At 44.3% G+C, this 144,179-nt stretch overlaps 1 protein-coding gene and 1 long non-coding RNA gene across 2 annotated transcripts; both read right to left on the bottom strand.

Annotated features, from left to right (window-relative positions):
* Positions 1-31,850: 31,850 nt before the first annotated feature.
* LOC146823016 (uncharacterized) lies at positions 31,851-120,372 on the bottom strand. Its single transcript, XR_014962122.1, has 2 exons — positions 119,890-120,372; positions 31,851-32,825 (listed from the first exon to the last, which is right to left on the bottom strand). It is a non-coding gene; the product is annotated as an uncharacterized LOC146823016 (long non-coding RNA).
* Positions 120,373-121,321: 949 nt separating this feature from the next.
* PPP1R3G (protein phosphatase 1 regulatory subunit 3G) lies at positions 121,322-124,156 on the bottom strand. The gene has a single exon (XM_085607200.1). The coding sequence runs from the start codon at positions 123,777-123,779 to the stop codon at positions 122,922-122,924; it is 858 nt and encodes a 285-aa protein (XP_085463326.1). The 5' UTR covers positions 123,780-124,156; the 3' UTR covers positions 121,322-122,921.
* Positions 124,157-144,179: the final 20,023 nt, after the last annotated feature.

Genomic DNA, 144,179 nt, shown 5'->3' with positions numbered 1-144,179 from the left:
TCCTAAGGGAAAGGCCCCACATCGTCCGTTTCCTTAGACCCTGTTTGGCCACATATTCTCCCCTTCTTCTTTTTTCTAAGGAACTGCATACCTTCGTTGATAGAATTGATATTCGTTAGGAGCATGTATGCTGGACCAACAAGCGCTCCTGGTCCCTCTGTTTTTGTGATATATTTAAAATTACTTGCTAAGCCTTAACTCCCCTTTTATTACACATAAGTCTCCACTAAGGTAGGCCATAGGTAGCCCTAAGGGCAGGGTGCTGGGTAAGTAAAAAGGTAGGACATGTACTGTTAAGTTTTACATGTCCTGGTAGTGACAAACAGCTATGTTTGTTTTTCACTACTGTGAGGCCTACTCCTCTCATAAGGTAGCATTGGGAATTCATCATTGACTTTATTTCGGTTATAAAAAAACATAGAACTATACACATAGGAGCATAGAAACAAAAACATGACAGAGTATGAACATTTCAATTCGGTAAACAGCAGTAAAAAACATCTATTTCCAAAGAACAAGAAACTTAATAGGGCCTTTGGGCAAAACCCTATTATCTAGCAGCCATTCTAGAATGAAAGTTAAAAATTACTTAAAAGAGCTTAAAACCCCAATTAGACTTAAGTGCATAGTGCATTAGGGTATTGTTACCTCTTTTCCTGAGATGCAATATATAGTTTAAGTAGTGGGTAACCGAGTAAACAACACAGCTCCTAGTGTCTGCCCCCCATTATTCTCAAGCATTATGCCTATCGTCAAGCCCAAGGAGGCAGCACAGAGGGATAATCCAGCAAGCATGCTGTTTGGTTTATGCACCACAGAAGAAAAATAGGTGCTCGTCGTTCTCCACTGACTGACAATCTATGGGGCAAAAATTTGAGGAGTTATCATTACTCCTCCTAGAGGAGGTAAAAGAAGCAGTTGCTAAAATCATGAGTCTAAATTTAATATAGAGAGACCTTGACATTGGTGTATTCACATAGTCCATAAAATCTTCAAAGTAATAACCACATTTAAAAGACAAAAACGGATTTGTTAGACTGCCCCAGGGAGCAGCAGAAATTCTGGAGCCAAGGACAACATTCCAGTAGTGATCTTTAATGAGACCTCGGGAGCTGCTGGTTATTGATGTTGGTTGAAGTAAAAATTCGGGCAATCCTAGCTTAACCAGCCATAATTTAACATGAGCTATCCACGGGATCCTAAGGGCCAGTTGGTGAGCTAAACTTTTGGTAAGACAATCTATGTATGATGCAAGTTGCTCGGATGTCCATATCCTTGCCCAGAATTAAATAGGCTTAATATGGGCTGTGTCTCAAATTTGCCTAACATTTAGATCAATACTTAAAGTAAGTAGTGGTGTACCTTTTAGTAACTTCAGTAGGGATCTTAGGAAGGAATTTTCACCTCTGGCTAACACATCAAGATTGCAATATCCCCACAAATCTGACAGATAAACAGCGGCACTGCACGCATGGGCCCTATATATTTTCAGTGCCTGTGAGATAGGATAGGAAGAGGCTTTATTTGCAAATCTAACAATAGAGCCAGCTTTATGCTTAAGAGACGGAGAGCTTTTTCCTATCTTCGCTGACCAACTGGTGGAATCTGACAATCTCTTCCCTAGACCGTCAAATTCTAACACCCTATCCAATTTGGCTCCATCTAAGGCCACATTCCCTTTAACTTTCTTGCTGTGTGTGAATATCACGTATTTTGGTTTAGACTTGTTTATTTCAAGGTCTAGGGGCCCGATTCACAGAACTAACTTAAGACAAAATCCTAAACTTACTACCATTTTTGTATTCACAGAAGGCACTTACTCATTTTGGTATTCACAGAAGACACTTACTCACTTCGGTATTCACAGAAGTTAGGAGTCCTAACTTTAGGACTCCTAAATGCCTTCTGTGAATACCGAAAGTCTTAAAATTAGGATTTTTCTCAGTTTAGGAGTCCTAAAGTTAGGAGTCCTAAGTTTACTACTACTAAATTGAGAAAAATCCTAATTTTAAGACTTTCGGTTTTCACAGAAGGCATTTAGGAGTCCTAAATTTAGGAGTCCTAACTATACTACTACTAAACTGAGAAAAATCCTAATTTTAAGGCTTTCGGTATTCACAGAAGGCATTTAGGAGTCCTAAAGTTAGGACTCCTAACTTCTGTGAATACCGAAATGAGTAAGTGCCTTCTGTGAATACCAAAATGGTAGTAAGTTTAGGATTTTGTCTTAAGTTAGTTCTGTGAATCGGGCCCGTGGTCTTTACAAAATTGGTTGAACTTTCCCAACAGGGCGTTAAGACCCGCAGCAGTTTTAGATAAAAGAAGTGGGTCATCTGCAAATAGCAGACTTGGTATTTTGGAGCCAGTAAGTTTGGGTGGATCAGTCACACAATTCATTAAATAGGGTATGGTTTCATTGATAAATGAATAAAAATAATGTAGGAGCAAGGACGCACCCTTGCCCAACACCACGCAATATTGGAAAGTTCTCTGTTGTTTCCCACCGAAGGCCCCTTCTGACTCTGGCAAAATTATCAGTGTACAAATTCCAAATCAGCATCAATTGCCCTAAGGGAACCCACATTTTCATGAGGATCTCCTCTTTTCCAAGTCGACAACTTTCCATTTTTAGGTCAAAAACAAAAAATCTGATCCACAGTACTCGTTTTGGGAATGATGCCAGCTTGAAAGTGTGATAGGGCCTTGTTGGGTCTAATACAATCCCAAAGTCTTGCCAAAAGGTGTTTACTATATATTTTTTTAATGTTGTCGATCAGGAAAATGGGTCAATAATTACCTGGTTCTTGCCTTGAGCAATTGCTTCAAATACTTTTAAGCTGCAATTCCTTATTAGAAAGGAGTAGCTATATCATGTTTCTTATCTTTGGAATGGTAATGATAAATCCTCTTTGCTGGTAAAGTTGGATTTAACATTCCTGTTTTAGAAATGACTATTTTAGAAAGTGGACATTTCTCTGCTCTTACTGCTCTGTGTGCCTTGCAACCTGTCTCCAATACATGGCTGGGAGGGGCGACAGCTACACCTAGTGCATTCCCTGTAGATAGCCACTAACACGGTAAGGGTGAGTGTGACAGAGAACTAATCTACATTTAACTGCATTCTGATAGCTGTTCCTGAGCAGGCAGAGGGAGCTGACACTTACACCTAAATAGGCAGTGTCCTGTTCCCCGCAAAAATGGCTGAATACCTCCCAAAGATAGCCTGGCAGGCATGGCTAGAGTGAAATGGGACCTGTGCCCTCAAAGGGCCTGCTTTGAAGTCATTCCCACTTCAAAGGCACAACTGGGTATAAGTACTGGGGCTCTGACCCTACCAAGACAGTACACTTCTGGACCTGTGAAGAACTCTGCCAGGAGTAAAGACTGCTGTGTTCTGAAGGAACTGCTTTGCTGAGCTGCTCTGTTGCCTTCTGATCTCTGCCCTGCTGAAGACAAGGACTGGACCCATCTCACTTGAATCCAGAGTGACACCGGGGCTTTTTGGCTTGCCCCCTGTTCTGAAGTCTCAGGGCCATCAAAAACATCCTTCAATAATGCAACAGCACCTGGTCTCTGCCATCTGTGAGTCCTACCCTGAACAAGTGGTGCCAATCCAGTCCTGGGTCCTTGAACTGTGATTTCTGCTGTCCCGAACCATAAAAATTGACGCAGTGATTACTTAGTGCCAATTGGAACTAACGCATTGCACTTTGACGCCGACGTAGGAGCTGATCAATGACATCGCCTCGACGGACCGCCCGGCCCGATGCTGACGAAAAGCGTGGCTTGGTGACGACACAGCACCTACATCACAAAGGGATTAACCAATGAAGCCTTCATTGACTGCACGGATTGGTGCCGACGCTCTGCCCCCATCCTCGGGATCGATGTGGACGCAGAACCTCCTCGACTCGTCTCATCAAGTTTTTCAACGCATGCTTCATACAAGGTACTCTTTCAGGACCTGCATGAGTCCTGTAGCCGGCCTGCCCTCCAGCACGGTTGGTCTGAACTTTGGATTTCCCCTGGTCCAGCGCGACCTCAAGTAACTCCTGGGAGCTATAGACTTCTAAGCACTACTTTTTAATATATTCTTTAAAAATTCATAACTCTGGTTCCACTAATTGGCTTTTTGTCGTTTTGGTCTTGATTTACTCCAAACATTATTCTCTATTTTTTTAAACCTGTGTGTAATTTTGTGGTGTTTTTATTGTGTTACTGTGTGTGTGGCATAAATAATTTACGCATTGCCCCTTTAGGTAAGCCTGACTGCTCTGTGCCAAGCTACCAGAGGGAGAGCACAGCTTATCTTTTAGTGTGTATCTAGCTTTCTCTGACTAGGATTGCGGCCCTTACTTGGACAGGGTGATTACCTCTGCCAACTAGAGACCCAAATACTAACCCACGCCCTAACCCCTCCCTTGACTAATATAATAAACAGCTCCCTGATGACCGGAGTTATGCTAGACTGACTCAAACTCAGTCAAGTCACGCCACTTCTAAAAACAATGGGGGCAGACCCGACTAACCTCAATAGCTTCAGACATGTCTCCAACCTTCCCTTCTTTGCCATCATTTTCGAGAGATGTGTTCTCTTACAGCTAAACTAACACATCAACAGCAACAATCTCCTGGACTCTCATCAATCAGGCTTCAGAAAAGGATGCCACATGGAAACAGCCATTCTGATTATAGTAGATGACTTACACAAATCCCTGGATGCAGACCGATGCTGCCTGCTCACACTTCTAGACCTGTCAGCGGCCTTCAACACGGTTGACCACAAGCTTCTCTTGGACTCCCTTCAAAAAAGGTTTTGAGCAGATGGGTGGTTCTATGTTGGTTCACATATTTTCTAAAAAATTAAAAGAAACAATTCGACTTCAGACAAGGTGGCAATAACCCGGGGGGTCCCTCAAGGCTCAGACTTCTCACCTACACTGTTCAATATCTACATGGAGTCCCTCACCGTCATACTCAAACAAGCAAACATCCCCTTCCACCTCTATGCGGACAACAACCAGGTTTACATGGAAATATCCTCACTAGATGACCTACAACGGCTAAATGCCACCCTCAGAGAAGACCAATACTGGTTATCCCATAACTGCTTAAAACGTGTCATGAATCCTCTTGCACCCTTGTATAGTGCATCTGGTGCACAGGGGTCATGTGATTTTACCCCTGTGGGGTGTAATGGGCTGCTATGATATCATGACAGATATTCCCCATGGCCCATGGTCTCACTGCACTTAACTCTCTGGTACATTTCCCCAGAACACATGAACCTATGGAGTACCTTGCAACTGCTGGTAATTAGGCCTTGGTTCGGATTTCTGTTGTGCACATTGAGCGAATGAGAAATACATGTTTCCTGGTTGAATGGTTTCAATTGCCATGGTTTATTGGTTCCAACCATCAAGTTGCGCCTGCCATTCCTTAAAGGTCAAAACCATTGTATTAACATGTGTTTCCTCCAGGGGTTGTTAGGAACCTTTCTGTTTGCCATGTGCTCCCTCTACCTCATGTGAGCCTGCTGCATCTACTGGACCTCAGACGGTATTTAAACAGTGCCCAATACTGAGTCAATATTTGGCCTCACTCCCTCCTTGAACAAGCTTCACCCTTCCCACTCACCTGCAGAATCAGCCAGAATCAAGCAGCACTCTAGTCTCTTTCAGTTCAAGTTGTACATGCGATTCCATGGCCCTAGTTTCATCTACATCTTCATAATCTCCTCTTCCTGCAAGGCGATTCCTATTCTGCTACGGCTCCCTGTATTTTACAGCCACAAGATCTTCTTCGAACTTCTGAAAAGAGGAAGACAAGGCTAGGTACTTAATAACAGGTTAGTATGCACTAATCAATCCAATAGTAAGAGGCAAGACTGTTTGAACAGCGCCTTCAAGTTTATAGACATTACCTTCAGGCATTCTCCATGATTCCCTCCAGCGCTTCAGTTGTTTAACGCTCTGGCCACTTTTGAGGACTGTAATCACGCAAGAACTAAAAGCATTACACTAGTGTTTCTCTGATGAACAGTGTTGACAAGAGAAGGCATATAAGAGTGCATGATATTTGCATAAGTATTAAACAGAGATCTATATTTTGAATTGATTCTTGGGAGTGCCAAAATTTCCAAATTGTGTTTCAAAGTTGATCCTTGGAAGTACCAAAAACTCCAATCTGTGATTCTGATTATTCTTGCTCTAATGCAGTAATTTTGATGAAGCCTGTAAGTGTATGTTATTGAAACCAATATACGGTCGTTGTATTTTGAGGTTTGTTAGTTCATTGATAGTAACTTCTTTCTCTTGTTATTTCCAGTGTATTGCATCTTCACAGAACCGGAAGGTCCTGGTCCAGTGCATAGCCTCCTCACAATCACAGAGGGTTCTGGGAGTGCCAGATCCAGTTACGTAGCGTTCCAAGGCAGCAGAGCAGATCCTGCACCGCAAGTCTCTCTTTTATTATTTTATCCCAGCCGTGTTTCCCCTCTGGGGCAGTGCGTGATTCCAGGTTCTCGGTCCCTTGATCCAGCACTGCCCCCAGGAGGAATAGGAGGGCCAGCATCAGCTCCAGTATTGTTCCCTCGGTTGGAACCAGGTGACTGTATGATAAAAGGCCAAACGTTGCATGCTTTCCACTTCTCTGATGATATTAATGACCAATTTCACGTTCAGGACCAGGCCCAGACGCTGTCCAAGGATAGCCTATGTGTTATATATCTAGCAAGGGCATTAGAGGATGTACAACACAAAGTTCAGTCCTTACGACAGAGAAATCAGTTGCTCAAGGTTGAACTAGTGAAATATTGCCCTCACCACTCACCATGGTTAGCTGATGTAGGGTCCTTGGGCAGTTCCCAAGGGTACATGTCCCGTTCTTCAACCTTCACACTTTGTCGATTTAGGAAATCAAACAAGCACCTCAGCTACTGGAAATGGTAATCTGATTCATGTCACAGTTACCACTGCAGCACTAGTGCCTTTGGCCCTGACCAAACTTTTTGGGGATATAGTTTCCAATTTGATGCCTTCTGGAGTCAGTGCCAGTTGCTATTTGTTTGTAAACCGGGGACTTTTCCTTCAGATACAGCGAGAGTTGCTTTTATCATATCATATCTCGGAGGTACAGCTGCTAATTGGTCTATTTTACTCATTGAAAATAATGACCCGGTCCTACATAATTTTGGAAGGTTTAAAGAGATGATGTGTCGTCTCTTTGCTAAACACACTTATATCCAGGCCATTGATAATAAGTTGTTAAACTTACACCAGGGCAATAAGGATCTCCTTACTTACGTTACAGCCTTTCGTAAGTTGGTTACGGAAACCCAGTGGCCAGAGGAAAAAACGATTTCCCTCTTTTATAGAGGATTATGAGGTGACTTAGAAGATTCCCTGGAGCACATTGTAGATTTACCATCAGATTGTTCTGAGCTCATTGACTTAGTTGTCAGGCTTTACCATAATCAGGACAATACAGAACCCATGCAAATTGGGGGCTTATGCGGTCTTCTGACCATCGAAGAAAGGAATGTAGAAAGAAGTTAAACCTGTGTTTGTATTGCGGTAAAGCACTACATTTTGCATGCAAATGTTCTGCTAAACCGAAGGGAATTAGAAAGGCTAGCGCCTTGACATCTGACCCGGAGCAGGATATCTAGAGAACCCGGCTAACATAGGTGTCAATCAGTTGGGTGTGGTTCTTGAACAGACTTCTCATTACCTGACTAATATCTTACATAAGGTTCCACGACATTTAACTATACCAGTCACCATTATAATTTCACCCCAACAGAGGCAGATTTTGCCTATGATCATTGATTCGGGATCAACTGGAAACTTCTTAGATCCAGACTTGACCAGTTCTTTACATAACTCCACAGGTTAAGAAACGTGAACCAGAGCATGTTAGAGCCGTGGATGGCTCTGAGCTCTCTTTAGTGATGATTGTATACCAAACTATTCCACTATCTTTAATATGTGAGAATGGGCATACTGAGACCTTGACCTTTGATTTATTGACACACCTACCTTTGTCGTTATATTAGGAATCCCCTGACTTCAACTTCAAAATCCTGAAATTGACTGGTCCCTCCTTCTTGTCACCTCGGGTTCCCATTACTGTAGAACTCATTGCTATAATACTGCACAGGAAGCTCCATCTCCTTTGATTTGTGCAGACTTAAAACAAGGCTCTTTGACCCAGCTTCCATAAGAATACCAGGATTTCGAAGATGTCTTTGACAAACAAAAGGGTACACAGTTACCTCCCCATAGGGAAATGGATTGTTGTAGATACGTAATTCCAGGCACAGAATTCCCCTGCATTCGTGTTTACACTGTCTCAGAGTCTGAGACAAAACATTAAATGAAATACCTAGATGACATGCTAGCCTTAGGGTTTATCCAACATTTCACCACTCCTGCATTGGCTGCACTCTTCTTCATTCTGAAGAGGAATGGTGAGTTGCGGTGTGTATTGAATTTAAGGAATTAAACAAGGTGACAGTAAAGAACAGATATCCGTATCCAAATTGGACCTGCATGGTGCATACCACCTCATTAACATAAAAGAGAGTGTTGAGTGGAAGACGGTCTTCCGAACTTAGCTCGGACTCTTTGAATACACAGTCATTCAATTTTGGTTGTGTAACGCACCAGCAGTGTTCCAGTATTTCATAAATGAAGATCTGCAAGATCTACTGGACATTTGTGTTGTTGTATACATCGACGACATCTGTATATATTCCCAAAACATCACTGAACACATAGGCCATGTTAGGACAGTCATGCAACGGCTTCGAGAACATGCTCTCTTTGCTAAATTAGATAAATGCACAGTTCAAACCAAATCTGTTGAGTTCCTGGTATATATCTTGTCCCCAGAAGGTGTGACCATGGATATGAAAAAGGTCCAGGTGATCTTAAACTGGCCAGCACCAACCATAGTTAAGGTTCCTGAGTTTCTCAAACTTTTACCAATGATTTATCAACCATTTTTCTGACATTGTAAGCTCAATTACTAGACTCTTCTGAAAAAAGGTACCTTTTGAGTGGTCCCAGGAGGTCAATGATGCCTTCAATTTACTTCAAGAGAGATTCACCACAGCCCAAAACACCCAGACCCCATGGAGGCCTACTTTGTGAAGGCAAATGCCCCCAAGGTGACTGTAGGAGGTATTCTATCACAACGCAACTGTACAACAGGACACATGCACCCAGTTGCCTTTTTTTCCCAAAAACAATTGTCAGCACGGCAGAATTACAAACTTGCAGAACGAGAGTTATTGGCAATTAAATTATGCTTCCAGGAAACTGACAATACCTGTTAAGAACCCAACACATTATTACTATCTGCACATATGATAAGAACCTCCAATTCTTCAGGTCTTTAAAAGCCTTTACTTCTAGACAATTAAGGTGGTTATTGTTTTCAGCAAATTTAATTTCATTATCACCTATCGGCCTGGCACACAACAGATCAAGGCCTATATTCTATCTAGATGGGGTTACACAAGCCAGGACTCTCAGGAACAGGCACCATAGAACATCATAGATCCAGAACATATTGTATGTCTCTGCAACCAGAAATCCTTCTTGAATAGAGATAGGCGGAGTATGAGTCAAGAAGAAATAAACTCATGAGTGACCAGAAAAGATAGTACACAATCTGCTCCCCTACCATGGTACCTCCTTATATGTCCCCACGAAAGAATCAAGACAGGAAGCCTTAACCTGGTATCATAACACTTCAATAGCAGGACATCCTGGAATCCAAAAGACCTTAGCAAACTGCCAGCAATGGTTTTGGTGGCCAACACTGTCCAAAGATGTGCATGACTACGTTCAGACCTGTTCAATATGCTCTCAAAACAAGCTGTCCTATTCCAACCCGACAGGCTATTTAGGAACTTTGCCTGTACCCCCGCATCCTTGGAATACCATCAGCATGGACTTTATTACTGATCTTCCCAACTACAAACAGCTGTACCACAATTTGGGCAGTGATAGATCTCTTGTCCAAGATGGTACATTATATTGCCCTAAACAGATACCCACTGTCAAGACCGTCGCCATGTTGTTTATTTAACAAATCATGCGGTTACATAGGCTTCCTTCCATCATCATTTCCGACAGGGACCCATTGGACATTGACACTCGACTCTCATCTGCCTATCACCCACAAACTGATGGGCAGGCAGAACGGTTAAATCGGTTTTGGAACAGACACTGTGATGTCTATTAACATCTATTCAAAAAGGATGGGAATCCTTGTTACCTTTGGCTGGATTTGCCTACATTAACACACAGCATTCAGCCACTGGGGTTTCCCCCTTCTATTGGTTAACTGGCACATATCCACGTATGCTAACCGACAATGTTATAATTCACACTGAAAATGTACCTGCCATACAAGACTTGGTACAACATCTGTCGGATTCACAACAACAGGTGTCATCACACTTACATCAGACTAAATTGAATATGGAAAAATATGTTAACAGACATCGGCTACAACAGCCAGACTACAAGTTTTGAGATCAACTTTGAATAGCCACAAAACACGTGCGATAATAGGACCCATGTAAATTACAACCAAGATGTGTGGATCCCTTTTCTATTGAATGGATCATCAATCCAGGAGGTGTAAAATTATTGTTGCTAGACGATTTACCCATTCACCAAGTATTTCATGTGTCCCTATTGAAGCCCTACAATGCCCAGACCCATCCTGCTCCACCTCCATCACCCATAACACTGGATGATCATTTGGAATTTGAGGTACAGAGTATCCTTGATTTAAAACGTGAGAATGGACATTTGTTTTATTTACTTGATTCAAAGGGATATGGTCCTGAAGAACAATCTTGGGAAACAGCTGGAAGGGATATAGTCCTGAAGAACAGTCTTGGGAAACAGCCAGCAATGTTCATCCTGTGCTTGTTCCTTCCATGCTCATCACCCAGAGAAACCACACCCGTGGGTCATTCCTTGCGGGAAGAACTATCACGACATCCCTCTTACGCCCTCTGTATAGTGGGTCTGACAAACAGGGCTCATGTGATATTTACCCCTGGGGCATGTAATGGCCTGCTATGATACCATGACATAGCGATACCAAAGGGGATGATGGACGGAGCGTTTGAGCAAATCAGTTCAGTTCAGTTCAGTTCAGAGTATGCTTTATTCGAATATCATTCATAAAAGCAGAATACAATTACAGTAATCAATTTCATACAATAAGTTAAAAAAAGGATTAAATTTCAATCAAGGGATCGATACAAAACATACATCAACAAATTCTGACTTAATAACGACCCTAAGTAAAACATTATGGTCTATTAACAATGGATGTTGTTTGTTTGCTTCAACAAATTTCTGACTTATTAAAAAACCCTAGGTAAGACATTCCGTTCTATTGACAGTGGATGTTGTTTATTTAAAAACAAGAAAAAAGTAAAATAGGAATAAATTTAAAAACAAAGTACGAGGAATAAAATACAGAAAAGTAGCATAGGAGAGAATAGTCAAAGGACTAGCAGTCTCTCCTTAATCAAGAGAATAGTCAAGCGACTAGCAGTCTCTGTCTAATCGTCCACGCCCATCCTAAATATTTTGCAGTGGTCCAGGTCAATGTACTGGTGCATATGATGCGCAGAGCTACAGTACTGCTAGTTGTTCCTAGATTTTTACACATCGGAGACAGCCAGGTACGCCTTGGTGCCGCATAGTGTTTGCAAGCAAATAAAAAATGTCCGATAGTTTCTTTATTAGTACCACAAACAGGACAGCCATCACAGGATCCCACTTCCCACTTGGATGTCAGAGATTTGAGGGGAAGTGCACCTGCTCTCAGTTGAAAAAGGAGCTTCCTATCTCTGGGCCTTGTTATAATGTCCCAATATGGTTCTAGATAGGGATACATCTTGGCCTCTAGGAACTCTCCGGTCATGGTGCCAGCACTGGTGCTGCTCCAATGCCGGCGGGCGACCATCTCCCAGTAAATAATCTTTAGAGTACTTTTAGATGGAAAAGTAGAACTCACCGGATCATCCCAGAGTGAGCTCAAACCGAGCTCAGACAGGGACATCCTAAGCGATTTTAACCATCCAATTTTGTGATGAACATCGGTTCTTATGATGTCTAAAAAACCTTCGGCATAGTGAAAAAGCGCAGGAGTTGTCCATAACCTGCGCCAATACAGAATCGGACGAAGTTGTGCCAAATCTAAGATGGCTCTTCTGCCCAAATCATACTTAAGGGGCAACAATGGAGTGCTTTTGGGGACGCCTGTTATGGCCCTAAAAAATTTGTTCTCTGAGGGTTGAAGAGCAGCCATCTTCCCGAAACCCCACAGCTCGGCGCCATAAAGTACAGATCCTAGAGCTTTTGCTTCGTAAACCTGTAGAACTGGTTTTACAGGTTTAGTCAGGGATTTTCTATGCTCTGTGCAGATGGCACCGGCCAGTTGCCTGTGTTTAATTGTGGCGATTTCAATATGATGCCGCCAGCTCTTCGCACTAGATATATGCATGCCCAAATAAGTAAAGGTGTTCACTACCTCTAGCGGTCGATCATTTAAGATGATTTTTGATTTTTGAGCAAATCAAACACTCAACCCCAGTCAACTGATCTGGGTTTAATCCATCATCATTCTTTAGCTCACTCCACCACCCCAGTTCAGACATGGCCATATGCAAATCAGTCTGACCCCGTGCCTCATGGGAACAGTCCAGCCCGAACTGCCAAGCCAAGTCTTCCCTGGACCGGAAGCAAGCATCCTGGGACCGGTTTCGGGTTCATAACCCTCATCAGCCAGGCTATCTTAAATCCAGTGGCAAAGTGAGCAAGGGACTCACGTCTGGGCATATTCTGCCAACTTAGGGCGAACAAAGCGATACCAAAGGGGATGATGGACGGAGCGTTTGAGCTAATCAAACACTCATCCCCAGTCAACTGATCTGGACAATAAAAAATGCCCAGATAACGCTGGTGATTAATGATCCTGCTGGAGAGCAATCATTTCTCTGTTAGCAGTTAAGTGCAGATGAACTGTATTTTATGTGGAAGCTCAGTGGGTTACTGTCATTGTGACAGAGATCCTTGTGTTACTTGCAGTTCAGAAGTTACAATCCTAACATAGGACAGTGACCAATGAACTGTCATCAAAGAGCTGCATGCAAACCTAAATGGTATAGTTAGAACTTCGCTTTTTTTGTTTTGTGATATAGTTAGAACTTCCCCAGTCTTTCATTATTCTAATGTTGCTAAAATGAGTATCATTGGGCAGATATACATTTTTATCAGTAAAGCCAACCCCTAACCACTGGAGTACTCTTCACATCCTGAGTTTGTGTTTCTCCAGACCAAACCCTCTTAAAATATACTGCCCACCAGTATGGCTGACATGTGATTCATAAACCTTGTAATCCTCATTGGCTTATGTGACATTCCCTGTAGACTGATTTACATACTTGTATGATTCGTTGTCTCTGTATAATGTGTGCGTGGTGTAAAGTACTGACACACACATACACTGATATGAGTAGCGCTACACAACAAATGAAATGGGAGACGACCTTTACTACGCGGGCGTTTCACAGCGGTAGGTTTACAATGCGGGCTTTACAACGCAAGTCGTTTCAACGACTTGCGCTGGAGGGCGCTGTAAGCTAAGGAATAGTACGATTTGCTATCCAACACCTTCCCTACTGTACGTAGACTGGTGTTGGAAAAGTAAATCGTACAATCCCTAAATCCAGTGCCCTCCAGTGCAAGTCGTTGAAACGACTTGCGTTGTAAAACCCGCATTGTAAGATACCGCGATCAACATGATCGCGTAGTATCGTCATACATTCAATGAAATGCATATGAGAGAGGGGCTAAGTAAAGATGAGGTGCACTGTTGGAGGGTGGCAGTGAGGGAATCCGAGGAGGAGGTAGTGGGAGGGGCTATGAAGCGATGAGGAGCACTGTTGGAGAGTGGCAGTGAGGGAATCCGAGGAAGAGGTCATGGGGTGGAAGGGGGAGGGGGGAGCTAGGGAGAGATGAGGGGCACTGCTGGAGGGTGGTAGTGAGGGATTCTGAGGAGAAGGTCATGAGGGGGAGGGGCTACAGAGAAATGAGGGGCACTGGTGGAGGGTGGCAGTGAGGGAATACGAAGAGAAGGTCAATAGAGGGGCCATGGAGGGATGAGGGGCACTGTTGGAAGGTGGTAGTAAAGGTATTTACGGAGAAAGAGGTTATTGGTGCAGCGCCAAAAAACACTTTCGCATCAACGCTAAAGCCGGCCCTGTCATGACCTTTCTGTTTTTGTTTACTTAATTAGCAGTCGGGTCATAAGGGCTACTGTGGAACATACTTTAAAGTGTGTGCTAATTATATTTACTGCTATGTTCAATGTTTTAAGTTTGAAGGTGATTTTACTAATGTTTTTACCGAGAAAAATGAAAGTGGAGCCTGATGATGCCTGATATGGGGCAGGGGCCCAAGGTCAGCTGTGAGATAAGGTGCACTGGAGAGGAGTAGTGGATAATCAAGCCTGCAAGGGAGTGTGTTGCAGAGTCTGGGGTCAGGTGGAGGTAGTAATGAAGAGTGATCCTCCATGAAGGCTCGAACAGATGGAGCCCAAGTAGTGTCACTTGCCTGATACACCCACCTCAGAAACCTCCTCTTCCCATCAAAGGAACATTACATGGAAAAAACACTTTTTGAGAGTGATAATATTTAGAAAGAGATTTGGAAAAGAGTGTGTTTTACTGGACCTTGTAAGACTAAGAAGAGATAAAGGAGGGCCCTGAAGAAGGCCTGCCTAAACATATATGCAACAAATCGAGCCCGCAGTGGCCCACCCAAATGCACCCTTGGCCCACCCAAATAAAAATTCCTGGAGCCGGGCCTGTTTGTAGGCACAGAAAGATTAAGCAATTTGCTTACAGGATGCTGAGCCGATGCCGAGACTCAAACCTGGCTCCCCAGCTCTAAAGTAGGCAGCTCCGGCCGCAACGGCACATCCTCCCCCTTCTCATCAAGCCTTGCTATCTTCAGCTGTCTGAATGGAGGGTGCTTTAAGCAAACCAAGTAGAGATGTAGCAAGGATGTCATAAGCCCAAATACACTCATTTCGACTGCATCATAGGACGCCCATTCATTGCCTAACAAGTAAACATTATTTTATTTTCAATTACTCTAACACATTTATAACATCTATCCCCAAGGCAAGACTTCTACAATGGCTACAGCTGGCGACTTTTAGAACTTGAAAACAACCTGGAGTTTTGGCGTCATGTGGATTTGGGAAAATTAGTTTGCAGCTTTGTCCCCTTTCGAAAGGCACGTTGTGCATGCAGCATCCATCAGCAAGGGATTTTTCTTCTTGCTTCCCCCACCGTCTTTGCTTCCTCATCCTTGGTGTTTGTACTTCTCTCACCCTGACCTCTCCATGGCCCCCGCTCCTCCTCCTTCCAAGACAGAACTTAACCCTTTTGACAGAGTTGCTTTCAGCAGCGGCAGGATCTTGCTGCTACTGCCAAGGAAGGCTGCTTTACATTTTTATTATGCAGCGCTCCTTCGAACCAAATCACACCTCTTTCAAACTGTTTACTGTTTACCAAGTCCACCCGAGCTGTTACACAGAGCTAAAAACCAAGAGATACCACTGCAAAACTCCACAAACAGCTTGTCGTTGTTTTAAAGAAACACAATTTACATCCTTCAGCAAGTAGTTTGATTTCACCACATATTCTGTGGTTTGTTGTGTAAGGCAGAGGTAATTGTTATACGTTTATAATTAATTACATTTTCATGCTTGCAGTTTAGTAAAATGTACTTTGTGCTTTACAAAGTGATGTTTTCTAAAATCCCCAAATGGTTGTATTGTTGATTTAAACGCCCAGACAAGCTGAAGGTGTAACACATTACATAGGGAACACTTGGAAGCATGGAATGAAGTACGTTTCACAGTGGACCAAAGTCATAGCACCCTTTTCATCCTCTATCCTATGTAAGCTGTCACCTCTTAGTTTTTTCCCGATTGTGTGCTCAGCGAACCTCTGCATCAGTCATTCTCTGTTTCTGGCTGTATCATTAGGTTTCGCCTGCACAGCGCATGAGTTGTGCTTGTGAAATATATTGTATTTAATATAAATCTTAAAAGGGGCTTACATCCTACCCTTCCTTTTCATTAGTTTGTGTGCTTGCCACTTACTTTTCCTCCGTTTCGATTGGTTGCTGCATACCATTTCCTGTTGTTCTCCGTGTCTTTTTTTCCCCAGAGATTTATATAGCGAGAACTTGACCCGAAGCTATCAGAGGGCTTTACATGAGCACTAGTTGGGTTCACCTTCCAATCCGCTTGAACTTCTTTATTATTTTGATTATGAGCGAGCAGACTGTTTATTTCGACCTTCTTCTTTGTGACTGTGCTTCTTACGGAATTAAAATTTAACATGTCTTGTATTTGGTGCGAGTTCTTCACATATTTTTATATTTGTAGGCATGGGAAGACTAAGCAATTTGCTTACAGGTTGTTTAGCTGATACAGACTCGTACCTGGCTCCCCAGCTCTAAATTCAGCAGCTCTGGCCACAATGCCACATCCTCTCCCCTCTCTCCGAGCCTTGCTTACTTAAGCTGTCTGAATGGAGAGTTACATCACACATTCTTTTTTTGAAGTCACGGGGAGATTAGATGATTTGCCCAGAATCACAGGATGTTGAGCCGACATCAAGACTTAAACCGCGGTACCCTGGTTTGAAGTAGGCAGCTCTGACTACTACACCAGATCCTCCTCTCGTCTCTTTAGTGTGTTTTCTGGGACAGAGCCAAAAGCACAGAATTCCCTCCAGAAGCTCACCTAGCACTTAGCTTGTGTTGCTTGTTTGCATTCCCTAACAAGAACTCCTTACGAGTGCATCTTCAGGCCTTCTCTCTCCTCCCCATGTCTTGCAGCCTGCTCCCGGGTCACACCTTGTTGCTTCCCCTCTCGTTTTATTTATTTATGTTTCCACAGATACAGCTCCCATCATTTTGAGATCATTCACCCCATCCAATAAACTGATGACTGGATTTTTTAAATTGTTTCTCTTCAGACTACAGGGATGAATATTAAGTCCTTTGCACAGAGGCACCCGAGGGACCTCTGTGGCATGACTCAGCATTTATTGCTACGAGATGTCTTTCCAGTCAGAGCAAGGTGTGGCCAATGACATGTTGCAGTCTTACCTAATCTCGGTCCCTGGCCTCATCTGCATTCACACTGTACTTATCGGGTACCAGTTTTATTTTCTTTGTCCTCCCCCATTGACCTAATCTCCCTGCTTTATAATACCACTAGTAGCAGCACAATATATTGCCTTTCTCAATATACAAGTCATAACACTTTAACGCAGTTTCAGTAAATTATATTGCACAACTACTCACCAAGTTACACCTTACAACAAAAGAAAAGCATATTATTAATCACATAGGTGAAACCAATTGCATTTGCCAATGCTTGTTTTATCTGGCTATACTCCAGGCCTCACTTTAAGTCTATCTGAGGGTCTCCATGTCTGGCAGTGTCCGTCTATGAAGAGTCTATCACCTTGGATGTCTGCAGTCCGACCGTCTTCACTTAGTGCTCAAAGGCAACTGTCATTCATGGAAGAAAGCCTGGATTACATGAGTAACTTCCTAAGGGAGCAAGGGGGTAGTGCCCTTGTACATCAAAGATAGCCCTCCCCCATGAGTGCAAAATTAAACAGTGAAGGCAGGGCAAGCGTTTAAAAAAAGATTTTAAACTCATCACAAATGGCTATGCTGGTGCAGGGCAGACTAGGCCCCGTTGCCCCATGGACCCCGGTGCAATGCACTGGCTGCACCACTGGTAGCTGTGCCCTGCCCCATTCTTTTGTTTCTATGAGCATTGAGAATCTGACTATTCTTTCACTGGACTTTGCCTATCATAAATCCTAATAGTTGTATAGTAGACCCAGATTCTGATTACTCGTCTTTTGCAGCGGTGACATGAATTGGCGTTGTTTGGTGTTTGCTAATCCTAAAACTAGAACTACTATGGGTACTTGTTTTACACCAAATACTCTTGACTCAATCAAGGATCAGCTCGCTCTTTAAATACCTGGTTCAAGTATGAGGGTAAAAACTGCAGGTGAGAGAGTTGACCATATCCTCATTGGGAGTTGTAACGGTGCAGATATGTCCCCTTTATTGCTGTTTTAGCCTTGGGTTGTTGAATCATCTGGTTTCCTCCATTTTGTGTTACACTTCATCCCCATAGAGAATTTCTTCTTGACAGATTCCACCTTGGATGGGTGGAAGAATCTTTGTTCCGAAACCTCGAGGGAGTCTCAAGAATTTCCAGGTACGACTCCTTCTCAGAAACTTAAAAACAGTCAGATTCCCAAAGGAGCACTTGCAATATTTCTATTTCGTGACAAAAAGTACCGGCCAAAAGATCATGGCAGAGGTGAGCTAAAATGTGATATCATCAATTGAGCAATTCACAAAAAAGACTGTGATGTTATCAATATGATTTGAGATGAAATCTACAATATTTATTATCAGCAAAGCCTTGTGGAAATTAAGTTGTGTTACTCCGTATCTGAGTTGCATTTCTCTTCATTCGAGAGATTCTCATACTTTGCATGAACTATATATAGGCTTTCAGTGAGATTTCTCGTCAGATGCTGAGCTTTGTGGCGTACCTTTTCTTTCGTCCACTGTTTGCACAATACAGTGTGCCAGTGAATGTGGCTGTGTTTGGTAAATAGCGTCGGTAATTACACAAGAGTGTTAAGACACTTCAATATGATTCTGAATTTGTTTTAGAATGATTAATAGTTCATTTATGCAGCCTAGAACATATTTGAAAATTTCCTAGAAGTAAACAGTGTTTTTTTACATGGCATTATGATAGTGGGTTGGGCAGCTAACAAAGGCCCGTTTTGAAAACTAGGTCTGTCTGAGATTCAAATGAAAGGTTTTATGATGCAATGTGTCATTTGAACTGAATTTAGACCGAAAGAACACCGTACATTGTGTAGTGCAAGAGATGGGGAAGTACACAGTTTGAAAGAGAGGAAGCAGGAGTGAGTCATACACAGATACGGTTTATAATTGCAGTAAAAATAATCACGTGACCTTGGGTTTCATTTATTTTCTGCAATCCCAACTCCTCTACCGCAACATAGCGTAGTGCACATACACTTTTTGTCTTCCTCATTTCAGCAAAATGAATGGGCTGCAAAGACCTAAATCGGAGCATTTAAGCTTTATGAGGGAAGCAAGTCTTTCCAGGAACAGGCGGGGCCTCCCCCATCAAAAGAAACGTTTAAGAAGATCGGGAAACAAATCATTTACCATTAAAGTCATGGGTTTTAGAGACAGCTCTGAATATTTTTTTAAATTATACAATAATTTAAGGTCTGCTCGGTACAGAGGAGCATAATTCCTCCGCAACAGGAAGTACTTTACATACAAAACAGAAAACTGTGCGCCCGGCGAAAACACTCAATGCTCTGCAGTAAATTGTTGTTGTCCCAGAGGACATAGCTCCGGTCGCATACTGACACATCTACTCCTTGTTATCCACTCATGAGATAGGGAGCTGTCTCTAACTTTGCTCCTCCTCCTGGGACTGGAGACTGAGGACATAGCTCGCTGCTCATTTAACAGATGGGAGGCTCGAAGTTATGAAGATTTGGAGGGGGGGGGGGGTATGGTTGAAACAGTGACTTCGCATTGACACCTCTGGTGCTATCTTTTTAAAACCCGTCACATTTCGTGCCACTTGGCCTGAGAGGTAGAGAGGGCGTATTATACAGAAAGAACTAACTGCCCCCACAGTTCTGCAAAACACGTGACAGACATACTGACTACCCAGGTAGAGCCAGATGTACGACCTGCCAAATAGCAACTCGAAAATTGCATCACTTTTGCGACTCGCAGTTTGCGAGTCGCTATTTGGCATCTACAACAGTGTCTTGGACACTTTGCGATTCCCATTGGGGTCGCAAAATGCGAGGCTCATGAATATTAATGAGCCACTCGCATTTTGCGACCCCATGTGGAATGGCTGGCCCTCCGAGGGATGGTGTCTTGCTGGGCTCAGCAGACCAATATGTCTGGGACTGCTTTTAAATAAAGCAGCTTTTTTTTTATAATGCAGCCTGTTTTCCCTAAAGGAAAATGGGATGCATTTAAAAAAACCTAAATGAAAGGTTTTCGTTTCATTTTTTAAGGGCAGGCAGTGGTCCCTGGGACCTCTGCCTGCCCTTAAAAAATAATTTTGCGTGCATTTGCAAAGGCTTCCCATTTGCAAATACATTACCACCTACTTCAAGTAGGTGGTAATTTGCGAGTGTTTTGCGAACGCAATTGCTAACTTCAGAATGCCCCACTTGGCCAGGAGAGCCCCCCTTAACCAGAAGCCAGTGATAGGTTCCAAAAATAGTAGTAGAAACCAAAGTACTTGTCGTAAATATGTGAAAATGAGGATCTTTTTTTTATCTGAAGCTCAAAACCAGCCACATTCCATGTATAAACAGAGGAAGAGATATATCAGTCTGGATATAAGGTCCTGGTATAAGCTCAGACTATTGCTGACCTAACTCAGCCACTAAATGTAACAACAGAACGTTTGAAACCTTTATGTCTTGAACCAAAGGAGAGTCAGGCTTTCTAAAAGAGGCCATCCAATGCGGGTAAGTCATGACAGTTTCATGAACATCTAATCCATCCATATCGACATCATCTTCTGATACTCCAGGTACAATAACTTCCTCATTTAAACAAAATGAAGATAATACTTTTGGTAAAAAGGAGCCAGGAAGAAAAACAAATGGTGCAGCGTAACTCTAAGATAAGACGTAGAACACGCTAAAGACCACAAGTCCCCCATCTTCCTCAGAGAGGTTATGGCAGCTACAAAAATCACTAATCGAAGGAACTTTCTAATATTGTTCAAAAGGAGGTACCGTTAAGGCATTTAAACCATACGGAGGTCCCAAGGTAGAACTAATACCTTCCTAGAGGGGTGAAGGAAAACTCTTTAAAATTATGAAAAACTAGAGAGTCCATACTCTCCAATTCACCACCAGAAGAGCAAATTGACTTAATATCCCATTGCACCTTTAAGGTACCCAAAGCCAACTGCAGCTTAAAACCATTAAAAAAATATAATATTGTTGCAGAACGAAAGTTTAAATTTGGAAAACCCTTAGAGCAACACCATGATTGAAAGGAGACCCAATTATGTTCATAAGCCTTCCTAGTGGAACGTCTCCTATAGTGCTGTCGTACATTAGCATTCGACTTGGAAAGACCAAGGCTTGTCCTTTCAGCTATTTAGCCCCAAATCTGAGCCGAATTAACTGATTTGGTGAGAAAGAGAGGTAAACTGAAAAGAATAAAGAACCCGAGAAATAAATGAAGGAGGACCCACCAGCAGGTCAAAGGACACAAAACCTTACAAAAGGAATTGAGATTCAGTAATATTACTTTCATACAATCTTGCAGAATTTTTAATAGACCCTTTATCAGAAGAGGAAATGGTGGAAAATAATACAAAAGACCCTGAGAACAGGGGTTTAGTAACCATCTACCCACAAGCTAATGCATCTTGCAACCAAGAGAAGGACATGGGGACCTTCCTGGTTCTGGAGTCAAATAGATCCAGCCAAAGAGTGCCAAATCTCAGACATATTTCCAGAAAAAAATGGGATATGCAGTAATCATGTGAGGGGTAAAATTCAGCTTCACTGATCTGTTCTAAGATTCATTTCACTCTAGAGATTGACCTCAAAGCTTGGCCCATCTGAATATCCTTGACACCACCAAGGACAAGGGTCTTGTCCCTCCTTGCTAATTTATAAACACCTTTGACAATGTATTGTCTGTCCTTATCAAACTTCCTCTGTGTGAGATTAGGGCAGAGAAAGCCTGGAGATCTGTCCCAATGTTCTCCAGTTCACAAGATCGATTTGTCTCCTTTGTAAACCAATTACTCGAAGTCTCCAAAGAGCCCAAGTTGACTGCCCACAGTTTGTTGCTGGCATCAGTCGTTAGCATCAGAGATGGAAGAAGAACCAGAGCAACTGATTCAAATTTTAATTATGCAACCACCACCTTATGGCCAAATTCAAATGAGCAGGAGCTTTTGGAGGAACCTGATATCCTGCTAACTTTGAGTCATATGGTTTCAGACAATGTGATAACCGAGCTCTCAGGTGAAAGCGAGCCAATTTGATAAGAAAAATAGTGGATCTCTCTCTTATAGACATAACTAGATTGGGAAAATTTTTATTAGAAAAAAAAGCTCTTAGTTGTTCACAAGACTGAGGGAATTTCAGAGAGTGCTGCTTTGTTTCATCTTTGTTGTTTTTCTATCTGCTTCCGTAATTATGAGCAATTTGAAAAAAGAGCAAAAAGTAACTACCTGCATCTTCGTTCTCTAAATGCTCTTTCTCCTCCTTAAATGACAAACTGGAAAGCAACTGTTTTCCACATTAGTTCATGCCTGGCCTACCTGTCTGCTTGCGCCTGACTTGGAAGTGGCGGGAGTAGAAGAAGAAGAATTTTCTATTCAGTTCTACACGAAACCATCAACGTGCATTATAAAACCAATTAAAACTATTGAATAGGCATATCACGCAAAATTGTTTATACAAAAAAATTAAAAGCATTTTAGCTCTGCATCATTCATTGGTTAAAAGGTGTTCCTATACACTAATACAATATATACAGTACATACGATACGTGAAAATTACTTGATCAAACTTCATGGCTTTTAAGAGAGCCCTGTATACACAATCTAGCGGGGAACTCGAGGATGATGACTGGAGGAAGCCATGGCCTCCCCTACAGAGGTGACCATATGCTCAGGTGTCCGCCTAATACAATTAAAAACCTTTCCCCACTCCTATTCATCCTCAATCATGTTGTTCAAGATGGGTAGGGCGCCCAGCTTCAACTGCAGAGGGGAGTGGCCAAGTGGACACTTTTTATCACACAATTTGGCAATATCCAAAACTGCAGTGTTTATGGGTGGTGGTAGTTGATTGTTTGAACGAAGTGTGTGGATCCTCCCTCACTCTGACCATGAAGTGGCATCTCGTACATTTTTATGAAGAAACAGACGTGCTCCATATGGAACGTATGTGGTTAACCTTGGGGTTGGCTAGAACAAAAAGAAATATCGCAAAAATATGGGGAGCGGAGAAAGTGCCTAAGTTAGAACATTGGAAGCGCAATATGGACTAGTGCATGCTGGCCAAAAGGGTTGTCTATGAAGGTGGGGGCTGCTCCCGGAACTTGGTTATTTGAGGCAGTGGAATGACTATAGAGGTAATACATGCAGAGCTCCAGACACCATCACTTTCTGCGAACAGATGGCCCCAGCAGAACCATCAAGCAATGTTGAGAAAAGCTTTGATGAGGTGAGGGGGGGACAGCAGGTTTTGAAGTGTCCATGTGTGTGATACCTAGGTATTTAACAGTGAACTACTTTGTAGTGATCCTTTTTGCTGAAAATGTCAATAAAAGATTTGGAAAAAAACTTCATGGCTTAATCAAGAAGGCATTGTGATAAAGAATTAACACTTATAAAATGCAATGACTAAAATATCAGAACGGGTCTGCTAAGTTCACTGATTATAGTTATTACTCATACTTGATTGCTCTCTAACTATATTCTCAGTGCTCTGTTAGAATTAAAATTAAGCCCTCATCTAAAAATATTAATTTAAGCATATGCTGATAAGATTTTATCATCTTTCCTTTATAAATCCTGCACTATTATGGGATTTACTATCCACATTATTAAAAACCAGCCATAACTTTGGATTAGTTATTTATGTCATGATTTCTTGTTTCTTTTAAAGGGTCAAACCCCTGCAGTTGCACTCTAACCTAACTGTAAAGAGATACCTACTTAACCTAAAGACAACTGGCACAGAGGTGTCACTTTTTAATATTATTAAGAAGGTTAGATGTTGTTTGGTGCCTAAATGGATTATAAATAAACAAAATAGTTCTGAGGGACTCTTTTTCCTAATCAATCAATATAACTCTCTCTCTTGACACAGAAAACATGTTACTCAATTTATTTCTCCAAAATATGTATAGTTCATCACCTATAAATAAACTTTAGTGCAAACGGTACAGTGCTTAAAAGCGCAGTGGTGTGCAACATTAAAAATGATAGTATGAACAAGAGGGACGTCTCAAAATTCATAGACACACAACAGTCCGAAATGTATACTCTGATTTCTGTCAGCAAATTGAGTAACAGAGAATCCCATTAGGATCTTGGACACTATATGTAATTTACAAGGGTCTCTTCAGAAAAAACGAAAAAGGTACCCCCCCCCTATAAATTCATTATAGAGCTGGGAAAGAGGGGGAAATACCAAGAAAAATATATAGGAAAATCCCACTTGACCTGTATTCCTTCTCAAGTGGCTCCTAGTGCCTAACGTCTCAATCAGCAACTGATGCCATGTACAGTAAGGTTTTTATGGAAATAATATATTTTATTATAATTTATAATAATTTTTTTCCTATTTTCCAAACTCATTTGTTTTGTCCATACAAGAATCAATACAAAAATATATACATTTTTATCAGGAAATAATTTACATATATACATATGACAAAAGCACAAAATATCTTACAGAGAAAAAAAAATCCCACTAATTTTCACCAAATTTAATTCATATATTGCCCCATATGTACATTCACTCTTTACTTCATACCACACATAAACACATTCTCACTACAATCGCACATTCGTCCCGCAGCCTAGTCTCATAAAAGGGCTTGGCTCAGGACACGTCGTTCCTAGACCGAGCCCGCCCCTCTGCCGCTGCCCCTTCTTGCCCCGGCCCCTCCACTACCAGAATCCCGCCCATGATGATCACCTTGTCTTGCTTCTTGTGCCCTCTGAGACCCTCCAGGCCCAAGCACGCATATGTGTAAATGCTGTACACCTCCACAGATCCTCCATCGGTCACATCACTCGAAGGTGATGGTTACTGGTCATGTTCCCAGAGCTAGAATAGGACAATTGGGGAATGTGGCCGGAGCAAAAGGCGGCGTGAGACAAGCATTGGCACAGATGGGAACAACTGGCCCAATCTCTTGCTCAGCCACAAATAACTTGGCCACAATAAAGCAGCCTAAATAATACTGAAAGTCAAACCACACCTCTTAAGGCTCTGAGCCTAACAATCCACCAAATGTTTAGTTACAGAAAAATAAAAGTAAAAACTGTCTCAATTCAACACAGAAATGATAATGTATGGGTCTGAGCTGAAGGTCGCCCATGACTCGCCCAGGAGTATACAAAAGAGTACAGAATGACACATTAATTCTTCAAGCACAGGCATGGGACTAGCCTATTCACTGTATGACACTTTGCAAAATGAATGCAGCACTGTGAGATGGCCAGTTTCGCAGGGACGCCTTTGCAAGCAACGTAAATTAGAGTTCAAAGCCTAAGTCTGTCTTTTGCATTCATTTTTACGATTAAGAAAAGCTAGTTAGGGTGCACACACTTTGAAAAATAGTGTGTCTGATTATCAGGAAAGGATGCATTCAGCGTCGCTGTTTGTTGGTATACAAGAATGACAGCCAAGCCAGGCATTTGAGAAATAAAACTACTTTTGTGAACTGGATAGGCGAATTTGTCCAAACCTGGCCTGTTAATGGCATGAATTCAAAAACATACAAATACATTATGTCAAAGCAGCCACGTCAATTGAATTTATTTTAGTTGGCTTCACTTCTGCGTTGCTGGGAAACAGCATGGTCAGACTGTTCTTTTGAATCTAAAGTATACTGTGCTTTCAGTGATTGATCACAGCCAAGGTTCATAGCAAAAGGTGAATATCCAGCCCAACCACGCTCTGTAAACAAATGCAGACTTCTTAAGCCCTTGATGCAGGTGCGATATTTCCATACTTTTATTATACTCTGAAATAAAATAAAAGTAATGAGTACGACTCTCTTCTATCTATTATGGGTGATACACCTGTTCTCTTTGTTGAGGGTGTACACAAGTCTTATTTGGAAGTCATGCACTTTAAAGAATAATTTGGCACCCATTTCTATTAGTTTAGGGTTTTCCCTCATATCACCAGCCAAAACAGAAATCTTGGCAAATGTAATCGACAAGTAAGCAAAGGTTGGCTTAGGGGCTACCAATGAACTTTTACCTTCCCTGATGCTGTAATTGAAGCTGTACACTGCATCCTGTGTGTCTCCCGGTGCAGTTGTGGTCCACTTACAGGGACAAGCAGCGCATATAGTGATGACTATGTCCAACTACCATTCCTAGAGGACACCCGGAGGGAAAATCACCCTTCTGGCCTTAAGAGCATTCCCCCATCATCTTCTGTTGGTTTCTGTCATCGAATGACAGCAGTTGCAGGGCTTGTTGTGCATGGCTTCAGCTGCAACTGCCTCTTGATTACAGACGGTGTGCGGGTCGGAGGAATGGCAGGAGTACAATTGAGCCTTTTCAGCATATGCCAGGCTGCCCCGAATGAAGCACTAATCAGTTTCACAACAGTTATCATCTATTAAGGATTGGGAGATAGTGGTTGTAGGAAATACCCCTTTCTTAAATGGTCACCCTGGATGGTCCACTTTTTTGCTGAACCCTATTTTTGCTAGCAGTAGAACGCTGTGCACTGTACCCCCGCTAACCAGTATTAAAGTGCCTGTGCTCTACCTTTTAACGTGGTTGAATTTACATAATCCTAATTGGCATATTTAACTTTCATAGAAGTCTAAATCATATGGTACCAAGTGTACCCAGGGCCTGTAAGTTAGATGTTGATAGTGGATTGCAGCACTTAATATGCCACCCACTAATGTTGCAGTGTAAACATGGCTTCAGGCCTTCCATTGTAGCCTAACTGCATCCGTTTAAAAAGGATATTTCAACTTGTCAAAATTAATCCTTTTGACAGATCTAAACCTTCCTTTTAAAAATTGTCATCCCCAGGTTTTCCGTATGACCCATAAGGCAGTGTGCAAGGTATATAAAAGTAGGACAAGTAGAAATGTAATGTTACACCTCTTTGTGTGGCTAGCCCAAAAGTTATTATCACTGTAGCAGGGCTAGCTGTTTACTAGATAAAAACGGGGATGCACTATTACATTTAATAATGCTGTCTGTAGCTAGGAAACACCAGGAAATATAATTCTAGGACTTGTTGCAATATTTATTAAACGCCAAATTTGCTAGCAAAGTCAAATTCTTAATTTATATATTAAGGAAAAGATACCTTTTTCCTGCCTAAAGCTTTTAGAGGCTAATTTGCATTAGCCTCCAGCTGTAGCCCTCTGAATGCTCAAACATTGAAAGAGGTCTGAAAACTGCTCACAGAGCAGAGTAGGACAGGTCCCTTCTTTGTTTCTCCAGTCAGGCAGGCACCAATTCCAGTGGGGAGGAAACTGTCCCTGTAACTGCTTTGAAGTGTAACCTCAGATGATGGGCTGCTCATTTCCCTAGCCGCACCTCTAGAGTGGACACACAGGCTCTGCTCAGGAGAAGGGTTCACCATCTTCAATGTAGGCAGAGCCGGGCAAAATGGTAATGTTTCCAGTAGGGCACACAGGAAATACTACAAAATTTGGTAGGGTGAACCCCATTGTTTAGGGAGGTCACCACCACCCACAGGCTGGTGCTAGGCATACATTTGGCACCCCTAGTACCTTGCTGAGAACACTACTAGACCTGAAGACGATCAAAAGATGACTGAACCTGCTGTCTGTCATTTGAGAAAAGCCCTGAAGGACTGAACCTACTCTCTCTTGTACCCAGGACAAAGAAGTGGACTCCAAGTGCCATAAGGCTGACCTCCTGTTCAAGCTACAAGGATACAACTAGCTATAAGAGGCCTTTCCTGCAACTGACCAGATGACCTGTTCCAACTGGACCTGCCTTGGACCCTGATTTCGGCCTTTGCTGGAGTGAGTCCTGTCCTCAAGTGCAGTTGCTGAGGTCTGGAACCCTTGGTTATGCCTGGTTGGACTTCATCTACCACCCCAGAAAATCTGGGACTTCTTACAGGGGTTAAATATGCTGCACGCTAAACAGTTTCCTTTACAGTAAATCTCATGTATTTTTGCACAACATAACAGTCAGTAGTTAACCTGCAGTGCAAACCAAATGTACACCAGGCCACCTCAGACGCTTAACAGAAGACCACAATACTGTATGGACTTCCAAAGTTTTAACTGGACAATCAGTGGTAGGTGTACATACCTAAAACAATATTACAGTGCACCCAAGCAACGCCAAAACGCCAATATACTGATATGAAAAGAGTTAATTTATTCCTAACTGATTCTTCAGTATATATAGAAATCCACTCTAGATCAGTGCTTCCCAAACTATGGGGCGTGACACACAGTTGGGTTGTGAGCCAATTCTTGGTGGGTTGGAAAAGTTGGAGCAATAAATAATGATGCCGTTATATTCTGTTTTTACCTTGTCAAATTAACCAGTGCTTCAAAGACAGAGATTAAATGAAATGCTATGTCTTATGACAAATTGCTGCTTATTATTTTAACATGGGGATTGGTGTTTACTTTTCTTTCTCTGACTGCAAAGTGAGAGTTTTTAAAGAGACTTGTGTGACAATTTTGCTAGAGTATAGGCAATGTGAAAGAAAAAATATTGTAGGATTTTTTCATCATTCGATAACAAAATGTAAATACCTGTAAATTCTGAAGTGTGCAAAATAAGAAATTTTTCTTTGGTGATGCACAATTGATAAATATTTACATTTAACACAATTTCCATACATTATCATTTGTGTGCTGTATAATTTTATCAGTAAAAATGTATGTCTGTAAATGTAATGACCATTTCAATGGAACATGTGCTCTCTGTAAAGGACAGTATGCTACCACACTATTCTTTAGATGCATTCAAAAATCGCCCAGCCTCATGTCCATTATAGGTAGGTAGGTCGCGAAAGTTTGTCGTTCAAAAAATTGAGACGTAGTTCTAAAACGTTTCAGAAGCAATGCTCTAGACAAATGTTTGTCAAGCAGTACTCAAAATCTTCATGATCATCTTTAAAGAAGCAGTACATTACTTTTTCAAAGTCCTCTGAAGGATGAAACATGTGTTGGTGTGACTGACTATCTGTCGCGTTTCATATATCATGAAAACTGAAGAACCATTGTGGAATAAATAAGCTCTTTTCATTTAAACTGTGCTTCAGTTAGTACCTGTATTGCAAGCATTTTGTTAGAGAGTTCAACATTCTCCAAGCAAGTTCTAATAAATGTAAGCAGCCAATACAGCCTGCCATTCACACGTCAAATTTGCTGGAAGACAGGAAAATTACAAGGATGAAAGTTATTGCATGTTAGAAGGAGCTGTCTCATTTTGCATGTTTTCCTGGGCTGCCTTGTTATTTTGACCCAGTATGGCCAGGAGTTGGATCTATTCTTGGCCAGGTTTAATTAATTTATGGGGAATTTGAACTCGTCAGTTAACTTTTCTAGGTTCTGCGTTATGGTAGTTGGCCTAAAATCCACACGTAGCAAAATTTTAAGGTTGCCAATTATACCTTGGGTAAAGTCTCAGCTTCCCCCTTCTTGGGAGTCTTATTTGATGCAAAAAATAGTTGAAAGCTATTAATTGTGGCCAAAAGATATGAGGTTATTAAAACTATGGGGGCGGTCTCCAGTTTTGCATGTAGGCTAGGTTTGTGGGCACCAAGGGTCCTCCTAAAGATTTATGGTTTAGATCTTTTATTAGTAATCACATGAATCAAAAACAGTGGAGTACAGTAGTCAAACCATCATAACATTTGGTTTTCACATACAGTATGGAAATCTCCATCTCAAGTGACTCCTAGCTTGACATGTGGGTTTTATCAGTTAACCTAACACAACTAAAAAGAAAAACGAAATCCCCTCCAAACAACCCCCTCCCACTCCTCCAATACTCAACTTTTGGCTGTATGGTCTTTTGTTGAAAGGGGTGGATCTGAGTCTCTCCCCCGTGGCATATGGCTTGTACTACTCCTTCTCCAGAAGCTGAAGGATTCATAAGTATTTGGGACAGGTAAGCTCTCTGAATTCTGTGGACAGGAGACTGAGATTGAGGTGCCAAATCTCACAAAAAGAGGTCTTAGACATTCTGAGGGTGCCGACATCCACTCCATCCCCAGTGTATACCATAACCTGTAGAGCCACCCAAGGTGTGTAGGAGCGGCAGCATACCCCCAGTGCGAGAGAATATTCTGGAGCGTGGCTCCCAGGGCAAACCCATCTGCCTACCTGTGGGAGACTTAAGGGGAAAGGTCAATGGGTTTGGTAAGCCCAGGATGGTGTAGGCCGGGAAACGGGGAATTTGAGTGTTGAAATGCGTGTCTATCTAATTTAAAATCTGTGTCCAATATGCAGCAATCTGTGGACATTCCCAGAGTATGTGTAGAAGCATGCCTGGCTGTCTGCAGCCCCTCCAACAGTCTGGGCTACGTACCAGTGCCAAGTACCAGTTTGTCGCTATTTTAGTAGTCGTCTCCGAGTTATTTGTGTTCCGCGCTGTGTGTCGAGCTATGAAATATATTTCCCCCCACTCTTTTGAAGATAGATCCCTTCCAAGTTCCTTTGCCTATCTAGCTTGACTTGGAGTAGGCTGTGTGGGGGTGGGATGGTGAAGTAGAACATATAGTTTCAAGATCAGCTGCTAGTCTCAGGACTTGGTGACCAGTCATTTCTCATATTTGGTGAGGTGTATGCTAACCATGGTTGTGTTTGTGGGATACGTTAACCAGTGGTGCACCTGGAAGTATTGGAGTCTCTCAGATTCCGGGATATTGTAATTTTGGCGCATTTGTGTAAAAGAGAGAATACCCGCCTCGTCAAACATGTGACCTGCCGCGCGGCATGGTGTTCGGTGCGAGGCCACAAAAGCTCCCCAGAGAAGACACAGGTTAAAACTGCCATTCTCAAACAGCGGTGTCATGGGTGATGGGAATGTGGGGATCCTCCGCGACCTGCCACGGAATCCCAGACGTCCAGAGCCGTCTTAGTGATGGAGAGCCCAAGAGGCTCCACGGTCTATCTGTTCTTTTGAGAATGGGCACCTTCTAGAGGGGGACCCGTGCAAGTGCCCTTTCTCGTAACAACCAATGTTTCTCAGACTCCTCTCTATTCCATTCTACTGGGTACCTCATTCGGGCAGTCTAAAAATACTCCTTCAGATCTGGAATGGCCAACCCCCTTCATCTGGCCTCATATAGCTTAGGTTCCTCCTCATGCGCGACCTCCCCCAAGCCACATGAACCTGTGAAGCTCACTCTGTAGTGTGGGTAGCACTCCCCGAGGGGGGGACACCGGGACTGCCTGAAAGAGATATGAAATCGTTGGAAGTATGGACATTTTCATGGCTGCGACCCGCCCTAGGAGGGAGAGGCGGTGGTTCTTCCAGCTGTGCAGCTACCCTTTAATTTGTCACAGGAGTGTGTTGTAGTTGATTGCAACCGTCTGTGCTACGAAAGGGGCAAGCTGGATCCCCAAGGAGGGTATGGACCTGATCCAGCGCCAATACCAATAATTGATCAGGTGTCAATACTCAACATCACAACAATGGCCCATACACATTGACCCAGTATCCCTGATGTGCTGGGGTCAATTTGTTCATTCCATCTAATATTTCTTTTATAAGTCCTTTTTAGACATTCATTTAAATAACTAATCTCATAATCAACTTTCCTTCTATTTGGTCGATGGACCAATTAGTTGAATAGTTGATGGCAATGATAAATACTAGCTTCTTAACCATTCAGTAAATTAATTACAGACTCTCGGTAAGGTTAATAATAACATTTTTTATCTGAATTTCAAAGTAAATGCTCATCTGCATTAGGTCACAATTATAAACATTAAACCTCTCGACAGGGGAAATTATGCATTTAATACAGACTCAATTTGCAATGACATTATGCAATGAAGGAGTGGATAGGCTGAGAGACAAAAGTTCAGCAATATATTATACCAGGCGTTAATATTCCTAACAGAGGGATAGATAAAGAGACAATAGGTTCATCTAAGATAATACATTTCAATATGATGTTGACGGAATGGATAGGTGGAGAGACAAAAGATTCACAGACAAATAAATTAATATTGAGATTCTGAGAACGCTAGAGGCTAAATACAAACCTATATGTCTGTAGGTAAACCACCCCCTGGACCCAGGAGATGATGGGAATTTCCCAAAAGGAAATAGGGGTCAAGAGATATATGGACAGGAACAGGACAGGAACAGCTAGGCGTCTCTGCAAACCAATGGACAGCGACGCATCTCCCCTCTTCTCTTCTGTCAGCCTAAGCTTCCACAGCCACACCCCTAAAGGCACCCTAATTATAGTCTAAATTGACATGTCCATCCCTAAAATGTTGCATTTCACCCTCTAACTCGCACAGGGATTGGTGGGCTGGGGAGGTGGCATTTTCACACCACCACGACTTCACCTTTATTCAACAATTGCATTGTAGAAGACTGTTCCCAGGGTCTGACTCTCAGTTTATTCACGTGTTCCCCACATAAGTTACAAATTCACATTCTTCTTCTTATGAATTAAGTTAGTCTCAGAAAACATCTCCGGTCCCATGCTCGGGTACAGCAGTTGGAAGGCATCTGACATACTGGCCTTCACTCCTTCATGTCATCTGCGGTGCACAGCACATCTTTTTCTCCTCATGGCAGAACGAACTTGCTCCTAACAGCTTCCCCCTCCCACCATAGTCAAGTTTAATGAAATGGCGTCTTCATTCATTACACTAAAGTAAATAGAAATGAACATTTATTAATTATGTGATAATGAAACCTTCACTGTTTACCTCCCACCTTTCATTACTTCCCATTAATGTCACCTAGCATAAGCTTAGTACAAAAAGCGGCATTAATCATTACTTTATAGCACGATGCAAAAGGCAGAATACAGGACCACATGTGGCCTACTCCTGCAATTTCTTTTAAACCACAAAGTTATTACATTATTATTCATTCACGTGTTAGTTCAAACATGCGCAAAGCAGTTTCCCCGTGTTTATGTCAGGTGTATTGTTAATTTTACTACGTCTACTTACTGTTAGTACGTGTTATGAGGGTACTTGATTCGAGCAGGTTTCACTTTTGCGAAACCCTGCTCCAGCAGACCCCTTCACCCATTTCACCGGGCAGCTCTCTTTCAATATAGAGAAGTGTGCCCCGTCCCTGGTAAGCCCAGGGCATGAGATTTCCCAACGTTTACCTGGAGTTCCGAAGCCAACCCGAAGGCAGACAGTTCCCCAAGAAAAGCCATAAGAGATGTGGCGGGGTTGCTTAGGGAGGCCAGGATGTCATTGGCATACAGGCTGACTCTGTGTGTCTCACCTCCAAAGGGGTTGCCCTCAACTTTTGGGTTATCCCTAATTCACTGTGCTAGAGGCTCTATGTATAAAGCAAATAACAATGGTGATAGGAGGCACCCCTACCTGGTACCTCTCCTGATGAGGAAATCAAGAGAAGAAACCCCGTTGACCCTGACCACCACCGTGGGGGAGATGTAACAGCTCGCCACCCAAGTCGGAAGTGGTCACCGATTACGAAATGGGCTAGGGTCTTTTCCATGTATTGCCAGTGAATCCTATCGAATGCCTTCTCAGCATCGACTGTCTGGAGAAGTGATTCCAGTCTTGTGTGGTCTGCCTTAGTTATGAGGTGCAGAATGGGCTTCGTGTTGTCACTGCTCTGCCTACCTTGAATGAAACTAGCTTGATCCGGGTCAATGATGCCCGGCATCACAGGGCCCAGGCCAACTGCTAGAATGCTCGTAAAAGCTTGATATTGACAGTTAACAATGATATCGGGAGGTAGGAGCCATAGAGTTGCTCATCTTTCCCAGACTTTGGGATAACTTCAATAGCTGCTGCCAACATATTCAATGGTACCGAGCCAGGGCCCCAAAATTAATTAAAAAGTCTTGTGAGGACTGGAGCCAGGACCTGACAGAATGACTAGTAAAAACTAGCAGGGAACCCATATGGGCCCGGGAATATAAATGGCTTGAGACGGGATATAGCAGAGATGACCTCTGCGACCCAGATCAGGGCTTCTAACACAGTTGCCTGGGAATCATCCAAACTTGGAGTATTCGTCCCTTCCAAATAAGCCTCTATGTGTCGCGTTGCTAGCACTTGACTCTTATACAGCTCTGCATAAAAATTGCAGAACTCGTTTGCTATCTGCTCGTCTCCCACTATCTCACCTCCCACCAGGAATTTCAGGGACTGAACACTCGTCCATTGTCTCTGGTTCCTTAACTTGTTTGCTAATAACCTCTCATTTTTGTCCCCCCATGTAAAAAGAGTGTTTCAGGCAGAGGGCAGCATACTCCGCCCTGTTGATGTCAATCCCTGCCAGTTGAGCCCACGCCAAGCGTAGTTGGCACCAAACCCTGGGAGCCTCTGTGTGACCATGTATGCGTTCCAGTTCCCTGACTTGGGCTGTCAGCTGGTCCCATTTCTCCCTATTCCCCTTGTTGTCAGCTGCTGATATCACTATTAGTTCCTCCCTAAATACAGCTTTCATGGCCTCCCAGGATGTGGAGATAGTGATATCAGGGGTATTGTTCTGTGCAAAATAATTGTGGATGGCATCCATAAGTTGTTGTACAACTGTGGGCCTTTGCATCAAACAATGATGTATTTAATACAGAGCTCTTGACTGGGGGTGAGTGTTTTGATTTGCTCTGCATTCCGTCCATCAATTGTGTGTCTTTTGCTTTCTCACCCTAAGTGCACCAGGTATGCCCAGACGTGGGTCCTGGGCTCACTGTGCCACTGGAATCAAGTTATTCTGGCTGATGAGGAGTGAAACCCCGAAACCAGTCCTAGGATGCTTGTTTCCGTTCCAGGGAGGACCTGGCTTGGCAGTTTGGGCTGGACAGTTCCCATGAGGCACAGGGTCAAGACTGAATTGCTTATGGCCAGATCTAAACTGGGGTGGCATGGTGAGCAAAAGAATGATGGATTTAACCCAGATCTCTTGACTGGGGGGTGAATGTTTTGATTTGCTCTGCATTCCGTCCATCAATTGTGTGTCTTTTGCTTTCTCGCCCTAAATGTGCCAGGTATGCCCAGACGTTGGTCCTGGGCTCAATGTGCCACTAGAATCAAGCTATCCTGGCTGATGAAGGGTGAAACCCTGAAACCATTCTTAGGATGCTTGTTTCTGGTCCAGGGAGGACCTGGCTTGGCAGTTTGGGCTGGACTGTTCCCATGAGGCACAGAGTCAAGACTGACTTGCATATGGCCAGATCTAAACTGGGGTGGTATGGTGAGCAAAAGAATGATGGATTTAACCCAGATCTCTTGACTGGGGTGAATGTTTTAATTTGCTCTGCATTCCGTCCATCAATTGTGTGTCTTTTGCCCCCTTGACCAGGGCATTACCCTTGTATAGGCCATTGGTGCGTGTGTGACCCTCTTTAAGCGAGTACTGGATCCCCCCCAAACTTTAAGCAAACATAACTGAAAATTTAAGGCAGTCATTTTGAGTCCGAGATCCGCGGTTCGAGTCCACGAGTCCCTGGGAAGGGAAACATTGGGGATGTGTGGTAGCCCGTGTGTACCCTCACAGCAGCCCCTGCCCACCGCCATATCAAACCAGTATGTGTAGCTTTACTGGTCTGGGGATTTCATGTCACGGCGTTATCTCGTTGTTCCCCTGACAGCGACTCTAGTAACCCTGGTGCTTCTTCACCATAGTGGCCGGACCTGGCTTCACGTTGTGCTCCCTTGGTCGTCCCGTTTGGATCCAATGATTCCTCATCCGCTGCGACCTTGTCTCTCCCTTCTCCAAGTCTTTGTCAGAGGCATCCGCGATTCCCCAGGGTGTTACACGTTTCTTGCAGGGACGGAAGCTGGAGTAGTTTACCCTCCCACCGAAAGATCAAGTGAAAAGGATGGCCCCAAAAGTAGGCAATCCCGAGGTTGTGTAGGTCTGCAGTGGCTGTAGAGAACTCCCTTCTTTTCTAAAGTGTGATCATGGCCAGATCCTGATATAGTGTTGGAGTATGCCCCCAGAACTCAAATGACTGCTTTTTCCTTGCTTTCTGCAGGATCGTCTTCTTTAGCTGGAAGTCTGGGAGCTATGCTAGGATGTCCGGAGGCGGAGCCACAGGGTGCTGCGGTAGTCTCACTCTCTGCGCCCGGTCAATTTTGATTTCATTTTCCTGTTGTGCCCCTAGAATATAACTGAAGAGTTCCCTTAGATATTAAAAGATATCCGAGCCCTCTGCTTGTGACGGAACTCCTTTGACTCGGATATTATTGTGTCTAGAGCGGTACTTTAGGTCCTCAGTGTGCGCCTGTAGCTCAATTTGTTGCTCCAGGAGGCGAATCACCTCTTGTTGCAGGAACTCCACTTCCTCGTCTCGCACATGTTCCATTCTTCCACAGCCACCACTCTATCCCCCAGGGAGTCTACCTCCCGCCAAACTTCTTTGATATCACAGGAGAGTTCCCCTCGAAGAGTCTGAATGTTGTCACTCAGTGAGGCAAAAAGGGACTCCAAGAATGTGCGAGTCACTGGCTCCTCCCCCTTTCCTAACTCTTTGTCAGATTGGCTACTCTGGTGCACTTGTCCATCGCATTCCGGCCCGAAGGGTGCCTGGTCAGCATAACTTTTAAGGTACAGTCCTTCTTACCCCTGTGGCCGCCATTTTGGGGATACGGTCCAGCAAGTGGTGCCAGCCCCAAATGCTGTTGCCCCTGTTGAGTGGAGGTTCTTTGCCCTAAGGGAAGCTTGCTAGGGTTCGAGATGATCCTCTTCAGCTAGACCGGTCCACACTCCCTTCCTCAGCTCCGAGGGCCCAGCCTCAGCAACATTGTCCACAGCATTCCTCCAGCCCCTTGGCAGTCCTTGGCCCGCAGCGGTGCAGCCCCTTAGCTCCTGGGCCCTCTGAAATCCAATAGCCTGAGTCAGGTTGCTGTTGCCTGGCCAGGCCTCTCCTTTTTTCCTGTGGGGCTCGGGGTTCCACCAGTCACTCCCCTGGCCGTCTCTCAGGAGACTATTGCGGGATCTTACTTGGGCCTCCCTTGCACCACAGATTGGTATACGTAGTAGGTGGGGGCCCGCTGCTCTTCTCCACCCCTGCTCCATGGTGTCAATGGCAGGCCTCGGCTAGCTGTCCCCACCGTCCTGCTCGGCTTGGCGAGGTTCCTCTTGGCCTGGAGTGCCCCTCAGTCTCCCTCCACTAGGCCACGGCATGCCCCAGTAGCATGGAGCCTGTAGTAGGCCTTGTGGCTCAGGCGCGGCACCCTCTGGTCTCTCCCTCCGCACACACGGGGACAATCACCCCGGTCTGGCTGCTGTTGCTGCCTGCGCTCATGGGCACGTGGTTGCAATGATTTGGTGCTTTCGGGTCCCAGAGTGTCGGCCAAGCTCAGTCGCAGCCCCTCGCAGTGCCGCTCTCAATTCCCATGCAGGCTGTATGCCTTGCAAACTCCCTCTGCTAAGCCATGGCGGGTCATAGTAGCATGGGGCCAATGGTAGGCCTTGCAGCACAGGCGTGGCGCTCTATGATCTCACCTTCCACACCCATGGGGACAATCATCCTGATCTGGCTGCTGCCTGCGCTCGTGGGCATGTGGTCGCAGTATCTCAGTGATTTCCGCTCCCGGAGTGCCGGCTGAACTCAGCCGTGAGCCCTCGCAATGCCGCTTTCACCTCCCATGTAGGCTGTGTCACGCAGGCCTCGGGGGCACTGCTGCTCCCTGGCTCCGTTCGCCCTTTCGCCTCTCCGCTACCTCCACCGAGGTCAAGGGCTCTGCTTTTCCCCATGTGTGAACCCCAGGTAACCAGCAGCTCCAGCTGGAGACTTCTCTGGTGTGCCCCCACTGGGACTCTAGCTGGTTTCTTCCGGGTTTGGCCTGAAGCTAAGTGCGGCGGCCGCCATTACATCTCCGTCTCGTCTCACTGCGGCCATTCACGATGCTGCAGCTACTCCCGCCTGCACAATCTCGCTCCAAGTCATGGCGTCAGACTGTGGTCCCCTCTGGGATCAATCTATGAGATACCCAGAAGTCAGGGGGTGGCCTTAAGCAAGTGGTGGGCGGTGGGAAGCCGGGAGACGAGGACAAACATGTCCTATCCCATCCTAAAATGTATCAGGCTAAATGCATATGCCAGCTCCGGTATGGTAGTGAGGTTTGTGGATATGTAAACTTGGGTAAGATTTGAGTTGCAGAGAATACATTTCTACGCCAGGTAGTACAGGTACCACATTCCACACAAGCGTTTTCGGTGCAGGTGGAGCTTGACCTTTGTCAAGTGACAGATATTGTGTCCCTTAGCCCCCTACTGTGCTGGATCAAGGTATAGACTCGGAAAGAATTAAAACTAAATCGTTTGATCCTTGTGGACTGTCTGGACCTTGATCAGGTGCTTAAAATACAGTGGATAGCCTATGTGAAGGCAGCTTTTGCCTCCTTAGAGAGGTCTGATATCTTTGATGACCCTACTTGTTTGTCCTCACGAGAGCTGGTCTGTGTCAAAAGGCTTTTTATGGATCAAGCCCTCCTGGATGGACAGCAACGAGAGCTGCAGAAGCCATCAATGCGGGGTCACATGCTAGTGAAAACTGTGCAGGGTACGGAGGCATATCTAGCTGAGGTCTGCCATCAGCGACATAGGTTTCTCCTGGCCAGAATCAGGTTTAATTCACCTTTTGGCATCCCCATGCGGTTGGGCCTTGCCTGATGCTCGGTCGCCCTACGGCTGTGACAGTAAGTCTCCGCTGGACACCCTGCATTTTGTGATGTTTTGTTCCTATTTTAGCTGGCCCAGGAAGAGTTTAACAATCTCCCAGCTGAAGTCTTTGAACTTTTCCCAAGTAAGGCTGGCCTTGGCTTACCTCCAGATGCTCCCCAACAAATGTGTTACCTCTACTGTTTTATCCTTTTTTCGAGCTGTCTTGGTGTCTAGGAGATCGAGACTTGATTAGTCAATGTATTGTTCAGGCTGTGTGGGATATTCTTGTTTTATTGACTGGTATTTTATGAGAAATATTTAAGGATGATTTTATAATAATGTTGGTTGGATTCTCTTATGTATAAGATTAAAGATGTTATGATGATAATGACCCAGTATGGTCAAAATTAGTCCACTGAGGGTCCTCCAAGTTTTTCTATACCTAAGCAGCCTGGTATGTGGTTCTGCTGGCAAAAGGGTACACCCATAAGCCAGAGCATGGGCGAACTGTGGTTTCAGTGTTGGCATTTTGTTGTTTTCCCTGTACCACTTGGGAAGGAGTTTAACAACCATTTCTTGTGCAAAATAGCTTACATGGCTCCTTTACTCCCCCCTATAAGAATGAAGTGAATGGTCACACTTGATACGTGTTCATTCTACATGAGTAGGTGTACACGTGCTGTGTGGAGGGCATCCTTAACAAGGACATGGTGATTGCAGTTTAAAGGCACCTTTTCCCTCCATGTTGCCTAGTGAACATGACCTCCTGTATGTAACTTCCAAGTGTAGACCTTAGAAGCCCACCAGAGAGAGTTTATGATGTTCATATTAAGGCCTGAGCTCTACTGGAAAGCAAGACTGAAAAACATAGTTTTGTTTTTTGTGGCAGTCCTTCCTCTTGATCTGCTCCATCAGCTTGGAATGTCTGACTTTTCACTTCTCCCAAGCACGTCCTTGTGTACGTCTGTGGCTGCTTGCTTTGTCTCGCATAGGGGTTCATCTGAAAAGCATAGAGACCTGTTTTGTCTGGTGTTTTCTGCAGTAGTAAGAGAGCTAATCTGTGATCTCATTCCAACATTTCTAATTTTCAAATTGTTTAGTCTTAGTGTTGTGGCAGTTGTTGGCATTCATAGTACATGGCAGCCGCTACTCTTGTGTGGTGCAATAAATCTACAAGTGGATTTCTTAGAACCACGTCTGAGGAATATATATATATCGGGTTATGCATATTCCCTTGGCCGGTTGCTGCCTGCCAAAACCCTCAATTGACCAGAAGTCCCAGGAACATGTGACTAGTCCTTGTAGTGTCTTGCAAGTTTGCAATGACGGAACACTTTTGACTCCTAATGAACAGTGTAGAGCTATGGCATAATGGCTAGAGTGTATTGAAGTGAAGGAGGATTTAGAATGTTGAGTGCCCAGTTACACACAGATGAATAAAGACATGTAATACCAAGCTCTGTGTGTGCGTAGCCATTGGTGGGTACCCCAGCTAGGAAGACACTACAAAATGGGCTTATGGAGTTGTCCATACCTGAAGAATCTACCATCAACACTGCTGAGTGAGGTAAGGTGCGTGGGAAGGAATACCATTTATTGACGGTTTGCAAAATAAAGGGAAAAACAAAAGCGCCATGGCGCAAAGACAAAATAGCTGCCAGAACGTTCCAGAAGCAACGTTCAACGTGCAACCACAAGGTCTAGCGGAGATGCCAAGTACAAAAAATCGACACTGAACTAAGTTGATTGTCATTAAGCCTGAGAACAAATATAATGAATTGTATCCCTTACCGCAACTTGTGCCATTGAAAGCCAAAGTGTATACTTGGGCTGCATTGATACCCTTAAAAAGTCAAGGTTAATTTGCAGTGACAATGGAACACAAGAAAATGAAGGTGCAAGCACCCATTCATATGCTTCAAGGGACAGCGTCAAGTGCCCGTCTACTCAGCTTCAGCACAGCTGCTGATATGGGACTGATTTCCGTGAACTAAACCATGAATGCTCACCATGAAATAGTCAGTTCCCATCATTATTTTATGGTTTAGGAAATCTTAAGACTACGAAAGTAAAATTGTGTATTAATGAGGATGGCTGTCCTGTTGCTCAAAGACATAGATTAATTGCTTTTCATTTACAAGATTCTGTTGAAAAAGAACTTGAATCCTTACTTAAGCATGATATTATTGAGCCTTCTACTTGTTCAATGCCATGGATTTCTCTTATTGTGGTGGTGCCCAAAAAGGACAGTGAAGGAGCGGTACACATATGCGTTGACATGCATCAGGCAAACAAGGTAATTGAACGAGAATGACATTCAGGTCCACACATTGCTGATATAATAACGCAATTAAATGGTGCAAGGTTTTCTTTTGCCTTTATTTGAATAAAGGTTATCATCAGTTGGAACTTGAAGAAACCTGTAGGTACATTACAGCCTTTTCTACACATATTGGTCTGTTTCGACAAAGAAGATTACGTTTTGGTGTGTCATCAGCTGCAGAACTTTTCCAAGACGTCATTCAATGTATCATACAGCCTGTCATGAAAGCGTTCAATTATAGTGATGACATATTGATTTACGGAGCTACCCAAAAGGAACGTGTAAGGCTCTAACACAAGTATGTAGTTTACTTGCTGATTCAGGTTTGACTACAATTGCAGAAAAAGGTGAATACCATAAGTCAAGGCTAAAATTCTTTGCCCATATCTTTTCTGATGGGGGTATGACACCTAATCCAGCTAAATTAAAATACAAGCACTGTCAAATGCTGATCCCCACAAGATGTTTCAATGGTGCATTCATTTCTGGGCTTGGTCAGCTACTGTTCTAGATATATATGAGACACTGTAAGTGCTCCACTGAGAGAGTTGACAAAAAGAATGTTTAATTTCATTAGTCACATGAATGTGAAAACAGTTTTAAGAAAATCAAAAAAGCCATTGAGAATGCTATTGAAATGGCTTAGTTCAATCCAATACTTACTGAGGTTGTTGTTGGCTCTAGCCAGTTGGGTTAGGTGCTATCCTTGCACCGCACAGCAGACACCTGAATGCTCAAAGGCATTTTGTGGAAAATGCAAGTAGGAGTTTGTCTCAACCACAACGTGCTTACTCACAACCTGAAAAAGAAAGTTTAGTCATGGTATGGCATTTGAATACTTCTGTGTATTCCTGTATGGAAAGCCTTTTATGCTGCTAACTGATCATCTTGCTTTACTAACAATATTTGGCAATCCAAAACCAAGATGCCTTCTCACGTTGAACATTGGGGACTACATTTATAAGAGTGGAATTATAACATTGTGCTTCCTCCAGGAAAGGGTCAGAACCCTGCTGACTACTTTACGAATCTGAGGCTTGAGGCTCGATTGATTGATGTACCACATTGATTTGAGTGCCCCCTTATTATACACTGGCTTCGTTGTTTATTGATATTTAACCGAGGGGACTAGCCGTGTTGATCCCTTCCTCTCCTGTTGTTTTTGATAGTTCAGCAGCGCACAGCTGTGAGAGACTTTAATTTTTATTTTTTATTTCCTCGCCCTCCCTAAATCTGAGGTGGGTTTCTTCCTCACTGCATCATTCCCCTTGAATTCAGACAGTATGGCCTCCCTTGGCCTGACTTTCTCTGACTCTGAGGTGGATGCTATTCTAGCACGCCCCTCACTTTTCGCGGACCCATCCATATCACAAACAGTGACACATGCTAGTGAATGGGAACAACTCTCTGAGTTGAAGAAAAACCGAATCCGCACAATTCTTCATGGTACGATCCTGACGGAGTACTTACGAACCAACACAGCCCCAAGGGGCTTACTAGTTACCAACGCCCCACGCATCTTTCTGGAAGATCCCACATTCAGAAAAGACTGGGCTATGATAGCATGGCACTGTACTAGAGACTGGTTAGTCTTAATCATTAAAACAGCCGTCCGACTTTCTGAGGCGATTATGATTGAGATTACTCAAACTGAAACACAATTCAAAGCCACACTCACTGGTTTCAAAAAAAGACTTGATGAACTTAACAAAGACATCAACGAGTACAAAGACAACCTCACACAAAGTAAGATTAACCAATTTCAGAAAGACCTCAAAAAATTTGAATTTAACAAAGTATACCCCTATGCTGACCCGGCCTTTGTGTCCACACGTAGGACCGAAATGAACTCCTACGGGACAGACGATGATTCCTCAAACAGCAGTGGCTCAAGCAGCGGCAGCATCAGACCATCAAGAAGGGGTAGACAAAGAGGAAGGTCACGTCCCTTCCCTAATCAAGCGCCCTGGGTAAGCTTCCCCCAACAACAAGGTCCTATGGGCCCACAACCCATACCTTTCAATTACCCATTTGGCCCGCAGATGGGTTGGAATCCAGGGTTTACTTCCCCAATGTACCCCCCCAACCCCTTTCCACAGCCCCATTTTTTAGAGAGGGGCCAAAGGGGAAAAGGCCGGCGGAGAGGGAACAACCAAAGAGTACACTGGGTACAAGACGATCCAGTGGGAAACCACACACGGAGCAAACAAGCCCAGGAACTGCTGGCCTCGGGACCGAGCACTTCAACAGCCTGATCGTCAATTTGTCAAACAAGACTTTGACAGACCCTGAGAGGTCGGTTTTGGAAAAGGGATTGGGTTTTGTTCCTTCAGCCCGCCCTGACAAATTTCGCCTTCACTGCGAATTGGCAGCATTTTTTAGGAAGCTCAAACTCAAAGCTTTTTTCGAAAGTCGAGTGAACAATGATAACGACCTGGACGTAGGGGATACCCCCTTCCGACCACCGTCGACTTTCAATCCCCCTCCACACACCATCCCTGTGGAGATCACTACCTTCGAAAGAGCAGTCTTTACTGAAATTGAGAATACTATCAGCCCAAATACCTTTAAAAATTTGAGAGCGGAAGAATATAGAGCGATCACCTCTCTCCGTGCGGACAAAACCTTGACTATAAAACCAGCAGACAAGGGAGGCGCGGTGGTGCTCCTCAATTCTACCGATTACGATCAGGAATGCCTCCGCCTATTGAACGACCGCCTCAACTATACACCACTGCCCAATGATCCATCTGAGGGGCTAAAAAGAGAGATCTTTAATGTGGTCGAAGAGGCACAAACACAGGGTGTCATTACCAGAGCCGAAGCACGATTCCTTACAGAAGGCCCGGGGAAGACCCCCTACTTTTATACACTCCCTAAAATTCATAAAGAGAGAGTCCCCCCACCCGGACGCCCCATTGTCTCGGGGATCGACTCTCTGCTTGAACCTCTTTCCCAGTTCTGTGACCATTTTCTAAAACCTTTGGTCCAGAAATCGACCACCTATCTAAAGGATACAAAGGACCTTCTGAAATTACTCAATAACACGACATGTTCAGAACACACTATACTGGCAACGTTGGACATAGAGAGCTTATACACAAGCATTCCCCAGGACGAAACCATCAGGGTCCTGGAAGAATCTCTAGACTCGATTCCCTGGGAATACCACACAACTAAAGAGTTCGTGTTACAGTGTGCCACTCTAGCCTTGAAGAGAAACTTCTTTGAGTTCAAGGGTCAACTCTTCCTCCAAACCACGGGTACTTCCATGGGGAGTACCTTTGCTCCAAGTGTAGCGGGACTGTACGTCTATGCTTTTGAACAGAAGTTCATCCTCCCTAATTCAAACCCCTATCGCTCTTCCATAGCCCTATGGAAGCGCTACATTGATGATGTGCTCCTGATCTGGCAAGGTAGTGACAATACCCTCCAATCCTTCCTACAATGGATCAATACCCTGAACCCACATCTGAGGTTCACCCATACATATGACGACACTGAGGTTGTATTTCTGGACGTGGTGATAACAAAAGTACGAGGGTCCTTTCAAACCAGGACCTATTACAAACCCACCTCAAGAAACAATCTCCTCGATTTCACCAGTTTTCACCCGCGTCCACTAAGGGAAAATCTACCCTACGGACAATATCTCCGCTTACGTCGGAATTGCACCACCCTGAGTGATTTCAAGAGCCAATCTCAGGATTTAACTACTAAACTGAGTATGAGAGGGTATCCCTCACCCCTCCTATCCAGAAGCTACAAACGTGCAAGAAACCAACCGAGGGATGTACTCCTAACAGACTACACAAAGGATACTACCTCTATCCCACTTACGTGTGTCACCACATACTGTTCCCTTTCTAATCAACTCAAAAAGACCATCAACAAACATTGGGGTATAATCAACAGCGCAAACCGCAACTGGGACAAACCCCTCTTCTCATTTAAACGCGCACAAAGCCTCCGCAACAATCTAGTACACACACGACCACTGCTGCCACGTGAGACCCCAATGAGATCTATAACGGAAGCTTGGGGCCTCCCTAAGGTCACTGGGCATTTCCCCTGCTCTGACTGCAGTGTATGCCACCTGACCACACATAGCAAAACCCTTGAGCTAGAACCTAACAAGACCTGGACCCAAAGGGGTCACACAAATTGCAACACTATGAATGTGGTCTACCTCATTACCTGCCCCTGCGACCTACGATATGTAGGGATGACGACACGAAAGGTGCGACTCCGGATATGTGAACACCGCAGTAACATTAGGTGCAAACGCACCACAACCAGAATGAGCGAACATTTTCTCTCTGCAAACCACACTACCAACGATCTGAGATGGACAGTGATAGAAGAGATATCAAGCGGTTATAATATCCCCAAAGTGCTGTTTGAAAGGGAACAGAGGTGGGTGTACCGTTTGGGGACTAGCCTCCACGGACTCAATGACAATGTCCCTTGGGGTAATATCCTTTAATGTCCCCCACTTTCTTGTTCATCACCACTCACTATAAAAAATACCCCCTATTTTTACCAACATTCTCCACCATCTGCCAACACCATTTGGCCTAGGGGTATATGTCGTCTTAATTGATGACTTCTTAATTGATTACGAATTGGTAATCTTTTTGTTCCATTGCTAAATATTATTCACCACTGGTTGTCCATGCACGCATTACTAGATATCTCTGAATTCCTGCGCGTGCCCATAACATCACTCCAGTCAATTTCACCACCGTTTCTGTACTTAAGCTGAGTTGCACACACACGGGGCTTTGTTTCTGGTCCGTTTAGACTCCCCAGTTCCTGTGCCAATAACGGTCTATGGTATCCGTTTCTTTACTTAAGCTAAGCTGCACACGCACGGGGTTTTGCTCTCGGTCTGTTCAGACCCCCATAGCGCTGGTGCCAATAAAGTTTGACGGTACTTCACACTCCGATCCCTTCGTTGCCATCGCAACTAAGCGCAACGAACTCTCTTGCCTTTTTCGTTTTCGCCGCTCTGATTGGCTCCCTAAGGGCCAATCAGCTAGCGAGCCTGAGCTACTCACCCTATCAGGGTCAAGCTCTCATCTCTCCACTCCACCGGGGATTCATCTCGAAGTCCCTTTTAAGAACACGCCCGCTCAGGGTGCATTACTCTCCGGGCCCGGCAGCAAGAGGCTGTTTAGGCTTAACGTGGGTTGAGAGCAGCAAGGGCGTAAGTAATACTAAACCGCTCCTCAACCAACAAGGTAAGCGATTTTCCGCTTTCTCACTCGTTCGTGATACTGACACGAACTCTGTCTTTCTTCCTTCTCCTCTTTGATGCAGGGTGTGCCATTTTGCTCCTACCCCCCTACCGGGACCCATGAGGCTTCCAACGGACAGGCCTCGTTGTAAGACCCGTCCCCTTTTCTTCTGCATATAAGCATCGCGTGCAGTCAACTCTATCCCTAGCGCGATTTTACGCATTGAGTGTCACCACTACATTTCACCTGCGTTCCGATCATTGACTACTAGTCACTACTGAGAGGACGACGAACCGTTGTCCTTACACCGATATTCTACTATACCTAGGTGCACAATTTCTCACAATTTACTGCACCTGTGGTAGACTTAAAGGCACTCACTTGTCCTTTGAGCACATCAGTTTTATTGTGCTGATCCATTGAGCCCGTTTTGTGTGACAGACATTAATAATTCTTTTATGTTTTGTCTTTTTGTTTGTTTGTCAATTGTAACCATCAGAGTAAACTCGTTCCTCTCCCCATATTAACCTATCTGGCGGAGGTCACACTATTTAGTGTGCTTTTTTTGATTTTTCACACATTAGCCCACGGTTGGGTGTACCTTAGAGCGTGCACACCACCGGGTCTACGCACATCCCCCCCTGGTCCTGACGAATGCCCGATTAACAATCTCTGAGGCAGAAACATGTTGACCGCCACGGAGTGAACCAGGTCTTTTATTTTTTTGACCCTCACTCCTTTTTATTCCTTGCCTTTTAAGCAAAATTAATAAAGTTTCTTTTTTGACTTAATTGGTTATTTTAAATTCACTTTCCCCACACAACCAACCCAGCTCCGCAGTAACCTGGCGTCGCAGCACACTGGGATGACATTCGGTCGTCCCAGTGGAAGCCCGATGATGAAGCATGTCACCGACCAGGTTGGTGAGTGAGGGCTTTTCATACCCACTGGGTATTATTCTGTTGTTGCCAAGCATATTCCAAATGAACATAACGGTTCACAGGGAATCTGAGGCTTGAGGCTCGATTGATTGATGTACCACATTGATTTGAGTGCCCCCTTATTATACACTGGCTTCGTTGTTTATTGATACTTTTCCAGAGTGCCTATTACGGTCCTGGCACTCCATCCAAGTCAGCTTAAGGTTGTATCAACTTCATCGTAAAATCAAACACAGCAGCTGGCATTTCGTAGCCCAGATTATCACTGCCATGAGCCACAATTGTGACATGCTAAAGTTGAAAGATATAAATACACATCAGTCGTGGAACCAGTGCACTCAACTTCTAACCAGTGAAGGTGAATATCACAAATACAGAAATGTCAAAGATGATATGTCCATAACTCAAGAGGGAGTTATATTGTGAGGGGCGTGAATCTTGAGTCGGGAGAGTCTGCGGCAAAAAATTATTGAAGTGGCCCACGAAGGACATAGGGGAATCATTGCCACAAAACGAGCTCTCCAAGACGAGTCTGGTTTCCGTATCTCAACGAGTGGGTTGAGAAGAAATTAAACCATGCTATGACAATGTGTGCTTTTTGAGGAAAAAATAATTTTGCCTTTAGGCAATTTTTTTCTATATTGCCAATGGCCCAGAGCTACCCCAAAAACAGTGTTATAAAAGACAAGATGAAACACAAGTTTCCACAAAGTCAAAAGACTGTCAGCCAATGTCAGATCTATTGGCTTTGCCAATTCTTGCTATATGTTGTGGCATATGCTTGGAATAAGTTACAAGCTGGCAGAGGATTTGGCTGAATTTCAAGCAAGGCTTCTTCATTCACAGGCTCACTGGAAACCATCACATGGGGCAACTTAGCTCTGAGGTCACTCCACAAAGGATGGCGAAATACTGAGAAGTGGCTATTTAATTACCTTAAACATTCCCAATACGTTAATATTGTTCACCTACCCCGCATGCACCTTGCTTTAATGGGACAGAACATACAGTTACATTATTTGGCAAAATGTTAGATACATCTTTTGAGACACTTATTACACGTCACCTAAAATAAGTATTAATAACATAAGTAGGTTACTGTTCTGGCATCAGATCGCAAGAGTTTCAGCGAATGCGATTCCTGAGAAACAGCCTCTGACCATATCTTGAGGGAAGCAGACACTAATTTTAAGAACAAAGGACAATAGGGATTTGGGGGGCAGCCAGCAAGGGAGGTCTGTTCCCCAACCTATTTGGGTGGGTGGTATGGCATATGGGGGCAGTGACAAACTTGGGTGGTGGGTAGGGGGCTTAGGGAGGCATTTTGAACAACCTTCCGCCATTTAGTGTTGAGGTAACGCGGCGACCCAAAATGAGTAGGGACAGTTTTATGGTGCGTAAGGTGGTAAAGTGACTTAGATTAGGGAGGCCCTCCGCTTGCTATTTGAGGTGGGTCAGGAGGACCTTCTGGCAGGAGCAGCAGTCACAGAGGAGGGAAGTGGTGCATTGGCATGGCCTGCACACTGCACGTCGGCTGTGGTGGCACAGTAGTCTTGACTTGTTTGTCACATGCCCAAAGCTTTCGAGGACGGGTGAGTGGTGGTGCAGTGAAGGCGCCAAATGGGAGGGAGTTGAGGGAGCGGGTGGGGAAATTGACCTGCTGGGAAAAATATTTTTGAGAGACTTGTAGATAAAGGCCTCGGGGCAAAACAGTGTGTGGCAGGGGTGCATTGAAGTGTACTAGTACCCATGTTGAACATGCCGCGAGGTCTGCAGACCATCACGTGTGAACCAGTTCAAGGGCACCTAGAGCAGGGGAGACAACGGGGGCTGCCGAGAGGTGCCGGGAGGCTCTAAAGACAGGGGGTGCAGACAAGACACAGAAATTAAGTGGCAGGAAATAAAAGCCTTGTGGGCAGGTCTGGAGCATATGGAAAGGACAATGAGGGAGGTAGGAGAAGGGGGGATACAGCAGTGAGGCCGGACGATGAAGAAAGTGGGGCCAGGCCCCTTTCGCAGGGGTGGGCTCAGGCCAGTGTGCAGGCAAGGGTTGAATGGAGCAATGGGGAGGAGGCGGACAAAGGGATAGAGGGGGAGGTAAGTGACCTGGAAGACTCCTTTAGTTTCAGGGAGAGGGCGTTGTGTCCTATTAGAATGTATGAGAGGAAGCTGTTAGACAGAGTGGCCGCTAAGGCCAGTAAAGGGGTGCTCAGTATGGGCGCAGGGGGCAGAGTGGTGGAGTGGGAGAAAACGTACACTGGGAGAACACTTCATGAATTGGTTGAAGCTTCGGCGGCATGGGAAGAGCAAAGGCTTGAGGAGGAGAGGTTCATGGCAGGGCACTGGTTGTGGGTTGCCAGTGACAGTCAGGTCAAGGAGCGGTGTAGGGTGGCCACTAATACACTTGGCCTCAATGCTGATGATTCGGTTGCAGGACAGGGAGTTCCAGCAGACCTGAGAGAGGCTAGTGGGGCTCATGTACCTTGGGGTGAAGAGACAATAAGGTCATGGACGACACACCCGAAGTCGGCGGTGAACTATGGAGTGGAGGAGCGAAGACGGTCTGATGGGGCCTCTTCTTAAGCACAGGGAAGGTCTGGTGGGGCTTCCTTGACAGCGAAGTGGGGTAGTTCTGGCATGACCTTCCAAAGGAGCACGTTGTTGTATGGGTATTGTAGTTTATGTGATGGCAATAACATGTATAACAAGTTTGTAATGAAATGTATTAAATGGAATGGAAATGTGTCATAATGTAGTGTTCTGGAAAATACACTGAGATCTTTGTAAAGGCACAGCTGGTGATTGGGCGTGGGTTTTCACGCTGTAATAAAGTCCTTTCATTTCAGATTCATTGGAGTTTCAGTGCCTTTACTGAACCAAATATGGAACACATGGGATAGCAGTTGCTGCAGAATTGATGGGCCCCTGAAGAGGTAGGCGGAGCGGTGCTGCATGGGAGGGGTCGGTGACGGGAGCCATATTGAGTGGAGGAAGAGACCTGGCTGTGTTGCTGAAGGCCCTGCCTGGTAGGGCAGGGCAGTATTAACAGAACCTTGTGGACTATCTGGGGGTTGCTGGGGACCTCCCTCCTTTGGAACTGGGTGTGAATTGGCAAGCCTGACTCCCTGAAGGGCGGATGACTCAGGGAGTGAAGTGCTGGATTTGAGATTGCCTGGAAAGACCTGCCTGTGTTGACTCTGTTGAGGCCTCAAACGATCGGCGGGGGCGGGCGGGAATGGCTGCCCCATTGCTCCCTGGCCCCCGCCTTGGCCGCTTGTGGACAGTTTATGGGAGGCTGCTAGTGCTGCAGGTAGCTCTTGGACCCGGAGTGGTATACCCCATCGGAAGCTATTGTTAGCAGCAGCTGCCGTGGGATTGGTGAGGTGCGGGAACTAGGTTGGAGGAGTGACCGACTGGAGTACCTGGACATGTGAACGGTGGCTGAATGTTGTGAAGGACAGAGGCTGTCCTGACGGACGTACAAGGTAGGACAATGGTAGTGTCTCAATATGAGATGTTGAACTTTGCTGCCCCCATTGTTGAGTGGGGCGGTGTACCCCTCTACTCCTGCGCTGGAAAATAATGGTGTGGAGGCCCTGATGACTAGTTGTGCGATCTTGACACTGCAGGGTGGTGAAATACGATATGCCTGAGACCCTGCGACTGACCCTGAGTTTAGCAATGACTACGGGCTGCACATGCTGTGGTCCAAGGGGGAAAGGACCAAGGCGCACACAACCGGGTCCTGACTACTTACTGCTGGATGTTTCTGTCATGTGAAAAGATAAAGCTCCTAAACCCACACAAGCCAACAAAATGGATAATTACACTAATGCAGTTGCGCCGACAGGGCACTCAGAGGAAACACAAGTCTGTCCCGCTGAGAGCATTTGCGAGCACCCAACCGAAGGAACCCACGCTGTCTGTCCTCTTGGCAGCCATTCAGAGCATATGATCTGAACTGGTAACCAAGATAGATTCAGTGGCCATTGATGTTACCATACTGCGAGTGGATCTTTGAGGTGTGGTAGACCGTGTGACCACCACAGAAGGAAATGTAGCAGAACTCCAAACAGAGGTTGTGACCTTAGGAGAAAGTGGCTTAACTCCAAAAGTTGAATCTCCAACTTGAGAACTGAGTTGAAGATGCTGAGGGCTGAGCGCGGAGAAATAACCTGCATTTCATAGGATTCCCTGAAAGGGCAGAGGGACAATCAGCAGAGTTGTTTCTAGAAGACTGGCTTGGTAAGATCATGTACCCTCAGGATCTGTTAAAGTTTTTCACGATAGAGTGGGCGCATAGGGCTGTGGCACAGCCTCCAGGCCCGGTTGCACCGCTACGGGCCCTTATTGCTCGGCTGTTTAATTACAGAGACAAAGCCGCAATACAGCAGTAGGTGTGAGTGAAGGGCTCACCGAACTTTGAGGGCCACCCAATATCCACATTTCTGGATTACACCCTGAGGGTCCAAGAACAATGACGAACATTCCTAGTGATTAAGAAAAGACGGCATGATCTCAATCTGCGATACAGCCTGCTGTTTCCTGCAAAGCTCCGGGTGGTCCACTTCATCTCAACTGCAGCTGAAGCTTCAAAGTGAGTGGATATGCTGCCGGATGTGCCCTCCCAGAGTTCTGGGAGAGATTGGATTCTGACCCCTTTGCCCAAACGCAAGTCCTTGCGTCAATGAAGTAACACTGTACACCGTGCATGAACAGATGTAAGTGCCAAACAGGGACGAATAGAGGTGTGCTCTGACAAAACGCTGCGAGACACAGAGGCCCTGCCGGTGTCAAAGGGGCAGCGTCTAGACAGATTAAGTGGATTTGAATACGGTACAGACAGTACGGATGATGGCCAGCCCTGAGGTGTCTATAGTGTGAAGTGTAAGAGCTGCTGGGTTTGTGGGGGCCGAATGGATTCCTAGAGTGGGAGGGTGCCTGACCCTCCAGGGATCCTAATGGATGACCGTGTTATTGCCTTTCTTTCATGTGGGTCCTGGCCCCTTTTAATCCTCCTGATACTGGGCATGTGGGGAGGAAATCATTTAAAACACGCTTCTGCTAATTGTACGGTTGATGTCTAATGCATGTATGGCAGTATTACAAGGGGGTCTACTCGTGTTTAATGTGATACATGTCTCCTTATTTTCCCATTATCAAGTTGGGATGAGGTATTCAGCCCTACTATTTAGGGACCAGGAGTCAACTGGGAGCATCGGGATTGTGAGAATATCTTTCTCTGCGCCTGTTGTGAGGCACAAATCCCTAGCTTAGCATAGTTTTCTTAATTATTGTTTGACTTAACTGCAAGAGCAATGTTGGGTGTGGGGTGGGACCTGCAGGTTGTAGTTTTGCTAGTTGTAAGGTGGGACGGGTTAGTTATACTGCCCATGGGGATGGGGAGTTGAGGGAAGGGAAAGTTTGATTGTTTTTTCTCCACCTTAATGGGAAATAGTACAGCTCAGGCATATGGATGAAGAGTGTAGTGACAGGGCACTGTTGGTGGTGAGGCTCGAGTGATGGACTGGCCCTAACTGATAATTGGGATGGCTGAGGTGACATTCAAAATCTTGACATGGAATGTCAGGGGGCTGGCGCCACCTGGGAAACGCAGAAGAGCGCATGCTTATCTTAGGAGATATCACACTTCAGAAGCCTTCCTGCAAGAGACACATGTTTGGGGAGACTGACTCCCTGCCCTGCATATACGTTGGAGGGGTCAATTATGCACTACGTTGCACTCGGGGTGTGCACTGGGGGCCTTGATTTGGGTAGCGCCATGTGTGCCCTTCCAATACAGAGCAAAAAAAAAGCTGGAGCAACATTCCACTCCATCCGGACACACAGCGTAAATTCCACATTATCTTCACTCAAATACTCCACCAAATTATCCAAGTTATCGTGTTTTTATTCAGCAAATTCCAAAAGTTCACTTTTTATCTCCACAGTTATTTCTGTCACATGCAGGGCAGTATGCGTATAAAAGCGTTTCTGATGCCACAGATATGCCCATCCAGGCCTTTTTCTGGGACATGACGATTATACATCAAACATTCTTAAAAGTGGATCACATAAACCCAATGCATTTCGAGCTTTTGATTGCTCTTCCTCAGGGGTTCACTGTAAACATTAAAACAATAACATTAGTTCATTGTTTTCAGACCACTTAAAAACAGCAGGCTTTAAAATAAATACCCATTAGCATATTTGACTGAATGTCTGACGTTATCCCTCTAAACACACAATTATATACTCAACACGTTATACCCAGAGAAACCCTCTTAGCCATTATATGTTTAACCTTTGCTCTATGTCCCCAATTATCAGTATTTCAAGATGACTTATCCCCGTGGTTCACCAAGTACACCTAAATAGATCATACCTTCGTGCAACATTGTCATGTTCTCTTTCAAAGGCGTATTCACCTTCTAACGCCCAACGGTAATGAATACCCTCACGCTGTTGCGCCTATTTAAAAAAACGTGCACTTGACTCCACCCCTCCCTTTCAACCAATCCCGTCACGCAGACTACCTACATGACTCCAATTCCCAACAACCACTATTGAAAACACCTGATATCTCGCTAACTTCTGGACCTCTCTACAAAACAATCTAGTGTGCCCCGCCCACCCTCGTTTGTCAATTACACGTCAGTAACATATTTAATCTATACATACTATATTGTGCACGTGGCAATCCTTTATGAATTTCTCATTGAATTACTGCCCTGCAGCCAGGTTGCACCCTAAAGGAGAACTTTGATTAAACAGCGCACAAGTCACATGCATAAATTCAACAACATTCAAATTATCAACAAATACGGAGAAGCACACCCTTAATTGAAAAGATGATCCAGCAAGGGGTGTTAAGAGAAATATTGAGCAGCCCATGTAATTCACCGATAATGGGGCTGAAGAAACCTAATGGAAAGTTCAGAATAGTACAAGATTTGAGAAAGATTAACAAGATTGTTGTGCCATGTTGTCCGATTGTGCCAAATCCATCAGTGATTTTGTATCAGATTCCTCATGATGCAGAATGGTACACGGTAATTGATTTATGTCATGCTTTCTTTTCAATCCCATTGCATCATGACAGCCAGCCGATATTTTCGTTTAGATTTGGAGAATGGATTTTGGCATGGTGCCGAATCCCACAGGGGTATACAGAGAGCCCCTCAATATTTAATCAATTGCTAAAGAAATCTCTGGAAAGTCTGACAATGCCCGAAAATTCAGTCTTGGTCCAATATATTGATGACCTACTTGTGGCATCAAAAACACCTGAAGCTTGTGAAGTAGATACCATTGCATTGCTGAATCACTTGGCAGATGGAGGATTAAAGGTATCTCCAGCAAAATTGCAGTTCTGTAAGAAAGAAGTCCAGTATCTGGGACACAATATTGAGAAAGGCCTGAGAAAAGTGACTATTGACAGAATCAAAATCATTAGGGGAATGAGAGCCCCAATGACACAAAGAGAGGTGAGAATGTTCCTGGGAATGGTGGGTTACTGTCGTCAGTGGATAAGTAATTTTTCCCTGATTGCCAAACCATTGATTAAATTGACCAAAAGTGAGGTGAAAGACCCATTAGAACTAAACCCAGAAGAAATGGCTGCATTCAGAGAACTGAAAGACAGACTTTGTGAAGCTCCCGCCCTAGGGATGCCTGATTATGAAAAGGAATTTGAATTGTACTGTAGTGAGAGAAATGGATGTGCACTTTCAGTGTTAATCCAGAAACACGGACGTCTGAGAAGGCCAATTGCCTATTTCTCAGCAACTCTTGACCCAGTAGCTGTGGGTTTGCCAGGTTGCCTGAAAGCAGTAGCTGCTACTTGCAAAAGTATGGAACAAAGTGAGGGAATCATAATGGGATACCCTGTACGGGTATTTGTACCTCATGATGTGGCTATCCTTTTAACAAGGAGCCGGACACAGTTCATGTCTCATAGTCGGCTGACTAAATATGAGAAAGTCATTCTTGGTGCAACCAATGTAAGTCTGGAGAGATGTGTGAATGTGAATCCAGCGACACTGTTGCCTGATGCTGAATGTGTGGGAGTGAGAAATGATGTTGATCATGACTGCCTGGATGTACTTGATTACTGCACAAAACCAAGGCCAGACATAAGAGATCTGCCACTGCCTGAAAGTGATCATGTGTTGTTTGTGGATGGATCTTGTCTGAGAACAGATGAAGGAGTGTTGAGTGCTGCATATGCTGTGTGCAAAGTCTCAGAAGTTGTGGAAGCATCACCCTTGAAAGGAGTTAAATCCGCTCAGGTGGCACTGACAAAGGCATGCAAGATTGGGAGGAGTGTGAGAGTGACTGTGATGACTGACAGCCAGTATGGCTTCGGAGTTGCCCATGATTTTGGCCAGCTATGGCTACAAAGAGGTTTCCTGACCTCAAGTGGAACTCCCATAAAGAATGCTGAAGTGGTTGTAAAACTGCTAGAGGCGATACAGCTGCCTAAAGAACTAGCAGTTGTAAAATGTGCTGCTCATGGTCATGGTGACGATTTTGTAACAGTTGGAAACAAGTTTGCCAATGACATAGCACAATATTGTGCAAGGAACAATCACTCAATTAACAGGAGCAAAGAAAGGGAAATGTCTTCTTGTTCATTAATGTTTACTAATGAAGTGGGGACATGGGAGGAAGTAAAACAGCTGCAGGACGAGGCAGAAGATGATGAAATGAGAGATTGGGTGAAGGCAGGTTGTGCACCTAGAGAAAAGGATCATGTGTGGGTCTACAGGGATGGAAGACCAGTCATGCCTAACAGCATGTTATCAACAATGGCAAGGATGTATCATGGCCAAGGACACCTGGGGAGGGATGCTATGATAAGAGCCTTTAAGCAAACCTGGTACAGTCCAAAGTTCAGACTTATAGCAGAAAGTCTCTGCCAGAGATGTCTGATATGTCAGCAATTCAATCCTGGAAAGAAAACAGTGGTGAGCCTAGGAACAATAGGCAGAGAGGGGGGACCCTTCACAAGAATGCAGATAGATTTCATTGAAATGCCCCCAGTCAACAGGTTGAGGTATGTCCTGGTGGTGGTCTGTTTGTTCTCAAGGTGGGTGGAGGCGTACCCAACAAGAAGAAATGATGGGATAACAGTGGCAAAATTACTGTTAAGAGAGTTCATCCCAAGGTACGGGTTCCCAGTAACCATTGAATCAGACAGAGGAGGACATTTTTATAATGAAATCATGGGTCTAATTTGTGAAGCATTGAGTGTACAGCAGAAGTTGCATTGTGCTTACCGACCAGAGGCTTCTGGGGTTGTTGAGCAGATGAACGGTACTATCAAAAACAGAATTGGCAAAATGTGCTTAGCCACAGGAATGAAATGGCCCGATGTCTTGCCTCTAGTCCTGATGACCATTAGGTCTACTCCAGACAGAACAACAGGTTTGAGTCCACATGAAATTATCATGGGACGTGCTATGAGGCATGCATATGTACCAGTGAACAAGCTGATGACTATAACTGATGACATGATTTTGGATTACTGCAAAGGCCTGGCTGACGCAGTTCATTCTGTGTTTCACCAGGTTGGAGAAGACGCCACCACACTTGAAAAGAAACCAGCCCATGATCTGAGCCCAGGGGACTGGGTAAGGATAAAAGTCCACAGAAGAAGGAATTGCCTGGTTCCAAGGTGGGGAAGGCCAAGACCAGTCATCTTGACCACAACGACTGCTGTGAAGTGCGCTGGTGTGAAGAATTGGATACATGCACGCCACACACTGAGAGTTCCAAATCCAAGAGATGGTACTGGAAAAGAATACTTTGAAGAATCAGACTCCAGTGATGATGCAGACAGTGAGGCAGTAAGAAGGAAAAAGAATCCTGAAAGTGGGGAACGTGAGTCAAGAGATGCTTCATCCCACCAGAAGAGGTTCTGAAGAGAACAGTGCAAACTGCAGAAGCGAGCTCAGACTCAGAAGAATTGCCTGAGGTTCCAATTGACAGTGATCAACACAAAAAGAAAGAAAGAAAAGAAAAGAACATTCCAACAGAAGAGACACCTGAGTCACATGAAGGAATTGGACAAGTTCCACCTGAGATAAATATTGAAGAAAAAGGGACAGACAAAGACAGAGAGGGACAGATTGCGGAGAAACCCCGAGGAGGTGTAGGGAACATCAACAACAAGCTAGGTGAAGGGACAAGCAGACAGCAAGAAGATTGCGTGTCAGAGACCCGAGGAGGGACAGAAGTAGGGAAATCTCAAGTGGTGAAAAAAGAGACTGTTGTAGAAAAGAAAATTGTTGAAGAAAAGGAAGCTGTTAACCAACCAGTAGCAACTGAAACAGAGTCTGATGAAAGTGACAATGAGATACATGGAGGACGAGTTCTGAGAAAGAGAACTTGGCTTGGAGAAAGAAACAATAAAGAAGGAAAGCAAAAGAGAAATGCTAAAGGAGATCTTTGGCCAAATAAGATAAAGAGACTGAGGTACAGACTGACACGAGTTAACTCTTCGAGAGCTGAGCAGGTGAACGAAGTGTCAAGTCAAAACCCAACCAAAGAAGAAGAAACAAAGATACCTGAAAGAGCAAAAAGAATAAGAAAACCAAACCAGAGGTACAAGTCACCGGAATGGACGTATGTGGCACTGCCTGAAGAAGGAGAAGAGGCGGACAGCCAAGGAAGTCCAGAGGAGGCTTTACTGAAGGAGGTTGCAGAAGAAGAAGCTGTGGGAATCCTGAGAGTTATCTTGTCCGACATTGGAGAAGAGACGGATGTTCAGGACCTGATACAGTTTGATGATGATGAAGAGACAGTGAAAAGTGATGAAAACCCAAATTGAGTAAATCCAAGGAAAATCACTTGGAGAAGAGAAGAAGAAGTAGTACTAAAATTAGTAGAGTTTAATAATCTGGTGGGTACTTGCTGCCCTTAAAAGTTCAGTAAAGGAGTAGAAGAGGCTAAGTCAAAAGACACGGTCAAATTAACAAGATGGCTAACACTGAGAATAAAAGTAGATGTACCTTTCTGAAAAGATGGTGCAAAATGTGCTGCTGCTGTACAGGTTTATTAATGCTGCTTTGGAGCGTGCTTGCTCTACTGATTTCATTTAGAGTCACTATAGACACTTTAGAAGGTCATACTGAGAACAAGACTAATATAGGGAAGAGTCCATTAAAAGTAGTTCCAACTAGAACTAGTAATGTACATATACATAAAGATAGGTCAATTAACGATTTTTCTAGCAATGTTTTTTCTAAATTGTTGTATGAGTACGTAAAGACAATGGAAGTAAGGGATTGCTACGTCTGCATGCAATTACCTGCCTCTGTTTCGGAAGGAGTGACTTATCATCATCTTCCGGCTACGTATGGAATTTCCTGTAGTGTGTTGATTAGTATTTTTTATCAATTAGGGAAGTTAGATTACAATATGTCTAATGTAGATAATATTCTTGGGCAGTTGCCTATGAATAAAGCACTGAATCCTGCAAAGGATGCTAACACTTTAGGTGAGATTTTTCTAGAAACCAAAGAATTAACCTTAGACTATGTTTTTAGAAACAATTTAACTTGCAAATTGAAAGGAGAAGAGAAGAATTTTCTAGACATGGTTGAGAGAAGAAGGTTGAACATGCACAAGAAAGCAGAAGGGCATAAAATGAGTGACACAATGTGGGATATTGAGAGAGAAAAGGAGTTGAAAAATGGAGCCAGTCCAACCATGGCTATAGATGCCCCACAGAAAGGGAAACTGTGCATTACCAGGAAGAGATCCCAATATGATTATTATTTCATAGGGACTAGTGAGTGCCATGATACATACTTTATTGCAACCGGATGGGGATTTAGAGGAGGAGAAGATACAGTTTTTCCGGGAGTGTATTATATTTGTGGGAACAAGGCTTTTTACCGTTTTCCTGACCATTGGTTTGGTACATGGTATGTTGGCCTGGTCTTTCCAAAGATTTTTCACTTGGATAGAGTAGATGATGCTGAACATTCTAACACATTAACACGCTATAGAAGAGAAACATGGACAGAAATTGTAGGAGATATTTTTGGAGCTTTAATTCCAGCAGTGGGAATTTCTTTAAATGCATATGGCATTCGGAAGCTGTCAACAGTGGTAGATCGCTTGTCAACAAGCACCGCTGGAGGTTTTCTTTTGGTTAATACAGAAATGGTTGCTTTGCGTGCTATGGCAATGCAAAATCGACTTGCCCTTGACATTCTATTGGCAAAAGAGGGTGGAGTCTGTGGAATGCTGAAAGTTCAACATTGTTGCACTTACATTCCTGACGAAAGTAAAGATCTAAAAGTTTACATCAAAAATATTACTGATTTGCATGAAGAATTAGTACCACTGGAAGCTGAAAGTATCTGGACTAAAATGGCTAACAAGATGATTGCTATTAAGAATTCTGTAGCTAAGATAGGTAGTACCATATTTGGTAAGATATTATTTCCATTAACTTGTGTAATAGTTGCATTATTGATCCTTAGATTAGGATGTATGTGTTGTAGATATAGAAGAAATAAAAAGAAAATCACAAAAGAAAATGTTAAAAAGAGACAAAAGAAATCAGAAAGAGATCCACAAGAAATAGAACTAGAAGAGCTAAGAGAAAGCATGTATATAGAAACTAAAAAGGAAGATGAGATGGAAACTAGGGTCTAAAAACAAGAATAAGAAGACATTTCAAATTCTTCCCAAAGGGGAACTAAATTGATTTTTGGGTTTTTTTGATTTTTGTGGTGATTATTATATATCACCAAAGGGGGGATTGATGGAGCAGGGTTTTTACTTTAAAACCGAATACCTGTTTCATTTTCGCATGTTATAACTAAAAGTACTACTGATTAATTATTAAGTATTAAAAGTTTGTCAAATGTTGACTAATCAACCTTATTAACAAGAGAATTACACGTGGGAATGCTATTGCATGGCTAAATAACAAGTGAACTAAGTTGGTGAGCAAACTGACAGAAAACGATGTTGCTTATGTGATGTTATGGTGTTTGCGCTTATAATTAATATGCATTAATGGCTTCTGATGTCACAAATGGCTAGATAAATACACACACATAAGGGTATTAGCAGGGGAATAACACTGTATAATCATTTCTATGCAGTAATTCTGTTTTATGTCTATTTTGCTTTAAGTTGTCCATTGTGGCCTGCCACAAAATGGCCACCACCCGCAGCCTGCATTGGAGTTGCTGGAAATTTACAGAAAGGCTTCGCTCTGCCTGTGACCTTGCACCTCCGATGAACTGAAAAGCCATAAGCATGATGACAAGTCTGGGATATCTGCCAAAAGCCCCTGAAAGACGGAAAAGTTGATACGAACTTAGTGTGAACCCATTTTTGCAACATATTCACCTCGTAGAGACATCCGTAGATGTTGCAAATTAGTCATGGACGTTCAATTCTGCTATTCATTAGTTGGGACAATCTATGTGTGAGAAACTCCCGTATAAAATCGAAAAAGTACCAAGATGACATTATTTCCGCCATTCATCCGTTCTGAATAAAGAAATGTTACCTTTTAGAATGTAAATTTTAATATAAATAATAGTAGACTAGAGAGGTCTAGCGCCACTTCTTCCCGAGCTGATGATGCGAGGTCCCTATGCTGACGGAGAGGACGATGACTCTACATGACGGCAGAAGACGCTAATATTTCTACAGAGGACCGGTTCTGACTTAGGATCTGACATTTAGACAGAATAGGTCAATATGAGAGAAATGAAATTTGCATTTAATTGGCTTTTCTTGAAATTTTAGATAAATGAACAATCTGTTTGAATTCCTGTCTCGGGTGATTATTTCTGGTCATGTTTATTGATTTTATTGTGTATTCTTTGAAATGTATTTTGCTAGATCCACAGCAATCAGCTGGTCGCATTGACCTCAAAGTATAGGCAGATTAGATAGAGCATATGTGAAAGGTGTTTCTCCTTTACAGGGCACGGATAGTGTGATTTAGGGTGAATGTTGGTGTAATGGGCCCCACCAGCGTATGATGTGTGTGTGACTGTGAAATCATCCCGTCCGTGGAAGTAGAGGGGATTCGGAAGCTCTGATCTGCACCACAGCCAGGTTGCACCCTAAAGGAGAACTTTGATTAAACAGCGCGCAAGTCACATGCATAAATGCAACAACATTCAAATTATCAACAAATACGGAGAAGCACAAACAGAACAGTTTTACTTTTCGGACTTAATAACAGCGCTGTATAACAACTAAAACAGCACGTTATCACATTAGCTTTAAGTCATGTTGTGAAAATGCTAATATAGTATGTATAGATTAAATATGTTACTGACGTGTAATTGACAAACGAGGGTGGGCGGGGCACACTAGATTGTTTTGCAGAGAGGACCAGAAGTTAGCGAGATATCAGGCATTTTCAATAGTGGTTGTTGGGAATTGGAGTCATGTAGGTAGTCTGCGTGACGGGATAGGTTGAAAGGGAGGGGTGGAGTCAAGTGCACGTTTTTTTAAATAGGCGCAACAGCGTGAGGGTATTCATTACCGTTGGGCGTTAGAAGGTGAATACGCCTTTGAAAGAGAACATGACAATGTTGCACGAAGGTATGATCTATTTAGGTGTACTTGGTGAACCACGGGGATAAGTCATCTTGAACTACTGATAATTGGGGACATAGAGCAAAGGTTAAACATATAATGGCTAAGAGGGTTTCTCTGGGTATAACGTGTTGAGTATACAATTGTGTGTTTAGAGGGATAACGTCAGACATTCAGTCAAATATGCTAATGGGTATTTATTTTAAAGCCTGCTGTTTTTAAGTGGTCTGAAAACAATGAACTAATGTTATTGTTTTAATGTTTACAGTGAACCCCTGAGGAAGAGCAATCAAAAGCTCGAAATGCATTGGGTTTATGTGATCCACTTTTAAGAATGTTTGATGTATAATCGTCATGTCCCAGAAAAAGGCCTAGATGGGCATATCTGTGGCATCAGAAACGCTTTTATACGCATACTGCCCTGCATGTGACAGAAATAACTGTGGAGATAAATAAGTGAACTTTTGGAATTTGCTGAATTAAAACACGATAACTTGGATAATTTGGTGGAGTATTTGAGTGAAGATAATGTGGAATTTACGCTGTGCGTCCGGATGGAGTGGAATGTTGCTTCAGCTTTTTGATATGTACTCATATACGAGGCATTTGGGGAGGCCACGTTTCCGAGGCTGCACGCTGCAACAATTCTAAAATTATAAAATGATCAAAAAAGCATGGTGAAATAAGAATCATATGAAGAAAAATGGTGTGCACATGGCAATCCTTTATGAACTTCCAATACAGAGGACATGTGGCGGCCGCAGAGGGCTGCTTCGAAGTTCTGGCTAGAGCCCTAGGTGGACAAGATATCTGTCTCATGAAGGTATATGCACCGGACACTGATAACCCACAGTTCTTTGCTGAAATGGCATCGCCAGCTGCCCTGTTCCTTGCTACCGATATGATACTGGTAGGGGACTGTATTTGTGTACCCGAGGACTGGCGTAGATTAGAAAAATACACCTATACAGCCCATAGACAACGGCTCCATGCTGAGGGGGATAAGACGGGAGCCATGTTGGCGAGGCTGACGAGATAGTAGGACACCTTGGAGCCAATTTTAGCACTGGAAGACTCGAGGGGACAGTCAGTCACTTCCCAAGCACCTATTAATGAGGCAATGCAGACTCCTCTTGAGAGTGCATATGCTGCAGAAGGGATGACGTCAGGCCAAGACTGACTGGACTTTCTAACACATTCCTCCGCCTAAGTCCGGAGGAATATGCCATGCTTGAAGCAGACTTGACCAGGGAGGAGATTTTAGCATCCCTAAAGTGTCAGAAGACGGCGAAAACCCCAGGGGGTGATGACCACCTGGCAGAATATTATCATAAGTACTCCGACTTGGTGGTCGATAAGTTACTTGGGGTGTACAATGAGGCTTACCAATTAATACGTCTCCCGGACACTATGCGTGAGGCACTAGTTGTGCTTGTGCCTAAACTGGGCAAGGCGGTATAGGAAGTGGGGTCCTACATACCCCTAGCGATGTTGAATGGTGATATTAAGATACCGAGCAGACTGCTTGAGGCCCAACTGCTCCCCTGCCTGCCTGCTGTTATTCATGAGGACCAATGTGGATTTAATCTCAAGCGAAGAATTATGTATAACCGACATAGGCTCTTTCACATCCTTCATGCACTTGGGCTGCGAGATGGCGCCTATGCGTTAGCATGTCCTGACATAGAAGAGGTGTTTGACTCTCTTTTATGGCAATATAAATGGCAGGTCTTGTGAAATATGAGCTTTGAACCTAGGTTTATTTAATGGATTAATTTGTTGTATATGGCACCAAGTGGCAGGGTCCGCATGGGTAGCTACGTTTCAATGGACTTCTCATTGAGCCGTGGCGGAAGGCAGGGCTGGCCTCTATCGCCGCTGCTATTTGCGGTGGCGTTGGAGCAACTGGCAGAGTTGTTGCATTGCAGACTTCATAGTATGCAGATGACGCCATGGTGTACCTGCAAGAACTGATTGATGGGCTGCTGGTGTTGTTGTCGACACTGTCAGAATGTGCGGTGGTGTCTGGACTCTCTGTAAATGCCCAGAAATCCCAGCTCTTGCCCTCGTGTCATTTGACTGTGGACTGCTCCCAACACTGGTGCTACCATGGAGTCCAGAAGGGGTGCGTTATCTGGGAATGAGAATTGTCATTGAGAAGCAACGATTTATCGTTATGAACTTTGGTAGGGTGATAACCGGATTGCGTGCGACGGTCTAGTTCTGGAAAGATCTCCCACTTACACTGATGTGAAAATTTGCCCTAGTTAAAATGATAGTACTACCTCGCTGCCTCTACATTCTACATGGTACACTTTACAAGATCCCTAGGCAGTACTTTAGGGAACTGGACAGTCTCCTCATTGACTTGCTGTGGTCTGTGAAACGGAAGAGAATAGGGCTACACGTTGCAACAAGCAGGGGGCATTGAACTCCCTAACATGGAACTTTATTATATGGCAGTCCAACTCCAATATGCGGTACACTGGTTTGATGACGGAGATAATTGGGGGAGGAGACTCCTCCCTGAACCGGAACGACGCCGCAAGCTCCCAGAGCTCCTCATGTGTGGGACGCATGTTCTGAGCACCTGTCCTTACCTGAACATCTACTTCGGATTGATAAAGTCCTGGAGGTGATTAAAGCCAAGAATGAAGACCTGGAGGCCCACTCGAGGCGCAATATACTTCGTATTGTTGGTATCCCGGAATCCACAGGTATAGACAAGATGGAGCACTTTGTCGAAACCATGCTACAAGACCTATTTGGTGAGGCTCTGTCACCAGTTTTCATCGTGGAGTTTGCGCACCCCTCCCTTGAACCCCGGTCACCTCGAGGAACCACAGCTCGCCCAATAATCGCAAGACTCTTAAACCACAAAGACTGAGACACAGTCCTCTGACTGGCCTATGAGGGTGAGGCACTACAATATCACAACAACACTATATCTACCCCAACTTCACTGTTGCAGTTCAGGTGGCTAGAATGGAATTCCTACCTGCTGTGGCTGTTGCAAAAAGTTGAGATCAAATATGTTCTTTTATATCTGACTAAACTGCGTGCCCCATCTGAGGGAAGACCTCACCATTTTATTGACGCAAAGGCTACTCTCAAATTTGCAAAGAGCATCACAGCCAGAAAGGGCTTGCCCCAGGATCCCTGCTGTTCCATGTGGATCTCTTCCCCCCCCGGAGGGGATAGTTCTAGTCACCCAGTGAGAGCATTATATTCTCCTTGCCACACAGACTGTTTTTCTGTGTTTTCCCTGGCCGCTGGATTGTATGATGCGTGGCGGCGGATGGAGCCGCTGCTTTACAACTTGGGTGACTTTCACCACTTCAGTCAACCAGTCGACTATTGACTGGGGAGTTCAATCGGCTCTACTGCGCCTTCAGGGATATATCCCACATGTTTTGATTTTCCTTGGAAATGGGTTTTATTCAAAGATCTCTGCCATTTTCTAGGGAAGGTGTGGGTGGGGGTGGGGGTGGGATTAGACTTTTCTGTATGTTGCGTTTACTTTCCTACGCCAGAATCGCACATTGCTCGCAAATACTGTTTGTGCGCTCTTTGCTGTTGGCAGACCGCACTCAAGCCTCCTGTCTCTTCTACATGTCATTCACTGGCAGTATATATCCTCCCATGTTTTTAAAAGAACTCCATCTAACACACAACACGACTTCCCAACTGCGAGCGCGATGATGCTCAGAAATACACACATCCCTTTACTCCAACTATGCCAGTGGAACCGCTATACTTATTAGGAACAACACGCCCTGGCGTCTTACTCAGGCTAGATGTGACACGGAGGGATGATAGGTCCTATTGGCTGGCACCCTGTTCCGACACCTGGTCATACTGGCTTCCATTTAAGGCAAAAACTCAGACTCCCTGGAATTCTTCTCCGAAGTGTGGTGACAGATAGCCAATCTAGGATCAGCCGCTGTGATATGGTGAGGGGACTTCAATGTGTCACTGGATCCCAGCCTAGACCGCTCGGGCGCACCCCTCCGGCCCCACCCTGGAGCAGTCACACAGCTACTAATGCTGCTTAGCGATAAATGCCTTGTCGATGTTTGGTGCTGCTTGCACAACAACTTCAGGGAGGGTACGTGTATCACATCGACCCATAACACCTGGTATAGAATAGACTATTAGTTGACCTCTCGTGACTTCCACACATGGACAACTGGGATTACACATCTTCCTCGCATACTATCTGACCACACACCAGTACTTTTAGAACTTTATCTGCCCCTGGCCACCTCTCAAGCTTTCACCTGGAGCCTGTCGGCCGGAGCGCTCCAGGACCAAGTTTTTCATACTAAGGTCCGGACCATCATAGTGGACTATTTTACTATTAATAAAGGTTCAGTGTCCTCTCCACAGATTCTGTGGAAGGCCTTTAAAGTGACCATTTGCGGCGTGTGCATTGCCAAACAAGCCCGTGTCCTAAAGGTGATACGGACTTGCCTCGCCTGGATCGAACATGAGATATCTCTACTTGAACGTGTCTATTACACTTCAAAAGATCCTGGCTTGCTAGCAGACATCAGCAGGAAAATTACTGAGTTCAACGAGGAAGCAATTAAACTTTTTGTCCCGCGAGACAACTGTACGCCACTCTGGCGAAGCCGCCCAGCCAAGCGCTGGCCAACATGCTTAGACAGCCTTGAGCCTCTGAATATGTGGTGGAAATCCTGGATGACCACACCTGAACAGATGCAGCATATGGGCCTCCTAGCGCAGGTGCGCTGTGTGCGATGCTCAGCACCTCAGATTCCTGCCTACATTTGGCAGGAATGCCTCAAAATAGCAGATTTCTGGAGCTAGATACACTACACTATTCAACCACATTACCGGTCACTCACTATGACCAACTCCACTGATCAATCTACTGGGATATGTAAGAAATGTCCCACCTGAAAATCAGCACCTCACGGCTATGCTCTTGCTTCTAGCCAAACGTCAAATAGTCAAGCACTGGGGGAGAAAGATTGCACCTAAGGGTGCGTCTTGGTTACGTCACATCACCGACTGTCAAGAGCAACTGGCCAACTACTGGTAATTAATGCCACCGACCACCCGCCCTATAGATATTTGAGAGACATTATTACCTATCTATGATTACAAGCTCTTTCCCCTTCTTAGTCATTGAGAGATATAAACGTACTGGCCACCTCATGTTCCCTGACCATCGCTGCCATTGATCCAATCTAGCCAACATGATGTGTCTTAAAGATGACTGTCCCTCTTCTCTCTTTGAGATCGGCCATTGGAGTGGGCCTCTGTATCAAAATTTGCCATAGTAGATAATGCCACAGCACTGTTTTTATACTGTGAATCTGTTCTCATTAAAAGTTGTGGTCTTTTGAATGATAAGATCTAAGGGCTGATATAATGTCTCTATGACTATACCGAAATCTGCCTTTCTGTTCTTTATATAAAATGCAATTAAAAAACGTTTCAACACAGTGAGATATAGAGATATCATAGCAGTATCATTACAAAATATACTTGAAGAGTGTAAATATACAGATCCCTACATATGCATTCCGTTACCAGAGTAAGAATAGGAGTCATTGATCCAGATTTAACAACCAAACAATAAGATAATGAGTGAGAACTAGTCATGCAGTGGTATGAATATATTAAGCATTACTCCCAAAGTATGGCACATGTCTATTTAATCCTGAGAGTTGTGACCACTTGGCTAATGGGGCCACATGTGATATGGAAGCAATTCATGATGTAATTAGATGATGAACATATTGGGAAACTGTGGTGTGCATCAAAGGGAGGGGGGCAATGCAATCGCCACAAGTGGGGTAGAAGAGACAGGGTCAGCGTTCCAGGTGTTTTAGAGAGCTGGGTTGGGTACCTGCTCAGATTAGGACTCAGTTAGTGAGGTCTTCTTTGTATGTTTGCAGGTCCTGTGGTAGTGTCTCCCAATCTGCTACTATGGGGATCTTGAACAATCCACGGACCTCATCACGCTTCAATGCTACTGCCTCTGCCCTCTGATGGACTTTTATGATGATGAAGATCTTAGAATTGGGGGGATCCTCATAGAAAAATACCCACTTATGCGCCACGCATAGGGTCACCCAAGCATTACACTGTATGGGGAAGGATCAGGTGCATGTAGAGGGAGAATTCACCCATTAAATCCCTATTTACTAATAATGTTTGCCGCAAAGGCATCTCCTGGCTATACCATCATATTCTCTCTCTCACCCCCAATTAAAAAGCATGCCTACCTAACTCAGTGGGAGAGGGAAATAGAAACAGATTTCTGAATATTCATGGGTAGCTATATGGCTGAGGGCTTCCAAGTCATTCATTTGCCTCCGCTACAAGCAGAATGCCTACAAATTACTGACTCTTTGGTACCTCACTCTCCATCTGATGTTTGCGGGTTCAGATTAATGCTGGAAGGAGTGCAGGAATAAAGGAATCTTTCTTCGCATGTGGTGGACCTGCCCACAGAACCAGACATCTTAGGATACACTCTATTACTAAAGTTTCACAACCCTATAACCCATTATTGATCCTTCTATGGGACCCAGGAGAAAATTGACTATATCCCACAACCCCACCCCAGGGGCGGCTGTTCTCCCACCTCCTCCTAGCTGCACGTTTGAGTGTGGTCCAGATGTGAAAACTGCCCCAGGCACACTCAACATGTGGTGAGGTAAAAGTGTGGAGTATTTATGCCATGGAGAAATTCACTGCTATTCTTCATGACATGGTCTCAAAATTTTATGCAGTATGGCCCCCCATTATCATCAACATGAAAAGACCACAGAATGCTGGGGGAATACAGCTGAAGAAGTCCAAAACCTTGAGGGGATTCGGGGTTTGTGATACAGTTTCCTTTGAAACAGGGAGTAGGTCACCTCCTGGTGCACCATCGAACTAGTTACTCACATGTTTCTGTGTTCTATGGAGTGGGACTTGGGGGGTCTGTCCAGTGGGTTTAGGGGTTGGACGCAGAAATACCTATGCAGGTACGATGGATTGCGTGCTTTTGTGATGTCGAGTGTAACTGGCTATAAGCTTTTGGATATGTCAATACTACTATCTGTGTCTTGTTTTTCTCAAAACTAATAATAAAGTTGTGGAAATAAAAAGTGGCGATTGCAGGGAAACTGGCGAAGTTGCCTTTGTCAGTAGGTTACAGTGGGGGGTATGAACCATCAGTGGGAGAGCTGGAGCAGAGGATACTGGAACTTTGGGGAAGGGAAAGAAGCAGCAGGGGGTGCACAGGAAGACCGTCACGGTGGTCGGAGTTTTGTAGAGCAGATGGAATTTGCTGGCGGTCTGTTGCCATAAGATGGAAGCGGAATTATTTACAACACTGATGTGTTGGATGTTCTTTGGGACTTTTTGTGTTTTGGAATTGCTGCGAAGAAGAACAGGAAGGGGTTTGCAATGGGATGGTGTAAAGCTGCACACGGATCAGTTGGTAAAAAGAATTAGGAAGTCAATACCAGATCGAAGAACCAAGAGAACAATGGTTACATTGTGGGAGTTCTCTGTGCAGCATTTCTGCCCAGTATATTGGGATAATAGGCTGGGCGGGCAGGTAAAAATCAGGCATGGAAGCGTTTTCCGGCATGTGGATGGAGCTGCGGTTGCAGTCTTCCAGTTGTTAGCAGTATTGCGCAAGACTCTAGAACGCAAAGGGCTCCCTGTGATAGAATACGGGACACATTGTTTCACAATTGGTGCTGCAACAGAGTCAGGGAGGAGGGGTTGGTCTTGGGACAGAATTATGTGGTTGGGGAGATGATCGGCGGAGTGTTACAGGAGATATGCACGGGCTGAGAATCTATAAAGTAAGGGGAACAGTTTAACAGGAATAGTTGTTTCATTATAGGCCCTGTTCCAGGCTTGAGGATTCCAGGCATGAGCATCTGTATAGTTGGTCACTCGTTTATAAAATGGGTCCAGAAGCAGGTGAAAGAGTAAAGTTACGGCGACCAGTTGGGTTTAAGGGAATAGGAGGTACGGGTGCATTGGCAGGGAAAAGTGGCTATGCTATGGAAGAAGCTGTTACCAGTGTTGAACTAATGGTTGGGGGGTAGGGAATGCCCAGATATCCTAGCAATTCATTTGGGGGAGAATGATTTGGTGAGAGAGAAAGGTCTGGTGTTATTGAGGGCAATGAAAACTGATTTGAAGGAAATCAAACAACCTTGGTTAGGCACTTTTGTAATGTGGAGAGAGCTGAATCCTAGAAGAGTTTGGCGAGGAGCGGAGCACCCAGCAACTATTGACAATGCAAGACGCAAGGTCAACAGGGAACTAAGAACATTTTGCAGAGGAGAGGGGTTAGCGTGGATCATGCATTAAGAATTCAAATTTGAGGCTGAGCAATATTTCTTGGGAGCACTTGTGGACGATGGGGATGGACTTGTACTTATTGCAATTGCTTGTGACAATCTTGGAAGTTCTAGGCATTGAACTGTGGCAGAAGCGTTAAGCAATGGGGAAGAGTTAGGAGCGGGGGAAGGTAAAACTCCAGTAGGGAGTTATTCCTGGGTGGATGTCTGCTGACAGGTTTTCAGGCTTTGAATAGGTTTTATTGTTTGGGGTGGGTGAAGCAGTTTTAAAGAAGAGGGCAGTATGTTTAAAATTGCAGAAGAGAGGAAGTCAAACGTTTATAGTTTGAGGAACGAATGGTAGTTTAAGGTAAGCTATTACATAATTGTAGGCATTTGAGTTGGGCGAATGGTGAGGAGGACATTTAGGGGTGTGGGGTAGGTCGATTGTATGTGATGTTTTATGTATAGTGAGGTCAACAGATTTGTAAAGCAGCTTGCCTAAGAATGGTTTAGTTTGTTTATGTGCACCTGTTTCATTAAATTGGCCTTTTTCACACTACAAGTTTTAAGTGGTCTGTGCTCTGTCCTTTCGCCCAAACAAGAAAAATGCACACATTTTATATGAGTGCCCTTTTCGACATACACATAGTAAATATAATGTGGGTTAGGAACATGTGTGTGCCGAAGTAACACGAGTAAATGCTTGTATGTCTTTTTAAGTTAGAAATAAATTAATTTCTCAAGTGCCCGAAGGCCATGCCAACCCTAAAATAAATTGTATCTGACATCTTCACATGATTCCTAAAATATACAGATAAATGAAATTGTGTTTATTGTGAAGAAAATGCAAAGGATTTTTGAAAAACAAAATGCCTGAGGTTCATGCTGATGGGTTTCCTTAAATGAAAACTATTTGTAGAAGATACAATGTCTTTTATCCATGCTTACAAGCTGAGGAAGATGAATTATTGTTCTAAAGCATATGGTGATTTTGTTGACTCACAAATGTGATTTAAGGTCAGTGTATAATCAATTCAGCCTTTCTGGAGCTTGTTATAAAGCTGAAGTAATTTGCTGAGGAATGCACAATATTTCGAAGGTATGATTTTAATTCCATTGAACGAGAAAGTGTGCAGTGGGGCATGTGAAAAGATTTCGTATTACATTTAGACCCAGTTTTGAAATATGTTATGTTTTAGGGTAAAAAGTAGTAAAATGGGTGCGTAGATGTTAGACTTGGCTTTTTCAGCGGGTTCACCACCAGAATTTATGCATTTTGGCCTCCTGTTTTTGACCTTGTTTTTGTTGGTTTTAGGGTTGTGGGCACTTTTACCCCTGCTATTCAGGGATAACATGCCTATGCTCTCCAGGTACATTGTGCCGCTGATTGGTAAATCCATGATCGGCATATTTGATTTACTAATAAGTCCCTATGAATGTGCTCAGGTGTGCTCAGGTGTGCCCAGGGCCTGTAAATCAAATGCTACTAGTGGGCCTGCAGCATTGGTTGTGCCACCCACAAAAGTAGCCTTTCAAAGGTGTCTCAGACCTGCCACTGCAGTGTCTGTGTGCAGCTTTTACTGCTGTGTAGACCTGGCAAGTGCATGTGCTTGCCAAGCTCAAACCTTTCCTTTTCATACATGTAAGGCACACCTCAGGGAGAACCAAGGTACCCCCATGGGCAGGGTGCAGTGTATATGAAAGGTAGGACATGTACTGGTGCGTTTTAGATTTCCTGATAGTGAAAGACTGTTTATTTCGTTTTACACAATTGAAAGTCTACCTGTCCTATAGGTGAACATGGGAGTTACCTTGTAACATTTTACAAGCCTAACTTTCCATTGGGATAAGATGGAGAAATTAAGTTTAGTATGCCTGAACTCAGGATTTAAAAAAAACATCTTTTAGTAAAGATGATTTTTATATTGTGTATTTGAAAATACCACTTGAATGGACTTTGACTGCCTCTCACACCTCCTGTGGTAAACCTGGCCTGTACTGGTTTATATGTGCCAGATGAACTTTCTTTGTACCAATTTCAAAAGAAAATGTGGTATAAATATTGGTTCCCACTACCCCAGAACTTTAGATTACTGCTGGACTAAGGAACCTGCCAGGAAGAAGAGCTGGAAGAGCTGTGAGGAGAGACTACCAATTTGCTGTGTGCTTTCCGGGGCTGTCCTGCAGATGCTGCTTCTGTCTTGAGCAGGAAAAGGACTGGACTATGCTTTCTGTATCCTAAGGATCTCCAAAGGCTTGATGTAGAGATTGCCTCCTGTTGGAAATCTAAGGGAAATCAAAGACTTCAACATCTGCTGGGTACCGGCCTCTGGAACTGAATGTTTTAGCTGCCACAGAGGAGAAAATATAGCCCAATGCCTTCTACAATGCTGCTGCCGGATCTGTTACCTGAAAGCCCAGCAGAGATGGCGTCGCAACCCTGGTCTCAACAATGCTGCTGTCCGCCGCCACCACCGAGCCGCTACTTGCACTGTTACCTGTGGACACTGCACTCCGCACCGCTTCACTTTACACCACCGCCCTGGTATCCCCGACGATGCCACAATGCTGTCACCAATGCCGCTGCCTGCACCGTGACCTGTGGACATCGCTCGTGGAGAACACAGAGTACCACGTCACTTCGCACCGCAGCACTGGTCTCATCGACTACGCTGTTCCAAGCTCACATCGACGCTGCTGCCTGCACCGTGGTTTGGGGGCACTGCTCGTAGGTAACTCTAGGCACCGCCCCGTCCCACACCGCAGTCTTGGCCCAACAGCGCCATAGACTCCAGATCATCAACCAACGCTGCTGCTTGGGCCCTGCACAATGCATTGCCCCATCTCGCAGCGCAGCCTTGGGTCTATCGATGATGCTGCTGCTTGCACCGTAACCTGTCAGCATCACAACAAGCACTGCCCCACTTCACACCGACCTGCATCCCGTTTGACTTCAAAGGCCCGATGACTCCTGCCCCAACTTCCGTAACCAATGCCTGCCGACGCCGCTCCTCTGGAGCTCACTGCAAGGTCTGACAGTCTGCATCTCCAAAGGCACTGTTTTACAGGTCTCCTCGACACTGTAGCTGACCCACGACACCGCGACCGGCCTGAACTGTTGGATTTGTTTGTTCACGATGCCGTGATAGCCCCAGACAGAGCTATTGGCTTCAAGGAACTGTATAAAAAGTCTATTTTTGCTTTACTGGTATTTGAATCACTGTATGGTGGATTTTTATTGTTTTGGTCTTGTTTTTGTCTTCCTTTTGGGTGCTTTCACTGTATTACTGTTTGTTATGTGCAAATCAAATAAAGCTTGTTTTGATTTGATTTGATGTGCAAATGCTTTACACACTGCCTCTGGGATAAGCCAGACTGCTCGTGCCAAGCTACCAAGGGGTTGAGCAGAGGTTATTTTAGACGTGCAATCTCCTTATCCTGACTAGAGTAGTGGATTCTGCCTGGCTTGGGCGCAAACACTAGCCAACCAGACCCCCAGCAGGCTGGGGAACACCAAGCAATCACCTGGGCTGAGATGACATGGGTGCAGACCCTTGGCAAGCGGTACAAGGGGCGTTGGCCAGGAGAGAATTGCTGCTCAAGGAGCATTCTGCAGCAGTGAGAAACTGCTGCGAGACCCAGGCTGCTAGTGTCACAGAGAGAGTCCAGGTGAGGCACACTGTGTGAGACAGATGCAATGCTACTTGAGGTAAGCAGAGACATTTGTCGGTCTGGCATTTTGCTGGGCCAGCGCAGAGCAGAGAGTGGGGTGGCGCGGCTTGCTGTGGCTGTGGCCCATGGCACGGTGGGCACAGCAGGATCAGTTGCAATCTCATGGGCAGAGTAAGGCCCAATCTGACAATTAAGGACAAGCTGCTGAGAGGTATCTGAGCAAGAATTGCAAGGTGTGATTCTAGAGAGTCGAGGGCGAGGGGGCAGGAAAAGCTCCAGGGGGGAGTTTTTCCTGGGTGGTGGTCTGCCAACAGGTTTTCAGGGTTTTCAGGGTTTGAAAAGTTTTTATTGTGTTGGAGTGGGAGAAGCAGTATGGAGGGGAGTAGTAAATTTATAATTGCAGAAGACAGGAAGTTAAATATTTACAGTTTGAGGAAGCGATGAATAAGGCCTAAGCCGCCAACCACTGGTATGGAACCCCTATGAGAAAATGAATGCAGTGTGCCATTGTCACAGCTTTATGATTTCACAGCTGAGAAAATATTGGGGGCTTCCAATTCATTGACAACGTGTAAGGGAGGTTTGAAAGCACATGTGAATATAAAGAAGAGATTAGGAGCCACCATGGTAAACATGATCATGATGCCACTCTAGTTCCTGGTCCCACATTAATCTTGCTTCAATTGGGAGTGGGGCACCCCTACCGAATCGTATCGATGCCAGGAGGGACAGGCTAGTCCCCGATGCCGGAACAAACAGAAACCAGTGCTCAGAGGAGCTCTAGAGCTGGAGGAAGGGAACTGCGACTGGGGCCCGGAGAAATAGAAACCGGAGCTGCAGCGAGGCTGCAACCTGTTCAGGAGCCCTGGGGGCGCGGCAGAGCGGCGGTGAAAGGGTGCATAGGCGGTGTAGACAGCGGTCAAGGCCAACAGAAAACAGCGAGAGAAGCGCTGATTTATTGGGAGCCCTGTGCTAAGGAGCAACGGCCCGGGCCGACTGGCTGGGAGACCAGTGGCGGCCAGCCGCTTGTGAAGGCCTGAAGCGGGAGTGCAGCGGTAAAGATGGCCGGGTGAGCTGAAATGCGGGGCTGAGGTGCGCATCAATAATCCCTGAGCAGGGCTGGGGGTGATTAATGAAGCAGTACCCGAGGCATACGTGGTGAGATCGATGGCTGCCAGCACTATTATGCCGCAGCACTAAAAGGCCTGACACAAGCACCGGTGGCTGTGCGACGTCTGTAGGTGAGTGGGGACACCCAGAGGCTGTGCAGTACAGACCAGCAGGGGGCAGTAGAGTGGGCCTGTGTGGCACAGAACTTACTACCACACAGGAGTTCCGATAAGCCAACCCAGCCTGAGTGGCCTGCGGGGCAATTGAAAAGAGTGACCTGGCCCTGCTAACGTCCATTGTGCCGCAGAGCTCCAGGACCACTGGACAGACATTAGAGAGTAGAGAAGCCACAGGGGACGAGTGTACTAGCCGAGTCATCCTTTGAGCCCCAAGCTAGGCGGAACGACTATCTGCTCTTTGGAATAATGCCTGGGCGGGGATCAGGCAAGACAAAGCGCCCGAAAACAAAGCAAGGGAACATCCTACCCAACACTCGGGAACCTTCCCCCCCAGACCAGTGGCCAAGACGCTGTGGAAGCAGCTGACAAGGACCATTCACTGCATCACCACCTGGATAAGATTCTAGAAGCGATCTCTGAAACCTAGGTTGCATTTCAACAGGATATAGGGGCTGTGTCAGTGGGATTGGGTCTCCTGCAGGCAGAGCACCATAAACTGGCGGACAGAGTCACAGAAGTTGAGAACTCTCTAGCGGAAGTAGTGCCGGAACAGAAGAAGGGGGCGGCGCGACTGGATGACCTTGCAACTAGGGTGACGGAGCTTGAAAGGAGGGCAGAGTTTGCCGAAGGAAGAAACAGGTGCAATAATGTCAGAATAGTGGGAATTCCGGAGTCAACGGAAGGGACAGACATGCTGTAATTCCGCGAAACCTGGCTTACACAGGTGATGCCGGCTAGTGCACTATCCAAATTCTTTGCTCTAGAGAGGGCGCACAGAGTACCAAGAAGACCACTGGCACTGGGGAGACCCCCTGGACCGGTGGTAGCCAGGCTGCTACACTACAGGGACAGGGATGCCATCTTACAGCAGTCCAGATCTCATGGCCCCTACGCAATGAACAACAGCAAAGTTTCTATATATCTGGACTTTACTGCCGAAGTACAAGCACAGAGAGCCTCCTTCATAGTAGTTAAAAAAGCCTTATGGGAGGCAGGACTGCAATATTCGTTATTGTTCCCGGCGAAGCTCTGAATTGTATTGGATGGCACCATGCACTTTTGTAATACCCCGGACGATGCAGGGACCTGGCTGGAGGCCTATGGGAAAGGGACACCTCTGCCCGGATCCCAGCCGGGCCCAAGAGGGGAGAAACATAGTGCTAGGATCAGGTCACGTCGCCCCAAGAAGCCAAGAGTGTTGCAGAGTCAGACTATTTCCCAGACACAGCAAGAGAGAGAAGCTGTGCTGGAAGCTGTGGCATAGCTGATGTTGCCCAGAGGCCAAGACCAGAGTGGAGATTCTTCTTCTGAACCAGTGAATCACTCGTCTAACTCGGAGGACTACTCCGGGGATAATGTGGAACTTCCGGAACTGACCCCACGCACCGCAGATGACATTGCTTAATGACAGGAAGCTGTGGACGCCCAACACACCACGGCATAGAATCAACTGGTTTGAAGGGAGGACAATGTTAACTAGAAGAGGAAAGGGGAATAGCCCCTGCACCACAGATGGGACCAGACAGCTGTCGCGCCATCTTTGAAAGTACTTGATCTTTCCTTCCACCCACCAGCTGAGGGAGGCGTACTGACTGGAATGATGAATCATCACAGGTTTGGGCAGCTGGCCATTGTCAGTCCGCTCATGGGTTGGGGAGTTTTATTGTTGGGTTTGTTGTTTTTTACTGTGGGGTCCACTGCAGATGTTGCCCTGTGGGCTCTGGGGGGGAATTGGAGGGGGAAAGTGGGTGATTGCATTGGCTGATGGCTAATAAGTTTAGCCTTGCAGAGGAGATTAAGCTCCTGACTTGAAATATTTGGGGAATGGGATCTCCCTCCAAGCGCTACAGTATCCTTAATTACATAAAGCGCAGATGAGCCCATGTAGTGATGCCACAGGAGACCCACCTTACAGAGGTGGAGGTCGCTAGGCTCCTGCGTAGATGGTGGGGGCAGTTATTTGCAACCACTTACTCAGCATATGCAAGGGGGGTACTCGTGTGGGTCAGGCCTGGGGTCCCGTTTCAACTTTCTCGGAAAATAATTGACTCAGATGGTAGATTTGTCTTCGTCAAGGGAAAGCTGAAGGGCAAGTTTGGGGTGTGTTTATGCACCGAATCGTGACCTGGTCTATTTCCTGGAACAGCTTTCTGGGCCATTATCGGGGGTGGCGGCAGATGATTTGATTTTAGGGGTGATTTTAACTGTGTATGTGATGTGGGATGGGACAGATCGACCCCGCCTTTGAGGGGTACAGCAGTGGGCACTACGGTCAAGGGATTGAGGGGCTGGATTACGGGGTAGGAATTTATTGATGTTTGGAGACTACATAACACACAGAAGAGGGAATATTCCTACTACTCCTCCCTGTACGACCAGCACACCAGATTAGATATGTTCCTCTGTTCAAACAGATTGGCTCCGATGCTGGCAGAAGCAGAATACTTAGGGAGATCCATCTCTGACCACAGCCCCCTGCTGATACGGTTCACCCGTACACCCACTGTCACGACTAGATCCAAATTTATTAGACGATGATAGTTTTAGTCAAAGGCTCTCTGAAGCTATAACCACTTACTTTGAGAATAACAAGGGGACGGCTAGTTCTCTCCTGGTAGAATGGGATGCATTTAAGGTGGTGCTCAGAGGGCAATGTATGGGACTGGTGGTGGGAGCCAGGAGGGAGATCACCCAGGATCTTGTATCCCTGGAGGCCCAAATACTATCGCTGGACAGAGAGAGGGGCTGATGCTAAAAGACGACCAACAGAGATAAAGAGTCTTTGCAATTCCACATGGGATAGGTTGAGGGCACTCGATTATCGAGCATACCAGGAATGGCAACATGTAGAAGGGGGCAGAGCAGGGAGGTTATTGGCCTGGTTGATTAGGCTGGAAGGCAGGGGAACTCCAATTCCATGCATCCGTGGAGTGAGCAGACACATTCTGCTCCGGGGGGGGTATTATTGACAGATTTCGGGAATACTATGAGATTTTATATGAGAAACCAGGAGACATACCGGGAGACAGACCGATTGCGTATCTGGAAGGGTTGAGACCGCGAGAACTGGACCGGGACACTCGGGAGACCTTGGCGCAGCCGGTAAAGGCAGGGGAACTCAGAGTGGCCATTAAATAAATGGCACGGGGGAAAACGCCCAGGCCTGACGGCCTTCCGGCTGAATTATATTATGCCTTTGTGGATGTGTTGGCCCCAAAGTTGGAGCAAATGTTTGCGATGGCGTTTAGGGAGAAGCGTTTACCACCATTGGTCAGAGAAGTGCTGGTGGTTCCCTTGCCGAAAACAAAGAAAGAGGTAGCAGACGTAATGGGATTTAGACCACTGTCAATGTTAAACCTTGACTTCAAAATATTAAGCAAGGTATTGGCGACAAGGCTTCTGCCACAGATGCAGAGATTGGTCCATACTGACCAAAACAGGTTTATCCCCTCATGTTTAACCACCAACAATCTGAGGAGGCTATATCATGTCCTATTTCATAGAGACCTGGGAGAATACCCTGAAGCAGTGGTGGTGGCTGTTAACCTGGAAAAGGCCTTTGACTCCCTGTGATGGGACTTCCTACTGTCGGTAATGGAAAAGATGAGACTGGGAAATGGCTTGTCAAAATGGGTCCACCTCTTATATGAGGGGCCTAGTGCTAGAGTGCGTACAGGTGGCACAGTATTTGCCCAATACTCAATTTAAAGAGGATCCCGGCAGTGGTGTCCCTTGTCGCCACTGCTCTTTGCGTTAGCTATGGAGCCATTGGTGGAGCGGCTTAGACAGGAGGGTGGGAACCTTGGAATGGCGCTTGAAGGAACGGAACACATAGTCTCGCTGTACGTCGACGATATACTGATCTATCTCTGAAATGAATCTCGCGTGATCCCAACAGTGTTGCGTATAGTGGAGGAGTTTGCGGATATCTCGGGACTGCGCATAAATAAAAAGAAAACTTGCGTATTCCCACTACGACCAGACCTCTGCAAGTCACTGCATTTTCCATTGGGTGTGGAATGGACGCCGAGTTCCTTTAGATACCTGGGAATACAGATTTACCCTGATCAGGTAAACCTGCTGGAGGGGAACCTTGGAGGTGCCTTGAGAGCATTGGGGGCAAATGGGTCCTCGCTTAAATTACCAGTAATAGCTACAGTGGCACTGTCCAAGATGGTGGTACTACCAACATTGTTGTACTTCTTTGTTAACCTGCAGGTAGTGATTCTGAAGAATTGGTTTAAAGCCCTAGCCATGCTGCTGAGAGACCTACTGTAGGACGGTGGGCGCAATTGGGCATCCCTGTAGACTCTGCGACTGCCTCTAACGGGGGGGGGGGCTGGGCGCTCCAGACATTGAGGCTTAAGATTTGGCGGCACAGCTCCGGAGGCTGGCCAGATGGCTAGATGGACGGGTCGTCGAGACGCTGTCACTGTCGGCCCGGACCACACCAGGGGCCCTGCTCCCCAGGATGCTCAACCCCAGCCAGAAGATTAAAAACATGGGTGTACTACTTACGGTGGCAGTGGCGTGTTGGGATAGATGCACAAAAAGGGCTAGGGATGTGCAGCTCTATGCGCCAGACATACCACTCACTGGAATACCACAAATAGGGTTGCGTACTCCTCTCACGCGGAGACAGTTGCGGGGCTGGGAGGAAGCGGGAGTTATGTCTATCGGAGACTGCTATTGGGATGGTGAAATGCTTCTCCTGGATGAGTTTCTGGAATACCATAACCTGCCACCGGGACAGTTCTTGAACTATCACAGGATACGAGGGGCGTTGGTAGCATTGTGGGGAGACGATACGAAAGAACCTGCCACTCATGCGGTCCTTCAGGCGATGGTGACTTTGGGTTCTGCGGGACACTTGGTAAAATGTCTATACCTAGCGATAACTGAGATGACTCATTGGCCTTTGCCCCGAGTGCAGGAGAGATGGGAGGGCACACTGAACAGGCAACTGACTGAGAAGGAATGTTAGAGAGCCATGAGAAGCCCCAAAATAAGTGTCAAGGAATGCAGCTTTTAAACTCGCACAGTTTAATATATTGCATAGGACTTACCTCACCCCACACAAGTTGAACATAGTATATGGGAGAGATGATCTGACCTGTGCTAGATGCTCACAAATAGACGCTGAATTTGATCATGTGGTATGGTCCTGTCCGGGACATCAACAGTATTGGGCCGCGATCGTGGATACAGTCAATATGAGATGTTCCCCAGAGGTGTGCCTATTTGGTCTTTTCCCAAGGCCCAAATCCAAACAAATGGGGCACAGGTTCGTGAACCTGGCTTTCCTCCTGGCTAATAAGAGAATAGCTCTCAGATGGAGAGCAGCGATGAGGCCTCGGATAGCAGACTGGGAAAAGGATGTTTCTTGTTGGGCCAGGGGTGAAGAGGGCCTTGCTCTGGGAGGACAAGGTCACTACAAGGCGTATACCCTTGGCAGAACCATGGGCAGACATACTAAGGGCATGGAACACACGTAACGCGACTGACCAAGACTCACGGATGGGACCTTCAGAATCTGAAGAAGCGGGAATGACACACATCACCCAAGTGTAGGGAAACACAGCTGCAGGGCCCCTTACGGGACTGAGAGGACACGCGGAGAAGGTGAGATCAATCACGTAGTAGTACAGTGACACTTGAAGCGCTCCCTTTTTTTCTCCCCATTGCCGGGCCCCGCCTTCTTCCCTGGGCTTCCTTGTGGTTCCCTCTCCTCCCCCACTGGAGCCCCTGGCTCAATAGATGGGCTAACCAATATGATCTAGTGACAAACACATACAGTGACGAACCTGCGGATGGAGGACTCCAGGTAACTTCTTACAAATTTAGTTGGGTATCTATAGTTTGCAGATGCCTTTAGTTGGTTTTCATTTTTCCTAGTTTTATTGTGGCAACCATACAGGCACTTTCAGGATATAAACATGCGAAAATGTTAGGGTGGTTGGCAGACCCAGCCACTCCCCACAGTGAATCCTGACGCAAGGAATTGTCAGTTATAAGTGTCAAATAGAAGGGCGGTCTGCGCCCCAGGGAAGGGTGTTTGAGGGTAAAGAATTGTTAGGGAATAAATATCAATTTACCTAAATGTACACATGTATTACAGAATTTGAGGATTGGTTTCAACCTGAAATCTATTTTCCTGCAGTGGTGATGACAATGTGTAGATTGTATTGAAATGTATCTAATAAATGCTAATAAAAACGATATTTCAAAAAAGAAAATGATGGCACTCTAGTCACTTTCCTTAGCCAGGTTGATTGACTTACATTATTAACAATGGGCAAAGTCCCTGGGGAGGGCGGACGTGTCCTGGCCCATGCTGCATGACCCACATGGTTGAAAGTTTGAAATTGTCTCGTTAGGGATCCACTGACGCTGAAGACTCTGGAACGTATGAGTGGACAGGGGACCCCATCATGCCCCCAAAAAAGAAGTCAAGTGGCAGCTTCCTCCTAGCATATTTAGATAAACCGCAACATTACACATTAAGTGACTGTACTCCTGACATTGCTCATCCCTATTGTGACAAGAACGCTATGTCCCCTGACAAAATCCAATCTCCTGGAGAGCTTTTTTGCATTTGAGACCGATCTCCGCAATGAACTTCAAAAGGACATCGACAAAGGCCTGGGGGATCTGTTCTCCAATCTAGGGGCAACAATGCAGGACCTCCATGTGGCTATTGACTGGGTGGGTCAGCGGATGCTAGATGCAGAATCTAGATCAGATGCACAGGAAATGGACCACTCTATTGTAATGAGTACACAACTGAGGGGGCCCGTGTTTAGCTGGAAGATCCAGAAAACTGCTTAAAAAGAGAGAACCTACAAATCTGGGGCCTCAGCAAAGAAGTCAAGGTAGCTGAACTTTTTACTTTAGTTTGGGGCATGTTCTCCTTTAATCTTGTTAACAACAATTGGAAGGTCTGCATAGATAGAAATAGGGCAGGCTTCAGAAGACAGCCTCAACAACAAAGACCAAGGGACATCCCGATTACATTCAATTACAATGCTGAAAAAAAGTGGTCCTGCATAAAGCTAGGGAATGATGCAACATCAGCTTCTAGAATCATTCCTGCACGGTATACAAGGACATTTGACAGGGAACCCTCCAATGCCGGGTTGATTTCAAGGCGATCACCCCAAAACTCTGTGATTAAGGCATTTGATATAAATGGACATACCCTATCAGAATTTCCTGTGAACTGGTTTATAAGTATTATATGGTCACCAGTGTCACGAAGGACGTCTGCCTGTTAGGACTGCCCCTCTCGGACACTACTGTGTAATCCTTTCAACACAAATAAAGTCCTAAATTTCAGTCTGGGAAAACACAGTCGAGGAGATGAAGCCAACCAAGGAAGTGCACAACTTCGCCACTGGGCTCAGAGGATTAAGAGCAGCCCACACCATGAATTTGTATTTAGTCTCCTAGCTCTTATTTGATTGCCACATGTTTGAACAATAATATATGAACACCTGTTGACTTTCTTTAACTTCCTCATGATTCCATACAGGGGCTAAAAAGCGGGACCACGGTGACGAGTTGGGACAGGGTTAGTGAACTGAAGCTTTATTATCCTGGCTGAGCTAGGGAATCCTCAATCATAACCTCTGGTCGTGCTGGCGAAGACAAGGAGGGGTGAAACTTGTCCGGCGACCACGAAAGATGGCAGTAGAGGGTTTTATTGTCCCCATATAGAGGTGTTAGGGACAAATCCTCACCTCCGAGTGTTGAAGACTAGAAGGCATACCTGACTCTTCGCTATTTGAACTTTTGTTGAGCTAACCGTGTTGCTTTACTAATTTTTTGTTTCTGTTGTTTTGGGAGGGGGCTGGTTCCCAACAACACATACGACATTCACAATCACACTCACCACAATTGGATTGTATACCCCAGAGGTTAGATGGTTAACATAGTCACCCTTAATGTTAGAGGTCTTAATGCACCAAATAAAAGGGGGCCAATTTGGAACAGAATTAGAGATTTAGACCCTCACAGAATATGTTTTCAGGAAATGCATCTGCTGCAGAAGGACCAGAGAAAGTTGCAACACAACACAAAGCCCATTGCATAACATTCCTCAGCACTCCCTAAACAATGAAGCAGTGTTGGGATCTTGCAGGGACACCCTATAGCCTTGGCCATGATTTACGTACCCAATATAATGCAGGGTATTTCCTTCTTGCAGATTTTAGAGGAGCTCGTGGAGGATGAACGCGGAGAAATTATCCTAACTCAGGAATGGAATGTCCCTGACCTGAGTTTTTTCCAAGCAGCCTAAAACATCCCTAGTGAACCTAGGCCTTAGAGGCGCTGGGCGTGAATCACACTCCTCTGATTTGGGATAAATCTTTTACTCCCACGTCTACCATACACACTCTTGCAGTAACTATTTTTGCAAGCAATGCGCTAATGGCTGGGGTCAGCTAGATGGATGTTGGGGTGACTGCAGTTTCTGACGATGCCCCCCGGTTGTGGGCTGGATAGATTTAGGTTCTTTAAAGTGACAGAGGGATTGGCGCCAACATCCCAAATTACTCAGCGACCCGTTATTGCTGGAGGAAATAAGTCATGACCGATCAATATTTTGAAATCAATAAAATCCGAGAAGTATCATCTAGGAGAGTTTGGGATACCTTTAAGTCGGTAAGTAGGGGGGCGCTGCATAGTGGCTGCTGCAGAAAAGCAATGCCTCTGCAAGCTAGAGATCCAAAAATTAGAACAGGACATTAAGGATCTGGAATGAGATAGATAACTGTGCCAAGCAAGCAGAGGTTGATTTGGGGTTTGCTTGTGCCTCACCCATACAAAAATTCAGTAGGGCTTAACCCCCACCCCCCTGAGCCAGAACCCAATTTCTCACAGATACCATGCTCTTTGCAGAGAATTGCTCTTTAGATGTCCAACAATCTGGGTCTATGCAGAGAAAATATGTTTTATATGATTATTCAATATTGTGTGTTCTGCCTTTAAATCTCACTAATATTGTCCTAACCGTGAGTCTATTCAGCTTTTAGTGGCATTTGTAGATCTCTTCCTTTTAAATGTCAACATAATCAACGTTAATGGACTTGGAAAGCTCAGGTACAAAGATGGTTTAACATATAAAACACTGACAACAGAAAATACAACTGATCCCTTAAAGTGGGACTCGGGATGTGTCTTTCTGTCAAGTCCCCAATGAACCAAAGGAAATCAATAATGTTTTAAGTCTATAGTGGCTAGTACCCCTGGAAAAACTTGGAGAAATGACAAGGAAGCTTTTATTTTCAGTCCATCTTGTCTAACTTCCAACTTCTTTCCTTTTGTCTATTTTTACTCTTTTTCTTTTGCTCTCCAGATAGTCTACCTTATTTTAGTAAGTGTTTTCTATTTATATCTATTATCATATTTTACAATCTCCGTCTCTTTATCCAAATTGCATATCTATTATCATATTTTACAATCTCCGTCTCTTTATCCAAATTGCATATCTATTATCATATTTTACAATCTCCGTCTCTTTATCCAAATTGCATAGGGCTGCAAGATGATACACTACTGTTGTCTCCTTGTTCTAATTATTGGTGCTTTTCTTTTTACCTTTTCTAGCTCTTTCCGACCTTTCACATTTTAGATGACAATGTGGGAGGACCGACATACACAGCAGTGAGTTCTGGGAGTTGAGTTAGAAAGCTAGCTGCAGCATGCCACCAGGTATAAGTCTGACGGCATAAGGTTTGGCTTGGCCACTGCTGGCAATGAGGGAATCAGGGTTAGTGGTTAGGAAGGGCTCAATACAATTATTAATACAGGGTAAACAAAACAAAAAATAAAGATAAGAGAAACTTGTAATTGTAAATAGTCATACTGCAATATCGTCTGACAAACGTTTTCTAAACATCATTTACAAAAAGACTGTACCATTCAGTGCAGGTTTCCTATCATTAACTCCAATAGGGCGATAATTTTGAAGAAACAATATTTAAGACAATATACTGGTGCCAAACTATATGGACATGGAGATCCCCCTCATTTCTATCTTAATGTGGGCTGGTCGCTGGATTTATTGCTAGTCTTTACCCTAATATATTTACCATTAAGGAAATGTATATCCCTTTAAGAAGCACTGAGAATATAATTCCAACATGTTACTGACAAACAGGGAATCATACATTTGACAATTAAGCCACGCTTTAGGTCCATGGAGGCAAACCTCTCTAGCCACTTAAGGCCCCAACCATGCTAATCCTGCATTTTCACCTCCTATTTATACAGCTTGTGAATTGGACTAAACGCCTTTTAATACCTTGGAATGTTCACCTTGCTCTTGATTGCATATCTTCAATAACTATTTAAAAGAAAAGCCACTTAGCAACTGGTAATATTCACACGCTTGCCTTACACACGGTACACTAAATTCCCTACTTCATGACAGTATATCCTTTCCTCTGAAAGAGATTAAAAAATTACATACGGATAATTGTCAGATGGAAAACAACCTTTTACTAGAGTGAATCAGCATCTACATGACCTATACTACTGATTGGTTGCTATGTTTTTGGGTCATACTTGTGCTGAGTGGTACTGAATGAGAATGGTGTGATTGGTCTGAGAATCGTGGTTTAGCGCTCAGAAAGGTAGTGGAGCCTGTGCATGTTCCTCACCAGGCTGTGCATTACAGCCTGGTGGGGGATCATGCTAAGTGTGCATGACGGTTTGGCCGGCCCTTTTGGGCCGGCCAAACCGTCATGCACCCTTAAGTGCTCATATTTCCTCCTCCCCCAGCTGGCTGCCATGACAGCCGAGCCCCGCCCCAAAATTGCTTCAGCACGGAAAAATAAAATAACATCATATAATCATTTTATTTCTCCTTCTTTGTACTGCTAAAATCAGTGGGGCGACATTCCTCTGCCTTAGCGGAGGACCCACCACTGCTAAGTGGTACAATATACTACCCAGATCTCAGACTTCTACTTGTGACCCTCAACTATTATGTGTTGCTACAAGGCTCATACTTAAAGTAAATTGTTTTGCTATACATGTGAGCGCTCGTGACATTTTTTTCTCATTTAAATTATCTCATTACAATACATATAAGCATCCTCTCAAGCCTTCAATGTGTGTTGTTACCATTTGAATTTGCCTTCAAGCATTGTCTGCATTTTCTTTTGAATGCCCCTTTGCCTAAACTGTACTTTGCTGTTACTTATACTTAAGGGGTTATTGGGTTGCACTTATGTTTTGTGTGTATTACTATGCCACGGCATCATCCAGTGCAGTGGTCCCCAACATGTTGCTCTCTGCACTCAAAAAGGTTGCATACCAATGGTTACATACATAAGTTTTATTTGGTTACTGCTACATAGCCCCCACATTTTGTTGAGAAGGAGAGCACATACAGTCTTTCAAATTGCATACTTCCAGTGGCTTCCCTAATGACGGTTACAGGTGGAAACACAATTTTTCCAGTATCCTGAGCTGCTAAAGTGTGGAAGAACCTCTTCAGTGATGCATTAGGACCATTTAAAGGGAAGCAATAGTTCCCGCGACGCCTCAGATTGAATGAGCAAAAGCCATCAGGTGGGGGAGAATGCAACTCCTTTTCATGTTTCCGTGCAAAGAAGGAGAATAAGCAACTTTACATCCAAGAGTTTACCACTGATTGGTGCGGATTGTTTGTAAACTTCCATCACTCATTTTTCATGATTCTCTTTATTGTCAGCCACTGAATTAACATATGGGTGTGACACCAGGCAAGGGTCTAGTGAGCCATTGCTGGGAGCTAGGTAAACATAATGAACTCTATTAATTGCAACATTATGAAATTCCTACAGCGTGCTTCCCAGCAGCCTTATGAAACACAACAAAACATGATAGCTGACACATTGTGGAACGTGAAAATACAGTTTACAGAGTGTGTTGGCTGTTACTAGCCTGGGGATTCTGGAAATGGAATTGTGATTGCAGGAACGCTTTGGAAACTTTCAAAGTGCTACCCAGGCAGATGCAAATACAGTGGAATTCAATGCACTACTTGGGGCAGAATATATTCTAAGAGCTTTATAGAATCTTGCATAGTAGAGCATGTTAACACATGGATTTTGAAAACTAGTGACTTGGAAGTAGAATCAAAAATCAGTTTATGGCTGAAGGCTACTAACAGTTTGGGAGTACTTGGCCTATTTGTGCATATATGGGTTATCTATGCTTGGACCTCGAAAAAGCACTGACTCCATACAGCGGTTACCATACGTTTATGACCCTTATACTCCGGCTACTGACCTTTTAAATTGTTTATACTTGTGGACAATTATGTACTCCTTGGAAAAAATTGGTTTGTGGTGTCCCTGCCACAGTAGCACCATGTGACTAAGATGTGATTAAAAATGTCACATGAAATTTCGTTGTGAAAATCAAATGCATTCACTCTAAGCAGTTAGATTTGTGCTATTTAAATACTGGTACAAAAGTACATTTAAATTCAAACCAAGTTTTTGCAGATTTGCTCTAAAAGTGCACCATTTGCCACCAAGGTTTCCAAAAATTTATTGAAGAACCCCCCCCAAAAAGAACAGTATTCCCATTAACAGGTTTTACCTGTGTTAATGATAGAATGCAGTTGGAAAGGCATAATTTGTAGTTACATTTCCTGAGCAAAGCTATAGGGAAGCCGCAATCCCTTTTTAAGTAGCCTTTATTTAACTCATTTTAGTTTGTACCAAGGTACTGATCGGATGTGTTTCAAAATAACATCTCATAGAACTAAATTTTCCCAAAATTCCTTGAAAGAATGTCCAAACCTTCAAAACCTACCAAAATGTGTCCACTTCTTTTAAACAACGTGTGCCTTAATTTATACATATTGCCATTATTTTACAAACCACTCCTTAGGGATATTCAAACCCAACCTTTTACCTCCTACTAAATGTGTCTTTGAGTCAAATTTCAATCAATCACTGTTACTAGACTGTATTGTATTTTCAATTGATTTTCCACTGTCTCCGAACACACAAATTGTTCAATGTGTTTCTGTATATTTATGTAGCGTGTAGAGTATAACAGGTCTATGTAGTAAGTTCCTTTCATTTTAATAATTCTACCAACACTCCTACTTCAATATGTTTTGTAGTGGTTCAGATATTGCTCACCATTTCATTTCACACTCAAAGGGCGCTCATTGCCCTCCAAAGGTTGGAGACGCTCATCTAATGAATGAGGATATAATACTAGATACATTACAGATTGTACAGCATCTCGTTATTTCTAATTTTCTCTGGAACTAAAAAGCATTTTGACAGCCTTATGACAGTGCAGACAAATGTCCATAATCTTTAGTCTCAACATCTCTTAAAATATCCTACCTATTCTATTTAAATGCACAGGCTACTATCAAAGTTACTCAGCTAGCCTTGATACAGAAGATTATCTCTAGTATTCTTTAACTCCTCCAATTGACACCTGCAACGGACAGGAGGATTGCAGGTGTGCTTTAAAAACCTAAAAAATAATGAATGTTAACATCAATAATTACCCAACTTTTTATCAAGATAAGTCCACCTGTTCAATTCTAAGTATAAGGCAGTAGGCCATTATCACGGTAATTCATTCAAAGATTAAGGCAGGGCCTGAAGACCCACCTCACTGTAAAATAGAGGGTATTGTCAACTCAAAATGTCCTGCCTTTCACTCAAGCAAATTTGCCACTAAACCTCCTGTTTCATAGAAATATCATGAATGAGGCAGTTCTCCTTCCCATTGTATTACTGTATGCTCAGCAGGACTTTTATATGGTGAATTGTTTACATCTATGAGCCACTTTGGAAACATAGGGCCTGATTTAAATATTTGCACAGAGGGTATTCTATCGCAATGGTGACAGAGTTCCCTCCCCATCAATATAGTGCAGCCAGACCTTAGGGTTAATCATTGCAGAAACTACTCTGTGTCTGCCAACATTAATTTACTCTGATGACCCTGGGGAGTCAGGGCCACTGGAGAAATGGATGTACTCCCGCCCAATTTAGATGGGCGGAGATGTAGTAATTTTTTACTGTTCCTTACCGCCAGGTAAAAACTGGCATTAAGAAACAGTAAAACCATTATAATGTTCCCCTAGCCATAGCAATAGCCTCCGTGGCAAGGGGAGCATCAGTTGTTTACTTTTCAAGCAGAAAATCCAGTGTCGGAATTTTCTTTTTGAAAAGAATACTGTTTGATACAGGGCTGCATCCTTCCAATGCAGCCCCGTAGCAAACAGTAAAATGCTTTGACAGCAACTGCTGTGACAGTGGCTCATGCCAAAATTTGTATATATGACCACCAGCTAGCCTTTAAGCTGAACATTGATAAGACTCAAATAGTAATATATAAATCTTTATTAGAATTCACCACTTCATAGCTCTAAGGTAAGATATTTAAGGTGAAGTTCTTAAGTTGGCACAATCAAATATTGCATATTGCATTCGAATTTTCAATAAAAGTTATAGCAAATTTTAGCCTCTCTAAAGAATTAGAACAATCTACTACTTTTTCTAACTGGATGCACCAATCTAACTGAAAAGGCTATCTTCCCTCACATGGTTCACCAAGGCTAGGGAATAGCTACATCCAAATATTACTCTTTGCAGATACAACAGTCTTTCTTTCCCTATATATATATAAATTAATAATAATCTTCTGGCAGTCACCAGTAGGCAGTTATAGTTAGGACCTAGTTTCCCAAGAATTTTTTTTTTTTACTTGCCTATATCTTTAGCGCCGTTTGACAAATCTTCACAAAATGTTCTCAATAAACTTGAAGCTCACTTCAGCTGCTGTCTGGAAAGATTTGGGCTGATCAGTTAAGCGGGGGCCGAGAAAAAGGGGGCGTCCTAAAACAAGTATTCCCCATGTTAATTCTCATGGAGATTTTGAACACGGCTACAGCCCGACACACTGAACGGAATGACACCCAATCTGGCAGAAAGCTAGCTCTTGGTCTAGAAAGCGTGCTTTTTGATATTTGGTGTAAATCCGTTAAGTAGTTTGAGATATTAACAGAAAACCAAATTTGTATATTTAGGGTCACGGACCCTCCACGGATCCATCTGCTGTAAATCCGAGGGTCCATGTGCCTTAGCAATGTCTTGATTAGATGGCTGCAACCTGCCTGGGAAGTTGTGGACGTTATTTTATGTAGCGGGAAATGGTACCTGGAGCTGAAAAGTTTAGTGCAAAGGGAATAAAGAGGTCAGGGTAGAGGTAGGGTTTCTCCTAAATGCGTGGGAAGACGAGGATCCACCGCAGTGCTCATCATGACCCCTGTCCCCTGTGGAATCACAAATCCAGACACAGCTCATCAGAGGCCCTGCCCCCTTCTCTGCCACACTGCAAATGTGCCTTATGGCGAACTACTTTTTGGGGGATGATGTCCCCTTGGATGCTGAAGGTCCTTGGGGGCCAAGAACTGCTTTGGATCCCTCCAGTAAGTCCCACACAGCAGGATTACGGAGAGGTCATCAAAGGCCCCACCCCCTTTGCCCAGCACTCTGCAAACATGCCTCCTGGTGCACTACAAGTGGGGGATGCAGTCCCCTTGGATGCTGAAGATCGTTGCGGGGCAAAAACTCCTCTTGTTACCACCAGTAAGTCCCACACAGTGTGACTGCTGAGAGCTCATCGGAGGCCCTGCCCCTTTCTCCACCCACTGTACAGACAAATACAGCCACACATACGCCCTCTCAGACCCATACAGCCACTAGCATACCCACTCAAAAACCCATACTGCCACTCATGCACCTACTCACATGGCCACACAGCTATTCACACACGCACTGACACACCCACATAACCACACACCCAGTCACAGACCCATGCAGCCACTCATTGACCTATACAGCCACTCACTCACACACTATGAAAGGTTACAGGTTACAGTTAGGGAATACAATTAAAAAGCCTTTAAAATTCACTAAAGAATTCAAAGGTTGGAGGGACATTATAGTTAGGAAATCGAATTTTTTTAAAACATTAGAAATTCACACACAAAAAAATACAAAGGTCACAGGGACGTTACAATTAGGCTCAGATTTTGCTAGTACAAAACCACTGAAATTCAGCAGTTATAGTTACCTGAGCTAACTATAACTTATGCACCCGCAATGCACTGCTTATGACCTCACATATTACATCACTCATGACATGGTCAGTGACATCACTGATGACATAACTGATGACATCACAAATTACATCACTGTTGACATCATCCAGTGATTGTTTTCTAAATGTTTATGAGTGTTAAACATATATACTAAGGTACTACAAAATGTAAATTATTATGATTACTTCTTATGAGGGACACTATTTCTAACATATATTATGTGTCTGACTGCGTGTAGCCATATGTGAGCGGATGTTTGAGTGGCTGTATGGGTGTGTGAGTAGCTGTATGGGGGAAGAAGTGGGTGTGTGAGTACTTGTATGGATGAATATGTGGGTGTGTGAGCAACGTTATGGGTGTGGGAGTAGTTGTCTGAGTGTGTGCATGGCTGTATGGGTGTGTGTGTGACTGAATTGATAAGTGAGTGGGTGTATAAGGGGCTGTATGGGTGAGTGAGCAGCTGTATGGGCCTGTCAGTGGATATGTGAGTGGCTTTATCAGTGACTAAAGCACTCATTCATTAACTTTATTCGATCCAATTAAAACATAGATCATAAAAGTACAATGCTGGTTAGAAAATAACAGTACATAAGGTCATAGTGAAAAACGCAAGGTAAAAATAGCAATGTGGAGACCTTATCAGAAGCATTTCAAACCTGGCAATATCAAGAGAGGGTATTGATTAATACCACTAATAGATGTGTTAGACCTGGCACCATTGGCGTGGGTCACCCTTCCATTTTTCGCTGTTGTCTCCTCTGTTTTTGCTGGTATTAGACGCTCTGGGCGCTGTGCCACTGCCATTCAGTGCCACAGCGCGAATGCTCCCTGTGTAAATATGACATGTGAATTGGTATATCTATGATTGGCTTATTTGGTTTACCTGTTAGTCCCTAGTAGCGTGGCCTGTGTGTGCCCAGGGCTGGTAAACCAAATGCTGGTGGTGGGCCTGCAGCGCTGGCTTGCGCCGCCCACAGAAGCAGCTTGTAAAGTGTGTCTCAGACCTGCCACTGCATAGTCTGTGTGCAGTCCAGAAATGCCATCTTGGCTGTGAAGTGCCCACACTTCCCAGCCCCTGAACCTTCCCTTGGCATCATGTAAGCCACCCCTATGGTAGGGTGCATTGTATGTGTAAGGTAGGACATGCCTTGGTGTGTGTAGCATGTCCTGGTAGTGAATTACACCCAATTTCGTTTTTCAATACTGTAAGACTACCTGTTCTCCATAGGCCAGAATGGGCAGTTTGACTATTACATCCTATAGTCCTAACTGACCCAAGGAACATGGTAGAAAAACGAATTTAGTATGCCTGAGCTCAGAATAATAAAATACATCTTTTAGTGAAGTTTATTTTTATATTCTGTGTTTGAAAATACCACTTTTAGAAAGTAGGTATTTTCTTGCCTAAGCCTTCCTGTGTGCTCTGCTGTTATGTGTAGTGGCTGTCTGGTTTTGGAGGGACAGGGAAGGCTTGGAGGGACAGGGCAGGCGGAGTCAGACCTGGGTTGAATAGAGAGATCTGCATTGGAGTATGGGGAGGGGCAGCTCCTTGACCTGAATAGGGCTGTGCCTGGCAAGGTAAATGCTGGCTCCACCTCCTACTGTGCGTCTGAAGGCAGACCCCCTTTTTCTGAAAGGAAGGATGCAGCCTGGTAAACAAAGTGCTCCAGGACTGGGCAGAACTAGTTCTGGCTAGGTTCAGTGACTTGTAGCTTTTGAGAAAAAATACTTTTGGGGTATAAATATCTGTAATGAAACCCCTACAATTTATATTGCTCCTGGACATCAAGACGAACATCTGTCTGTGTAACTGAAGCAATCTGCAGGAGGTGACTATCCTTGTGCTTGTGTGCTGTTTCTTGGATTGGCCTGCAGTGGTTACCATTGGACTTGGAAGAAGAGGGAAAAGGACTTAGAGAGAACTTTTATTTATCTTGCTGAAGCAATCACCCAAGGGCTAGGAGAGAGCTAGCCTCCTGCTGAAGTCTCAGGCACATCAGGCTTCACCACCAGCCTCCTGATTCCTCCCAGCGAGGATTTCTATCGGCAGGTGAGGCTCCTGTGAGTTCCAGGGCCTCTAGTTCTACTACAGAGAAGAGAGTACTGAAATCGCCGCTAACGCATGTTTGCGAGCCGCCCCAGCTGAAAGCGCCCCGGAAAATCATCGCGCTGCTGCCGCTGAGTGCTCGCAACCAAAGATCATCGCATAGCACGTTTGCGGGCTGCCAAGTGCTCGCTAAACCCAAAGACCATCGCATCGCACGTTTGCGGGCTGCCAAGTGCCCCGCTAACCCCACAGATCATTGCATCGAGATCATCGTATCACGACATCGCAGCGCGGATGCCGGGCGTCTGCCATTTTCATCGCATCGTATCAGGATCGTCGCTCCCTCGCGGACGCCATTTCTTCGCATCGCAACCTGGTCGCACACGCAACAGGATCATCGCCTCGTCTCCTCTCTCGCAGCAAGGAGTCATCGCATCAACGGCCTAGCGTGCAGAAGTTTGTCACCTTGTCCCCACACGCATCAGCAGATCGGAGCATCGTCTCCTCCCCCGCGGCAAGGCTTCATCGCATCGCCGGTCTCGCGTGCAGAAAATCATCGCTACAGCTTCTTTGCGACATTTTGTTGGTTTTGCTACGAAATCCAGGTACTTTGTAAGTAAAAGGGTCGCAGAGACCACTGCTTTGAACTGAACTCCTCTTTGCACACTTTGAACTATTTTTGCAGCATTTCAAGAGTAATCCTATTTTACAGTAGTTAGTTAACTCTTTATTGATTGGTTTAGCCAACCATTTACAATTTAAAACATAGCTAAATCGAAAAATAAAATAACAGTAATAAATGTAAAAAACTGTGGATTTAAAATTATTAAAAATTCGGTTGAGAATTATAGGCTAGTAATGTTCTGCTGGAAGACATCGCTCTGGCTTTCTGAAGTTCTGGACTCAGATTTGAATATTGAGTCTGTTCACTCAACCGCCATACTAAGATGAGGAGGGTTTCACTGTGGATATGGCTTCCAGTTGTTTTGACGCTTTGTGGGTGAATTTTGTTAGCCCAATGTTTAGCTTGGTGTTGTCAGGGTTAAGAGCGGTCATTATTGCTTGATAGCAAGATCGAACTCCCAACATGATAAATTGCCTTCGCAGCAATGACCGTCTGGCCAAGAGCAATGCGGGGCATGCACAGACGATATGTTCCATTGTTTCAGAATGGTAACCACACATCCGGCATTCAGTACTGCAACCTGGCCGGCACCATTCGGGGAGGTTCTTCAGAAAAGGCCAGTCGCCCATCCTCAGCGCTAAAAACTTGTTTTTCCAATAAAGTGCGTATGTGCTTGAAAGATAGAGTGGCTGAGCACCCACTTTGAAATTGGAGCATACTGCTCAAGCGTGTTTCCTCATTGACAGTGTAGCCCTATCCGAGTGAAAGGACCACAGTCTGACTTTTTTTTTTTAATTGCAGTCTTTAGCACCGGGAAGGAGGGTTTTAATTCCCAGAGGTCTTTTACTCCTAGTAACTATAAACTATGGTCTAGGCGTTGCCGATGTTTATGGCCGGTCTGGTTTTTCTGTATTTCCTGCCATATTCGGGCCTCCAAGGAACCCTCCCGGGCGCGGCGCAGTCTATGGCTTAGTTTGATAAATGCACCTGCCTCCACTCCATGGTGGTCTTGTAGTCCCAGTTTGAGTCTCACTTGGGCTGGTGCGGCAAATCTTGGTACCCGAAAAGCTCTTTTAAAAATTTTGGTTGTTAGTTTATTAATTAGAACGTTGGTTGTGCCCTTAGTGATCTTGTTTTGCTGCCGCCGCTTCTAACGACAAGGCTTTCGTTTTCAGTGTTTCTTTATGCTTGGTAAAAGTACCTCTTGGTTCGAAAAAGATGCCCAAGTATTTATAACTGGGGGTTGATTCAAGCTTTGTGTCGTTGAAGTGCCACCTTTCTGTTGACTTTTTTTGCTTCCCAAAAGATATTGTTTTGGTTTTTGTAAGGTTCAGTTCAAGTCAATTTCTTGTCGTGTAAGGTAGCAGTTCATTCAATAGGCTCTGGAGACCCACTTTTGTGTGGCTTAACAGCACCAAGTCATCAGCATACAGCAGGTTGATGATACGGGTCCCATCTAATTGAGGGGGATGGCAGTTTACGTTGTCGAGTACTGGGGAAAGGTCAGATATAAACAAATTAAAAAGAAGTGGGGCCAATACACAACCTTGTTTGACGCCAGTTTCAGTACGGATCTTCCTAGAGACATGAGAGCCATCACCCAGCTTAATTCTTATCCATGTTTTATGGAGTTGGATTATTGCTTGAATAAGCGGCGGGGATATGCCCCATGATTTTAGTTTCTGCCATAGCAGGTCCCTAGGCACACGGTCTTTTGGGCTCTTGCTTTCTCCATCAGGAGTGTTCGCATTAGCAAATTAGTTGTAGTACCGGTGTTAGCCACGAAACCCGTCTGATTAAAAGGGAGGCGCGCGGTTGTTTCGGCACAGGCCTGTAGCTCCTCCAATAGGATGTTTGCATAGTACTTAGATTCCACGTCGAGAAGTGCAACCATTCTATAGTTTTTTGGCTCTTTTCTTTTCCCACTTGTATAAATTGGGTGAATGATTGCTCCTCACCAAGACTCTGGTACCGTGCTGTGTAGACTGCAGTAAAGAAATAGAGGAGTCAGGTATTCAGACCATAGGGTAATGTCGGAATTGAACATGGCCTGGGGAAGGCCAGTCGGGCCTGGGGCTCCATCAGCTCTGGCTTTCGTTATGAGGCGTGAGATCTTGTTTTTTAAAACATCCGGAGGCACTATGGACTCTAGCGGTAGATCGTTCATTTTCACTGGATCTTTATATAGCGGATCTTCAGATAGAATTTTGGCAGGGCGAGCTCGTCTCAGGCTCTCCATTCCCAGGGGGGAGGAACCTATAGTGGGCTGGGCTGGAGGAAATGGTTTGAGCATCATTTACATTAATATCCCCAAAGTGAAGTGATAAAAACTCGCTCCAAACGGCTTCGCTAATATTTGCACTGCCGTACCCACTTGTGCTTTGTGTGCTCCTATTTACAAGGGACCAGAATTGCTTCGGATTAGGGTTTTTACTTTCGTAGTTGAGTTTCAGCCGGACTTGATCCGAGGCCGCCAGTTTTTCCTTTCGCGTCGAGATCCTAAAAGCTACTTGGGCTTGCTTGTAGTTATTGAACAGGGTTTTATTGCTGGGGTTCTTTCTTGATAATCGGAGTGCTCTGTTCCTCTTAGATCTTAATTTCCTTGTGGTTTTTGAAATGCAAAATTGAGGAATTTGGTTTCTCGGGCCCCTCCTGATTGGCAGTTCATTGAGGAGGTGGTTTATAAGGGAAGACCAGCCACTACCAACGTGAGTGTTTGAGTCTAGGGATTGATGTAATACGACTCTGCATTCTTCCCTCAAGGAAGGGGCCGCGGAATCCGACCACATTATCCGCTTTAGGTCTTCTGTATAACTGCCTGAGTGGGTATGGGTAAGTTTTTGATGGCGTGAGGTACTGGTGGACAGTGTTTTTACAGTATTGTGGCTCTTTATAGTTATTGGTCTTGTGTTAAGTCTATATATAAAGATACCTATTTTTTATAACTACTTGTGTGGTGTCCCTTTGTAGTGTTTTTCACTGTGTTACTGTGTATGGTCATAAATGCTTCACACACTGCCTCTGAGATAAGCCTAGCTGCTCGTGCTATGTTACCGCAGGGGTTATCAAAGGATGTAGCCCTCTTACTCTGACTTAGGAAGAAGGGTCCCTACTTGGACAGTGGCCAGCCATTGCCAACTAGAGACCCCCATTTCTAACAAGATGGATTAGTCACAAGAAGCTTCACTCAAGGTCCACCACGGTAGACAGTAACCTACTTATCTAATTAACAGTACGATTGCCATGTCCGAATTGAGGTTATCCTTTCTCAATATATTTTCAAAATGTGTTTCAAACATAGACTATCTAAAATTAATTATGAACAATACAGCCACCACATTTAAACCCCTAGGACAGGTAAAAAAGTGTCTTATAAAAACAATTATTTTAATACTTATGACAATTTCCCCCTCAAAATTCCCTCTTGTTTGCTTCAATAGAGTGGTAAATTATACAAATCAATTGGCCTCTTATAGTATCTGTGGTTTCTCAGCTAAACACAGGATCATCCTTCTCATACAAGCCCAAAGGAATATGGCCATTGGGAAACAAATAAATAAATCATTCCGTTTTTTGTGAAGATATAGAGCGTGAGGCATTAAAATTATGAACAATACGCCATCAAGTTAAAACCCCTAAAGCAGGTGCGAATTACCTCATAAAAACATTTATTTTAGAACAGTTTCCTCCTCAAAAAACTTCCCTTTTATTAACTTCATAAAGTGCTGAGTAATAAATCGTATGAGTCAGTTAGCCTCTTAGAGCGTCTGTGGTTTCTCAGTCAAACACAGTTTCCTCCTTCTCACACAGACCCAAAGATATATGGGTAACGAAAACATATGAATGGGTGATTAAGTTTTTTGAGAAGTGCAGAGAAGGGTGGAATTGGTTAACATTGTAGCATCATAAAAGAGGTCAAATATATCTTGATCTTTGTTCCTTATGAAAACCACAAAAGAAAAATAAGTTGATATCAGACTGCTCAGAGCTATTATTGCATAGTCAGGTCATTAGCTCGGTAAAACAAAGCCTCTTCAAGGGGAATTCCAACATCAAAGGAATTAAATTTATTCGGAGCCTCATCAGGATCAATCTATGCTGTGGATTCTTAACCCTTTCTAGAAACGAGTACTCTCCCTCTGTTAGAGGCAGTCATTTGGTATAACATTACGGATGCTTTTGCATAATTTTTTTCCTTTCTTTCATAGTCTGCCTTAAATAAAAACATTGCTTTTACTCTCATTTTCGAGAACTTCGAACAAGAACTAGGGTTAGTGAATAGTTTGGCTAGTCCTAATGAAGTCAGACTGGTCCTTACATACTGCAACCATGTGGTTTTGTGTACATTATCCAATTGCGAACAATTTTTTATTATACTTTGGGTTAGTTTAACATTATCCCTTCTCCAAATTGAATGCCATAGCAGAATGGGTGCAAGCCTTATGGTATCAGTCACATATGGTAAACCAAGTTCTAGATGACAAATTTAATTGGAGCAAGAGCCAGGAAGGGACATGACCTTCTTAAAGAATCTATCCTCTAACTTATGGAGAGAGTCTATAGGTGCCGTACCCCACACCCCTGCCCCATACTTCACGGTGGAGATGGTCACAAAAGATTTAGATTTGTTTCCCCTCGTCCAATGTTTTCATGAAATTCACGTGAGTCGCTAAAAGGCATTGTAAAGTCACCCCAGCTCTAGCTATTAAACCGTATCATCTGCGTAAGCCAATATCGGGATTGTAAACATGTTAAAAGAAAGGACATCCAGTGTAGATCCTACAAGTGCAGCCTCAACCCCATTTATATAGAGATTAAAAAAGGGGCAAGGACGCAACCTTGTCTAACGCTCCTTGTGATCTGAAAAGTTTGTGTGCATTCCCCATTTTTACCATAATGCACGCATGCTGTGGCTTGGGAATACAACTGGCGGATAAAATTAACTATTACTGCATCCTTACCCATTGCTTCCAGTATACTCCACAGTTTAGGATGTCTCACACAGTCTAATGCGGTTGTTAAATCCATGAAGGTCTGACCGCCCTTAGCTGTAGTGTATTTTGCAGTTGCCATGCGCAAATTCAGGCACTGGTCTATCGTTATTCTACCCCTTTGGAAGCCATACTGGGCTGGAATCAGGATGTTTTTCTCCCTTGCCCACTCTTCCAGCCTGTTTAACAGTAGGGGGCCCATCATCTTCGAGGTACTATCCAAAAGGGAACTAGGTCTATAATTCTGGCGTTTTGCTTTGTCTCCCTTTTTGTCAATTGTAACAATTATGCTGGTTTTCCAAGAGGCTAGGGGACCAGACTTGGATATAGCGTTTAATCCACTGGTTAGGAGTGGACGCCACAGGTCTCGGTGTTCTAGAAAAAAAATCCATAGGAACCCCATCTGGGCCCGGGACCTTTTCACTGCTGCACTTACCCAACCCGTTTCTTACTTCTTCCAGATTGAATAGCAAGTACTCCGTTGGGACTGGCGCTGCTATAACTGGGTCATTCGGGGATTCACCCTTTTCCCCAAAAATGTGTTCAAAGTCTCCCACCCAGACATGCTCGCTGACATGAGTGGCCAAGATTATCTCATTGTTATTTTTTTTAAAAGGGAGCATTTATTACTTTACAGAAGTCCCTACTATTTGTGGTCATTGCTGCTTTAGCCAAATTTTCCCAGGCGGCTTCCCTCAAAACCCCTTTCCCTAGAGTTCAGAGCTGTCTTGTATACCTTACACAGTGCCTTTATCTGGACCTGATCTCTGGGTTGCACTTTGAGAGCCCTATGCAGATCTTTTAGGGATTTTGACCAGGCTTGATCAAACAATTGGTTTACTGGGGCCGCGTTAGGGGATTTAAAATAAATCAAATCAAGCTTAATTTCTCCAACTAACTCAAGAAAAAATTGTGGCAATTGGGGCAATTGGGGCATAGCTCGGGATCCAGACACTTTAATGTCTTCTCCAACGTATTAAATAAAATCTGTGGGACTACTTTCACCTTGTCAATTTTGTCCCATTTTAATGGGTAGCCATTCTTTCTTGTCAAAATTGGCTTTGGTACCTTTACTGTTGCCGATGTACTGGCACCCTCCCCAGTCATCAGTAAAAAAGGAATTGCATGGTCACGGAAGTTGAAAAATTTAGAGTCCATTTGGGTAATCTTTCCTTGGAGAGGTTCAGAGGCTACTACAAAGCTCAGGTAACTAGAACTGCTGAATTTCAATGGTTTTGTATGAGTGCTATTGGAGCCAAATTGAAACATACCTGTAACCTTTGTTTTTTGGGGGGGGAATATATATATATATATATATATATATGTATATGTATATATATATATATATATATATATATATATATATTCATTCACACACACACATATATATATATATATATTCACTTAAAAAACCATAGGTTTCACACATGTTATAGTTAGGTGGATATTTCACTCGTAAAAAACCAATGAAATTCCCCCGTTATAGTTAATTCAGATAACTATAACTTGCGCGCCCGCAATCCTGCTCATGACGTCACATATTACATCACTCATGACATGGTCAGTGGCATCACTCATGACATCACTGATGACATCATCCTTGTGATAGAGTGGCGGTCGCGTGAGTTGTAGTTATCTGAACTAACTATAACGGGGGAATTTCATTGGTTTTTTACAAGTGAAATTTCCACCTAACTATAACATGTGTGAAACCTATGGTTTTTTAAGTGAATTTGCAAGGTTTTTTAAATGCTAATTCTTAACTATAACATGTGTGAAACCTATGGTTTTTTCAGTGAATTTGTACGGATTTTTAAATGCAAAGTTATGTATGTATTATTTTTTTTATATATTTATTTTACAATAAACTACGTATCAAAATTTATTTTTTATTTTTGGGGGGGGGGGTTTCACTGTGCGCGCACCCTCGCGATTTAAAATATATATATTTTTTTAATTTTCTGCCTTCGGGGTCCTTCAGGGACCCCCTGACAAAGGCTAGGGGGTCAGGAACTCTCTACCCTGCCCCCTTTTCACGTTTGCCACCTTTCTTTTTCACTGTCGCACTGAAAACAAAGAAAATGGCGGCCGACACTTCCTGATTTCGACCGATTCGAACGTTGACTAACATGTAACCACCAATCAGAATTACGCTCGCGCACGTTAAGGTGCTCGCACGGTGTGCAGCTATAGATATATATGTGCTTTTAACTGCAATTTTCTCAGGAACTACTGAACAGATTGACTCCATATATGCAAAAGGCACATCCCTGACCTGAGGACTACCTCTCTGCCAAATTTCAAGTAATTCTGTTCAGCCGTTCGGGCTGTACCTTCGACTAAAGGTCCTATGGGAAAATGCATGGGGAAAACGCGTTTTGGGACCCCCCTTTTTTCTCGGCCCCCACTTGACTAATCCCCCCCGAGACTTTCAGGGTAGGAGCTGAGCGGAGCGCCCCATTAGTTTTGAAAATTTCGCGAGGATTCGTCAACCGGCGCCAAAGTTATTCAAAATAGAATTTTCAGATTTCCTATGGAAACACGGTCCTAACTATAACTATCTACTGGCGACCGCCAGTAGATAATGTACACACATATATACAATAATTACTTATACTGGAAAAAAGCTTATAGTTAAACAAACTGAAACCAAATTGATTGCCAAAAATGTAAAGAAAAATATTGCCAGGGTTAATGTCCGAGTTACCCAGTATCATTATTTGTGTACACGAGTAGTAAAATTACTTGGCTAGATCAAGTTGAATGTGCAGTTACAACCAATGTCCATATCAGTGAACACACTATAAAATGCTACAATATTCAGGTGTTAAGGCATCATTATCTGGGTTAAAATTGCAGGGTAGAGCTACGTAGAGAGTGGAAAGAACGCATACTTATGAGACGACATTTAGGGTTCTAAATGAGTACACCAGTTATCTAGTTTAGGACAGAACTGGTAATAAAAGACATCCATTTATAGATGGCTGCGACTAATCTGGATATGAATCTGGTTGAAAAAAGATGTTTCCCATTTGAAGGATTTAAGAAAAATTAAGATTACTATGTGCATAAATCATACCCTTAGAAAAACTACCTGAAGTCCACTTTATTCACTCTAGGCTTAATGCAATTTTTGACAAAACCAGATACCAATTCCACACTAGGAACTGCAACTGAAAAATCTTTACTGGAAATGTTTAGAGAAAGGGTAGATAAATATCTAGAGATGAAAATAATTCCCTGCTTTTTAGAGAGGGAAAATGTGAGAAGTGTGGGTTTCCTTGAAAGGATTCACTCCAGTAGTTTTCTTAAGATGTGTGAGAAATTTAGATTAGTAATCCTACAGGTAGGAAATATGACTATGTGGAGAAGGAGGTTAAACAACTGAGATGAATGCTCATACTGTAGAAATCAGAGCGAACATATTAATCTTCCGATTAGATTCCCCGTGTACCTTCTCCATAGGATAGGCAGGCTGAAACCAGCTCTACTCTGAGCTAACCAGCTCTACTCAGAGCTCATGTTAGAGTTCTGAAAAACGACTTGTACTTTTAAAAATCTAATGAGCAGAGGATAGCAATTGCTGCAGTCTTAAAAATATGTTAGCACGCTCCTTATCTGCTGTGATCACTAGCTTGAGGACGTTGCAAACAGCTTCAGTTGTTGTCAAGCTTCCATGTGTTAAGCTCAAAAGCTTGGCTTGACGGTGTAATTGATAGAATCTCATGTATGTTTATAAACTTTAGTGTTCTAATCATTTACTACCATTAGGCCTGTGTATTTCAGACTGTAAAGTAGTAGTTTAATAAGCTGAATGGGAGGATTGTCAAATACTTTAAATGTTTATTGTATACAGGGTCACTCTAATTATGCAATTTTGTTGCTGCAGGTTTTTCCGCATCAGTATGGATTTGTTGTGATTGCTACTTAAACCATCATCTACTGCATAACAGAGATTAACAACAAAAAATTCTAGCTCAAACGGAACAAAAGTTGCAAAAAGTGTAGCAACATGTGTTGCCACTCAGAGGGAAGGCCCTTCGCAAAGGTTTACTGGTCCCCTTTATGTTGCTTATTTCTGTAATTGGGTGCCAAAGTGGTAATAGTGAGGTGAAACCTTTGCCCAGATGTTAACGTTTAAGAATTCCAAAATAATGAGGTAATATGAACACTAAATATGCCATATTTTGCCCCATACTTAAGTCAACCCTGCCTCATAATGTGGCACTCCCTGCCCTATAAATCCAGCGGTCCTGATTATATGTCTACATGCAATATGATATATAAATTGATTACTGCGCATACTGTGATATGTAAATGTGTTTGACATTCTAAAGGTATATGTTTACTGGATTATTTCTTAGAAAACATTTTCTCTATTTCCTATTCTGTTTTTGCCAGTCTATATACCAATAGTTTAAACCCTTAGAGTGTGGAGGGTCACCCAGTGACATCCTCCGTGTTACCTCTGCAGTGCAAGAACATCAACTGGTCATTCTCCTAGATGGTGAGCATGGGAGCCTCCTGTGCTCCCACTGGAGGCTTTCCCTCATGTTGGTATCTGTAGGGGCGGACACAGGAACAATTTTGTGTCAGCAACCACCCCTCACCCTGCGCATCAGTGACACAACATTTCAGCATGAAACCCTGCCTTCACAAATCCCACCAGACAGCGCCACGAGGAGCAGGAGCATGAAGCTTTGCATTTGCGTGGCGGGATAGTTAAGACCAGCAGCCTTCTTTCGGTTTGAGGGAGGCATTGGTGGAAATGGGAGTTTCCCCTTTCCAGTTATGCCTCTCTCAAACTTAACTCTGCTGATGGATTGCAGGCACACCAAGACCCACGAGCAGGGATCCCACTAGACACCAGGTCTTGGTTTTTTTGGGGGTTGTGGAGGGGTTCAGACCCACAGGCATGGATCATCCCCCGTAGGGCCATGCAATATTTTTGAGATTTTCCCTTTCCTAGGGTCTGATGTGGTCCCCGGGAGGGTGTGTCCCTCCCAGGGATGGGAAAATGTGATGGCAATTACTGTAATGTGATCCGCCCAGGGTTTTTCTCGCGCTTCCTGGGCACCACCTTTGGTGTGTGTGGAGGGGGGGGGGGGGGGAGGGTCAGCCCCCTTGGCATGGGTTACCCCCCCTTGCATGGGAGCTTAATATAATTTGGAGATGTTGACCTCCATGGGGGAGGGGATCAGCTACCCAGGGAAGGGACAAATAGAAGACTATTCTTTTGTAGATACTGCTGTCTTTGGGCCTTTCAAGCACATCCTCCCAAGGCATCCTAGTCATCCCACTTCAGCCACTGATTAGTTATTGTGCCATTCTCATTGTATTTCCATCCAGCATTGCATTCACCACTGGTCAATGGGCGAGCCTGCTTCAGTTACTGATCAGTTATAAAGCCATTCACATTTTTCTAGGCTCACACTAGTGAGTGGGAGCAAAATGCGAATGTGTGAATAAATGATCAGTGGCTAATGCAGGTCTACCTATTGCCCCACGGTGTATTCTGTGCTGGGTGGAAGCAAAATGTGAAGGGCACAAGAAACAGTTTCGGAGGGAGCACGGAGGCATTCAGACATCTCACTCTAGGTCACACCTGTGGACTCCCACTTCACTTGGGGAGTTGAAAACATTACTGGGGATAACGCTGAACCTAGGAACAGTGCACACACCAACAGTACAGTCCTACTGGTCTCTTCGTTCAGCTTGGGCAACACCTAGCTTCACACCAGTCAAACAGAGAAAGGTTTTTGATTTTACAGCATATGCTGCATTTCAATAATAATTCCCCTGCATTGCCCTAGGACCACCCAGACCATGATAGGCTGTTCACGTTTGGCCAGTCATTGAACATTCATCTGCAAAGTCTCCAGAGATTTATACTCCTGCAAAGAATAAATTAGTGGACGAAACCTTGATCTTGTATAAAGGGCGACTGCTGTTCAAGCAGTTCATACCAAGCAAAAAAGGATGTTAGAGCATTAAGATGGACATGTTGTGCAAGAGTGCTACTAGATATGTACACAGCCTGAAAGTATACACATTGAAGGTCTCCACCATAAATCCTGCAGGTAGCCCTTCCACATTAGAAGTTAGTGTAGAGATCGCCTGAGAGCTTGCCCGATCTCATAAAGGTAATAACCTTTATGTAGATATTTCTATACAGTTGTCCAGCTGTTTAGTAAATTGCACAAAGCTGGCACTGTTGCTCACCCCACAATTAGAAAGCAACGTAATGTATTCTCTCAGGAGCGTGGGCCCGATTCACAAGGCGAAACTTTGACCAAATGTGTAATTTTATGACTTTCGGTATTTACAAAGGTAAGTTAGGAGCAGTACCTGTACATCCGCAGTCAGGGCCGAATCTCAACCCCGAGTCTGGAGACTCCACTCTGCATCCAGAGTGTACACTCCGGATGCAGAGTGGAATCTCCACACTCGGGGCGGAGATTCCGCCCCAATTGCGAGGGTAAAGATACTACTCGTAAACTTAAGACTTTTGGTCTAAATTTACCTTCGTGAATTGGGCCCCTTGTTTGTAAGAAGGTCTAAAAAAGCAACAGAAGTGAGCAGAGTTGCAATAAACTGCTCAGTTTCAAATTCAGACAGGTGGGAAGGTTGCAGAACTTTCTGTCATGAGAGGAACATGTGTGTTTTTAGCCACAGCTTCAGGCTTCCAAGGCCTTACGGATCAGAAAAGGTCATGGGATCCACAAAGGACGCCACTTTCCTAGGTGCCTGGTTATATATATATATATAAATATTTAGCAGCTGGCAGTGGAGCCCCGGTCCAAAATCCACAACTACCAACATTGTAAAAATAAAAAGGATTAGTTTTAAGTGGAAACATTTGATCTATTCATGTTGCATTTTGGGGCCTTTCCTGTTGCAGGCACTGGGCACCCAAGTGGGGTAACATTTTTATTGGGACAAGTGTGGGACCACAAGGATTTAGGAAATTTGTAGATCCACATAGATTCTGGAACTTTCTTTTGCAGAAATGTCATTTTCCCAAAGTTGGGAGGGAAATTTATGTTTTTGCCAATCAGTAAGAACACATCAGGGGGTTTATGCTAGTCACATAACCGTTGAGACACCTGTATGCCTAGTTTTCCGAAATGTCTAGGTTTGAGATGATTGAGTGGGGACTATACTAGGGCCCAAATTCCACAGCTACCCAAATTGTACAATAAACATTGAGTTTGCTAGGCAAAATGTGCAGCCACACACGTCTGGTACCATTTTTATTGGGAGACTTATGGAATCACAGAATAGTAGAACATTAGTTAATAGTTATCAATTGGAATTCTCTGCATTTTTGGCTTCCATATGCCAGCCACTGTACAAAAAGACAACATTGTATAAAATGCCCTCTAAATCACCATAGTATGGGTTACCCACAAATTCAAAGTGTAGAAATAATCTGTGTTCCTAAACTCAGTATCTTGTGCAAATTCCAGAAATGCATAGGTTTCCTTCATATACATTTTTAATTCATTAGACCGTTACCCTATGAATTGCTGCATGGTCAGTGGATGATGAAAAATCATTATATGCTGCAGCTTAGTTGTTGGCTTTGGGTAGTGCGTGGTTTCAGGAACCCGATAAACCCTATATCCATGCCACCAGATGGGTCTGACGGATGGAATGGTATATTGCTTTTGTAAATCAAATAGCACAACAAAAAAGTACAGATGAGAAAGTCACCCATTGTTTTTTTTTTGGCTCATTTGCATTATTTTAATGATTAGTTTCTTTGAGAAAACGTTAAGGGATCTACACAAATGACACCTTGATGAATTCAGGATTTTGTTTACTTTACATTAATGTTTCGGGATCATCTATGGGTTTCACATTAGGTTACACCACAAACTGCACATAGGTTGAAAGTACAAACATTTGTAAATTTACTAACTCTTAGAAAAATGCAAAAACATGAGTAATAATGTTATTGATACAACTCTGCTTGTTTCTGAAAGTGAGGAAGATGGTGAACCTAGTACGGCAAACATTTACCTGATGCCAATTTAAGGGGGGAAACATGCTTTCTTGTACAGCACTTTTTTCCCCCTTTACCCCCTAAAAATCCCAAATGTAGCTATATTTTGGCTCTTTTCTAAGTTCTCTGTAGAGACGTCAACAAACCCTCTGTACCTTTAGTATCTTCAGGATGTTGGAAAAGAAGCACCCAAATTCGGCCTGGTTACCTTTCGTGGGGAAAAAGTTATGGAGGCCTTAGAGCGAAGTGCCCCAAACATTAAAAAAAATAAAAAGGGCTCAGCACTGGGGTGCAAAAGCCTCAGCAGTTACAGGGCTAAACAATTAAGCTTTAAGGGCTTTCCAGTCATTTACGCTACAACCTTGGGGTAGTTGTGGAAGGAGCAAGAACTTCCCCGAACTGCAACTTTGCTAACATTGGGATGTAATAGGAATCCGACTCTGTAAGTTAATGCACACTCTTAACATCTCAGTTCTGCGTTTTTGAGTTTTTGATGTCTGGCAACAAGAACTACTATTTACCTTAGTTCAAACTTGCCATGGTTGTCAAAATAAAAAATCAGTTTGAAGACAGTTCAGTTATTTCCACAAGGTTTGGAGTGTTATCACCAGAGAAGTTGGCATATCTCCAATTTCACAATAAACCCCACTTTGTGATAACACTTCTCTTCCTGCAATTCCTCACAGTATAGAGATGGGAAAGAGCCAAATTAAAGGGAAGAAGACACGAGTTAATTATTTTCTGAGAATGCTTAGGATCCTTTTTAGAAAAGAAAGTGATATCTGAAATTTCAGAGAGACAGCTTTCAGTTTTTGTAAAATCACCATACCGTTCAAACTTTGGTTATTGTGAAAGATCTTGCAACCACATTCAGCGAAAATTCTATTCTTCATTTTTTCATTTTACAATCCTTTGGTGACATTTATTTTAGGCATCCTTTAAAAACAATTTAGATAAAATTGCTGCCGAGTGGAAAGAGGATTTGCGCATTACCGATCTACAGTCCAATACAATAGGACCAATTTGCCATCGCATAACATTGTTGTCGAACGATATGAAACCACTATTAGAAAATATTTTTGATTGCAACTAATAGACAATTTTCTGAAGTCTGCTGTGGTGCTCGGAGGACAGCCTTACTGAAATGTGGTAGATTGCCTCCAGCATACTTTTAATAGCATTACTGGTCCCACATTGCTTTTTATCTAACTAATATAACCATGTGGATATTACTTTCTAACCTGGGGTGAAAACATAATGTCATATCAGAATTTGAAATCCTAGTTTGTATGGTTATTGCAATTGCTTGAGAAGAAATGCCACAGCATGGCAATATGCCAATCCACATAGATTTGAGATTAGGCACACAGAATTCTTACTGTGTGACTTTACCAAAGGATGATCTTAACAGCATTCCAGGGACTCCTTCTTTCACTAGCATATTAATTCCCGATAGGCTAACCATCGAGAGCGCTTTAATATTTCATTTTTTTTCACCTATTCTACTACTTTCTTCCCGCCTCCTCTTCCTTTTAGATTATCATTGGTAGTCTTTCCAATCTGTACATATCACTTCATGTGTTCATTTTCATACAATTCGTAAAAATATGTAAACTACATATAGGTCAAGGGAGTGAATTCAGTGTCCCTCCTCAAATACAGAGAAGTAATTTGAATCAGGTCCACTGGACCTAATATATAGGCTAACATCACACGTATGCCAAGTTTCATCTTGATTGCCACCATTGTTTTAACTAGCTTATGCGCCTACTGGCCCAAATATATGAGCACACATCTACGAATTTGCCTGCATATGAATAACACGCAGATCTACAGGTGCTTAGGAGACAAAGCAGGGAACAAAACAATCAGAAGTAATACAAAACATGTGCACTAAAGGATGTGAGGAACCTCATGTGCATCAGTGGCACCTAAGGAGACACAGCAAATGATGGGTACACACGACAGATAATTTTCTGTTGGTCCCAAACCATCTAGCGTCAATGTTCAGATGCAAAACCGAATATCAGGGGGGGGGGGGGTGTCTAAAACTGGTTTAGATTAAGATGTAAAGCTTCTACAGTCTTAGTGATTGCCTAAACGAATTGTGTGGACCAACCTAGGGGCTATGGCCTGGGTAATGAGGGCAGACCGATTACCGATTTACACAGTAGATGATCTGGAAACCAGGCCATACCAGTCGAACAACCAGTGTTTATCAGGTGTCTCCATACTGCTACATAGCTCTCCCATCAAGAGCCTTGTTTGACTGGGTTGTATTGTTGCCTGGTCCAATCCTGGTCTGCTGTAATCCCTTGCTTGAGGACAGTGGACCTGCCTCACTTAACAAACACAATCTGAAGTGTGCATACACACCCCCCCCCTTTGCTATCCCCTGTAGCAGGGGACCTACAACAAAGGCCATTCTAGAACATTTAAGTCTTTTAGCCCGACACTCTCCACAAGCAATAGCTGATGTTTTATTTTCATTATCGTACAACAATGCACATAATAGGCATTACATTTATCAAGTGTTCGATAGTAGCTGCTAGTTCATAGATTCATGTGTTCAAGTAGATGAAGCTTTGGAGAAAGCATAATAGGTGCAGGCTTTAACAGGGATGTGCTAGGGCATTCTGATAGTATTTCTCATTTTACATCACAAGGTTTAATTTTCTCAAAAATGGTATGTTCTAGCTATTCAGAACCCTCTCCATGAAACCGAGGGAGATCCAGGATACAACATTCCTGACAGCAAAGCAGTACAGCTCCAATTTAAGCAATCCAAGACTAACTGAGCTGTTTGTCTCACACTATCCTGCGCCATAGACATAACCTTGCCTTCTTTCACAAAAATACTGAACCTGAAAATAATTATGAAATTGAAATATAAATAGGTTTGTTGACTTTCTTGAAATGCTGAACCACATGACAGCGATACTTACAGATTATGCATGAAGGGATTCTTAAAAAATGCACCACACAGGATTCCTGGTGTCATAATGCTTAAGGTCTTGCTATGATTTTACTGATTCATACAATTAGTTTGTTTAATTTATTCTGCACTAAAAGGGGCTTGCAACAAAACTGTTATCAGAGTGTATTCATTATTTTGGCACACTTCTAAAGGAAGGCCACCAAAACTCACAACCATAAATAGAAATGCCTGACAGTGAACAAAAATGGGCTTTTAGTTGACAGGGGTGAGAACCCAACTCAAGTAATAACCATAATCCTGGTCAGGGTGAACCACAAAAGTCACTAAATAAACATAAGCTTAACTTTCTGGCAGCTATGAAACACAGCTGGCAGGAATAACTTTAAAGGCAATGAGTAAAGTATTTAGACAATACACTAACAGTAAAAAGGTCAAAACACATGCCAAATCTCAAACCAATTTAGTAAAATAGAGAACACTTAAATAAAAAACTAAAATTGACACCAACATGACAAAAATCCAATTAGTAGAATTGTAGTTATGAATTTATAAATTTTAAAGTCAAAAACAGCACTAAAATGCTGAAAACCTTCAGCGAAAACAGACAGTAGGCTGGAGACAAGAGAAGTGGCTCAGTGTCAGCGGACTCCCCAGTTAGATTGTTTAGGGGGGGGAAGTTTAGTTTTCTTGCCTCTGACATCTTTGTTGGAGCCAGTGGAGCTATGTCACACTTGGAAACTGTTCCGGTGCAAGGCTGAGGCCAGAGAGGACTAGGCATCAACAGAGTCCAGCATCGAGAGAAGAACGTAGCGGGTGCTTCAGTAAAGTCAGGCCCAGCAGCAACGCACCCATGTCGGACCAGCTGGACAGGTTGGTCCCGGTCTCCCAGAGGTTCTCTAGGTGAAAACTTGACAAAAAGTTTCAAAGCTGTAGGGTTAGGAACGAGTACACTTTGAACACCTTCCACGGGTTCAGGACGTTGGGGGGGACAGCACTCACTACAACAAACGCTGGATCAAGGGAACAAGGGAGGTCCAGTTGGAGCAGGTCAGCTGGGAATGCAGGGAGAAGTCCTATTGTAACTTGTTTGGACCCATGATGTTTAAACAGGAGGATGGATTTATGACCCCCTAGAGTCAGGTCTGCAGTCCTTGTATACTGGGTACAGGGAAAGCAGGCCTAGTCTTCTCAGGCCTTCAGACAGCAGGGAAGTCAGTTTCAGAATCTTCCTTATGTCCAGTGGGTGGGGACAACTCCTAATCGATGGGATAAAAGTGCACAGTGGTGGCCCTTCCCACTTTTGCAGCACTGGTTTTTACTGTAACCTATTCCTCAGTGGTCCAGTCTCCCTAAATCCAACATGGCAAAACCTTTTCTGCTGGTCTGAGTTCCTTCTTGCAAACCAGAGGTGTGTCAATGAAAATGAGCAAACCCGCCCCTGTAGTCACTCTAAGCCAGTTCTGAAGATTGGTGCTAGCTTGACTAGAGGAACAATAGAGGGGGCAGGCCTTAGTGTGAGCTACATCTGCCTACAACAGTCCACCAAGTGCCTGGGCCAAGGCGACACGATCAAGAGAAGGAAAACGCCTCCCCACACCCAAGCCTCTTTGTCTCTTCCCTGGGAGCAATTCACACCGCACTACAGGATAGTAATCTGCTGCCAGGTTGACACTTGGAATACTTACAGAAAGGTTCTAGAGGTTTTAGGTAGGGAAAATATTCTTTTTCTAACATACCTTTTCAATAATTGTGAAAGTTTGACTTAAATTGGATTTTGTCTAACTATTAAAATCAAATCCTTGGAATTGTTTTCTAGCCATTACCTAACCAGAATTAACATTATATGGTGTTATTTTGGAATGCAGTGTTTCTCTATGAAAGCATCCAGCCTTGCCACACAAATAGCTCATAAGCTTTTTCACCATAAGGCCATGTGGAACATTGAACTTTTTCGATTCTAACATTTAAGTATCATGCATCCTGACTTTAGGGGGACTAAGGCATACATTAGGGGGTGACTTATTAATATTTAGAAGGAAACATTTAGGTCTGCCAAAAGAGCTTATCATGACCGGTTGAAATGGCAGTTATAAAACTGCTCTCCCAAGATATAGTAGTAGGCCTGGGGATGGATTTGTTGGGTTACTGCATTGGGTAGCACAAGGTGTACTGCAGCAAACTGGTGACATTTACCTTCCAGGCCTGGGTACACCATGTACCATACACTAGAGACTGATCGGTAAGTTACATGTACCAGTCAGGTATATACCAATTTCATCATGTTTAAAGGGGGAGCACAAACACGGCTACTGGTTAGAAGGAGTAAAGTGTACAGAGTTCTATGGCCAACAAACACAGTCAAAGCAAATATCTGGGGAGGTTTCATGGAAAAGGTGGTCATTCCCTAAAAACAGTCTGCCATTGTATGGGTCTGTTATGCATTATCTCCTGTAGGTTGAAAGGGATGCGCTGGCCATAGCTGGTCTGTCTCTTCAGCCCAGAGTTATCAAGTCAAACCTTTGCTTGGCAAAGAGCCCCAAAAGGTTTATAGGGTTGGTAATCGGGGGGCACGAGAAAGTCTTAAGCTCCACAAAATTCTCCCCTGAAGCAGTGACATAACATAGAATTTAGAAGGGATTCTTGCCGCTGAATAACATTTTTATTGTTACCCAAGTGGGTGGTACTCCTGTTATCAACATCAGAAAAATGAAAGACTAAGTGGACCCGCCGGGATTTGAACCTGTGACCCTGAGGTCAAACACAGGCCCCTGCAGTGAATGCATTAGTCCACTAAGTCACCAGACCCCGACAGGCCCCCAGTCATTCCATTTGTTACAATACAGTCTGATAACGCTACTAAAATTCAGGAATTCCTTGAGAAAATTCCTAGCTATTCTTGATGGAATTCCATGCAAAGAAGGCAGCTGGAGAAAAGGAAATAACCATGCAAGCTGGCTCATCCAGAGTTTATGAGATTGTATTCAGCAATCAAGTCCCTCATAAGTACCACTATTAGAAACCAGCGGTTGCTGGAGTGACAGAAAGCTTGCCCCAGCAGGTGTATCTAATGAAGATTTACCACTCCAACGAAGTAGGCGTAAAAAGACGTTAAGCACGAAGGAAACAAAAGGAGACTGGAGGAAATCACAGAGGACTTAGCATTTCAAACTCCTTCACAGCATGGACCCTTGAAATCCTGTTCCACGGCCAAGATTGGCCAATGTCTCTGATTTTTTTTTAAACGGTTACTCATGGTTGAAAATTTTGACACCACGACTGCTCGTTGACTGACGGGTCTGACCGTTTTGGTTAAAAGTTGGGTGCGAGTAATCATTGAACAACGTTGTTTGGCTTAAGTTAAAATCTGTTGTGGGTAACCTCTTTGAGAGAATTTTTTGATCATCGTTTCTATTTGTTGAGAGCAGATATCCGGTTGTGATACAATCCGTTTGACACGAAGAAGTTGTGAGTAAGGCAGGTGGGTTTTCAAAGCAGGTTGGTGAAAGCTGTTGAAGTGCAAAAGATTGTTGTGATGTTTTTTTTTTGCGATGCATGGTGGTTTCCAGTCTATTGTTAATGCGACTAATCCCGACATCGTCGTACACCAGCAGTTTTATGTTGATTGGCCACTTTGGTCTAATTTGCTCATAAATATATTGCACTTTTGGGTAACACTCCTTCACCTTGGCTTTCCTGTCAGGATGTGCATTTTGGTTACTATCTGAAAGTAAGAGTAGCACATGCATAATCTTGTATATTTTGTTTTTTTATCCTATTGATATTGAAACATCTTTATGTTTTCGGTTACTTCCTGATTCTTTGCTTTACACTTCCTTTGTAGATCTGTCCCCTGATGAAGGTCTTTATAGGACCGAAATGCATTGGGCAAAATTCATGATGGATTGACATGTTTGATTATGTATGGATGAATCCTTTCTGTGATATGATTAACTAAATATCAGCAACTAAATTCAAACAGAGTTCCTGTCTATTTCTTCAAACTTATGAGTACTGACCATTGAACTCTTTTAACCCCTCTGGGGTTTTCGCTGTGCGCAGGGGGACGTCCCCTATCTTCAGGAGACGCTTGCTACATTCACATTTATCTTGACACTCCAGACCAGAGAGTGATATCCCAGCAGCACGCTACAACCCATTCAAAACGTTCAAACTCCGGATAGTGCGCTTATCTACATTTTGTTTTCAAAATTTACGAGAAGCCAGGGGGGAGGCAAGATCAGAGGTACATATTAAAAAAAAAAAAAAAACACCTGTGGTAAATTACATTTTTTTTTTTTTTTTACTTTTTAGGGGTATTTAGAAAGAAGGATGTGAGAAATCGGGTTGTTGGTTGACTGGGGTGTGAGCCCTGGTCAAGTAACAGCCACAGTCCCTTGCAGGGTGAACCCAAATAAGTCACTAAATTAACATGTGCTTAAACGTGGGTAGCTTGGTACAAAAAGCAGTCAGGCTTAACTTAGAGGCAGCGTGTATTGTACTTACGCAGCACACAAACAGCAATAAAGAGAAAACAACACAAGAAAAAAAAGAACTAAACAATTTAGAAAAACAGTACATTTTTATACATTATTTGAAACCAAAACGATAAAAATCCAATCAGTAGAACCAGAGTTATAAGTGAAATCTAGAGTCCAAAAGATCAAAGCGCTAACCGTGGACATCAAGTCGCACAAGACCAGGTCAAAGTCCAAATTAAAGGCCGACCACAATGGAGCATGGTTTGAATACAAGAAGTGGATTGGGCCCGGTCACCGCTTACCTTTGGACTTAAAAAGAAACTGGTGAACAAAATATGTCCGAGAAGGTAAAGTTCAGAGGGGCAAGGCTTCAGGATATGTCTGAGGATGGAGTGTTGTCGTCAGATGGCCGTGGGTCAAAGCTGCGGTGAAGATTGCTATGTTCACACTTAGTCTCCGAAATGGAAGTCGAAAAACTGCAGGGGGAGGAAGGAGAGGGCTGTAGCTCACGACAGTTCCGTGAGGTCAAATACCCCTCTGGCGAAGGACAGCTGAAATGGATTTGCTGTTGCAGAGAAGAATGTAGTGGGAGTAGCCACAAAGTCAATCCGACCAGTGATGCACCTAGGGTGGATAGGCAAGCAGGCGGGCCCCTGCCTCCTCCTGGTTCTCAGTCCACTTTTTGGCCAAATTTTGTCCAGGTTCTCGGTTTTGGAACTTGGTTAACACCACAACCAAGGGCGCAGGACTGGTAGGACACCTCTTGGAGGTTCAATACTTACTCAGGCTGGGTCCAGGTGAGGGTTCAAGATGGTAGGAGTAGTTTATGACCCTGTGGCTCTGAACAGTAGGCCAAAACACTATCACCTGGAGTTACTCATGGTAGTCCTGGCTGCAGGTGAAGAAGCAGGGTCCAACAGCAGGCAGTCCACTGGGAGTCTTTCCTCAGGTCCAGTACTGAAATGAAAAGTGATTCTGAAGGTCCTATTTTTACACCCTGGTGCCCTTCCTCTGGAAAGTGGTAGAAGCATCCGGAAAGGTTCTTTGAAGTGCATGGAATTTCCTGACTCCCATGCCTTGGCTCCAAACTGGCAGCAGTGACAATACAGGGTCATTAGGCCCTGTATGTGAAGGCAGAGCAAAGGCTATTCAGGTGGAAGTGGAGCTATGCTTAGCTCCACCGCTCCCCATCCTGCCAGAAGGGGGCCATTGAGACATCTATTGTGCGACTGTCTGGGAGGAATTCACAAGGTCCAGCTGTCAGCTACACCCAGTCATTTGACCCACCCAAGACAGGCTGTAGGCACTAAGGGCAGGAAAATGCCAACTTTCTAAAAGTGCCATTTTCAAAATTGTAGTAAAAAGAAAAATCTGACTTTACCATTAAAGAGTTTATCGTTACAATTTCATAGGTACCAAATATGACACATCAACCTCCTCTCAATTAGGAATTATAGCTTATTAAATGTACTAAGGAATACCCAATGTTATCTTATGGGAGAAGTAGGCTTCGCTGTAGTAAAAATCAAATTTAGTAGTTTTTCACTACCAGGATAAGTAAAACTTTAAAAGTACATGTCTAGCCCTTTAATTACACAGCACCCTCTCTTATGAGCTACCTAGAGCTATCTTAGGGGTGAAATATGTAATAAAAGGGGAGGTTAAGGCTTGGCAAAGGGAGTATAAATGCCAAGTCGAAATGACAGTGAAACACTGCATTCACGCTGCAACAGCAGGCCTTGGACATGTTTTAATGTGCTATTAAAGTGGGTGGCACAATAAGTGCTGCAGTGCCACTGGTAGCATTTAAATTTACAGGTCTGGGATTATGGTATGCCACTCTGCAAGGGACTTAAAAGTAAACTAAATATGCCAATTAGGTAATGCCAATCAAACCATATTTAGGGGAGTGAGCACTAGCACGTTAGCACTGGTTAGCAGTGGCAACGCGCACAGAGTCCTAAGGACAACAAAAAAGAATTACAGAAAACAAATTAAGGGAAAATAACCCTAAGGCTAACCGGTCTAATACATGAACTTACAGCTGAGTTACTTGCACAGCAAAAGTGATAGATTTATAGTCCACAGTGCTCCTGAGAGCAAAAGCCAACAGAAGTTTGCAGCATGTTTTGCAGGAACTCATGGGCTCAATTTGCCTCTGCACTGCTAGAGACACAGTATAATTAAAAACAATAATTGCTAATACACATGTATCTAGAAATACAAAAGAAGTGACTGTTGACATTGCACGCATGTGTTTATTTGGCGAGTTAAGGATGAAATTGAGATATTTGGTCTCTAAAAGGCAATTAGAAATAAAATTGTCTGCACTTTAAGCAAATTACAAAAGTTAGTTAAGAAATTTGGAAATGTGGCCACTGGAAACAATTTTATTCTAGGAAAATAGGAATTTATAGCAGCACAATTACATCTATATTTTTATGGATGACAGCCTCCCAAAAAAGATAACTAAAGACAACACGGTCTGTAGGAATGCTGCTGCAGAGAGTTTTCTGCCACAGAATAATTGCAAAATCCTCTCGATATAGGTCTCCAATTTCAGAGAGAAACTAAATGAGAAAGAAGTTGTCAAAAGATTTATCTATGGAAGCAGATGGACTGAAGAAATGCTTATAAAACAGTACAGAATACAGAGTCTGCTGAAATAAAAGTCAAACTAAGGAACCTGCTACTTGAAAGTCAAATACATCTGAGATATAAATAAGAACACCACAGGAAAAATAAATTGATGCAGATTTCCCAGCCCTTGATGTGTGACAAAGGCACTGAGATAAGGGGAGATGAGGTAAGATTGTGACAAACTAAAAGGAAAGAATCATTCAAACACAATGAAAGCAGGATTTTAAAATAATGTAAGTGGGTAATGGACAACCTCTAAATCTAAAGAAATCAAATACAATATTCCTTTTGACAGAAATTCAGGATGTGATTGGAATATGAAGTTGGACAAGGCGAAATGAGACATGAAAGTAAAAAAGTAAAAAAAAAAAAAAAAAAGCTTGAAGTAGAGCTGGTAAAGAAGAAAAAAAAATGTAAAACAAGAAAGAGGAATATAAAAACCAGGTTAGCCGTAAAAAAATAAAAATAAAAAAAAGGACAATTGGCCATTTTACAAACCGAAGGCACATCAACATGAGGGGAAGCTTATCTGGGCCATCTAGGGAAAGAGAAAAAACTAGCCCTCTTATCCAAAAGTGACCAACAATCAGGATTTCAGAATGTTTCTTTATTTGACGGTGTCTGGATGGGCTCTAAAAACTATTGGGGCATATTGCTCTAGGTGATCGCTTTATCGAGGAGGCAAGAAGGTGAGAAAAAGAAAGACAGTCCCTAAACATCAACAAACATATTCTGTTTCACAGACTGACATTTCCAAAATAGAACTGCTTTTTGCAAAAAATCAAAATGCAGAAAACTGACCAGCCACTGCAGTTCGAATTTTTTAGACTGTTACAGAGGCCAAGAAGCAAGGGTAAAATAAACAGCATAGTATGAATCTGCCATAAAACAGAGGAGTAGGGGCATATTACTGGGGTTTGAAGGCATTTGTGTACACCACATTTTGGCCTGGAGTGAAGTCACTTGTAGACTATATGTACCAACCAAGTAGATGCATGCAGGTGAACAGATGTAAATCTCCATTCACATGTAGAGCTCGGCAGAATTAATACTGAATACGCCATTTGAGAAATCGTTTTTTTCTGCAAGTGCGAACTCTGAACTTTAAAGCCAAATAGACCCTTACTTACTAATGAAACACCCCTGCTCTTTAGGCACAGTCTTGGTGTTGTGTTAAGTTACTGTGCCAGAAACATGATTGCTTAGTGTTAATGTAGGGTCAGTTAATATTGAAGGTGAACAAAAGTACTTTTAGATTTGCCCAAACACTTCACTGTATGGCTAGGCAAACAGTCCGTTTTGGGTATAGTACTAATATAAAGAGTGAATACAGCATTGGTTAGCAGGGCACATAAAAAAAATCCACACTGAATTTTCTCATTCAATCTACCAAGACAACTTCCAAGAGCTCGTAAACACCAGCTTGCTAGAAGTTGGCAAACAAGAGAATCAGACTTAAAGGTGGTATGATAGTCAGCAAAGGAGTTCCCCTATGTGGATCAGTAATAGAATGACAGTTTGATCAAAGACTGAATTTACAAAAGCTACAGAGGCACATATACATGTAAAACAAACTCCAGAAGAGATTAGGAAATGCAAAATATCTGGAATTGTTGTACGCAATATATCTAAACCCGTACTTACAAGCTCTTAAAAGAAATTCAAATAGCTTCAATTACTCTAAATAATTTTAGCATGAAGATCTACACATAGATGGAGGACGTCGCAGTTTACTCCGATAACACACATCCAGAAGTGTGACAGACTGCTAGGCAGGGATGTTTGGGCAAGTAAAACTTAAATGCCAATAAAACACAATATATATTGAAGTATATGCCCATGGGTAGAGATAGAGTGATTGTAATAGCTACTTATCTCAGTATTTAGATGTGTAGCAATATTAGTCCAACTGAGAAAATAAACTTTGATAATTTGCCCGCAAAAAAATGTGTTAGACAGTTCCATAATTGGAACAGGCTTTCAATACGCTAATGGGGTGCTGAAATACCAAAATTACAATTTTTCTTACATTTCTGTATTTGTTTAGATCTATCAAATATATATATGATATGGAGTAGTCTTGTAACCTTTGTTTACCCGAAGTGAATGTCTTCTTTTTAAGCAGAGCTTCAGAATCAAAATAAAAAGCAAGTGCCTGAAATGAACAGTGTCCTGATGCTAAATTCAAATCCCAGGCATTAGAGTAAATATAGTGAGCTGGAGGCCTCTGCATAATCACCGCCATCTTGACCTGCGGAGGTCATACGTCTACCGGGTTAATTGCTTAAAGGTAAACAATAAGCTTGTACGGGCAAACTTTCCCATCATTGCATTCCTATAACATGCCTCTTGCTGTAAACATCAAAGTGCGCTGTGCAGGCGAAACCTTAACAAATGACTAATTAACACATTCTTAGATTAAAAAGTTTATAGTCTTCCCTTGACCCTCTTCCCTTGATACTCTTCTACTGTTTTCTGAACCATGATGGTGCCAGATGATATGGCTTAAGTGTTGGAGTTGCCAACTTTGGAGCTGGGGAACCAGGTTGGAGTCTTGTGGTTGGCTCAACATCCTGTTATTATGGGAAAATCACTTTTTATCTCCCCATGCCTACCAAAAATAAACGTGTCGATCCATAATGCAACTGGTGCTCATGTAAAATGATCCAATGCCTTTGGGGAGAGTTTGCGCTACATAAAAACTGCACACAAAAAATGGATTACGTCAGTTGTATGTGGGGGTCTGTTTCCTAAATGGTAGTGTCAGTTTTTTCCTCACATGGCGCTTGACAGACAAGCCCAAGAATTCCTTATACATGCATCAAATCTTTCTTGAACATATTAGCTTTAAAACAGCCTTACTGGAGGAAGGAAGTGCAGATGGCGTGCTCGCTTGTACATAAAGGAGTTCTGAAGTGGATGCCTGCTTGGGCCCCGGGGGGTGGGATAAGTGGATCCCTGCTTGTGCCTGGAGAGCACTAAGTAGTGTGCGCTTCCTCCGGAGCAAGCCCGGTGAGTCTGCATACACAGTGCCGGAAAAAAAGCTACAAAGAAAACGTAGATGAAAGTCGTTACAATCCCATTAGAGGTGGTTAACAATTAAGCACAAAAAAAAATGCAGAACACAAGTCCTGCACGCATGAACACGGAACAAAAGAGGCAGCAAACAAGTCCAGCACACACACACACACACACACACACACACACACACATATATAAACACAGACAAACAAAAATGTTCCACCATAAACACCCAAGCGGATGTTTTCCAGTAGTTAGTCCCTTCTCCATGGGCGTAACCAAGCACAGAAAAGGAGGGACAAACAAACAAATAACCCACTAGCAAAGAAGCTATTATTAACAATAGTACAACAAACTAATAAAAGCCAAGGGGCTGACTGGAAAGCCACAAACTGATTACAGCAGGTCTCAAAGTGACAGCGCTTGCGCGACCTAGGCTCGACCTGAAAAGTATCAGTTTGGTAAAAAAACAATGGGGACCACTGATTAGAATGGGTAGTTAAGTATTTTTTTGTCTCTTTTCTCTACACCACTGAATAAATGGCGTTCATAAATGTATACTATTTGCTGTGCTGTATACCTCTGCATATAATTTTGTTGCCTATTATACAAAGATGTACATTATTCTCCATATATATATTTTTAAACGTTAAGTGCTGCATTTATGGTCATTATTAGTATAATTACACATAGCTCGACTGAGCTAGTGAAAGTAAATTGCTCGCTTTGTTTACACCTTTCACTTTTAAGCTTATCACAGAGGACGGTCTGTGTTTCTTTGGATGGGTTGCAGAGTTTGCAGGTGATATGTGAGTGTCTAGCTGTGTGCCCTTTAACATCAGACACCTTTTCCCTGCCAGGACACAACACAGACCAAATTAATTACCGTTCTTAAGAGCATATAGAGCTACGCAAAAGTGGATAAAAATGCTTTCCAATTCTCATCCTGCAGGCTGCTGCTCGGCAAACACCCTCAGAATGTGTGGAGGCCTTTTTCCAAGCACCCCAGTGGGACACATAATAAACCAGGGTCGACGAGAACCCAGCTAAGACATGAGAACAGCTGCTGGAACCAGAATCGCACCGAAACCCACTCAATGCCTGCATTGCCAAGAGGCAATTATATTAGGAGGCTTAATGCAACTTAACGGACAGTAGTTCTTGCAATGTCTGAATTGCTGTTTTCATTACTTAAGTGACAGTGCTTAGGAAGCTGTACCTCGAAGTGAAACAATTGAGGGGAATAGTAACACTCCAGTCTGAAACAAACTGCTGCAATTCAAAATATTTAATTATTATACTGTACAAAAAGTGCTTTTTTATAGCCCACACATGCAATTAAAAATCCAGGTTCCCTTTTTTGTATACATGATTCCACATTACCTTGAATACCTTCAATTGAAATGATGGGGACAGTACCAAATAATACTTGCACATTTAAGTTTATAAGGCTTAAGATTTCCCTTGAAAAGGTCTAAACATTTCAACAGGGCCACGCAATGTTTGCATTGCATTGGCTTCTCATCAGCAGTCAAAATGAAAAAATGAAAAAGTGACACTGCTACGAAGGAAGCCATAGAGTAATTCGTTCTTGAGCTAGATATAGAATTGCTGGTTATTTTAAGCAGCCGGAGACCCTCTTACCTCCTACTCTTTCAAAGCAAACATTGTACATAGCCCTCAACAAACAATTATTTGGGAGGTGCAGCTCGCGTGTTGCCACAAATGAATGTAAAAATGCACCACCAGTTGTCTGTTTTGCAGGGCTCCAAAAATATTTTTCCACTGTAGTACTTTCCGCATAAGTTGACATGTTCAGGGTGGATCACAATTTTCACTCAAGTTGAGAGGTGCCTGCTGTGTCCATCCAAAGAGAAGTGCTCCCCAATGTCAAATAGAAAATATCCCCACAGAGGTTGTTTTGGTAGTAAGAAACCCCTACCAGAAGAGATAGGAAAGTGCTCTGTGACATTTATAGTCTAGAAGAGGACAATTTGTTTTGATGATGTACAAACAGAAACGATGGTAACTGCATCAAATATAAGTTGTTAAATCCTACTTTATAAACACGTCTGAAAAAAAAAGCGCAAGCATGTTTATAAATTGTAGATGTTCTACTTCTCATCCAACATCCCTAGCCAACTTACATGGTTTTAGTTTGGACTAACACCAGTGTGAGATATTCTGAAATATTCTTCTGTTGCATTCAGTTGCTTCTATGGACAGGGCCCCAATTTCCAATTACGAGAACCTTAATTTTAAGCCGGGTGCTGCATAGAATGCATCCTGAAAAAGCACAGTGGCATACGCAGGGATGAAAAAAAGTCTCTAAATAGGTGTTATAGTGACAAGTGCGTCCTCTGTTCCATGAGGCTGTGAGGTTCATTGACTGTCGCAGGGGGCGTGTAGCATTTGTAGTTAGCAGGATCAGGACAACACTCTGCAAAGCCAGCAGCCCCAATTCCCAAAGTTCGTAGCAACTGTAACATGTTCATACCCTTCAGATGACCTTTCGTAAGGGTGCAACCCTCATATCACGATGTCGGTTTTAAAATGTTCCTTCAATTAACTTTCAAAATATTTCTACTGCAGTCAGTTTCATTCTGCATCCTAAAGCCAAGCGTGGACCACAATTTCCAAGCGCAAAAAAGGGCCTTGGTGGCAAATGGACTCTGCTCGTGCTGTGCTGTTCCAGAATTTAGAGTGCCCCCAATATGACATGGTAAGGCAAAAATGTTTTTTTCATTACAATTAAATGGAGCTGGCTCTGCCCACTCCATTTTATGAAGGATGGCATCTACGACTGTTACGCTTTTTCCAGGCGGGGGCGTTCTGATGGGGGGTGGGGTGGACTCTAGTGTGTTGTCGTTGGGTCAGTCTGGATCCCCTGCTGGCCCACCGACTGCCAGGTAGCGCAGAGTGTAGTTGAGACCCTGGTTGTTGTCCCAGCATTCTCCGCCTTCTTTCTCCCGGTAGCAGAGGGCGAAATGGAGGCAGGAGCCGGGCTGCAGGCAGGGTGGTGAGCTGAGGGTGAAGCTCAGGCGCAGGCCGCCCCCGTCCTGCGGATCACCGGGACCCTCGGGCTCCGCGTCCACAAACGAGAGCCATTCGTTGAAGGTGTAGCGCACAACGGCCACGCCCGGGCCTCGCGCCAGGGCCCACACCCGCGCCTCAAACTGCCCTGTGCCGTGCGCCCGCTCCAGGCACACCCCCTCCCGCGGCAGCCGTTCAGCAAGAGTCTGGCCTCCTGGGGGTTGGGGGAAATCGGGTACCAGATGGAAGGCGGCGCAGGCCAAGGGAGGAGGCGGCTCCCCCGCGTCCTCCTGCAGGCGGGTGAGCACGTCGGGCGGCACCTGTGGCTCCTCGGCTGCGCTGTAGTGCTTGACGCTGGCCAGGCATAGCCCCAGAGTGTCGGCGAATTGCACCCTTTTCTTACACTTGTGACAGCAGGTACTATCGGGAAGGGAGAGGGCCCTACGGGCGCGCGGGGGGCTCGTCGGCGGTTCATCCTCCTCATCCTCTTCACGCAGTTCCGGGGCCAGGGCTGCCCAGGTCCGCAACGCCCCCTCCAGTGGCCACTGATGCGCACCCGACCGCGGACCTAGCAACGCTTCGCCATCGCACCACGTCCGCCTTCGGTCCAGGTTTCCAAGGGAGGGCGGCGTGTCCAAGTCCGAACATTTGCAAGGTGAAACCCCTGCCCCAGGGAGCCCTCTCTCCCCATCCATCATCCTCCTCTCGCGGGAATCTCTCAGCCTCTTCGGCCGAAGACCCTGCGCATGGGACCATGGAGTGTCAGGGCCCCGCGGCCGACATGGGGGCTGCAGGCGGGGAGTCCGGACTACCCTGTGCACTGAGGGAGCTACTGACAGGCACCACCTCCGCCGAAGCAACTTCACAAAAGTTTAAGGGAAGTTATTTCCGGGCTGTTCAAGGGGACCTTCGCAGGCCTCGGTTTCCCCGCCCTCCGACGGGCATGGGGCCAAACAAGTACATAGAACGCAGTCGTGACAGAGAGGAGCAGCTCACGCTGGCAGCTTATCAGAAACCTGGCAGGGACGACGATGTAACGTGGTGCGCGTCTGCGAAGGTCGAGGGGCTGGCTAAAGTTAGAGAGGAGGCCTTCACCCGACCTATTGGCTAACTGCAATTGTGCAAAAGTTTTTGTTCCTGAATTCTGTCTGAATTAAACAGAATGTGGCGCCTTTTTAATCATTCTACAATAGAAACCACATCTGAGGGATCATTTTTATTAGTGAATGCTGGCCGTTGTCTATTATGTGATATTATTTATAAAATATTAATTTAATAGAATTGTCTTAAAACACGAGTAAACCAAACTATCCACAGGTTGCCACCATATTTATTTCAAAAAGGTAAAGCTTTAACAATCAACATGTTTCCTATCTAAATAATTTTTCTGCTTTTTGCATACTTATTGACAACATTTTGGTTAGATTAAAATACATGTTCTAACAAGAGTCGAGCTAGTGACTGCAAAACATAAAAAAAAGACTTCAGTTAAATTGCTGCAATGCGGAGGCTATCGCTGGAATAGGATATGATAGGTGCCCTGCTCTTAATCACGTCATTTGTTCTTGTGATCAGCGGGGCGTTTTTTTAGTGACGACACCTAACCAAATGTTTATGAAAAGTGCCTATTACTGTGGCGGCTCCCCCATTGGGGCGTGGGGGCGTTGCCTCACTGCTTTCTCGCAGTGCGAGAAGGCAGAAACATAAACGGTATAAACTACCATTTATGTTTCTGCCTTCTCGCATTGCGAGAAAGCAGACGTGCCTCTGGGCCTGGTTGGGGGCGTAGGGGAGGGGTGGGCGGTCCTGCTCGAGGGCCGGGGGGAGTGGCTTACCCACTGTTGTGGGTACTGTCTGTTTGGTCGGCCCTAAGCCGACCAAACAGTCAGTACCCACAACAGTGGGTAAGCCACTCCCCCCGGCCCTCGAGCAGGACCGCCCACTCTCCGTCGTTCTCTAGGCAGAGAAAATGTCCCGGCTGGGGCGCCAGCCTGCTGCGTCTACCAGCGTTCTGATTGGCTTCCCTTGCATTGCGTCGTGGAGGGAAGCGGACTCAACACCAGTACAGGCCGGAGCGGAGGCAGCACTCGGGTACGTTTACTTTTATTTTAATTCATTTAGTTTTATTCCCCACCCACGGGCCGCGATCCCCCCCCCGAGCATGCCGGCCGCCGCTGTAAATTACAAGCTTGCATGAGGGGAATTAATGAAATTCGAAGCGTGCATCAGGAAATTACCGGCGTGCATTATGGGCAGTGATGAAATTACAAACGTGCACTATGGACAGTGATGAAATTACAAACGTGCACTATGGGCAGTGATGAAATTACACGCGTGTTATTCATCCGCCATCCTGTGGTGATTTGATCTGCGGGCCCCCCGCTGACTGGCTATTGCTGAAACGCACTTGATGTGACAGTGTTGAATGGTGTCTGCGGGTAACACCCTCATTCTTGTGCTAATCTGTCCACCTGTTCGCCAATACAGACGAACAATGATATTTCGTTATTTTGGTCTCTGGATGTCATTTTAAAACAAAGGCTAGACATTTCGCGCCAGACCGCTTAGGTCTGTAACTCCAACGGGCCGTTGCACGCAGTGTCTGCAGAGCTGTAGGTGCCTAATACGACTGTCAGCGCGGTGGCACGCGCGCACATACTCTGTGAAATAGAAGAAGGATCGTGCACAGTCGCATGGCCCCATATGTGCATTAATTACACTTTAGAGGTGACCCCGCAGTCGCACACACACGTATACTAACTGCAGACGAGAATGACAGTGGCTATTTACACAGACAAACTCAGATCGGGTTGTATCTCGAAGTCTGTTATGAAGCACGGTGGTTATACTGAATAGGATGGTACCTATGTTGTTATATGACATCTATTTATCAATGTAATGGTGGTGGTTAATGGGTTGCCACTAGGGCGGATGACCCTTGTTTGAGTGGGTCTTCAGAACCCGTGCTCTCGTCACCCCCAAGAATGTCATTCTTATCAATATACTTAAATGTCACAGAAATAGTTTCTTTCCGTGGGACCAATTTGCTTTTATTTGAATCTGGTTGTGAACAGATTACTGCAGCGGAGCACATTCAGCCGAAATGGGCTCCGTACCTGCTGCACAAAGCTGTTGGCACCTGGATTCAAATCAAACCAAAGTGGTCGCACAGAGAGAAACTATTTCCGTAACATTCATGTATAAGTTTCCATGTAGTTCAGTTCAGGTTACCACATACTTTTTACTCTTGGCAGAGGGAATGCAGGCTGACCCATTTTATTAATATAGCTACGATTATTCAAAGTTTTGATTGTATTTTATGTATAAACATGGCACTTTAAAAAATCGATTATAATATCTTTTCAGAATGGAACAGGCTACTTGTTGACTAATTAGATTGCACATGTGATGGTTTTGCTTAAGGAATCGATAGATGATGAGGAGGAAAAAAAAACTGCAATACCAAACATTAAAACGTTGCTATTAGTACACTTCACGTTATCTTCAGAAGATAGTTATCAGGCTTCACCCATCTGACATCAAAATGGGTTTTGTGAGCTGGTGTAAAAAAATGGTACCCAATTGTTTCACTTCTAATTACTTGGCAATATTCTGGCCACTTTGCACTCAATTTTATTCCAAGCCAGCGCCAAGCATCAGTAGATTTCATTTTTAAAGGTATGTCAACAAATGAAGAAATATGTAAGGTACTCATCATTGTTATGTCAAAGTCAGTTATGAGTTCTGTGGTTATAATGAGTAAGCAGCTACCTACATCATTATCACATGTAATCTCTTTATTGATGGTATAACTGGACTTTCGCAATTGCTTTATTAGTCTTCTTGCTTTCTCAAAGATGCTTGAAAATGCACCATTTGCACACTATTTTTTCTCGGGGGTGGGGTGACCTCCCTTATGACGGTCGGGCTCACTGTGCTCGCTCACCACTGGCCATTTATCCGAAACTTTTACGCCCCACGACTTTCAAATGTCACCAGCCGCCATTGTATTAAAATTACATTGCAGAAAACCGCTAAAAACAACCTGAATTAATATGAGTGGCTTGAGATAGTTCTGTTAATCTGGTTTAAGATAGACTTCTGTGGTTTCCTCGCCTATCTCTTTCTTGGAACAGGCAGGAGACATTTGCAAAGAACTTACGACCACTTACTTTTGATGTGCAGTCTACAGTGCAGTCTCTTGCAGCCGTGCAATTAAAACAATGTCAGCATCTGCAGTTCCACTGTTCCGGCTTTTGGCAACTTTATCACACATTTACTTCTTGTAGACAAGAGGAGCCTTTATCTCAGGAGATCGAGGGGCAGATGAAAAGCTATCTGTTTCTAAATGGTGCAAAACGTATGTAACAAAGAGAGAACTCATGGCTGAGTGTTTTACTATACTAATTTTCAACACTAATCCATTATCGGTTCCGGAGTAGCGTCCTACTCGCCAGAAAAGCACTTCAACACCCATCAGGGGTAACAGGTGCTACATGAATGCAAACCTTTCTTCCCCTTGTATCCCTCCGCTACCCTTCTCACTCTAAATAACTGACTAATATCCACCAGTCAAATTACTTTCATATTTCACCATACTAACTCAGCACTAATCCTTTATGGGTTTCCGGAATAGCGTGTTTCAACACCCCATCAGGGGTAACAAGCGCTATATAAAATACAAACCTTTTTTTTTCCACTTCTATCCTGCTATCCTTCAGAATCCAAATAACTGACTAACCTATCCACCACTTAAAATGTACTTGCATGTTTCACTATGCTATTTCAACACTAATCCTCTATGGGTCCCGGAGTAGCGTGCTACTCGCCGAAAAAGCGCTTCGATGCCTCGTTAGGGGTAGTAAGCGCTATATAAATGCAACAAAAAAGCTCCTGGATTTGTAGATACCTTTGCAGCGCCAACTACGAAGACACATGTTCAGCAATGGACCTTGCAGGGATTATCCAGAAATCATAGATCTGTGAGTTGAGTTGGTGAGTAATATTGTCTAGCTATAATTATTCCATGTAAGGATCAACTCTTAATTTCATATCTTTCTTTATGTTCACATGGTACTAACTTTATTTTGTTTTCAAAATAATATAATTTAAAGTACTGTGTTGAACTTTAGTCACAACTGAACTGTATTTGATGTACTTCAACTGTATATATGTTCCTGAAGGTCCTGGGGACAGTGCATTGAACAATATTGTTGAACCCTCTACAGGTGCGGAGGACAGCAGGCAATCCAAGGAGAGAATACAATCCTCCTCCAAGCAACAAAATATATGGCCAGCATTGCTCGCAAGAAGAGGAGGAGCAGGAGCTGGTCGAGGAGGAGGTGGACCTGGAATAGGAGGAGGAAATTGTTGTCTCCACACAGGACATCTACAAGAAGGCCACTATATAGTTGGGCAGCAGTCTTCCTACAAAATCAGTTCTGAGGCTTGCCAGTCACCAGCCATTAGCTAAGCAGCCACAGATGTGTATTCCGTCTACACACAACTCGCCTCAAACAGCCCCCAACATTCCAGTACCTCTGTACAATCTCCTACACATTCCTCCCATGAAAGTGCATAACTAGTCTTCTCTCTCTTTCATCAAAGGGAGCCAAATATCCCTGCTGAGGTACTGATATCCCCCATATCATTATTTTCCCTAACCACAAACAAACGGATGACACATATCTCTGTGCTGGTCAACCTGCTGGCCAAGTTAGATGGTTACACATGTAGAGGGGCTGGGGGTTGGCACAGTTTTATGCTGCCCTATGGGAGGATTATATTTTCCAACAATAGTCTAATGCACAGAAGGATATTCATGCAAGGATTCTAAATATCTGGGTATCCTTCTAGATAGTAACGTATTATTCAAATCTCACCTACGCTCTATAAACAACAAAGACCCCAGATTAATGTTTGCTCGCTCAGCTGTTGCCCTAAAGCTATGAGGACCAAGCCTCGACCCCCTTCTCCAGGTGATGAAAGCAAAAGTCATCCTCACATCAACGTATGGGAGTGAAATTACCCTGAGTAGGAAAGCTGGGACAGTAGATATACTGATTGCCAGAATCTATTAAGTTACTCTCCACCTCCCAAAGAGAGCATCACTGGTGCAAGTGAAACTCAAATTCAACATTACAAAACAGTATTGAGCCAGAGGCTGTTGTTTCCTCAATTTTGGTCACAGGCTCAAATCTGCACCACCAGATTCAATGCACGGTCTAATCTGGTTTGAATTAGCGGGCGCTGATCCAACATCGTCATATAGGCAACATCTTGATGACAAACTGTCAGAATTCTCATTGATTGAGGCCTGGAGTAAACATCTCTCTCATCAGGTCTTTAAGAAACTAACAACATCCATGGCAAAAAAAAATCCAAACTGGAGGATTTATCAGTCTTAAGTATGTGATCTCATGCATGATCAGTTCTTACTCATATTCTTCCAACAAGCAGAAGAACTACATAACCTGTACTTACCCGTTATGGATTAAGGCAAGGCTTGTGGCATTAAGACTGGGCAAGTGGAACCTCCGTGCTCACCTTCTGGTCTGGTGCCGCTCAGCACCTTACGACACAAGCTACCTTCTCTGCAGATAAGAAAGAGACTCCTTAATCCACATTTTATGCATCTGCCCTCAGTTGCTGCAGCAAAGGAGATTTTTTTTTCTCCGTGCCGATTTAATTCAGCTAGGAGTTTGCACCTTCTGGCAGGCAGTTATTTCTAGCCTGAATCCTTTAAATTCATTATTAAATGTCAAAACTGTTAAGTTTCTCTGAATGGCTTCAACTAAACTGGACAATGTCAATTCCACGAGTGCTGTGGCAACATGCCCTTAAATACTGTAATTCTTTTCCCATCTACTTGTTTCCTTGTGCCACTCACCATTGCATGCTCAATATGGGGCCGGGCTGAACCTGCTAAAAAAGTGCTATGCCTTTCACGCTACAGCTGTAAGATTAATAATATTGAAGCTATCACAGCTCTGTGCAAACTGGCTGGGTTCAGCTATGGTATCAGCACATTTTGCACAATGCACTTAGGGGCCTATTAGGATGGCTGGCAGCGGTGCTGGGACCGGCTGCCAGTGGTGCGGCGGTCTCGCACCGTCAATTAGGATGCCACCGCCATGGTGGCGCTGGCATCCCCCATCCACAACATTGTGGCTGGCTGTGCACACAGCACCGTCTGCCACAATGCTGTGGCTGCTCATTGTGCATTTGCATGCACAACGTGGCAGGCACTGCGCGGTGCCTGCCACGTTGTGCCTGCAAATGCAGGGGGGTACCATAGGTACCCCCCATGTGCACCCCCCAACACCCTGGGGGCCCGCAACAGCCCCCCCAGTCAGGAACCGCATGCCTTTCCAGAAAGGCACTTTCCCGCCTGCATCGTAATATGGATGGCGGTGTCTTGCAGACACCGCCACCGCCACCATATACAGCCCCTTTTCCGCCCGGTGGACTCGGGAGTAACAAGCCATAGTCCGCCAGAGTTGTTTCCAGGAGGTCTCCCTGTACTGAATGTTCGAAGTGGGCCACCCCCTGCTCTATCGGACCTAATGGGTCTGAGGATGAACATTTTTCTGGACATCCATGAATGTTAAAGTCACCCATGATGATGATAAAACAATTATTTTCGTTGGCCTCCTTGTACTTGACCAAAAAACGATTTAATGCGGTCAGGTGGTCAGTCGTGGCATCTCTATGATAAGAATTATAAAAATGGACAATTAAAATATCACTTCCCCCATTGCGGGAGATTTGAACTGCCAAACAGTTCCGTGAACCCGTGTCTAATTGAGTCTGCAAGCCAGGGATACTTGCAGAGATCAATGTGGCCAGCCCGCCCTTTGCCCTCCCCATATTAGACGGTTCCGCAGACACAAAGAAAATTGTATACCCATCAATAGTCAGGGTGTTCTCTGTATCCCAGGTTTCTTGAAGACCTATGACATCTCCGGAGCCTATAAATTCTCTCCAGGCTGGGTCATCTATTTTATTTTTCAGGCCAGCTATGTTCCAGGTAACCAATTTTATTAGTGGGCCCAACGGCCCCTGGTCAGACCCGACTATACTAGGGTCATTGTTTACCAATGTCACTACATCAGGAGTGGCGACCCGGGTATCAGAGACGTTAATTTCTTCCTGTGTCCCTAGTCACTCATTTTCATCTAAATTGGAAAAAGCGGTAAACCTATTGGAGACTGGGACAGCATATTCAGAAAAGCCGCTTCTCTTGGGGTGGTCATTAAACGTCATCCTATTATGAGATGGGGGGTAAAAGAAACCCAATGGGAGAACATTAACGTACTCCTGCTGAATTCTCACTGATCCAGCCTGCCTCAATATATCATCGACCAACCTATGTGATCTAAAACTTATGACAATACAATCTCCATCTAAGCTCTTGTTTGTCTTGCTCACCCACGGAACCCTTCTAATCATCATGAAGTGGCTATCAAGGTGTTGCCCCAAAACAGTTTTGTTCGAAAGATAGTGGAGGGCCTTGTTTTTTAGAGAGGTCCAATGTTCCCTTTTGCCATCCACCAGCTTTGGGACATTAGCTAAGATAATTGTGTAAGGACATGCCTCTGCTGGTAAATGTAATGACAAGTCCCTCCCAACAGGCAGTGCTGGAGAACATAACCTCCCCCCTGGGTTCTGTGTACACGTTTCCTTACCCCGGACTGTTTCCAGGGCTTTTTGACCTGGGGGTAGGATACTAGAACCTATGCCAAAAGTAGTGACAGGAGGTGCTGGTTGTTGGAGTGGGGTAATCATAGAATCCAGCAGGTTATTGACTGAGGCCGTACACACATTCAATGAGTCAACTACCGAGGTGCTTGGCCCAGTTTTTGAGCCCTTAATGTTAAGGTGTGATTCAATTTTGGTGATACGATCCTCTATTCGCTTCAAAGTGGCCGTTAGGGGTAAAGTAAGTAACCTGAGACTAGCATCCAATATCGTTACAAAATCTGACATTAAATTTTCACTGATATTCTCAGTACCCAAATTAATGCGATCATTTGTTCCCTCTCCCAGTGCCTCTCTAACTGATTGGGGGACGCTATCTTTAACCTGGGCCAACCCAGATGCAGAGTTACTGGGTCTCGAAAATTTTGCCTGTTTCCGGCTGCCCTGTGGGTTGTTCTTAGCCTTTCTTTTCCCCGAGACAATTTTACCACCGCTAGACGTCAAATCAGATCTAGCTCTCGACTGTCTTGTGCGTATAGCCACAGGGGAAGGGGCTGAACTCATTATAGGTAAAGGTGCAGATATAATCATTAGACTATCGTCAACAATCGATCCGTTTAAAATCGTGCATGGATGAGAAGCATCCGAAGGTACATCACTAGAGGCAAAAACCATTGGGGGTGATACAGAAGCTGTTTGCCTAATCGGTTCTAGGGACAATCTACGTTCAACCGAAGCAATTTCTTTTACAACGGCAGATTCAGCCTGTTTTAAGTAGCTATCCAAAGTCCACATGCCTGCTACCCTTTTACTTGTTTTGGTATTCATTTTCGACATGTTAATTTAAAAAACATATAAACACAACAGGCCACCTAACATCGACACCCACAATTTCTTCACAACAGTACCACGCCTAAATCACCCCCAGCAATGCAGCATACAGTTTCTTAAGCGCAAAAATAAAGAGGGTAGTCCCAGCCCAGCCTCAATCGGCCTCTGAGGGCCTAAGAGGGCCCGCCCTTTGCCCGGGCTTAGCCCTGCGCCGCCCGCGCGCGTCCCGCGACGCGGAGGAAGCCTGTCGCTTTTGAGCGCCTCCGGGCGCGGAAGCGTGTTTGGTTTGGGGCGGGGCCACTGATGGGGCTTCTGGGGGCTGTAGTCTGCTGCCTCCGCTCCCCGTGCGCTGCGACCAAGGACTGCAGCGGCAACGACGAGAGGGAGTGTCTGGGAACACCTCGCACGCCCAGCGGCCAAGCTTCTCTCCCCAAAGTCCACAGGTGAAAATATACGGGCAGGGTTTCCAAAAGTTAAGGCTCCCCTGAAAATATACGGGCAGGGTTTCCAAAAGTTAAGGCTGTTGTTCATTTTAGCCTAAATATGTTGCCATTTATTTGAAAATTGTTTGAATTTAGATATTTTTAATTCTTTAACTGCTTCCCCCCCCTTCCCCAAAGCTGAACCCTTTATTGGCTATTAGGGGTAGTTTGCGCTTAAGGCCTCCATTGCATTTGTCTATAAGGTGTCCAAGTCAAATTTGCCTCCCTTTTTTTTTTAAACATCCGCGGGATTCTAAAGGTACCCAAGGTTTGTGGATTCCCTTGGAGGGGACCAAGAAAGTAGGCAAAACATAGTAACATTTTGAGTGGAAAAAAACCCCAAGAAAAAAATTGTCTCTGTTTCCCTAAAAATGGCATCAACAAAAGATTTGCTGTGCTAAAGTCACCATCCCCAAGGTTTCAGGAACATGGAGAACTGAATCAAAAAAACATTTTTGGCATGTAAATTACCCCACCCTAGAATCCACTAGGTGTCAGTTTTAAAAAATTTGCATGTTTTCTAGATTTTCTTATGTGCCGGCTGAGCTTGGGCCCAAAAACCACAGCTACCCAGATGACAAAAAAAGGTTGTTTTCAGTGCAAAAATATTTTCTGTCTATGTTGTTTTTGGAGCCTTTCCCTGTTACGGGCACTAGGCCTACCCACACAAGTGAGGTAGCATATTTCTCAGAAGACTTGGAAGAATGCTGAGTGGTAAGAAATGTGTGGCTCCACGCAAATTCTAGAACATTCCGTCACAGAACTGTGAGAAAAATGTTTGTTTTTAGCCAAAGTTTGATGTTTTCAAGGGCTCTGGGTTAAATTATCTAGTGAGAGCCACACAATCCATGCTCCCCTGGACTCCGTTCGTTACTTAGTTTTCAGAAATGTGCGGGTTTGGTAGGTTTTCCTGGGTGGCGGCACAGACAAGTAAACAATCTACATTGCGAAAACAGTGTAGTTTCGGTGGAAACATTGGATGTGTCCTGTGGCATTCAGTATTTTTTATTCACGAGCGCTAGGGTCACCCACAAAATTTGGGTTCCATTTTGATGTGAGGACACGTGTAAAGGCCGGGTGGTTGTGCAATTTGTGAATCATAGCAGATTTCAGAAATATACATCACAAAATGTTAATGGAGTGATTTTGGCCATTTGCGTAAACTCTCAAGTTTTGCAGGCCATTGTGGGAAGTGAGTGGGATCAATACAAATTATACCACCCAGGACACCTGCAAGTATTACGTTTAAAAATAAATGAGGGTTTGTCACTGAACGTTTGAAATAAACCCTCCACTTATACAGTTTTATCCCCTGTCTCCACCATAGGGTCACGGTATTAGACCAAACTAGCCTTCTCCCGCTTACTTGCTCTTTTACTTAGGAACTGCATACCTGGTTTGCTTACTTTAGCATTTCCGTCCCTGATTTCCTGGCAGTTTCATGTGTGAATTTTACGGTGAATGTTGCAATGTCCCTAATGCCTTATTTCTTTTATTCCTGTACCACGTGTTGTTTGGCTTCCTAAAACTTCTGCAGCCTATTGGATTATTCTTCTCCGAAGACCTGCAACAACTAAAGAGTTAAGACTTGCCTACTGCAGACTAGTCTTCTTTGTTGGGAAGGTGCATGTTTACATTTATTAATTGGATACTTTAAATTTACCGTCCTGTGAGGTAATTTTTCTTGTTCCTGGCGACTGCTGATTATAAAACGCTGCAAGAGACCAGAGACAAAGAAAGACTGTTATTTTTTTGGGGTACTATTTTATCTTGGTTAACCTTTAGACCTTTACTCCTCTGATGGAAATATGTATGTGATTTCTTTTGAGCCTGCAGTAGAGAATGATGTACTTCCTCTGCATTTTTTATGGATCTGGTTAGAAAGCTTCTGTATTATTTTAGGAGGTCAATTATTAGAATATTGTTTATTTAGAAAGTGCTTGGGTAGTTCATCCCTTTGCCTACATTCTTTGTATTCTTGTTTCCCTTAGGATTACATTGTATATGCAAGGTCCTAGCTGATACTTACTAGTGGTAAAGTGGGAGGTACTAGGTAAGGACATATTTCTACCGTACACCCTTAGCATATCTACAGAAATTCAATGAGATTTTAGTAATATATGTGTATTCATTAGATACATCACAAACACTGAAGGTACCTACAAATAATACGTTTACCTCCTGTCTGGTGCTCAAACTTTTCCAGCTGAGCATTAAGGGTTGGCCTGGCTGCTCCTAGGACCCTCCTGTACAATGGTGTCGTGCAAGGGTGCTGAGAATGTGGGACAGACAACAAACCTAGAATGTGCTGGGCCTTAATGAGAGCCCAGCAGCAAGGGTTCTCCCAGCGTTTGTGGCATTGCTTCCTCCACCAGGTTGAAGACACTCATTTTTTTTTTTTATAGGTTTTTTTAATTTTTTTTTTATTTTATGAAAGTGTTTGCATCCATTACAGCGCAGAGATATACCAAACAACTCTTTGTATAAGCAACACCAATATGACCTAAAACTAAAAAAAAAAGAGGAACCAATACAAAAACAATAATAAAACAATGACAAACCATTATTCAAAATCAGGTACAGTTCCATGGTCTGAACATGTTACAAGCGCATCTGATCTGTCCTTTACATACTGTCGCTTTATCCAATTCTGGTGCTTGTGGGGGCACCATAGCCATAGGGCATCACTCCATACATCTTTCACTTAGGATCATTATCAGCCTGTGCTAGCAAATAGTCTTTCAAAGGGGCCCAAATGTCCCTGGGTCGAGACGTCATTGGCAACTCCTCAGCATAAAGGTCCAACTGCTCACGGCAGTACACCATGTCCTTAACCCAGTCATCCACCTTCGGAGCCATATTACTTTCCCACGTGAACAGCACTCTCCTCTTAGCAAGCAATAGGGCCACACGGACAAACCTCCCCATAACGGCCTTCAAGTGAGGGACATGCCCAAGGAGGCATACCAAGGGCGTGCATTGCAGTGTTTGGCCTGTCATAATATGCATTCGTGTGGTGACGGACTCCCAGTAATTGAGCACTGGAGCACATTGCCAAGCAAGATGGAGAAAATCAGCACCGTCCCCCCCGCATCTGCGGCACTGGTCAGTATCCCGAAGACCCATTCTATGTAGCTTAACAGGAGTATGGTACACCTGATGGAGGAATATAAAATGGATAATTCTCAAATTCCCATTCGGGGTCAGGCGTCCCGTCAGCATACAGATCTGTTCCCAGTCTTTTGCATTAATCAAGGGAGTCACTATAGCATTCCACCTCTCCAGGCTTTTGTCTGGTCCCCGAACCGTGTCATCCTGCACTGCTTTATATAACTTAGTAATTAGTTTTTTCTTGGTGGGGGCCACCAGTAACATCTGAAGCGGTTTAAGTATATCAGGCTCTATAGGGAACTCAGCGTAATGGTCTTTTACCGCGCGCTGCAATCTGTAGCAAGTGTATTGAAAGAGTGGAGTGGGGTTCTGTATGTATTGTAGGTCTTTGTCCCCTAGATATCGACCCCCCCGGGTAGAGATCACCCATATGCGTTATGCCAGCTTCCTTTAGCTCAGTTATGGGCCCTCGCTCCTGAGTAACCGACAAAGCCGCGTGTCCAGCCAGCGGTAGCGCCGGGGCATATAGTGGTAGTTTATGCGCACGCCTGCCAATCGCCTGCCAAGCCGCGATAGTGGTATCAATCGTGTTAATCTCTGTTCTGGGCGTCTGTCTATGTGTGTGCGTGAGGATGCTCAGCAGCGGTACAGGGTAGGCGTCCCCGTCCTCCACCGCCACATGTGGAATGTAGTCATGCGATCTGAACCAATAATAAGCATATTGGGCCTGTGCGCAGAGATAGTACACATAAAAATCGGGAGCAGCAAACCCCCCCTTATCATATGTAAGCGACAATGTGAGCCAACTAATTCTAGGCTGTTTACCCCCCCCACACTAAGCGCAATAATTGAGTTTGCACTGTTTTGAAAAAATGTTTGGTCAACTTTATTGGAATATTACAAAAAAGATATAAAAACCTGGGCAGTATGACCATTTTAATTACTGCGATTCGGTCCGCCAGTGACAGAGCAAGGCGATACCATCTATCCACCTGCTGCACCAACGTGGCATATGCTTGGCCGTAATTCTCTTTGATCACCGTATCAGGATCGCGGTGCACCCACACGCCCAAATATTTAACTGGAGCTTCAGACCATAATAATGGGTATTCTAACTGGGGTGGAGCCGTAGTCTGCGTTAGTGGAATGATGACCGACTTTTCCCAGTTAATCTGGAGTCCAGAAAAAAGACCAAATTTAATATATTCCCGTATAATCGGGGACAGATGAGTCTGAGGGTCACGGACGAACAACACCATATCGTCCGCGTACATGGAGATCCCCACCGGACGATTATTAAAATTAAGAGCAGCATCTCTATGTCCCTGCCGGATTTTACAGGCCAACGGTTCCAGAATGAGAGCTAAGAGGAGGGGGGACAGGGGGCATCCCTGTCTAGTACCGCGTTCAATACTAAAGGGTTCCGACGTAAGGCCATTCACTCTCACTCTCGCCGATGCATCTGTATATAAAATCTGTATCCAACGCGTCAGTACAAAAGGAAAGCCCATTCTATGCAGTATGTGGAACATATACTTCCATTCTATGGAGTCAAAAGCCTTGGCTGCATCTAGCATTACCGCAGCAGCAGCCAAGTCGGGATTAAGAACGTGGAACATAGCAAAAATAGTGCGCAAATTATGTGAAGTGGAGCGGTCCGAAATGAACCCAGATTGGTCCGGGAGTACCAGAAGGGGCATCAGAGGTTGAATTCTCGCGGCTAAGATTTTTGCCAAAATTTTGGCATCCAAATTTATTAACGAAAGGGGGCGATAAGAGTCACATCGTGTATGTACTTTGTCTTTTTTCAGGAGAGTAATGATTAAGGCCTGTCGTAGAGACGGAGGCAGTATCCCAGTCTCATGGGCTTCCGCATACATCCCCAGTAGATAGGGGACCAGAACGTCTGCGTAGGCTTTGTAGAACTCTGCCGTAAGGCCATCGGGACCAGGCGCCTTATTATTGGGGAGAGCCAGAATAGCCTCTCTTACGTCAGTTTCGTCAATGGGCTGGCTCAAGTATTCTCTATGAGCATCCGAGAGCCACGCACAGGCCGTATCTATTAGATATTCGTCCATAGCCTCAGCGTCCATTCCACCTCGTGTAGTATACATAGAGGAATAAAACTGCTGAAATTGATCTAATATTGCCGGTGTGGTATAGTGCGCCGTGCCGTGAGCATCAATAATGTGGTCAATTAAGGGACTGTCTGCTCTGGTACGCAACTTTTCAGCCAAGTTTCTGCCCGGTCTCCCCCCTTCCCCATACGCACGGGCCACTCGCCTTTTACCTATATAGCGTGTCTCCGATTCAGCTATTTTGTTATATTCTGCTAGGGCATCCTGTATGCGCGCCAGCGTGTCCACGGAAGGTGATTGTGAGTATTGTCGCTCAAGCATCTCCAGGGTTCGTTCCACTTTAGATAACTGACCTCTAATGTCCTTTAGGATTCCCGCTGAGGTGCCTATACACACCCCCCTTATAGTCACTTTAAAGGCTTCCCATAACATGGCCTGCGTGTCCACTGAGCCAACATTTAATTGGAAGTATTGTACAGTAGCTGTTCTGATAGCATCGTTGTATAATGGATCTAGCAAGGCTTCCGCCCTAAATCGCCATGTATAAGGGCGATGCGGATTCATGGGGATGCAGATGGTGAGGATAACAGGATTATGGTCTGATAATGTACGTGGGATCGTATGGATCCTCTCCACCCACCCACTGGCCTCAGTGTTCAGCAGCCAATAGTCTAGTCTAGACCAACTATTAAACGCCGGTGTGATATGTGTGCCCTCCAATGTCCCCTCGTTACGTAAGCGCCATACATCAATCAGCCCCATTTCCATCATGGCATCCCTTACACATTGGCTAACTTTAATCGTGCGCGCGCCTGCGGGGTTGGATTTATCCACTTGTGGATTAGGGTGTGTATTCAGGTCACCTCCCCATAACACTGCAGACTCGGGCCAGCCCCTCAGAACATTAAGCATTTGCAGAAAAGGTGTCGGATCGTCCACCACAGGACCGTACATGTTTACCAATGTCACCACTGTCAGTCCCAGCTTGCCTTGCACCATGGCCCACCGTCCCTCCGTGTCCGTGCAGGTATGAATCGGCTGAAATGAGAGTCCCTTTTTAATAAGTATAAGCACGCCCCTGGAATAAGTGGAGAACGACGAGGCCAAGCGGAAAGATGCCCACTTATGTGCTATCCTGTTTTCTGTTTGTTTGCACAAATGTGTCTCCTGTAACAGAGCAACCTTCACATCGTGCCTATCTAAGTGTGCCAACACCTGTCTGACCTTTTTGGGGGTATTCAACCCGCGAACATTCCAGGTTACGCAATTATACCTTTCCCCCATTGTCTATATAGGCAATACAACCAGTGCTCCAAATGCTGATTCACAAGCTTTATGCACCATTGACAGTAAAGAACACATTCTAGATTCGAGAGTCAACCCCTGTACCTGCAAGAACAAACAAAAAATATAACACTTAACAACACCCCCTCCCCCCACCCACTTTAGCAACCCCAATTTGCCAAAGACATTTCCCCTCATTATAACCCCTCCCCACACAACCAAAATGATGACGGACATCCGGTGGGGTATACCCATTGGGGGGCGCAGTGGCAAAATCCACTCCCCGATCAAGTAGGGAGGGGGCCACCGAGGAATTATCATGATCTCCCCACCAAACAGCCATTCCGCCGAGCCGGCGGGCAAGTACGCACCAGACCGCGTCGGCCGCGACATGCCACAACTTAAAATAGGAGACACATAAGGCGTAGCCCCCCGAAGGCTCGGAGCTCCCCCATTTGTAAGCCCGAGGCAGCCACCCGCTCACAACCAACCGTACAGCACAATAACCCATATCCTTAATGTAGAACAGAAGGGCCAGAGGACCTCCCCCCCCCGGATTTGTCACATGGCCCACGTGCAATCCACTCAGCCCGCAACACTTCCATACCATACAGCCACGCTACTTAACATAGGCCGTTTATAACAAACAGTGTGTCTACGGAGCCAGCAAACTTATCTCCCAGCTCCCTGCAGCTCAGTCTCCGAAGTCCGATGCGGGGGAGGAGAACCCCGTCGCCTGCAGAGGGATCTAGCATATTCCATGGCCTTCGTCTGGTTCGCGAAGATCCTGGCTTGGTCCGTCTCACCAATGCGCAGGCGTGCTGGATACAGCATAGCATATGGAACGTGGTCCTTCAAAAGCAACTTTTTAACACCTTGAAACTCCTTGCGTGCCGCCTGCACTGTGGCCGTGAAGTCCGGATAAAATGATAGCACATTTCCCTGATACGTGACTGTGCCCTTCTGACCGGTGATACGTAGCACTGTGTCTCTATCTCTAAAATTCAATAATCGGGTTATGATAGGTCTTGGGGAGCCCCAGGCGGCGGGCGCGCAGCCAAAGATCTATGGGCGCGCTCCACTGCAAACATTTTTGAGAGCTGGTCAGCACCACAAATGTCCCGCAATAAAGCCTCCACATAATCCTCTAGGCGCCCCACATTGGTCGACTCCGGCAGGCCTAAAATGCGTACGTTATTGCGCCGCGAACGCGCTTCGATGTATTCGTTCTTCGCCTGTATGACAGCCAGGAGTTTCGTGATATCCGTGTTCTTCGCAGTAAGTTGTTGAAGGCCATCTTCAGCATCAGATATGCGCTGTTCCGCCTCTCCGATCCGCGCCGCATGTTTGTCCAATTTTGCAGAAAAATTGTCCATCCTGCCGTTAAGAGCCTCAATCTTGCCGTCAATGGCCTGGAGACTGGCCTGTATGGAAGCCAATGACTTTTCCAGCGCAGTGGGGGCCTGAGCCGCCGACTCCAGCTCCGAGTCTGAGACTGCCGTCTGCGAGGATTTGCCGCCCTTACGCTGTTCAAAAGTCAGTCGAGATTGAGACTTGTCGGGCTTGCCCATGGTGCCCTGAGGAGACAGTGACCTGCCCAGGCGAGAAGCTCCACCGCCCGCGCCAGGTGCAGGTGAGCGATGAAGACGTGCCACGCCCGGAGGGGGCCACAGGACCCAAAGCCGCTGCCAAGGCACTTGTCGCCGCCAGTCCCGTACTCCGCTGTCGCTCTCTGCCCAGAGACCAGCAGCTACTACTCTGTGCACCCTCTGTTCAGAGGCCCGCGGCGACGACAGTGCGGTGTCTCCTGCTCCCCTTCTCCGCAACAGATATAGGCCGCATTCCCTCTCCTCCTCTGTCCAGCCTCAGCCCGGGGCGCAGATAGTACACGATAACAGCAATATGGCCCCTCAGTTGGCAGCGCCTCTAGCGCGCGACTCACCCAGCCGGTATCGTCGCGAAGAAGCAGCCCACCACGTCGTCCACGAGCAGGGCCCAGGCCAGCCAACACTGCGGGCCAGAAAGGGACCCACACACAGAAGGAGACGTGATGGATCGTCCTAGCATTGCGCTCACATGTGGGCCCAAGCAGTTCAAAGCGCCGATCCCTCCACACTCGAAGCCCTCGCAAGTCCAGGCCGACGCCGGCAACTCGCGCTCCTCAGAGTGCCGCCCGCGTCTCAGCGCTCACCTCCGCGCTCACCGCTGCTCACCGCTGTGTCCGTGCTGCCGATTCCGGGCCGTTAATCGGCACGCGCCTCACTGCCCTGTCGCCGCTGTCCTCTCGGCTCTCCAGGCCTCCAGACCGCCGCTACCGTCACTGCGATCGCCGCTGGGAGCTTCCGGGGGACCTCACCACCTCCCGTCCGCCATGACAGTCGGAGCCTGCAAGAGCCCGTCCGTCGCTCTCCGCCTCCTAGAGTAGCTACGCCCTCGGTGAGCACGCCGCCAGGCCGTCCATGGCGTCGGCACCCTCCGCCACACAGGCACCGACTAGAAACAGCACGGTAGGGGAAGGATGTTGATAGGATAGTTTCGGCGGCCGGCGGAGCAACGCTACTGCGCGGCCATCTTGCCGAGCGCCAAGCCACGCCCCCCCTGAAGACACTCATTTTATTGCAGCATGTGGCAATGTTTCTACAAATTTGGGCCTGCACTGTATTGCTCAGCTGGGTCTCGGAACCACCATAAAGCTGAGCGTACCTTTGAAGGAATCCCTCCCAAATAATTTCCAGTTCTTCATCTTGTCACTCAGAAATGTTGGACATTTTAATAAGAAGCAGTAGGATGTAGGAGGATGCTTTTGTAGTGAAAGGATGGCTCAGAATGACAACAAATTGGTTGATGTTTGTTTCCTGTATGTCATTTCCTGTTTGTTGCAGTAGACGGAGATGTCCGTCTCATCTGCGGACATGTCTGCATGTGGGGCTGAGACTCCTCAAGTGGGAGGGAATCCTCTCTATGTGAAGAAGAAACCTCTGCATGCAGGAGAGAGAATCCTGCATGTAAAGAAACCCAAATAAATTTAGAGGATGCCAAAACATTTACTGAGATTGTTATTATATGACATTTGTGAGAGTTGTCTCCGGATGGCATCATTGCCAAAAGACTATCTAACCACATAAATGAAGCAACCAAACTAGTAGTTTAAAAAATGAGTTAACTAGTCGATCCCACACCAGTATATCCAGACCTCTATTCTTTAACCCACCCAGGTACCTGGATGGGGGCTAAGATCTATATCTAAGCCATATTACAGTGCAATGTTGTGCAATAGGCTATACCTTCTGAGGATTACACTAGCACCCCATACTGTCAAGATATTTAAATCCCATATTCACGTACAATAATAGCTCATGTACATATGTGTGCCCTGTTGTAGCTCTGTTGGGGTACTGTGATTGGTGTTCTGAAGTCTGTCAGGAGATGGTGAGAGAGAACATACCCAGCATCACCTTTAAAGAAGAAATGACAGTTCTTAAAGGGGGGTCCTGTTCTAAATAAATACATCATGCCTGCATACAGGCTGTGTGTGTCAGGGTAATGGTTGTGTATAGTGTTGTAGTAATTAATGAGTATGTTGTAAATAGCACCCTAGAGTCACATGAAGCCCTAGTGTGAGATGTTGTTACTAATGAGCCACATACCACTGAAATCCAAGCAACATGCAACAGGTGACTAAAACAAAGATTAACTGTCATATGTGCCCCCAGGAACGGTAGCTTGCATATCAGTCAAGGTGCCCCAGGCATCCTAGACAGTTGTCACACTGAGGGAGTGGCAGCGGTGTCTGTTACGGGAAAGGTGTGCTGTGTGGTGAGGTGGCTGAAGGGCCACATGAGTGCATTCAATGGCACGTACTACATGAGGAAGTGGGCAAAACCATAAAATTCTGTTGCCACCTTTTGCCTTTCTGCCAGTGACTGGCTTGGCGATAAACTGGTTCACTCATCTGTTGAGGTATCTCAGTTCCTGATTTAAGCATCAAGACTGGCCTGCATGTGAGATGTCTACATTGTCTGAGCTGACCCTCTGGAAATATTCAGTGGCCATTAATTGGATTGCTGCCAGTATTTTGACGAGAGCAGGGATAGCCTGGAAACAGGCTGTAGGTGAATCAAGCTCCTGCTTCGAGTCTGCAACCATGTCAAGGATCACTTCAGGTGGGAAGCGATATCTGGCAATGATTGCTTTCCTGGACATCCCTAAGATGTTGATTATTTGCCTGTAAACCCTTTCACTCGTCCTCAAATAATAATTCCTCAAAATGAGGGGCAAAGCAACAAAAACTTTCACCAACATAGTGAAGGCAGAAAAAGTTGTTTGGTGTGAGTTAATTTCTTATGTGGTTAGTCTGGATGTAGTTGGGACTGAAATGTATATCCCTAGATATGCCTTACACTACCAGGTGTGCTGTAGGCCTTGTTATAAAATTATGTAATGTATATTTTAAACAAAACCTTGTAATAATATTACACAAGAGTTCCTTATGAGTGTCTGAAATGTTTGGATCTTAAAAAAAATTTAAACAAATACCTTTATTTTCTAATATATTTCTATAGTTATTTGTTGAATCCATCAGTTTCTATTGAAGTGTGTTTCAATATCAGTG

Source organism: Triturus cristatus, chromosome 5_2 (assembly GCF_964204655.1).
Source record: "Triturus cristatus chromosome 5_2, aTriCri1.1, whole genome shotgun sequence".
Lineage (NCBI taxonomy): Eukaryota > Metazoa > Chordata > Amphibia > Caudata > Salamandridae > Triturus > Triturus cristatus.
Note: the sequence above shows the minus strand (reverse complement) of the source record. Positions and strands in the feature narration are given on the sequence as shown.

Excerpts from the sequence above, each read along its gene's own strand:
- PPP1R3G (XM_085607200.1), bottom strand. The coding sequence starts at position 123,779 with ATGATGGATGGGGAGAGAGGGCTCCCTGGGGCAGGGGTTTCACCTTGC.